Raw genomic sequence first — 144,179 nt, 5'->3', positions numbered from 1 at the left:
TGTTCATGACCTCCACTGAAGTGTACTGCATCTCGGAGGTCAGCAAATAGTTCCATCCAGAACTAAGACCTTTAGAAATGGAGTGCAATAATAAAGGTCTATAGTCAGGTTAAATATACTGTACAATGTAACTGGTGTGTTTACGCTGAATTTTCTTCCTTTACAGTGATATTCATGCCAGTTAATCTACATGATTATGAATGACAGTAAAAATGTTATATCTTTAGGCTAATAGCAATTATGAAAACAAATCCTTAGGGCTGCATACCTTCCCTTTCTCGACATCGACCACCACGACTCAATGCGTTGATTGCTGGTGGATGAGCCATACATGTGACTAGACACTCCTGAGTAGTAGTCGGTGTGCTGGTGTCGAAGAGTGCACTGAACTGCAGCCATAAGGCCATTCTCTGTACCACAATCGGTCCTCAGTCTCATGGGGACAACACCAAGTATTTGTGCACAAGAGAGGAAATTGCGAGCGATTACTGATGGGTTATTATTTGTTGGTCCACATACAAGCCACAATACTTTCCGTGAAAACCCATCTATGCAGCCCGAAATGGCCAATCCAAATGGCTTGAGTTTGTCGTAACCATCAGAATGCCATATATCAGGGGTGCTCATTACGTCGACCGGTCGATCGCGAAGGAAGTGTCGGTCGATCGCGAAGGAATGTGCGTAGATCGCGTCACATAAAATAGTAGTAGATGAATCGCACATCTGCACTGATGGTTGTATTTTGATTGACATTCACGGTAGCCAATCTGCAATCCACTCAACAAATTATGTTCGCCACCCCGGTAGATCTTTTTGACTTGGTCATCTTATAAGTAGCTCGCAAGCTGAAAACTGTGGGCACCCCTGCCATATATAGTTGGGCCCCATTGAATAGTAGGTCCTTCTGACGAACCTTCTGCGTGCTCTCATCTCGCATCCTCGAGGATTGAGCTCCCGAAGTAACACCATAACATCATCTCTCTTTACTCGCAAATTGTACTTTTGCCGAAGTATTTGCCACATCGTTCGGTAGCCAAAGAGTTGCCCTGGTCCACGGAGCTCCAACCGTATAGCATTCTTGACAGCGTTTGTAGAGGAATAGTTTTTTCTGCGGTACACTCCACTCCTTTTCAGTTTCATTTTAAGACACCGCAAACTAATGTTTACACCGTGTAAAGAGGACATCATATCGACGATTACATCATAGGAGTGACCTTCATTGAAGTAGCCTATACAAAAACGCATTACGTCATCTTCTGACTGCTCTTTTAAAAACTCCAAAGACTTCCCACATGAAAAACAAAAACTTGCCAACTGGCTAAAATGGGTTCCGCAAAATGGACAAAACATTGCTAATCTTGACTTGACCGCTAACTCCACTCACTCTATCCCCGCGAACAAGTTTGATTGACACAATGGTCAGGAACAAGCACTTTCTTTGTTTTGTACCTACCCTTTCCGTCAGATTCGCAGTTTGTAAATTTGTTTTGATAGCCTACTGGTAAAAGTGTTTCGGTAGCTGGTAAAAGTGTTTAGATACTTGTAAATTCATTTTTTGTATTTTTGTAAATTTGTTTCCTAAAATGTAAACTTGTTTTGCCCTTATCGGCCACCGTAACTAATAGTGCAGTGTAATGAACTGTAGTCTCTGAACGGACACTGACAGTCACTTTAGGGTCTGTCTCATGTTCGGCTTTGCAATGTGCAGATGACAGTAGGAACCTGTGGGTTTAAATAGTGACTGGGAGAGGGAAAGCAATGAGCTACAGGTGAAAGACATAGACTAAGAAAGGGGAAGAGGTCTGCGGAGAGGAAGAACAGGGTAAGGTCTGCGAGAGTGGGTGGAAGAGGGTAAAAAAATTTCCTCTCCTAATTAATCTAATCTAATCTATTTGTATAGAGCTTTTCACAACACATGTTGTCACAAAGCAGCTTTACAATCTTTACAGGATTTACAAGGTTAACAATCGTATGGGTCCAAATCCAATCAACAGCAACAGTTTATTGAAATCCTCCCTGATTTAACTGCTTTAGCTCATTTGCCATCCGATCCAGGAGAGTTAGATAGTCTAACCGACTGCTTAGAGAATACCTGCAGATCAGCACTAGATATAGTAGCTCCACTCAAATATAAAAAGGTTAGATCCAAAAAGCTCGCCCTGTGGTACACTGACCAAACTAGAAACTTAAAACAAATAGCACGCAAATTAGAGAGGAAATGACGATCCACTAAGTTGGAAGGATAGCATTATTGAGTACAAACGGGCTCTCACTAAAGCACGCTCAACGTACTTAGCCTCACTGATAGAGAAAAATAAAAACAATCCTAGATTCCTTTTTAATACTATTTCTAAACTTACAAAACATCAAGCAGGCGCAGAACCTCAGATTCCACTAAACCTCACTAGTAATGTATAGATTTCTTTGATAATAAAATTGAGAATATTAGACAAAATATAAAACCTTTTATTAGCAATAAATCTGGTATGTCATCTGGTTTGGTTGATATTGATTTAAATTACATACCGGGAGAAAAACTTGGTGCTTTTCATCCACTCCCAAAATCAGAATTAGAGAAAATAATTTCTTCCTTAAATTGTACTACCTGCACACTAGACTCAGTTCCCTCAAAGTTATTAAAATAGGTATTACCAGCTGTAACTGAACCTCTTCTAACTATAGTTAACTCATCCATTACAATAGGTCACATGCCCAAATCATGTAAATTAGCAGTTATTAAACCTCTGATCAAGAAACCAAATCTTGATCCGACTGTCCTATCTAATTATAGACCCATTTCGAACACATCATTTATATCTAAGATCATAGAAAAAGCTGTTGCCCAGCAATTATGCCTATATCTGCATAGGAACCACATATTTGAAAAGTTCCAATCTGGCTTTAGGCCCCATCACAGTACTGAAACAGCATTAGTCAAGGTAACAAATGATCTCCTCCTTGCTTCAGATCAAGGCTATGTATCACTGTTAGTGCTCCTCGATCTTAGTGCAGCTTTTGATCACAATTGATCATAGGATCTTGCTAAAGCGGTTAGAATGCTGGGTTGGAGTCTCAGGCACAGCCCTTTCATGGTTTTATTCTTACTTGACAAATCGCCATCAGTTTGTAGAGCTCAATAATATTCTATCCAAACATACAATATTTAAATATGGGGTCCCACAAGGCTCCATCTTAGGACCACTATTATTTACATTATATATATGCTACCATTGGGCACAGTTATAAACAAACATGGTGTCAATTTTCACTGCTATGCAGATGACACTCAACTTTACATATCAGCCAAACCTGATGACAAACTCAGTTTAGGAAAAAATGAGGCCAAAACAGAATTGAAGAAATTAGGAAATTTAAAGAGATATTAAATGCTGGACGTCTCTAAACTTCCTCCAACTAAATGAGGACAAAACAGAAGTTCTCCTTGTGGGCCCTAAGGCCGCAAGACAAAAAATTCCAGATCAAATGCTTAATCTTGCAGACTACCCCATTACACCTGGCACAGTAGCCAAAAACCTAAGCGTCATACTCGACTCTGACCTATCATTTGATAAATACATAGATAATACTACTAGGATAGCTTTTCTACATCTCCGCAACATTGCCAAATTAAGAAATGCATTATCACAGGATGATGCAGAAAAATTGGTGCATGCCTTTGTTAGCTCTAGATTAGACTACTGCAATGCAGGATGTTCAAATAGGAATCTAAATAAACTTCAAATAGTTTAAAATGCCGCAGCCAGAGTTCTGACCAGAACTAGAAAATTTCAACATATTAGACCAGTCCTATCAGCCCTGCATTGGCTCCCAGTTAAATTCCATATTGATTTTAAAATTCTATTATTACCATATAAAGCACTGCACAGGCTTGCTCCTGAATACCTCCAGGAACTTATTTCCTACTATGAACTCCCACGTCAACTAAGATCACAGGGTGCTGGTCTTTTATTAGTTCCACAAATTAATAAGGTAACAGCAGAGGGAAGAACCTTTTCTTATAAGGCCCCCCAGCTTTGGAACAACCTTCCAAAATGCATACGGGACTCTGACACAGTCACAATCTTTAAGTCTAGGTTGAAAACCCACCTATTTGGTTTAGCGTTTGATAATTAACATCCCCCCTTAGATAAAGGTACAGATCCAGGGGTTCATAGACGAAGGGTTTTATGGTAGACTGGGGCGCTGGTGCTGTCGTCCTGTCACTGCTCGTGGTCACTCAAGTTTGTTGATAGTGCAGTGGATGGATGCCATTGTCTCAGAATGCCCCCAAGCCTATGTTACCTTCTGGTTCTGCCTTTTTTAGCTAGGCTGTAATAGTTTAACTTAATGCCGGAGTTGCTGCCACACTCCAGAAATGTGTTTAATTTCATCTGTCCTGTATATGTCCTCATACAGAGCTAATTTTCCCTGTTTTATTTTTTCCACATAGCTGCCCACCTGCTCGAGGAAAAATGAGATGAGGAGACCCAAGCAATTCATCCAGTGCCAGCCACCTACTGCCTGACCGGATGAGCCTACACCATGATGGACATTACTACAGTTTTTCCTTTTCTTTATTTCTTTATGATTAAATTGTTGTTGATGTCATGGTGACCGATGTCAGCCAGAGGAGGATGGGTTCCCCCCCTGAGTCTTGGTTCCTCTCAAGGTTTCTTCCTCATGCAAAAAAAAACTATGGAGTTTTTCCTTGCCACTGTCGCCCTTGGCTTGCTCACTGGGGGCTAGGACTCGGCACTTGTAAAGCTGCTTTGTGACAACTGTTGTAAAAAGCGCTATATAAATAAAATTTGATTGATTGATTGATTGAATCCCTAATGAGTAAGCCAAAGGGCGACAGTGGCAAGGAAAAACTCCCTATGATGGTGGGGAATTAACTGCAATAAAGAAAATAATAATAATAAATAAAGAAAGAATTGAGACAACAGTACAGCTTTAGAAATGCAATAACCAATAACATCTGTACTAGATAACTTCTTGAACAAAATAAGGTTCCAACAAAATAAGGTTCCACAGCTCCGTGTTCCTCGGAAGCGGAATATGTAAACAATGCGCATGAGGGCATCAAAGAATGAATCGAAACTAGCTAGCGGTGGTACGCTAACGACAGCTAGCGTCGCCACAGCGGGCGGAAATTATCATACAGTTAAGCCCGCCCACTAAGACGGAAGATATGATTGGTCAATTTTGCTGTCATTTGAAACTGGTATTGTGCTGAATTATAACTGCCAGGCCCTCTGTAAATGAACAGCGGGCATCACAGTACTGATAGGGGGAGACACAAGCTCACAGGCTTCCACTTAACCCCTTATCTTCCAACACAGATTGAATAGACACGGGTGAATAATTTATTTGCTTATATTTTTGTAATTGTTTAGATGTCAATTGTCAAACTGTAAGTAGATAAAAAAATTGGATACATTATATATATTTGTTTTAAGAATATTTTAGACCCTCTGAGAGGGCGTAGAGGGCCCTGACGGTTCCCCACTGGTCTTTTGTAACCATAAACAAATGTCTCACATTTGCTTTTTTGCCCACTCCTCCTTGCAAAGCTTCACCAGTTGAAAGAGGTTGGAGGAACATCTGGTGTGCACCGCCCGCTTCGGATCTTACCACAACATTTCTATTGGATTGTGGTCCAGACTTTGACTCAGCCAATCCGGAGTACAAATCTTCTTTCTCATAAGCCATTACTTGGTTGTTTTGCTTGGAATGCTTAGGGTTGTTGTCTTGTTGCACAATCCATTTCCTTCCCATCTTCAACTTCCAGCCTGATGACAGGAGATTCTTGCCTGGGAATTGATGATTCCCCAGATTATATGGAGTTGTCCAAGTCCGGAGGAAGTAAAACAGGCCCAGACCTTCATATTTCTTTTCATTATATGCAGTGCTGACTTGAAAACATGGCACCTGTGATTGTGGCCAATCACTACCAATCTATGTATTGTACCTATATCTATGATGTACCAATCTATGTTTTATTATTCTTATCCAGTTGTACTGACACATCTTCTTTGTTCTGTATTTAACTATGTACTGTATTTTAATTAAACTTTGAGGAACTCTTCCCTGTCTATAATCCTGTCTATGAACCCTGAAGGCTATGTCTAGAGATGATTTCAGGAACCTTAGTTATGTTAAACAGAACACAAGTAACAACCTGGTGTCATGGTACGGCGCCCCCCTACCGGTCGCCTCCATATACAGCGGCAATAGTTGTTGTTTTTGTTGTTGTTGTGTTCGTCCCTCAGGTGGGCGGAGCCCACGATCCGTCTCACCTGAGGGTCGTTTGTTTGCCTATATATATGTCTTGTCTTTGTACCAGTTGACCGCTGGTCAATATATCCTTCATTTGAATCAATGTCACGGGTTTTTGCTTTGCGCACTTTTTCTATTAAACCATACATTTTCCCTGAGATTTGGTGTGATCGCTTCCATTTTATTTTGCTCACCCTGCCCGTCACACCTGGAAGCTTGGTTGTCATTGTGGTGCGGGTCTGTACGATAATGATTAGGCTGGTTTTAGCTATGAATTTAAGAGCATGTTTATGATTATATGTGCAAATCATTTGGTGTTTTGACTGAAGCAAAGGTTAACTTTTGAAAATGTAAAACTGTACAGCAGTAAAAGGGTACTCCGAGGCTGTCAAATCCTCTTGTTCCTGTCGTACGGGCAGATACAGTAAAAAGCCAATTCTCCCGGTGCTGGCAACGTAATTGAAGCGCTCTCTGGCAAAAGTTCAAATGGGCAACTTTGTTCTTTCTTGAGAGTCTTGAGAGTACTTCTAGCAACTCTCCCATGAATTTACATTTACGTTTATTGAGTTTTCACTGAATTATACTGATTGTAGATGCATGTACATTTATCTCCAGATGCTGCAAGGGACATCTGTTTTGATGCCATACACTTCTGGGCAGAGTTGCAGTCCCTTTGTAAATGTCACCACCTTTTCCTGATGTCCTCAGATGTCTCCTTTCCTCTCAGCGTTGTTGATCTGTGTGCTATACACCTTGGCCCAGCAGTGGTTTGGTTGGTTTCAGTAGATTTAATCACTTTATCACTGTCATCTACGTGTATAGGCAAAAGCATTTCTTCATTGCAAGGCATTTCATCATTATCAACAGTATCAGCATGTGTTAGCAAAAGCATTTCTTCATTGCAATGCATGAGAAAAGTTTGTCTCCTATCTGACCCTTCACCAGATCGTCACCAGTCAACCCCTCCAACCATCCCCACCTAGACTTTGCCAAACTTGCTTCTCACGTTTTTCCAGTCTTTGTGCCCCTTCCAGTCCGTTATCTTTTCCATCGCCCGTCATCATTTGAACCATGGCTAGGTATGTTTGATGCCTTTCTTTTTCTTGCTTCTGTGTCCTGTTTACTCACCCTCTTCAGCTGGTTTTCTGCATGGGCGGCGTGTTGCGCTATCAGCTCTAGCTTGGCTGTTTCCCAGGTTATGCAAATGTCTTTCAGTTTCTCCGTTATCTCCAGTTTCAGTCCGTTGATAAAGTTATTCCACAAGTGAGTTTCATAGAGTGTGACCGGCCCGTCGTTGATGTTGTCGGGCGTGTCTATGCCACAGTGATCGTCATGCACCTGGATAAGCCGATACAGGTAGTGTTGTGCAGTTTCTCCATCACCCTGCTTGCAGTTAGCAATGTTGGTCATGTCCATTTTAATGGGAAAAGCATCGTATACTGCCGAACACAAATCATGTAGCATTTGCTGGTAAGGCACGTTACCTGCATGTGTCCACTTTGTGTTGGTCAGCTGTCTGTTTTCAGCTGGCCAGTCCATCCGGATCTTTGACACATCTAAGAAGAATGGGGTTTTTGGGGAGGTGGGCTAGTGCACTATAGACCCCTGTGGTGCGACCTAAGCTTTTGTCCTTAATGGCTTTTTTTCTCCTTACATTACTTTTACTGAGCGTGGCCAGTAAACTGGCCAGTTGGTAACACTCAATGAGTGTATTCATAGGAATGAACTTGATAAGATCACGATTCCTTACAAACAAGCTAACATTTCATCACTGATGGGGGATTATCAACAGAAGCACAAAGATGTGAATTTATGGATAATTGGCAACATATGACATCACCAACATGCACATTAAATCAAAAGATATGGGCATTCCTGTATATTTGTAAATCTGTTTAAAATATTTAGTTTCGTTTGGTCTACTAAAACATCTACACACATCTTTACAAAAGCATCTACACACAACTTTACTAAAAAGTTTGCACACTCACTTTGCAAATTCTCGTTACTCTTTTGCATAAAGGTTCTGAGCTTCTGAACCTTTCTGTTGGTTATTGTTTCTTACATGCCAACATGTGTTTGCATATAACTTTGAGTTTCTGTTTGCTTGTCCTTTGTGGACTTTCCTCTCGTGTACAGATTTTTATGGTATTTGTCTCGCATGTTCTGTATTTTTATTTCTATTGTACTTTTTTGTTCACTTTTTTGTCCTTTTGCCTTCCCGTACACTGAGCCTAAGAGAGAGTGGTCTAGAGTTTTACCTGAGGTTTCTATCTGTGCCTGGCTCATCTAACTGTTCTACATGTGACAGAGGATTGCACCACCCATCAAGGTCAAGGTAAACATTTTTATCCCCAAAGAGGAAATTTGTTGCACAGCAAGCAAATATCATCAATAAGGCTCCAACCATTTACAAACCAAACGACAAACCATTTACAAACCAAATGAGAGCTTTGTCTGTTGTCAGTAATGTAAATAAAGGTAATAATTGTTCAAGCTTTACAACATTAGTAAATAATTAAACTTAAAAAAATTACTTTTGTATTTATATACAGTGCTGCCTGAAATTATTCATACCCCTAGCATCAGTTATCAGTGTCATAGCTGTAGTTATCAAAGTCAAAGTCAAATGAATGTTTATAGTGCTTTTTACAACGCATGTTGTTACAAAGCAGCTTTACAAGCTCATGGTTCCAGATCCGTAATGAGCAAGCCAGGGGTGACAGTGGCAAAACTCCCTAGGTGGGGAAAAACTCCCTAGGCTGGGAAGAGAAAGAAACCTTGGGAGGACCAATACTCAGTAACCCATCCTCCATTGGGTGGCCCAGCTAGTAGAAGTCCATATTTATAGTTCTAGTTCTATTTCTAGTCCATATTTATAGTTCTATCAGTGTTAACTTATAGCTGTAGTTATCAGTTACTTTATTTCAACTGTTGAGAATTCTCTTCACCTGACATTGTCTCTCACCCCCTCTATGCTATCCACAGTAGTATATTCAAAACTCATTAAACAGCATGAGATTGGTCTGAGGATCATGACTGTATGAGACTTAAAGTCTCAAAGTAGAAGACCCTAGGGCCAAGAAAATACTGTTGTGCTGTTGAACAAGCTCTAATATCATATTGAAGTTATCTAAATAATTTAGCAAATTTGAGTAATAGTTTTAGTTCTGAGCAATTGTGATCTAAACCATTTCACTTCATCTAATTTTAATAAAATCATGTCTCATGGGTTTTCAGTTGGTGCACATTATTCATTAAATGCCCATTTTCCCCTGTTACCCTGTATGATTGCTTCCTTTTTATTTAATAAATGCAATAATCAGTCAACTGTCAGAAGCCGCCAGTCTCCTTTATTTTCTTTGTTTGTGGTCTTGTGGTAAGTGTTTGTCTGCATGATATCTGCTTGTTATATGTGTTGAATTGTTATATGTGTCTGTATTGAAACAGAGGTGGAGTTGGTCTCCACTCATTCAGCCATGTTTAATGATTGTCTGTGTTGTGTACTTTGTGACACAGCAGTGACCGCATGAGCGCTCCCCTCTATTGTTTATCTGATCTTGCACACTTGTCTTTAGTTGCCTTGTCCTAACGTGTGAGTCTATTGTTTAAAGTAAATACCCACAGCAGGGCTCCCCCTTAAATATTTTTGAGGGGGTGCTAGTGGGGTTGTATGTATATGCATTTTGTACAACTAATTGTGTGTGTGTGTGTGTGTGTGTGTGTGTGTGTGTGTGTGTGTGTGTGTGAGTCTTTTGAATAGGTGTTTCTCCCCAGAGGTGGAAAACGGTACTCCTGGACTGAAACTAACACGTAGTCATGTACAATGTAAGAGGAAGCAGTGGGTGAGTATCTGTGTATGTTTGCTTGCGAGTATATATTTGTGCATGTGTGCCCACATGTATATTGGCATGTGAGTGTGTACACGTGTGTGTACAATTGTTTCACTTTATTTTAACATGTGCGAAATAAAAATATAGTAATTTGAGAGCCACACGTGGCAGGGACTTCGACACTGAACAAAAAGATTTGCATGAACCCAGGCAGTAGAAGTGTTGCACACTTTGTACAACTGCTCACATAGCTCCCCCATTGGTCAGAAGTTGGAATTACATTACTCTGACATTACAACCACAGACACTTTAACAGTTTAAAACCTCAAAGCTGTTTACATCCCTCAGTGCTGATGAGTCTTGTTACAGTGAGGTAAAAATGTATATTTATTACAGTTTTTTCAGTCGCTAAGATCCAGTGGTATTTATAGTGCCGTTTTGAAAACCACTAACTTATGTAGCCTATCTATTGACCTGGTGCACTAAACCTAACGCACATTCTCTGCCTCATTTAGCAATTCTAAAACATACTTTTTGCAAAACAGTAAACACATTTCTCTATATTAGACACATCAATTAAAACTGAAAACCATGAGTTTCTTCTGGAAAACACTGCCTGGAAAACTGCACTGTCACAGGTGAAAACACTTCTAGCTAAGCTTTCCAAATCAGAGTATGGTGCCTATAAAGAGCAAATCTTGGTTTGCATAACAATGGAGGCCAATACTGCACAGGGCGGATGAGGTTGAGGAAGAGCATGAGCAACCTTCATCGATGAGATCAGAGACACTTTCGTTGACCATGTGGTCAACCATGGGTTGAGTTTTCGGGAGGCAAAGGGTCCAGCCTAACCTGAGCTGCTACACTGTATTACTGCATTACTGAACTCACAGGCCTGAACTGTGTATATCACTGTAGGCGTACTAATGTAGTCTAGTTTACCGTAACTTACAGTAACATTTCATTTCATGCTGAAAAATTGTTCACATCATGTTTTTACAGAACTGCTAGACTACCCCTTGCGGGAGAAGAAGATGGCTATTCACCCCTGAACAGGAAGAGGCCATCGTAAACAGCCTCAAACCCGTCAAGTCAAATAGCAGCATACTATTACAACAACTACAAAAGCCCATTATTACTGATGACATCACTTTCAGCAACATTCATTCAGTGACCCTATTCGCATTGGGCCATCTCCTGAAAATATATCAAATACATATGAAGTAGCTATACAGGGTACCATTTCAGCACAACTTATCAAACAACCACACTATGAATATGGAACATGTGCAAGTATGCTTTGTTATCCTCTTACAGTAATCATACTTTATTTCAATGTCCTGTGGCATGCAATATTGAGTATGTTATGCCCATTTCATACCGCGATACAATACTCTTATGTTTGGTTTCAGAGAGTAATGGAGCTAGATGTTGCTGCAATGGAACACACGTTCCTTTACATTGATGTTTTTGTGTTGTGTGTTTTGTGTGTTGTGTGTGGCATTGGCTGCTGTGTGTTACATTTTGACAAAAGGAGACAGACATACTGTCAGAAATTGGGTCATAGCAACTACAAAAAACTAATTTATTTAACTGACGATAAAGATATCATACAATAGATTGTAGTCAGTGTGTCATGTCTTCAGAAACACACTGTTTGAAAGATCTGCTATGAGGGCAAAGAGTGTGTGGCCGTACTCACCAGTCCCTGTAGTTCCTACATCACCATTAATGCTAATGATTGTGTCATTAGTGTTATTAGTGTTATTACATGCAGAGCGCCCAAATCACATGTTCATGAACTTACTAATGAGCTCAAATCCACTAACCTCCATATGGTAAGTCCATTAATGACACTAAATATTTTTAGAGCATTCGAGCTACACATGTTTTTCAGTTTTTTCACATCGCTATCAGTGCTGGTTTTATCAAAATACACAATTCACAAACCCACTCACACAAACCGCAAAATGTTGGGCATAATGAAAAACACTCTTTAGAAAGCTTTTCCATTGTGACGCACAGACGGTGCAAGCACGCAAAAGTGAAGGCTTACACAGGCATGAACTTTAGACAAAGACGAGCACAAGACACTGTGCGAACGCACATTAAATAGGTGAATTACACAGACCCACGTGACCTCGGGACAAGGCACAGGTGATACCACGAACACGCTCACAGACGACCCACGCCCACGTAAGTACAAACATGGACATAACGACACACAGACAACGTAACGGCACGCCCACAGGGAAGGGTCCGGAGCTGTCACCGTGACATCCATAATACTAAAATAGTTCAAACTGTAGAAAATTCAGATTGTTCACATGCTCAGAAATATTATATACACACACATGCTGCTGTTATTTATTTTTTCCACACGTGACATCGGTATCGAGGGCACAGAGGGTGAGGGGTTTTGTTTAATGTCTCCATTATCCATGAAGACAAACAAATACAACGTAAAGGGTTGTCATGGCAGCCAGTGAGGGAGATGAGTGCAGAGGAGCCGTTAGACATAAACAATGTGCCGTGCAGGCAGTTAGCGTCTTGTAGGTGTTGTATTGCATAGCAATGTGCAGCAGGGAATACAGGGAGCTGCGAGCTTAAATAACAAACTCAAAAGTGCAGACAGGTGTGCATGGTCTCAATAAGTGGAAGAAAAACTGTTGCAAAAAAGTTGCAAGTAGCAAAACTTGAGAGCCTGCCTCGAATTTAGCCTCTTGGTGAACTTGAGGTATTTGAGGTTTTAGTGGTCAGTGATCACTACGAAGGAGTCCTTCACTCCCTAGTGCTAGTGCCTCCACTCCTTGAACGCAAGCTTCAGGGTGTGGAGCTCTCGATCTCCAACTCTGTAATTGTGGTTGATGGGTGTGAGCTTCTTGGAAAAGTAGACAATGGTTTGAGCTCTTCTCACTTGCTCATATTTTGAGAGAGCTCTGCCTCAACTCCTACGTTGGACTACGTACCTTCACCAAGAGGGTGCATTGGGGGTCAGGCTGCTGCAGCACTGGGGTGGTAACAAATGTGACTTTAAGACATGTCTGGGGTTTTGCCCATTTGCTAACTGCCTCTACTTTGCTTGGCTACATGCCCTGTTTAATTATGTATCTGTCATGTGGTCCTGCCTCCCCCCTGTCAGTCATGTCTTTTGTTTTGTTCTCTGTGTTTGAGTGTCTTTTATTTTGAAATTCCTAGTTGTCTCTGTTTTCACACCCCTGCCTTGTTCTCTGCCTCTCGTTATTGTTTTCAGGTGTGTCTTGTTGGGTTCCTTGTTTAGTCAGTGTATTTAAGTCCTGTGTTTGGTGTCTATTATTGCAAGTTGTACGGTGTAGTTGTGAGTATTGGTTTGTGTCAATGACTTTTGTGATTCTTGCTTCTTTTGTGTTAGCTTTCATGTCACCTTTGTTCTTTGTATGAGTTGTGTTATTTTTGTTAGTCATTTATATTAAACCACTTAAAAGCTGCATATGCGTCCCACCTGCTCAGCCAAATCTGTTACAGTATCCTAGGACTATTACCTCAGTATCCTAGGACTATTACCTCAGTGATGTGGAAACTTGCACTTCTCCAGCTTGCAACAGAGCCTAATAGAGTGCACAGGACTGCTTGCATGTCATGCAAATGTTGTTCATAGGGAGTTTTTCCTTGCCACTGTCGCCTTTGGCTTGCTCATTGGGGATCTGGACCCATACGATTGTAAAGCTGCTTTGTGACGTGGTGTTAAAAAGCACTATATAAATTTGACTTGTTCCAGAGATGCGGAACAGATCAAACGCCTGGAAGAGGGATGGAGATGTAGCGATTCCGCAAGGCAACATGGTATCCTTAGTGCCCTGTGCACGTGCTGCAGGCCATCTTCCACTCATCCCCTTCTCTAATGCAGATGAGGTTGTAGGTGCTGTATATATCTAGTTTGGTGAATTACTGCACTCCTCTGAGCTGCTCCATAAACCATCCAAATGTATGTGTAAATGAAATATGAATAGATGTCCAACAAATTGCAAATGTAAATGGAATTATTGCATTTGAATTTTGAGCTCAAAGTTGCTTGTATGAGTGGAACATGTAAATGACAATTTAGGATTGCCATTTTGTGTACTACATTTTAAATTTAATTCTGAGACTGATTTATTTTGAGAGTTAAGCAAATAAAATGGCGCTGGCTTTAAACAACAGAACAGCATGGCAGTATGTTAATGAGCTGTACTGTAACAAATTACATTTACTTCGTTACTGTCCACCACTGCTTTTCAGTGACTGTTTAAATTAATTTAGCTTGTTCTATCCTTGGCATACTTATGTGGCATTATCTTAGATGTTTCATTCCTTTTGTTCCCAAAAAGGAATGGAGGAAAATGCATTTGAATAAATGCAAAGCATGACAGCCAGTCAAAGGGTGAGGCTGAGACAATACTCCTTCCCAAGGAGTTCGGGCTGACCAGGAAGATGTGATAAATGGGGAGGCAAGTGTACTTACTGTAGGCTATTGGCATGCAAGAAAACTTGCAAATTTAGTCTAATAGAAATGGGGAAGTGGATAGGTGAAGTCATAGCCACACATTTTGTTCTTATGTACAATTTTAAGAGGGTAAGGAAATAAATACAATACAATTTGGTATACATGTATTTACATGTACCTTTTGCATATAAAAAAAATAATTTATCCTGCATAGTGCTATTGAATTAATGCCCAACAAAATCCTTCACTTAAATGTATAAAGACCAAATCCTTGTGGTAAAATTCATCAATCCACTATTAGCATAATTGTGAATAGCAGAAACAAACCTGTGGAGTCAGAGGGGCTATGGGACTGTAGACCTGCTCTGATAGTGAGTGTTCTCTAGTTTTCTTCATTCATCAAGGTCCCTCCAAACAAAACCAACCACGCAGATCATCCCAGAACTAAACATATCAATACTAACATAAAATAACTAATAAAACTGTAACTGTGAACCCTCAATTTTTCTTCAGTGTGTCATTTGCCTACAATTAACTTGATGGCTACATCAATAATACACAGCCAATGAGGTTCAAAATGCCACTATTTGTTTCAGTGCTAACTGGCTGCATGTGTCTCTTCTGCACATCTTTCAGAAGGAAAATGTTGCCATCTAGTGGCCAGGAGCTCTTGCTGTGAACAATATCATATTCAGCATTTAGGGAAATGTATCTTGTTTCAGTTAATGCTGCTGTGCTCAGTTTTAATGTATGTGTTCTTTTGTTTGGTTTTGTGTTATGTTTTTTTAATTTCATTTTTGGAATTGCTGTGTTCATTATATTTTTGACATGATAAAGGGAGAATAACACTTGGTATGTAATCACAGGGTATTGGCAATGCTTCGCAAAGTACATTTGAACCCGACGGCTATAAATAGGCAGCGTAATGAGTCGATAAAAAAACATCTTCAGAGGAAACCATAGCAACGCTAGAATGAGGCTATGAAAAACATAGGTCCTGGTGGCCAGGAAGAGAATTGCCATTGCAGACACTAAACAACAATTTGTCATGCACATATCTGCCTTAGCCTGCTGTGCTACCAGTACCATCCACAGGGTTCCCATGGGTCCTTGAAATCCTTGAAAGTTTGTGAATCTGAAAAAATAAGTTCAAGGCCCTAGAAAGTTTTTGAAAAGGGCATAAAAGACAGCAGTCATTGAATGTTCTTGAATAGTTTAGCGTGTTTGAAATTTCACATTGATGAAGACCGCGGGCAAGGAATAATAGGGCACAGTTGGTAGGAAGTCAATATTTACAAAAGATTGCTATGAAAAATATTGTCATGATGTTTTAAATTTCTCATCCTTTGTTGAAAAATATATGATAGTTGTTATAAAGATTTTAAAAAAGTCTGCAAAGTGATTCCTTTAGCATTGATTCAATTAATCAAAAATGTCATTTTATATTCAGAGTTGACTGTTTCGATGCCCTTGTTAAAAGTGAATGACTGTAACTTAGTTGACTTCAAGTGTAATAAGATTATCACTGATGGTATGAGACAAAAAATATAATAGAGATTCTTTCAAGAAACATTCTAATACAAATTATAAAACCACAGTGGCATGTCAAATGGCCCATATCTTCTAAAGTAAAAGAGACTCATTTCAAAATAATAAATAAGACATATCCTGTAGCCATGTTTCTTGAAAGAAGATTTAAACTTGATTTGGAGTCATGTACCTTTTGTAAGTCAGAAGATGAATCCCAGGAGCATTTGTCTTTCATGTCAATATTCAAAAAGTTTTTGCATGGACACTAGAAACTGGATTAATCTCAAACTTAACATTCTTTCTTTTGATACCCTTTTACTTTATGCGGAAAACTTAAGTTTGAATTTCTCTGATGCCATAAATGTAGTCGTACTTTTAGCTAAATACCACATTCACTACAGTAAGTGGAGTCGCTAAAAGCCTTCTTTTCTCTTTATGAATGAATTCATATTATTCTACATTACTTGGAAAATGCTCGAATCATCTCACACCAGATTTCTCTAGAAATATATAGTTCTAATCTCATTATATGGATTTGCTCCTCTGTTTTATGTATGTACTGTATGTGTATATGCATATGTGTATAATTGTTACTATTATTATTTGTCTACTGTCAATGTGTCATTATTTTGCCAGCACAAGTTCATTTAAAATGACATTGATTCTACAGGGCCTATTCTGACTTTTACTGTAACGCGGGAGTACAGTGTGAATGGTGGACCCAAGCAGTGGCGCAAAAAGGGGGTATGCAGCGTATGCAACGCATAGGGGCGCTGCACTAGAGGCCCCCCCCCGTCAACAACTTTCATTTGCCAACTTTTGTTTCGTTTTTTTCACTCACCGCGGCACAGCAACATGTCCGCTCTGTGTACAGCCGGGACCAGCTGATTGCACTGAAGCCGGCTGACATAGTGGATTTTACAACACAAATCCCGGCAGAGTTAAACGTGAGATCGCTGGTGAATAAAATGGACGAACTTACAGCATTAAAAAGGAGTCAGAGGTAGTACCGGGAATGAAGTTTAATGTACTTTACATGGCTACACCAGGACAAAGATGAAGGAGCAGGTGGTGGATCTAAGATGGAACTAAGCACCCTTGACCCCTGTGTCCATCAGTGGGGTCACTGTGGACACTGTCGAGGATTACAAATACCTGGGAATGTACATAGACAATAAACTGGACTTGGGTAAAAACACCGAAACTCTCTACAGAAAGGGCCAAAGTCATTTCTTCTTTTTGAGGCGTGCAATAACAACGTATAGCAGATAGTTTTAATATGTGCAATACAAAACGTGCAATAACACTGATCACTTCACCACGGCTTTGCCACTTTCCACTGACTTTGCCACTTTGTTCTTATTATACGTTTATAGATGTGTATATGTAGATTTAATAGATATATTTAACATATTAAATGTTAAATATATCTATTGTTAAATATATCTAAATGTTAAATATATCTAAATATTTAACATATATATATTTATTTATATATATGGAATCGGGCAACTGCAACATCTGCAATTTCTCCTTGGGAATCAATAAAGTATTCTGATTTTGATTCTGATCTCTTGTTCTTTCAGCTGTGGCCTGTGGTGTGTCGTTTTCCAGTCCACCACAGGGTCCACTTTTACAAAGCGCTGCCCAGTAGGATTTTGAGCTGTGTCTGTGTTAGTAGGTTTTATTATCAATAGCTATGGCGATAAACACTTCTTGAGCCTTTCCTACAGATGTACATTGTAGCAAAAGTGTCCACACTTCTTTCAACCAATTTAATGCAACACACTCGAAAGCATCAAAATACAAATCATGTTCAGTCGGAGTCAGACGAGACAAAGACACAGACATTTCAACTCTCTTAGCTTCCAACTCCAGCTGCCTTACCCGGACTTCCTTATCGGTCAGTATTTCCAAGGCACTAACATTTTGAATTTCCAGCTCAAGCTCCTTCAAACTCAGCAACAGAGCAGGATCAGAAGTACATTGTCACGGTGACAGCTCCGGACCCCTCCTTGTGGGCGTGATGCTACGTTGTCTGCGTGCCGTTATGTCCATGTTTGTAGTTCCGTGGATGTGGGTCGTCTGTGAGCGTGTTCGTAATCTCACCTGTGCCTTGTCTCGTGATCACGAGGGTATGTGTTAATCACCTATTTAATGTGCGCTCACGCAATGTCTTGTGCTCGTCTTTGTCTAAAGTTTGTGCCTGAGTGAGTGGCTTATTGAAAGTGCTTGCACTGCCGCGCTGAACTACACATTTGTCTATATTAAACATTCTGTTGCACTACTCTTCGTTCGTCGTGCCTGCCTCCTTCGACCATCACATACATACTGTCAGAGAAGCAAACGCAGTGCCAGGAGAACCAAACATGGCTTCCACCTTTGCTTTCACCACAGTCACATATTCTTCCTCGACATTATCTACCCGACACAGTACAAGTTTGCTCCTGCAAAACACATCAGACCAACCTATCTGTCTCTATCTCTATCTCTCTCGACTTCTCTGTAAAGACGGGTCTGCAAGTTGTGCATGTCTAAGCTGTTCTCTAGTGGCACAAAGATCCACACCAACTAAATCTACAGATTTACGATGACTGCTCTACACATTGGGCTTGTCTACGTCAGACTGAAGATGGGGAAAAATCCTCCCAAAATAACTCGAGTAAACCAAGGACGCCAGGGGAAGAGCTGAATCTCTCGCTAACAAGGTATAAAAAAAGGGATTTCCCAACCCAACAGATAAACCTGATAGAGAAGGAGAAAGCATAGGAAAACTTGAGGCAAGCAAGAGAGAGTGGCACAGGAGTGAGAACACTCGAACAGACAGGGTAAAGCATACAACCTCCAAACGGAGATAGAGATAGGGTGGTGAGACACACAACACAGACGGATACCGAGAGACACAGGCTGAATATTAGCAGCAACAACTATGAACAACTCAGCAGAATAGTAGAATGGAAATCTCTTTATTTAGAATATGTTAGGCCTAGTACACATTGATCATGGTATGCTTTACATGCTTGTAGTCTCTCTCTCTCTCTCTCTCTCGTTCTCTCCCCATTTCTAGTAGTACATTTTGTGTGTAAGCACTCCTTGTGTATTGAAGGCAGACAGTCCTGAAGGTCTCTGGCCTGTAGATAAGGGTGTGCCTGTCGTCAGAATGGTATATCTGGTAGACCAGAGGAACAAGGAGGCCTTGGCCCGAGGAGGGGGAGGGGTGATGGGGTGGTACCTCACCGCATCACCTCAACTCATGTGGGCCACCAATGAGACTTAACATGCTTAACTCATGTCACGGAAGTATGATGTAATCATCTAGCATAGGGGTTCTTAACCTTTTTCACTGTGCAACCCCCTTTTAGGCTCCAGTAAATTTTGCGACCTTAGTGTGATGGTTGGGCCTGAATTGAAGTACAAAGATGTTCCATGCGCGGCTTAGGAGGGCTCAGGAACAGTCGCAAATCATCTTCAATGTTGAGGCGGGCTCTGTATTTGCTTTTTAGACATGTAAGCGCAGAAAACACAGATTCACAGAGAAATGTTGATCCAAAAGGGATGAGCTTTTCCAACGCCATTGAACTCAGTACTGAGAATTCCGTGAACGGTGAAATCCAGAATTCAGGCAGACTGCGTTCTGTGAACCTCTGTTTCAGCGCTGGGTCAGTGGCCAGATCAATCGGCGACTCTTCCATTTCAAGAGACAACCCTGTTTGCTTTGCAGAGAAAGGATTGCGTATCCATTCTTCTCTTGCGGACACTGTACTGTTTTCAGGAAAATACTCCTGAAACTGAGTCGTCATTCCATCAAGATGAGTCTGAATGAGCTCACACATCTCAGCCTTACAAACGTCCCTGCTGTTCAAAAACTCCTCCAGAGTAGGAAATGCCTCAAAGTTTTCGTTTTCCAGACGAGATTTCAACAAGCAGTTTCCTGATCCAAGCCTCAAGCTTGTCAGAAAGAGAGAAAATGGATGTGGTTTTCCCCTGTAGTCCTGCATTTAACTCATTGAGCCGTTTGAAAATGTCAGCCAGGTAAGCTAGCTGTGCAAGCCATTTTTCTTGAGAAAACCTAACATCTAGCGGCGAGCTTTTCTCCATTAAAAATGCCCTCACCTCATCACGGAGCTCGTAAAGGCGACTCAGCACGTTACCCCTGGACAGCCATCGCACTTCACAATGGTACAAGAACTGGTGGTGCTCTGCTCCCATTTCTTGACAGAGAATTTTGAAAAGTCGTCCAATTGTAGCACTCACCTTGATGGTATTGACAGCACAAACAGCTTCATCCATTACGAGTTTGAGATCAGTGGGCATTCTTTTAGCTGTGAGCGCTTGTCTGTGTATCATACAGTGAGTCCACAAAGCCAGCGGCGCAACAGCCTGGACTTTTGCGACTAGCCCACTGTGTTTGTCAGTCATCGCTCGTGCGCCATTTGAGCATATCCCCACACAGTTGTTCCAGTCAATGCCATGGTCACGTACATAAGTTTCCAGCAAAACAAAAATATGTTCACCAGTTGCTCGCCCAGGGATGGGACTACAAAACAGAAATTCCTCACCAATTTCTTTTTCTTCGACAGATCTTGCATAAACAAGCAATTGTGCCTCTCTAGATACATCTGTAGTTTCATCAAGTTGCAAAGCAAAGTATACGCTTGATTTTATCTTGTTGATAACTTGCTCCTCAACATCTTTGGCCAAACAGCTAATGCAGTTAGCCACCTTATCATTTGAGATTGGTATTAGAGCTAGCTGGTCCTCAGCACTTTTCCCACACATTACTGAAACCGTTTCTTTGGCACACAGTAAGAAAAAACTCTCACCTAGTGTGTGTGGCTTCCTAGTCTTCGCAATCCAGTGTGATATATTACGAATGATGCCTTCAGAGCATTTTGGTTAACCATGGTGGCTTTCTGGAGTGCATGCTATTGTCCTCTTAGCTCATGCAGTTTACGTTTGAAAAACTCCACAGGTTTTGATTGCAAACTCGAGTGCTTCGTCTGCAAATGGCATAGCAACTTGGAGGGCCTGAGACTTTCCTTGGCTAGCACTTCGCCACAAACAACACACTGCGGTCGTGCATCCTCTCCTTTGCTTGTCTGCGTAAATCCATATTCCAAATACTTTTCATCATATTTTCTCACTTTCTTCGTTTTTTTCTATTATGAAGTTCCTGGAAGTGGGCGTTTTGCATCCCCACTTTCAGTTCGACGTTCTAAAAAACACTCCATGTTAATTTTCACTAGAAGCTGAAAAAAATAACGCCTCACTTGTCAGTATTTGTGATTGTTTGCACAAGGACATGCACAAAACAAGCCAGTTGGGTTGTAAACATGCTAACCTAAGTTAGGCTAAGCTAAGTTATGCTCTCCAGAACACATGAGATTGACTGTTTGGCGAAACTGAAGCAGTCATAGATTATTTTGTTAGTTGATAATTTGATCATGTATACTTTTGGACATCATAGAAAAGAAAAGACTTGCTTTGGCTGGAGTTTATGTTGACTGGTTCAGTAGAAAGTTGAACTGTAAACTAGCCCAAAGAACAGCTACGAAGGACTACAAAGGACTCGTTTGTGTTTGTGAGTATAAAAAACAATTGTGGATAAGAGAATTCATACTAAATATCAACTGAATATTAGACTATGAACAGTATTTGAGCATTTAAGTACTGTAATACCACCTCAGCATCGTTTAGGTTCTTAGCTAGCATTGTTAGCTTAGCTAGCCTCTTGGACTCTTGGAACATCTCTTGGTCTATTAATAAATTCAGGGCCGGCCCTTCCATTAGGCGATATAGGCAAATGTGTAACGTGGCTCGTGCCACGGAGCGAGGAGACGGACACAATCGCTGAGAAGAGCAAGATTTATTAAAGGAGTTACCATCATCGTCGTCGCTTAGCCAGGCAGGGTCAATAACAGGAGGGCAGTCCGTAAAACAGGCAAACACGGGCATAACGAAGACAGGGGACACGAGTAACAGGCAGGAAACACTAACATGGTCAGGTACAACGAAACAGCAAAGAACAGTCAAAACCACAGCTCAAAATACCAGACAAAGGACAAGGGAGACTCAGGGGCTTATATACAAGGGACTGAAAACGAGGGACAGGTGTGAACGATAATACAGGGGCGTGGTAACAAACGAGGAATCACGAAGACAAACGAGCTGGGCGGGATAAACAGGCAGGGAACACAGACATGAGGGAACCCAGAGTGACAGCTACGAGAGGGGGCATTGCCCTACGTGACAGAACCCCCCCTCAAAGCGTGCCACTCCGGGGCACGCAAGGGCAGACAGGACAGGGAAAGCGGACACAGGACAGACCGGAGGTACCGACCGAGACCCGAGGACAGACCGAGGCACGGGAGGAGAACTGGACAGGACAGGACTGGGGACAGACACGGGAGTCGGGCCAGGGGACAGGGCAGAGGAGAACACGGAGGCAAAGACAGCATGAACAAAAGAGACGGGCACAGGCACAAGGTGGGTGACGACTTGGGGAACAGACATGGGGACGGGGACAGAGACGACACCACAGGAAACAGACACGGGAACAGGAACACAGACCTTGACAGACACAACCACGGGGACAGGGACCAAAACAAAACCAGGGACAGGACCAGGGAGCAGGGGGAACACGGGCAATGGAACATAAGAGGCACAGGGTGGAGCTGGGGGCACACGAAGTCCATGCCCAACAGAGGGCAGCACAGTCTCAGAGGGAACAGGCGGGGTCCGCTGGCGGGCAGCGGGAACAGGCGGGGTCCGCTGGCGGGCAGCGGGAACAGGATCCGGCAGGCGGGCAGCGGGAACAGGAGCCGGCAGGCGGGCAGCGGGAACAGGCGGGGTCCGCTGGCGGGCAGCGGGAACAGGCGGGGTCCGCTGGCGGGCAGCGGGAACAGGCGGGGTCCGCTGGCGGGCAGCGGGAACAGGCACGGTCCGCTGGCGGGCAGCGGGAACAGGCGCCGGCAGACAGGCAGCGGGAATAGGCGCCGACAGACAGGCAGCGGGAACAGGCGCCGACAGACAGGCAGCGGGAACAGGAGCCGGCGTGGACGACCCCTCCTGGGTCGCGGAGACAGGAACCGGCGTGGACGACCCCTCCTGGGTCGCGGAGACAGGAACCGGCGTGGACGACCCCTCCTGGGTCGCGGAGACAGGAACCGGCGTGGGTGAGACGCCCTCGGGGGGCGGAACCACCGGGCTGACGTCCTCGCGGGGCGGAACCACCGGGCTGACGTCCTCGGGGGGGTGGAACCACCGGGCTGACGTCCTTGGGGGGCGGGACCACCTTACTGACATCCTCGGGGGACGGAACCACCATCGGGCTGACGTCCTCGGGGGGCGGAACCACCATCGGGCTGACGTCCTCGGGGGGCGGAACCACCATCGGGCTGACGTCACCGGGGGGCGTGTCCGCCATACTGATGTCACCGGGGGGCGTGTCCGCCATACTGACGTCACCGGGGGGCGTGTCCGCCATACTGACGTCATCCCAGGTCCGAGCCAACCACTCCCGGGGTGCGTGGCTACTGCGTCCCCCCAAAAAATTCTTGGGGGGCCTTCGGGGACTGGCTTCTGGGATCAGCAGAGGGAGGTCCTCTTCCACCGGGTCCGGGTCGAGCCTGGCAGAACACACAGAAACAGAAGCTCCTCGGTTGCTCTCCCTGCGACGGCTCCATCGAGGCGTCGGGAGCTCGCAGTTGTTATGGAGAGCCAACCGAGGGTTAAGTGAACGCTCGTCGGTGTGTTCTAACCGTCTGCCCGCGACTTGTACTACAGGTTGTTCCTCCTTGTAGTATTCAAGCCGGGCAGACACATAGCGCTCAATAGGAGTCTCGCCGCAAAAGCCAGCCGATACCGAAAGCGGCTGCGCTTTCTTAGGTCTGCGACGAGACCTCCTTGTCCCCACAGCGCCAGGGGTATTCCTGTCTCTGGTTTGTTCGTACTGAAATACCGGAGAGTCGAACCGGATTAAACCAGCAGACCTCACATCACAGTGTTCGAACTCACCAGAGTCTCGCTCTCTCGCTGTGTCCTTGAAGGGTCTGGTATTATGTAACGTGGCTCGCGCCACGGAGCGAGGAGACGGACACAATCGCTGAGAAGAGCAAGATTTATTAAAGGAGTTACCATCATCGTCGTCGCTTAGCCAGGCAGGGTCAATAACAGGAGGGCAGTCTGTAAAACAGGCAAACACGGGCATAACGAAGACAGGGGACACGAGTAACAGGCAGGAAACACTAACACGGTCAGGTACAATGAAACAGCAAAGAACAGTCAAAACCACAGATCAAAATACCAGACAAAGGACAAGGGAGACTCAGGGGCTTATATACAAGGGACTGAAAACGAGGGACAGGTGTGAACGATAATACAGGGGCGTGGTAACAAACAAGGAATCACGAAGACAAACGAGCTGGGCGGGATAAACAGGCAGGGAACACAGACATGAGGGAACCCAGAGTGACGGCTACGAGAGGGGGCGTTGCCCTACGTGACAAAATGCTAGGGGCGCCTCGCGTGCATGCGTTTTTTTTTTTTTTTTTTTTTTTAACAAATGAACAATTAATAAATTTGAATTTGAATAAATTTGTTTAATAATATTAGACAAATTAATTATTCTTATAATAACAACAAACGACACCTATCACCCGCGCACCAACCCGCCCTCCCCCGCGCGCTCTGCGCACCTCGTTACTGTTTCTCTGTACACCACAGAGTGAGTGACATCTCCCTGTAAAGATGTCAAAAAGGCAGAAGTCCTCTGGTGCCCAGGGTAGAATAATGAGAAAAGTGGAGGAAGAAAGGCGGCAAAAAACAGGTAATGATAATATGTGGTGAATTAACACTAAACCATTGGCGAACCGTCAGGGACTTCAACGCCTTCTCTGAAGGTTAATTGATCTTAAAAAGGATGCTTTATCTATTATATTATATATGTAATATATGTTAATAACGCTTCACCAATAATTTGTATTTTTCCTATAAATCGGCTTTCAAATCCACTTTTCGTACTTGTGCTTGAAAAAAAACCTCAGCGGTGAAATAAAAAATCAACCAATCAGAATATTTCACACCGTTGTTTCTAGGTAAAAGAGAGAAAGGCCCTTTTACATTGAGAGCTTTTATTATAGATTGGCAGTTTTATCAACCAATCATATTATCGAATTAGAATCGTGGGGGCGTGCTCCAATGGTCTCTCATTTTTATTTGAAACAAATCCAAAATGTTGCCAATCTGTAGCTGTTGTGTTTTTCTTTGAAACCAGCTCGCTTGACTCACAACTAACACTCAATCGTCATTGTGGCTTTTTCCCCTCTGTATGATCTTAGTGAAAACCGCCACTGTCATCATACTGCCCAATCCTAGTAGGTGTTATGATTAGGCTAGCTTGAAATAAATATATACTAATATTGCGGATGCACTTTTGAAATAATAATGTTGCAGTAGGCAAATTGCCCTGATTTGCACTGGTGGTAGTTGTTGTTTTTAATTTATTTTTTTAATTTATTATTAATAATTAAAAGTTGTTCTCTGCACTACGTTATGTAAAATAGTTTTAAAATATTTTTTGTGCAACACCTTTATATTTATTGCTTGTTATATGGTAATATTTAAGTCATTTGCTTTTTATTTGTTTCTTTAATAGTGACACAATCAACCCGATGATTGATGATACAGGGGGCGCCAACCAAAATCTCGCCTAGGGCACCACATTGGTCAGGGCCGGCTCTGAATAAATTTTATGTTTTATTACAACTTCATTTGGAATTTTCTGGTCTTTCTGTAAGATGTCCAACTTTGTTTTGTTTTAGCAAAAAAATTAAATATGTTGCATGCTCTTGATGTATTGGACCTAATGTCTTGGATCAGGGTCTGCTATATTTGGACAAGGGTGTGGTACTATGGACATTCCTTAGGACATGTGTTAATGTGCAATGTTGTGTAACTCTTCAATACTTGCATATACATGCTCAATATATATTTTTTATTTTGTCAGACAATACCCCATTGTATCAGATATGATATAGTAGATAAAATTCTATATCCCCAATGTACATATACACACTGTACATACCCACTGTACATCCCTTGTACAATGTTTTTGGACATTTTCTTCTGTATTAGAGGCTCTCAAATAGAACCAAAATAATGGAAATATAAGCCTGGTGAATCAATATGTTAGCCCAACTGTCTACTTCAGTTTGAGCCCCGAATGATCATTTTCCTATATATACAACTTGAGATAACTAGTGTTAAAATGTACTAGTACAAGAGGCTCAAAAATGTCTCAAAATAAAAAAAACAGTTTTGTCAAGGGTTATCTCAGTGAGTAGAAATTCTGTCCTGGGCTCTGATGAAGTGCCACCGGAGTTAATGTGAAGAACTTCTTTTTGTGTTTAGTGGAATGTCTGAACTAACTGTACAGGTTGGTCATGTTTTGTGATACAACAAAGAGATTAAACTAGAATGCATTCTTGGAATGATTGTCCTGGAATGCACTGGAGAGCTACTTCCTGAATGTTAAGGTCTATCATTTATTTAGATCTCTTTCAGTTTTATAACCCTTGGTTAATAAACACTGACAAAAAAAATAATCTAGAATGCCAGTTTTATATCACAGTGACAGATCAATGGCTCAATGACATTTATACTCTTTAAATGATCAACAATGAGAACAACTGAACAACTTCCTTTTCTTTTCAGCTGACTAAATTTTATTCCATGCTTAAAACCTACAGCTTTACGCAGGGAGGCCATTCACAGAATCGTGGAAACCATTTTGTGTGATGCTGATAGTTGACCACTGGTGGTTCTGCACAGTTCGAATCTACTTTTTTGTCATGGGTGCACAAGAAAGTCGTCATGGCCTGACAGCATCTGTTTTACTAATGAAGACATGTACAGAGGAACTCACTCCAGCCTGATGCCCAAATTTACAATTGTTAACAATCGCAGGACTGTTTAAGTAATTGGACATCTTGATTTTAAGGCTGGTAGATCATGAAACATTGTCATTTGTAACTCTTGTATGCATGTGAAGGTGTGATTGTTTTTCTGTTTGAGTCCAAGAAAAAGTCCAAGAAAAAGTTTCCCTGAGGGACAAAAAAGTATACACTGATCAGCCACTTTTATTAGGTATACCGATCCAACTGCTCATTAACGCAAATGTCAAATCAGCCAATCACATGGCACCAACTCAATGCATGTAGGCATGTAGACATGGCCAAGGCGATCTGCTCCAGTTCAAACCGAGCATCATACAGAACAATAACATAACTATTCTAGATTAAAGTAACAAGGATAATACCTAATGGAAACAGAAATACTGGCTGGTGCAGGTTGTCTCACGGTGCAAGGAAGTCTAAAAACCTTCTCAGTGAGTGATGGAACTCTTACCCTGTTAGCATAACCTTTGCCAGTACACAGCAAACTACAAAACAAGACTAAACATGCCACACAAACACACTGATATAACCAAAATACAAATGGTCAGTTTTATCCCATTGCTATGGGAACCTCTTGAGGTAAACCACCATTTGCTGCCCCCCATGGTTTTATGGAGGAACACCAGATCCTGCATCCCCCACAGGAACACATCCGACCACAGTTTTGTCAGGAGTTATGTCAGAACATCTTTGTGTTTAGAGGAATGTTTGAACTAAAACATTTGTGAAGAAATTACACTGGAAAGCTTTCTTGGAATGACTGTCCTGGAATTCACTGTTGCTATGAATTACGATAGAAATTTGATTTGTGTTTCTGGTGTCCGTGTTTATTACTGGAGAGACAACCTATCGGTATGTTCAAATTGTTGAGGGGGCGGTGGTGGTGGGGGGGGGGGGGTTGTGTGGCGAGTGTAAATTATTAGCAGAGGGGAGGCGTAAATGGACACAAATTAAGTATTATATCGTGATCAATCGCCAAGTATAAACGCCTCCGCCGCTCACGCAGATTCGCGCGCTACGGTCACTCATCCAGCATGTCAGTGATTATGCCTTGGCGTGCCAACGGTTGCCTACCCCTTGTATAGACTGATGAGTTGATCAAGTAAGTCAACTCCACCCATTGCCTCGTTGTACAGCTTAACAACTTCAGAATGGGACACTTTCAGAAATCTGGCCTGATTTTTCTCCCATCTTTGCACTTCATCCATTCTGCCGACACCAACAAAGTTGGAAGCCATTACAACTGATCAACTGTCAAATCATTTGACCAGTGCCACCTTTCCATCATGGCTAACAACCTCATCATAGTTTCCTCACTGCGTTTTTGCCATTTCTTTGTTGCATTATAATGGAGGTATGCAAACCAGCAGATTCTTGCTGTTCCAATAGCATAAATGTCCCAGCTGGTAGTTCCAGAATATTGTAAGTGGTGAAGCTTATGGTTGGACTTGGTGATATGCTGTGAGTGATTATCATGTCCAAATGCCTCTGTACACACTAGAAAATGGCACTGCTGCTTTTTTGTTACCCAGTTTTATGAAGTATATAATATGCAATTTGTTATGAACAATGCATATATTTTTCAGGCAGACCAGGCCTACTTATCACCAGTGTTGGGAACGTTACTTTAAAAAAGTAGTTATAGTTACTCACTACTTGTTCAAAAAAGTAACTGAGTTAGTAACTGAATTACTCTATAATAAAAGTAACTCTTTACCAGGAAAAGTAACTATTTGCATTACAGTAAAAAAAGTTACATGTCATGAATAAGGATTTTTTGAAAAAGCAGTTTTCACAGTCAGTTGAAATGAGTAGATCAGAAAGGTGTTTAACTTTTGATATTTATTGCACATCAACAGACCAGTTCAGGATAAAATCCTTTTGTCACGTTGAGGACCCCGGCCCCTCCCTTTTGGGCGTGTGTAAACATTGTCCACGTGCTTTGTCTGCGTCAGTGGATATACGTGGTTGGGGTTTTGTCGTGTGATTTATAAGTCTCACCTGTGAATCGTCTCGTGATCACGTGGGGCTAATGTGTCTTGCCTATTTAATGTGCGCTCGCGCAGTGTCCTGTGCTCGTCGTTGTCTACAGTCTACACATTGCTGTGTGAGTGTTTCTGTTCTCCGTGCGCTATTGCGCAATATCTGTTAATTAAAGTGACGTCTGTTACGCAAAGCAAGGATCCCGTGTCTCATCCTTCGCCACGAGCCGTGCGTCACAGAACGACGAGCCGTCAAGAGACACCAAGACATGCCAGGCTACAAGCCAAAGCCCAAGAAGGGCAAGAAGCCGGGTAAGCGGCATCGCCACCCGTCTTCCTCCCCCCCGCGCCGCGGCTCCACGCCGACTCTGGAGCTGCTAATGCAGGACCCGGAGTGTGCGTACCTGTTGTGTGCGGCTCGGGAGACGGCCATCCCCGAGCTGGCGGAAGAGTACTGCCGGACAGCCGCGCGGGTATGGGTCAAGAGGCACCCCTCTCCTTCCCGGGCACTTCCACCCCTGCGGAAGGGCGACCACGAACAGGAGGAAAGAGAGGAGAGGAACTTCCCCCCCGCTACGTAACCGCCTCGACAATGGAGCAGGACCCGATCTGCGCGTCCCTGCTGCGTCAGGCGCGGGAGCACCACGACCCCGAGGCGGCGGAGAGGCTCCGCCAAGAGGCGGTAAGGCTGTGGGAGAAGTACCGCCCCTCTCCCTCTAGGGATCCATCACCCCTGCGGGTAGGCTCCTTCGAGCTCTGCGGGACGGAGGGGACTCCCGAGAGCGAGTTCGGGGTCGAGGACTCCGAGGAGGAGGAGCAGGAGGACGACGGGGAAGGCTACCCTCCCTCGTTGTGCGACGCCTCCACCGTCTACTACGGAGAGGAAGGGGAGGAAGCCTACCCCCCGTCGGTGAGCGAGGCTTCCCCCGTCGACCACGGCAAGGAGGAGGAGTCGGAGGAAGACGACTACCTCCCTCCGCCCGTGGGTTCCACTCCTACCGTAGAGGAGGGTGGGGAGGAGGAGGACTACCCTCCGTTGGGGTGCTCCACACCCACCGCTGACTACGGTGAGTCGGAGGACGACTCCTATACGGAGGAGGAGGAGGACAGTCCGCCGTCCTCGGAGAGATCCGTTGGGACCGTTAAGGGGAGTACGGAGAGCCGTCCACCCTCCGATCGCTCCGGCGAGAACGCAATGGACTACTCCCGGGGTGGCAGCCCGGAGCAGTCCATGGAGTGGAGCCGGGTGAAGGAGGAAGACATGGACATTAACGAGGAAACCCCAAACGGCCCGCACGGGGCGTCAGCCAGTCGCGGTGCACCAGGCGCGCAAGCCAGTCGCGGTGCACCAGGCGCGCAAGCCAGTCGCGGTGCACCAGGCGCGCAAGCCAGTCGCGCTGCTCCCAGCGGAGGCTTCGCAGCAAAGCCTGGCGGAGGACCGACCACTGCGGCTCCCGATCTCTCTCCCCTCTTATCTCTACTCCTGGCGCGCAGCCTGGCGCCTGTTATGTGTTTGTCTGTGCCAGTGTTCGTCAGTCTTCCCGTGTGTCTGCCAAACCCCCTGTTCCCGTTTGTGCCTCTGTGTGTGAGTATGCCAGTCTGTGTGTTTGTTTCTGTTCCATTTAATGTGTCTCCCGTCTTTTCCCCCGTCTTCCCAGGGAGGGTGTTCTAGGCAGTCCGTGGCGGACGCTTCACCAAGGGCGGTCACCTCCCAGACGCAGGACTGAGCGCGTCGGATCCGCCCATCGTGGTGGGTTCGGGGCACTCGGTCCTGTTGGCACCCCGGGACGAGTAGTGCCCTTGGAGGGGGCGTCTGTCACGTTGAGGACCCCGGCCCCTCCCTTTTGGGCGTGTGTAAACATTGTCCACGTGCTTTGTCTGCGTCAGTGGATATACGTGGTTGGGGTTTTGTCGTGTGATTTATAAGTCTCACCTGTGAATCGTCTCGTGATCACGTGGGGCTAATGTGTCTTGCCTATTTAATGTGCGCTCGCGCAGTGTCCTGTGCTCGTCGTTGTCTACAGTCTACACGTTGCTGTGTGAGTGTTTCTGTTCTCCGTGCACTATTGCGCAATATCTGTTAATTAAAGTGACGTCTGTTACGCAAAGCAAGGATCCCGTGTCTCATCCTTCGCCACGAGCCGCGCGTCACACCTTTAAAATCCCAAATCTTTGTAAAAAAAAAAAAAAAAAAAAAAGCAAAAGTAAACAGTTACACTATATAAAGTGTATTTACATCTATCAAATTATCAAATTAAATTAAATTCTCTCAACCTGAGACAACTGGTTTGTTCACAATAGAAGTAAACTTAATAATAAAACCTCTATTCTTAATTAAATAAATCAAATACCCAGTCTGGTAGACATTTATGAACTTCAAGTATTTTCTTAAATAATGTTTATATCGCCACCTTGAAAATGTTAATTTTTCTTTGGCTTGCTCCTGACTCGCCATTTCTGCCTCTTCTCCATTTGTGTTGTGTGTCACTGGTGTGCCTCGGCACACGTGTAAAAACACTGGCTCTGATTGGCTACCATAACGCTGCCTTAGCCAATCGCTTACTGACTTGTTAAGTTAAACAGGGGTTACACCGAGAACTGTGACCTATCGAGATCTGTTACTCCTCACTAGCCTGGGCAGGGGTCCACTCGGATTACTGTTAGTATATCAATATATAGTAACGCACCGCTTTTAATGACCAGTAACGTCAACGGCATTGTAACGACAGGAAAAGTTATGAATTATATTATCCCGTTACTGACAAAATGACGCCGTTACCTAACGCCGTTATTTTTTACAGCGTTATTCGCAACACTGCTCATCACTGATATTTTGATATTGTTATGCTCAATAAGTAAGGTCAGGAAAATAATTATGTTGTTTTTAAAAAATTGTTTGTGTGTATTGGTCTTTCAAATATGAATAATATTCCACAACTGGTTAACAAATGTTGGACTGTGTAACGATTCAAGGGGCGGTTGTTACGCAAACGCAGGTATATAATAGATTTATTAAGTAGAAGGACACAAGACACAAAACACAGGAGAGCTAATAAACAAGGAAGTAAGTAAACAAGGGGGACCATACAAGCAACTAAACAGCTAATAGAACAATACGGAAGCTATCGAACACGTAGTATGCTCAAACGAGGAACAAATGGGAGCGGGGAGCTAGGCGGGACCAGGGAGGAGGGAGGGGCTGGACGTGACAGACTGCTGGTATATAATGACAAAAAACATTTGCATTTTACACACTTTATATTTTAGTTGACTGAATCAATTGTAAATTTATATGGCTAAAACTAAAAACTATTCAGATGACTAAATTATAACTAAAACTAAATGACATTATAGTTTATACTATGACTAAAACTTAATGTAGAGTAGAGTTTTATTGTCATTGTACATGATACAATGAAATTCTGAGTGGTACCTCTTAGTCACATAACAAGATTAAAAAAATAAAAACAGTGCAAGACAACATATATACATAAAAAAATGTCACTAGTCTGTTGGGACTGATACTGGTTTCATATCAGTAACATGGTGTGGGTGAGGCAGTTATGGAATGATGGTATAACTGTTTTGATTATGTGGCATGGTATAGCATATACTGTATTTATATTGTGTATAGCAGGGATGCCCATTACGTCGATCACGAAGGAAGTGTGGGTAGATCGCATGACATTAAAAAGTAGTGGATGAATGATAGGCTATCGTCTATCTGTACTGACGGTTGTATATTGATTGACATACATGGTAGCCAATCCGACGTCTACGATCGACACACATCGCCGACATCTTATAAGTAGCTCGCAAGCAGAAAACTAGTGGGCAACCCTGGGGTATAGTACTAAAGTATTATAACTAAAATAAAATATTACTAGCGGCAATATAAGTTTTGTGGTGCAAAGTTGCAAATGAGAAATAGTGCAATAGTGCGGATATAAAAAATATAGTGCAATAGGTCCTAAGGGTTTGGGTTTGCAGGGGGAGTGATGGATGTTACAGCTCTGGGAAAGAAACTGTTCCTCAGCCTGTTTGTCCGGATAATCAAAATTTGCTGACAAACACTGCTAAAATCACAAATCCACTTTCTATGATATCCTGCCATTCCTAAGATGGTTAACATTTAAGATACTGTAGTTGGTTTAAAGGCTTTGAACGGTGTTTGTGTGATGGCATAATGGATCTCTATCCTTGCCTAAGACACCTATCAAAGTAATCTACATCTGTTGCACACAACTGTAATTAATCCAAGTATCTACTTCTGTTATATGATGGAGATATGCTTTGGAGAGTAGGGGAATGAAAGTGAGCAGGATTAAAACAGAGTACATGTGTGTGAAGGAGAGGGCAGACGGTGGACAGGTCCAGTTACAAGGAGTTGATTTGGTGAAGGTTGACGAGTTTACCTACTTAGGGTCGAGGGTACAAAGTAATGGAGGAAGTGAAAGAGAGGTAAAGAAGAGAGTGCAGGCAGGGTGGTGTGGATGGCATAAAGTGTCTGGGGTGATCTGTGATAGAAGGGTGTCGGCTAGAATCAAAGGAAAGATCTATAGGACAGTAGTGAGACCTGCTATGTTGTATGGACTGGAGATAGTGGCACTGACAAAGAGACAGGTGAGGGAGATGGAGGTGTCTGAGATGAAGATGTTGAGATTCTCATTTAGAGTGACGAGGAAGGATAGGATAAGAAATTAGTTTATTAGAGGATCAGCACATGTAGCTTGTTTTGGAGATAAAGTTAGAGAAACAAGATTGAGATGGTTTGTACATGTACAGAGGAGGGAGGAGAGGTATATTGTTAGGAGGGTCTTGAGGATGGAACTTCCAGGCAAGAGGAGGAGAGGTAAACATAAGAGGAGGTTTATGGATGCAGTGGTAGAGGATATGAGAGTGGCTGGTGTGTCAGTGGAGGACAATCAGGACAGGGCCAGATGGAGGAGTTTGATCCGCTGTGGCGACCCCTAAATGGGAATTGCCGAAAGAAGAAGAAGAAGAAGAAGAAGATTTACTTCTGTTATACCTAACTGTAATTAATCTTTACTCACTTTTCTTTTGGAACACCCCGATTGTACTCTAAGAGTTCACTTTTGTTATTGTCTGCCATGTGTTGGTTTCAGGGGCGCAGATGGCACTGGGGACGGGGGGGACATGTCCCCTCCAGATTTATATTGACCCCATCCGAAATCTAGCATCTACAAGCATAAACGTATATATTGTACAGCTTGGTCCCCCTCACTTCAGAATTTCCATCTGCGCCGATGGTTGGTTTTGACTACTGCCTGTTCTCTGTTAATTTATCTGGATTGTCAGATTTCAGTAGTTATACATGCTGTGCCCTTGTGTGTCGCATTCCGGCACCCACAACAGTTCCATAATCTCAAAGCTAAGCTTAAGACATTGACGTCTGAATTGGTGTCCACATGTGATGACACTTATGTGTCTTGCACTAGCATGCTGATGTTGTCATGAGACCAGAGTTAAGCTGAGAAAAAGACTTTATTGAACAGTTTTGCACACCAAGAGATCACCTCAAATCTCTATACGCACCATGCACAATCAGAGAGGTGTAACATACTGTAATTGAGTCAACAGTTATATTTACTTCCGTAGACCATGCACACAGTTCAGAGGAAAAGCATTCCACGCTTACCAAACAAGATCAACCGGTTGTACTACTGCTGCAGAAATCCCCAAACAAGAAAATAAGCTCGTCAAAGCATGTATGACTGTATCACCTCAGTGAATCTCTCTCTGTATATCTCCATATCCACATGTATATGTTTGGGTGGTGTGGTGTGGATAAGTAAATTACTAACATAAATGAGTTCAAGTAATTTTTATGTGGTGTTTTAATAGTCAAGCCTCTGGAATTATCTGGATAAATTGCTTTTTGCCTATTAGTAAATCTTGTTTTCTGCATTAGGCAATCTGTTTTCTGTGTAAGTCAATCTTGTTTATCTGATTATGGAAAAGCAAAGATATTAATCTTTAACATACCCAGCAATCATTCTCAGTTTTGACCAGCTTAGAATGGATGTTTCAAGTTTCATATACCAAGATGTCTCAAGACACTTTAAGATATATTCTTAAGAAGTTGACATTCTTAAGACATGAAAGTAATAGTTTTTCCATGACAATGAGTCATGACTTAGGACTTAAGACTTTGACATAACACATTTCAGTCTTAACAATTACAAAATAACTAGGAATTGTCAATACTGTTATCAATTGTAATGCATAGAACATTCTGAAATACACACGACCATGACTCTAATGATCCTGGGGGGCTGGTAGTTCCTCTCCTGCTTCTTGCCAAAGTCTATCAACTCCTTTGTCTTGCTGAAATTCAGGAGGAGGTTGGTAACCTCATACCAGTTCTCTTGTGGCTTAACCTCATCCAGTTAGGCCTTCATGTTGTTCTCTAAGATCAGGCCCATGACAAGTGGAGCAGTCATGGTGGTTAACTGGCTGGAGATAGGGCTGCCCACTGCTCTGGGCAAGTGTGTATCACAGCCTCCTAGTGATCACTAGTGGGTGTGGGTGGGTGTGTGTGTGTGTGTGTGTGTGCGTTCTCACTGCACACATGGATAAATGTGGAGGACAAATTACGATAGGGATGTGAACTACAATTGGCGATATTGGCTTAACTTCAGTGTCATCTGCAGTCATGTGAGTACAGCAGGGGTCTCAGGACCCTGTGGAACTCTAGTGTTGAAGGAACGTGAGGATGAGGTTGATGATGTCTGCCCACACATATTGCTTGTGATCTGCCTGTCAAGAGGTTGGAAATCCACTGACAATGAGATGAGTTTAGGAAGGGGTCCACCTGACATGTTAATAAAGTTGAAATCTTAATAAACTTATTAAAGAGTGGGTCTATAATAATGAAATGTAGTCAGTTTCTTGCAATACTAATTCTGTAGAATTTCTTGGAAGTATAATCCTGTGAACTTTCATTTTCCTTTTATGTGAATGTAGGTGTGCAAGAGGGCGTGAGAATGTGAGGGCAAAAGAACAGGCAGAGCACTGCCCATATAATCCTGGAAACAAGCTGCTGGAACACACTTACCCGACCACAAACTGTGTGTACATAAAGGATTTGGTCTTCTAATACACCGATTATTAATCAACAAATTCAATTAATGTTAGCTTTTTATAATTACTTATAATTAACAGTACTACAAGGACCAATTTTCCAATGAGCATTAAACAGGAATCACAACCATCAACTCCACAACCAAATAAAGGTGAGCTCTAAGGCACAAGTGAATGAATTTACTTTTCACCTTAATTTACTTTTTACAATCAAACATGTCTGACATTATGCAGGTTAAAATGTGATTGTAGCTGTAATAATTTGGATACAGTATGCTGCTTAGTCATAGAGGTTTTATTTGGGTTTTTACTGATTTCACAGTGACAAGAACAGGCATATGTCAAAACACAAGCAGACTGACATCTGTACCTAAACTGGTTTGAACAATCTGCACATTGGGTGCATTACCAACTATATTTATGGATCCAGTTATATTTTAAAACTTGAGATGGACAAAACTACCAAGTATAAACAAAGACTAAGGATCTAAGGATGTATTACTAGGAAGATTGTTTAATTGACTATTCAATTAAATTATTTATTTATTTCCAGGGATAGCTCTAACCAATCTCGAGTACATTAAACAGTCATGTGAACAATACAACAGATCATCAAAACAAAAAAGGCATATAAGCCAGTATCAAACAGGAACAGTGTCAAGAAATACTATAAATTATACATCATAAATATAAGATAATGGACAACATGTGGGATTGGAGACAGCATAGCAGTGGCAGGAAGGGTGACAAGAGGCCATTATGCAGTTGAGATTATTGATGCTGTGTGTAAACTGCACCTGAATTGCATTTTCAGTATTTATGACCTGTATTGTGTAACTACTTTGTATGATCTGGGTGAATTTTGTGTTTCAGAATTTGGTAAAGAATGGAGGAAAACACCCTGGCAGTGAGTCAGTTCAATGTTTTTTTTAATATAAAATTATAGACTTACACATTTATAAATCAGTTTAATGTTTTTTTTTTTTATTTTTTATAAGACTACATAGTCTAAAATGCAGTTTAATTTTATTTAAATATAAAATATATAAAATATTTATAAAAGTCAAACATTTATAAATCAGTCTAATGTTTTTATATAAGACTATATACGTTTACACATTTATAAATTGGTTTCTGTGACGTTGGCGCTGGCGAGAAGGATGAGACACGAATCCCACGTAGCAGAAAAGACCGGGGAAAAGACGTTAGACACAGTAAACGGAACATTCACACACACACACACACACAGGCACGCTTACACATAGTGGCACGAGAGGGAAAAATGGGTTAGGCACACAAATGGGGAGACTAACAAACACTGGTACACACACACACACGACATAGGCGCCAGGCTTCGCGCCAGGAGGAGAGCGATTAGGGGAGAGATCCGGAGCTGCTGGTGCTGCGTTGGGCAGTCCCCCTCCTGCTTTCGCTGCGAACCCGGACGTGCCAGATGCAGCGTGGCGGGCGGACGTGCCAGGTGCAGCGCGGCTGGCGGACGTGCCAGGTGCAGCGCGAGGGAGCTCCTCCTCACAGTCCATCATCTCCTCCTCACCCTCCAGGATCCCCTCCATGGACTCTGCCGGGCTCTCACCCCGGGAACAGTCCATGGGGCTGGCCCTGGAAGATCTGGAGGACGCGTTCTCCCCCGGAGTCCTCTGCCCCTTTACAGTTGGCGCTGGCGAGAAGGATGAGACAAGAATCCCACGTAGCAGCAAACGTTACGTTTAATTTGTTTACGTAAATAGCGCATATAGCGCACATGAAACACTCACTTCATACACAGACGTGTAAACAGTAGACAACGACGAGCACAGGACACTGCGCGAGCGCACATTAAATAGACAAACCACATTAGCCCCACGTGATTACGAGACGATTCACAGGTGAGACAGATTATCACACGACATAACCATAACCACGGGAATCCACTGACGCAGACAAAGCACGTGGACAACGTTAACACACGCCCAAAAGGGAGGGGCCGGGGTCCTCAACGTGACAGTTTAATGTTATATAAATATAAAATATTTACAAATGTCTTAAACATTTACAAATCAGTTTAAAGTTTTTATATAAGACTATATACTTTTACACATTTATAAATCTGTTTAATGTCATTTTATTTAAAATTACACATCTATAAAGCATTGGCTAAGTGCATTTTATTTACTTGCACTTTCAATCTGGTTTCTTTTTTTGTCATTGTCCTGTGTGATGCCATCAGTGCTTTTTAGCAGAGATTGTTTTACTCATTCATTACTGTGGAAAAATTTTAATGTTTCACATCATACAAAGCCACTTTCACCAACGTTTTGCAACTTTATGTTCTAAAATGGAAAAAGTCTTACCACTGGTCTTATCACTCTTTTTTTGTTGTCATTCCTGACAGAGACAAAGGGTCCTTAGAAAAGAACCTAAGGAAATTCAATGTCAGCCACTCAGATGTTAAGTACATCCGATTACTGGTTGTTGGAGAGGTTGGAGCAGGAAAGTCCAGCTTCATAAACTCAGTCAATAATGTTTTCCAAGGACGAATCACCAGTGGAGCTCTTGTTGATGCAACATCTGGCAAAAGTTTCACAAAAGCAGTAAGTACATTAATATTTACGTACTTTAAAATACTACACATATTCACAGTATATATAATGTTTGGTTTTCATTTTAACTCAAGTCAAATTCTGGTCCTAGAGACAGAGTTTAAGATTTATATATTAAGATGTTTGGCTCATGAACAAAACAATGATTAACCACAACTGTCCAGTGACAAGTAACTCTGAACTTATGAGAAAATAATTGTTAATTTCAGGGGTATCCAACAGTGCAACAGCATGCCATATTGTTTAGAACATTGTGTGAAGACTAGTAATCCTTTACACCTCATATAATTGAGAACTTTTGCAGATGCAGAAAATGAATTGCATATGCATCTACTGTATTTAATTGTTTTTTTTAGTACAAGACCCACTACATTTATAGAGAGGATGGTTCTTGTTTGCCTTTTGTCTTCAATGACATCATGGGACTTGAAGGACCAGATGGTTGCGGTGCACCTGTAGAAGACATCATCAGTGCCCTAGCAGGTCTTGTTGAGGAAGGATACAAAGTGAGGACACTCAGTAACAGCACTTAAATTACTTAAATTACTGTACCGTACTTGTGGCTTCAGCATGTAAAATAATGAGAAACCTACAAAGTCAAAGTGATGAAATGAAGAGGATTTTATATGTTTTCAGTTTTCATGGGGACTTTATCTAAAATTCTGAATGTGCAGGTGTTTTATCAACTACTAGTTTTGCAGTGCCATCTGCGACCTTAACCCTCATGCCCTCCTCGGGCATTTTTGTACATTTTTTTCAAATTTTTTTTTTCATTTAATTATCATTTTGACTATGTTGCAGCAAGTGGTATGATTTTTTGCAGAAAATCTACTTTTTTATAAAATTTTTGAAATCTAATATTTTTTACTCTTACACGTCATCCATACTTGCTCGATGCATTTTGCACCCTCTGGACACCTTCGTGGCAAAAATGTACACGCACCAAAAAACTGCTCTTAAATCATAATACATCAATATTTTATCTTGCTTTTTTTTTCATAAATCACTTAATCAATTTCAGACCTACTCAAAACTACCAAACATGAAATTATTTTCAGGATTTTAACCCTTTAAATGACAGTTAAATTATTTGAAGTATTGCAATTTTTTTGGAAAAAAACACAAAAAATTGATTATTTTCCATAAAACAAACAGTAGACAGATGGGGCATTGGTTGTAATTAGAGTCTTAGATATGGCAAAGATTAGTAACAAAATTGTTTTGATTGCATTATTATTTTTTATGTAGTGCCAGATTTCATATTTTGCACCCTTTGGACACCTTTGTGGCAAAAATGTACATGCACAAAATCAGCAATAAAATCCTCATATGTCAACATTTTTTTTTTGCTTTTTTTTCATAAATCACTTAATCTACTTCAGCCCTGATCAAAATGATCAAATATTCAATCATTTCCAGAATTTTAACCTTTTAAATGACAGTTTAATTACATGAATGATTAATTATTTGTTTAAAAAACCCACAAAAATTGAATTATTTTCCATATAATAAATACTAGATGGATGGGACATTGGTGGAAATTAGAGTCTTGGATATATCAAAGATTAGCAAAAAAATAGATTTTATTGCATTATCAATTTTTATGTAGTGCCACATATTCCCTCTGAACACCTTCGTGGTCAAAAATGCCCCATTGACTTCCATTGAAACCACGTTTTTTGATCTCACTGCAGTTACAGTATAAAACCATGCATTTTGAAATGTCAGTATTTCATTTTGAAGAAAAGTAGTGAAATTTGACATTTTTACTATATTCCATTGGATTCAGCCATTTTTCCATTTTAGGCTGATGAATGAAATTCTTGTAATTTTGCCAGTTATATTATGGAGTCATGTGACTAACAGGGAAACCCCAAGTGTGTGTGTGTGTGTGTGTGTGTGTGTGTGTGTGTCAAGTCAAGTCAAAGTTTATTTGTATAGCGCTTTTAACAACTCAAGTTGTCGCAAAGCAGCTTTACAGGATTTACAAGGTTAACAATACTATGGGTCCAGAACCCTAATGAGCAAGCCAAAGGCGACAGTGGCGAGGAAAAACTCCCTATGATGGTGGGGAATAGGAAGAAACCTCGGGAGAACCAAGACTCAAAAGGGAACCCATCCTCCATTGGGCGGCCCGTTAACACACAAATACACAAGTCACACATAATTCACACAATCAGACTAGGTAAAAGGTAGAATTGAAAGTTCTGGGTTTTGATATTGTCACTGTAAATGTCTGTTGATGAATGCCAGGCTTTCATTCCGTGTCGGAGCAGTGATGCTGGTATTGTAGGCTCCGACTGCAGTGTTAATCCCCAGGTGAACCCCGGTATCAGCACATCCACCGGCAGCCAGACCATCCCCCAGGTGTGTGTGTGCGTGTGTGTGTGTGTGCGTGTTCAGTTTAGAAAGAAAGAAGGAATTGAAGAAAGAAAGAACACTTTTGTTGTAATTGTTATTGCTGTCACAAATGTACAATGGAATTAGAACTCTGAATTTCACTATAACCCCTAACCATAACACAACAATACACACATATGGAACAAGAGGCAGCCATGTAAGGTGCCTGGAGAGCCTTTGCTCAAGGGCCCATAGTGGTCCTAATGAGGGTGGGGTACAGATGGGGGCTGACTTCTCTAACATCTGGACCAACTTTGAGTTTAGCTACTAAAAGTTTAGTTTAGTTAATTTCAAGCAGACCAGCAGGCACTGCAGCATGTGACCTGGTGCTCTCTACAAATACACATGTTACACTTGGTGCAGGTGGTAGAGGACCTCTTCTTTAGGCCTGTGCACAACCAGCACACACCTCTCTTTCTGGTGGCAGTAGTGCCAATTATCAGTTATATATCAGTATATATAAAGAAGAGGACAAGAGGCCACCGGGCGGTCCACCTCCTACAGCTGTAGGAGGCGGACCGCCCGGTGACCTCTTGTCCTCTTCTTTAATTGCATCGATATCTCTGCCTTCAATGCTTTTGTGCTGTTCACTTCTGTGGATCCCTCGTGAAACCAGAAAAGAACATACAGACGGAGGCTGTTCTTAGAGGAGCTGGGGAAATCCATGGTGTCCTCAGAGATTGCACGGAGACGGCACCCTCCACGTACAGCAGCTGCTGCTGCCATGGTGATGGATTTGCAGGCCCCTGTTGCTTCTCATACAGAAACAACTGATATAGCCATTGGCACTACTGCCACCAGAAAGAGAGGTGTGTGCTGGTTGTGCACAGGCCTAAAGAAGAGGTCCTCTACCACCTGCACCAAGTGTAACATGTGTATTTGTAGAGAGCACCAGGTCACATGCTGCAGTGCCTGCTGGTCTGCTTGAAATTAACTAAACTAAACTTTTAGTAGCTAAACTCAAAGTTGGTCCAGAGGTTAGAGAAGTCAGCCCCCATCTGTACCCCACCCTCATTAGGACCACTATGGGCCCTTGAGCAAAGGCTCTCCAGGCACCTTACATGGCTGCCTCTTGTTCCATATGTGTGTATTGTTGTGTTATGGTTAGAGGTTATAGTGAAATTCAGAGTTCTAATTCCATTGTACATTTGTGACAGCAATAACAATTACAACAAAAGTGTTCTTTCTTTCTTCAATTCCTTCTTTCTTTCTAAACTGAACACACACACACACACTTGGGGTTTCCCTGTTAGTCACATGACTCCATAATATAACTGGCAAAATTACAAGAATTTCATTCATCAGCCTAAAATGGAAAAATGGCTGAATCCAATGGAATATAGTAAAAATGTCAAATTTCACTACTTTTCTTCAAAATGAAATACTGACATTTCAAAATGCATGGTTTTATACTGTAACTGCAGTGAGATCAAAAAACGTGGTTTCAATGGAAGTCAATGGGGCATTTTTGACCACGAAGGTGTTCAGAGGGAATATGTGGCACTACATAAAAATTGATAATGCAATAAAATCTATTTTTTTGCTAATCTTTGATATATCCAAGACTCTAATTTCCACCAATGTCCCATCCATCTAGTATTTATTATATGGAAAATAATTCAATTTTTGTGGGTTTTTTAAACAAATAATTAATCATTCATGTAATTAAACTGTCATTTAAAAGGTTAAAATTCTGGAAATGATTGAATATTTGATCATTTTGATCAGGGCTGAAGTAGATTAAGTGATTTATGAAAAAAAAGCAAAAAAAAAATGTTGACATATGAGGATTTTATTGCTGATTTTGTGCATGTACATTTTTGCCACAAAGGTGTCCAAAGGGTGCAAAATATGAAATCTGGCACTACATAAAAAATAATAATGCAATCAAAACAATTTTGTTACTAATCTTTGCCATATCTAAGACTCTAATTACCACCAATGCCCCATCTGTCTACTGTTTGTTTTATGGAAAATAATCAATTTTTTGTGTTTTTTTCCAAAAAAATTGCAATACTTCAAATAATTTAACTGTCATTTAAAGGGTTAAAATCCTGAAAATAATTTCATGTTTGGTAGTTTTGAGTAGGTCTGAAATTGATTAAGTGATTTATGAAAAAAAAAGCAAGATAAAATATTGATGTATTATGATTTAAGAGCAGTTTTTTGGTGCGTGTACATTTTTGCCACAAAGGTGTCCAGAGGGTGCAAAATTTGAGGAGGGCATGAGGGTTAATCCCCACAAACTTGAAAAGTTACATACAACATTGTTGGACATTGTTAGGATTGCTGATGTCAAAGTATTTCTATTTTTGAAAATTAAAATGTTTCTTCCACTCACATATTCAGTTTAATCCTGTAAGTGCCAAAACTACATCTACACCTAACTGCACTCCCAGTCTTGGTGCTCAGACCTACTGCCTGGTCAACATCATTGCAGCAGACAAAGTATCACGTATGGATGATAAAGTCATAAAAAAGATGAAAAACATCCGTGAGAAAGCATCTGAAATGGGTAAGAAACTACTATACATTAGTTGTCAAACTACTATATGTTAGTTGTTGAGCGGGGGGGTGGGGGTGGGGGGGGGGAGTGGCGAACGTAAGTTGTTGAGCGGGGGGGGGTGGCGGGTGGTGAACGTACATTGTATATCGCGATCGATCGCCAGTGGAGGGCGATATAGATATGGATCAGAGGTAAATAAACTAGATATTTTTTCGGTGTGTGAAATCAGAAGTGTGGCATGTGAAGATGGTCAAATGCATGTGTCACACGCTCAATGCGTGAGACTTGAGAACACTGCTCCACCAAACAGAGATAGTCCAACTTACAGTCAGTAAGGAGTTCCTGGATAAGACCCCCTTGGCTCATGAGTGAGTGAATTTTAAGAAGTCCAAAGTTGACAGTGGTGTTAGCAAGACCAGCAGCGGTGTTAGCAGAGCGGGCTAGTCTAGCTAGCACGCTGTGGTCCACAACCCGGTCCCTGCTACTTGATGGAAGTTGAGGTGTGTTCCTGGAATCTGCATCGAGGTTTTAGTCCATGATGCTTGTACCGAGGCCACAGAGTAATACCAGTGGCGAGACATATGTTGTATGTAGTGGAATCCAGCCGAGATGAAGAGCGCAGATTGTAGAGTTCAACCAGGGAATAAACTCGCTGGGAATCTGTAACAGTAGCCTACTGGAGACCAACTACAAATGCTATCACAGTGGAGTTAACACTGCATCCAACAACAGATCCAACAGATCCAACAACAGGTAGCCCAGATATTTCAGTAGAGGAAAAAAATGTGTAGGACAAGACTCCGAAGAACACAATGTTCACAATGAGAAAAGAAAAACAATGACCAAATACCGATATAGGAGCAGCAAGCAAAGACATTCACAGCGTACCCTGTACTGGACATGAGTTTCTAAAACTTACCCCTCTCCACCACACACTATTTTGGGTTTGATGAGCATTATGGTTCAATCAGTGTAGTTGTGTCCTATAAACAATAGCACAGACAACAGGGTCCTTGGACTGCAGTTGCTTCAAAAATCAGGAAGGGCCAACTGACACAACATTAAAAAAGCACCATCACATATCCACTACAACAGGTCTCCAGAGAAATAATTTTCAATTCAAAGGAGTTGATTCCAGCGATGGGCTCTGTTCTTTCTGGAAGCCCATATACAGTGTAGTATCTCAAAATGATGACTTACAATCTTAGTATCTCATAATAACGAGATGAGATGCTAATGGACTTTTTTTTTCTTCAAGCGGTGGGAATGGGGTTCCATAGTTCTTCACCGAACCGTCCATCAAAACAAAAAAAATCCAATCCCTGCATTATAAAAAGTACTTCACAAAAAAGTCTTGTTTACCATAAATCATACATTAATCAACACTATTTTTTGAGGAAATTTTATTAGAATATGGTATTATATATCTATAATATTTATTAGAAAAAGAAAAAAAAAACTCCAAACATATATTTCTAGAAATTTGACATGAGTACAATAATCATTCCACAGTAATGCTGTTAAATTGATATTAAATAACGTCTGAGATCTCAAGCATGGAACATATTGCTTCTGTGTGTTCTCAAATTATCATTGGTAAATTTGGAGCAGAGAGACAATATCACTTTAATGCAGGGGTCACCAACCTTTTTGAAACTGAGAGCTACTTCTTGGATACCAATTATTGTGGAGGGCTACCAGTTTGATAAACACTTGTGAAATCACAAATTTGCTAAATTTTGCTTCACATAGATGAATATCATTAACTAGACATGCATTTCCTGAAGGAAATACATAGTGCTTGAAAAGAGATGCAAGTCTGTGTGTGTGTGTGTGTGTGTGTGTGTGTGTGTGGAGTCTGCTCAATCTGCCCCTCTGCTATATCTGCCCCATCTGTTCCATCTGCCCCATCTGCCCCTCTGCACCATCTGCCCCCTCTGCTCCATCTGCCCCTCTGCTCCATCTGCCCCTCTGCTCCATCTACACCTCTGCTCTGTGTGACTGTGTGTAGTGGGTATGAGAGAGATGCAGGTGTGTGCGCGTGCGTGTGTGGGGGAGGAGGAGAGACATTCAAAAATAACTGCCACTCTGTCTCTGCCACTCTGAGTGGAGGAGCCTTGTTTTATGTGATTTGCACCCCCCAAACAAACGGTCGTAGTTCGGGACCCGTTTAACTTATTGCTTCACTGAGGAGATTGTGTGAGAGAGGACCCCTTGCCGATGATTTTGAAAAGGAATAACAATATAGGGCTTTTCAAGCCCTATAAAAATAATATAGGGCTCGAAAAGCCCTATATTGTTATTCCTTTTCTCCAAATTTCTGCAATTAATGCAGCCCGAACCGCTTAACGTACAGATTCCGTTCGAACTGCGTTTCGAAGGTCTTGGCTCTGTGTGGTGTGCTATCCATTTTTGGAGTCGATTAGAGTTATAGATTTTAATAGAATTGAGTTTAAAAATGAAAAATGGCCCTATTAAAATGATGGTGGAATGTTCAGAATTTCAAATCATCACTGCCAGTTAGAGTGTGAGCTGGCATAAAAAATGATCAAAACGTTCTTGGATAAACTGCTGTAAAATCCTTACACCTTGACCTAGAAGCTCCATTTAAATTTTAAATGGGAGAGAAACTTGTCCTTTCTGGCACGCCGAGATATCTAATCATTTGATCAAATTCGTTTTAGAGTTATGAGCATTTGTTTGGCACCAGACACAGAAAACTACCCCATTGGCCCCCATATAAATGTATGAGAATCAGAATCAGCTTTGTTGAGATTTTTGTGTATATTTAACTTGTCATAAATCAGTCAATTTAGGGTCAAACCACACAAAAATATATCAAAATCATCAACAAGGGGTCCTCTCTCACAGAATCTCTTCGGTGAAGCGATAGGTTAAATGGGTCCCGAACTACGACCGTTTGTTCGGAGGGTGCAAATCACATAAAACAAGGCTTCTCCACTCAGAGTGGCAGAGATAGAGTGTCAGTTATTTTTGAATGTCTCTCCCCCTATCCCACACACGCACGCACACACACATGCATCTCTCTCATACCCACTCCACACAGTCACACACATATACACCACACACACACACACACACACACACACATACATACATGCAGATGGGGCAGATGGAGCAGAGGGGCAGATGGAGCAGAGGGGCAGCTAGAGCAGAGGGGCTGATGGGCCAGATGGAGCAGATGGGGCAGAGGGGCAGATGGAGCAGAGGGGCAGATGGAGCAGAGGGGTAGATGGAGCAGAGGGGCAGATAGAGCAGAGGGCTGTATGGGGCAGATGGAGCAGAGAGGCAAATGGGGCAGATAGAGCAGATGGAGTAGATGGAGTAGATGGGGCAGATGGAGCATATACACTACATGCACACACACACACACACACACACACACACACACACACACACACACACACACAGAGACTTGCATCTCTTTTCAAGCACTATGTATTTCCTTCAGGAAATGCACATCTCTAGTTATATATGTTATTATTATTTATATTAATCTATGTGAAGACACTGATCATGTTAATGATTTATCTCAATATTATCAACAATAATTTAATAAGGTATCAAACAGATAAATATCAATACTTTTTTCTATAAATACTTTATTGCTATAAATATCTGCAACACTAGAGCCTTAACCACCTGCACTTCGCCAGATGCCGGTCCAGCTGATCAGCCAAGTTCCCGGACATAGCCGACACTCTTCTAACCATTGTAGCCGCCCCCAGTTGGACATCGGAGAGAGTGGAGATTACATCGGTTACATATTTCTTGTCTTTAAGCACAGTTTGCGATTATCATCATTGCTTCTTTGAAAATCTCAGAGTCTGAAAATGCCTTCTTTTTCTTGATTAAGAAATGTGTAGCTCTAAATGAGGCTTCGGTTGCTTTTTGGGAGTTTCTCACCGGCCTTGTGAAAAAAGATGCCTTTAAATCGCGGGCCTTTTCCTCACATAGTTCGCTGCCCAGTGGGTAGTAAGCATGGTAGCTTGTGTGACACGCCCTGTAATGTCTCTCCACACGTCGCTTTACCATCGCCCCGCAAATGAGACACATGCAGAAATCTTTTACAGTAGTAAAAAAGATCTCTTCCTCCCATTCACTGTGAAAATTATGTTTTCTTTCTTTTTCGGCCATGTTTTCAGGTGTAAATAATCGCCTCACCTTCACTGCGCCCGCTAGCTAGTCTCCACACGGCAACCGCAGGCAGTCTCTAGTAATCTAATATATAACAATTTTACATGTAACAAGATTTTTAAAATATTGTCATTTTCAAGTTTACATAAAAAAAAAATATAGCAAAAAAAAAGATGCAGCTCATTGATATGTGGCCTATAGTGAACTATTTTTAGAACAGGCCCGCGGGTGACTCCTGACGTCCTTTCGTGCGACCTGGTGCCCGTGGGCACCATGTTGGTGACAACTGCTTTAATGCATATTGTGATAATGGCTATTGTTGATGTTATGATCTCAGAAAAAAATCCTCATGTTATTCAGATATGCCTCAAGTAATCATCATGACAAGAGTTGATGAAGCATGTCCACTGGTTAAAGATGATATAAGGAAGATCTACAACAGCAAGAAGATTAAAGAGAAGGTAATTATATAATACATGCCTCTTATTGTGTAGGTTCCTCTTATGTCTGTGACTAATGGAGGCATGGATTACACAAGGTGTTCCATAGTGTCTGGAACAAACAAAACAGTGGGTCTTTTAAGTAGGCTACTGTATGTTATGAGATGTTTTCCTGCACATCCCACAAATGCTCAATTATCTTGAGACCATGAAAATGCCATGATGATCCTTGAATTCCAGAACAATTTTAAGAAATTAAATGCTATATTTATTTACTTAATAATACTTAATATTTACTTAATCTAGTTGTCAACTGGTCCCACAAAACTTGGTTTCTTAAATCAGAAAAATAATATACAATTAATTGCAACAATATATTACAGGTCCTTCTCAAAAAATTTGCATATTGAGATAAAGTTCATTCTTTTCCATAATGTAATGATAAAAATTAAACTTTCATGTATTTTAGATTAATTGCACACCAACTGAAATATTTCATGTCTTTTTTTGTTTTAATACTGATGATTTTGGCATACAGCTCATGAAAACGCAAAATTTCTCACAAAATTAGCATATCATGAAAAGGTTCTCTAAATGAGCTAATAACCTAATAATCTGAATCAACAAATTAACTCTAAACACCTAAACAGGATTCCTGGGGCTTTTAAAAACTCCCAGCCTGGTTCATTACTCAAAACCGCAACCATGGGTAAGACTGCCGACCTGACTGCTGTCCAGAAGGCCATCACTGACACCCTCAAGCAAGAGGGTAAGACACAAAGAAATTTCTGAACGAATAGGCTGTTCCCAGAGTGCTGCATCAAGGCACCTCAGTGGGAAGTCTGTGGGAAGGAAAAAGTGTGGCAGAAAACGCACAACGAGAAGAGGTGAGCGGACCTTGAGGAAGATTGTGGAGAAGGGCCGATTCCAGACCTTGGGGGACCTGCGGAAGCAGTGGACTGAGTCTGCAGTAGAAACATCCAGAGCCACCGTGCACAGGTGTGTGCAGGAAATGGGCTACAGGTGCTGCATTCCCCAGGTCAAGCCACTTTTGAACCAGAAACAGCGTCAGAAGCACCCGACCTGGGCTACAGAGAAGCAGCACTGCAAATTTTGCATGTCATTGGAAAATCAAGGTGCCAGAGTCTGGAGGAAGACTGGGGAGAAGGAAATGCCAAAATGCCTGAAGTCCAGTGTCAAGTACCCACAGTCAGTGATGGTCTGGGGTGCCATGTCAGCTGCTGGTGTTGGTCCACTGTGTTTTATCAAGGGCAGGGTCAATGCAGCTAGCTATCAGGAGATTTTGGGAGTGCTTCATGCTTCCATATGCTGAAAAGCTTTATGTAGATGAAGATTTCATTTTTCAGCAAGACCTGGCACCTGCTCACAATGCCAAAACCACTGGTAAATGGTTTACTGACCATGGTATTACTGTGCTCAATTGGCCTGCCAACTCTCCTGACCTGAACCCCATAGAGAATCTGTGGGATATTGTGAAGAGAAAGTTGAGAGACGCAAGACCCAACACTCTGGATGAGCTCAAGGCCGCTACCGAAGCATCCTGGTCCTCTATAGCACCGCATAAACGCCACATTGAAGCAGTCATTTCTGCAAAAGGATTCCCAACCAAGTATTGAGTGCATAACTGAACATAATTATTTGAAGGTTAACTTTTTTTGTATTAAAAACACTTTTCTTTTATTAGTCGGATGAAATATGCTAATTTTTTTAGAATTTTTTTGTTTTTTTCTTTACTTTTTTGCCAAAATCATCAATATTAAACCAATAAAATGCTTGAACTACTTCAGTTGTGTTTAATGAATCTAAAATATATGAAAGTCTAATGTTTATCAGTACCAGTGGGGAACCGTCAGGGCCCTCTATGCCCTCTCAGAGGGCCTAAAATATTTTTAAAACATAAATATATATAATTTATCCAATTTTATTTTATCTATTACAGTTTGACAATCGACATCTAAACAATTACAAAAATTTAAGCAAATAAATTATTCACCCGTTTCTATTCAATCTGTGTTGGAAGGTGAGGGGTTCAGCCTGTGAGACTGTCTCCCCCTATCAGGACTGTGATGCCCTATCGGTACGTTTACAGAGGGCCAGGCAGTTATAATTCAGCGCAATACCAGTTTCAAATGACAGTAAAATTGACCAATCATATCTTCCCTCTTAGTGGGCGGGCTTAACTGTATGATAATTTCCGCCCGCTGTGGCGACGCTAGCTGTCGTTAGCTAGTTTCGATTCATTCCTTTGATGCCCTCGTGTGCGTTTGTTACGGAACAGCTCCGGGCCCCTTCCTGTGGGCGTGTGTTTACGTCGTCTGCGTCTTGCCATCTGCGTCAGTGTATCCTCGTGGGTGTGGTTGTTTGTGTGTGTTCATCCGTCCCACCTGTGGCTCGTCTCGTAATCACTTGGGGCTCATGGTCTGTCTATTTAATGTGCGTTCGCGCAGTGTCTTGTGCTTGTCGTTGTCTGATTCTCCACGTTACGTGTATGTGTAGGTGTTTCTGTGTACGCTGTCTTGCGCTTCTGTTATTAAAGCAGTGACGTTGGCTGCAAAAGCAAGGATCTGTGTCTCGTCCTTCATGCTGCACCCCAGCGTTACAGAACGACAAGCCGACAACGAGACACAATGCCAAGCTACAAGGCGAAGCCCAAAAAGGGGAAGAAGCCCAGCAAGTGGCACCACCGCTCTTCTTTCTCCCCCCCGCGGTTCGCTACTGATCAGTACATTACATAAAATAATGAACTATCACAATATGCTAATTTTTTTAGAAGGACCTGTATAAGTAAATCCAACAAAATTGTTTTAATTAAATGCAACATCATGGAGTTATGTTGAATTAATATAACATTGTTGTCTTGAATTTACTTACAACAGGTTGAATTAACTTGACATGATTAAGTTCAATTTACTGAACGTAAATAAACTATATTATTGTTTTAGGTTTATGTTGATTGCATTTAACCTGAACCCTGGTTTGCTGCATTTAAGGCTGTAGGTCAAATAACTACAACTTAAGTCACATTAATTCACCTGACTTTATTAAACATTCAGTTTTTAACAATTTTAACAAAAGTTACACGACCATCATGAATCAAAGACAATATGTGTATAAATAAAAAAAATAAAATAAAAACCCTGCTACCTGCTACAAATGCAAATTAAGCACAAATTTACAAACTGAAAATGTACTTTCAGTATAAACATACAAAACAAATAGTTAAAAATACAAATTGAATAAATAAAACATTTAAGAGGGTTATGAATCTCTTTATAATTCCACTAAAGTTGAATCCATTTTGACTGTTCCATTTCCAAACATGAATTTATTTGAACCTTTAAAAAACTGCAAAGTACCTCCAAGCTAGGTTTATGTCTCAAATAAAAACCTGAACAAATGAACACTGAGGCAATTATTGAAAGCACAGGTCTTCAAATCTGGGCCTTGAATCCTGTTTTCCAGTTTCCAATCTGGGATTTTGTGATCACTTTGTGAACACATCAGCAGGTCTTTTAAATGCCAATAAAAGAAAGAATTGGAAACATGACTCAATGTCTAAATTAGAAGACCTGAGACCTAAATCTTATTGTAACAGTTACCAATACAACAAGTAAAAAACAAAAAAACTATGCCAATCCAGGCCCGTAGCCAGGGGGGATCGAAGGGTTCGTTCGACCCCCCCCCCCCCCCCCCAAATCTAATCTCACTAGTGATTTTGAAAAGTTGGCAACCGTGTTTAAAATTAATAATATGTTTAAATTAGTGGTGGGCCGTTAACAGTGTTCATTAATTTGATACTCTTATCGGGCGATATAAAAATTATCGCAGTTAATCTATTCTTAAAGTTGGGTTGGGAACTGGGTCAAAATGGGTAAGCAAACTATGATGACTTTTAACTTGATAGTTTAGCTCGGCTGTATTCCTAACCAAATTGCACAGTAGGGGCGAGAACGAGTTTTCAAACCTGTGAATTACTAATCGTACGTGTGTTTACATGGATGCAGCCAAGTCGCCAGGTTTGCTTCATGGAAAATTCATTTTTAGGAACGTAAAGTGTTACCGGAGCGGAGCTCGGAGCGGTCGTTTTCTGCATGGTCCTAGCGCTAGATTCGTTGCTATTTAAATATTTATTTTTTAACCGTTAAAACTGCAGAGGACCAAAACCGGCTTTTGAAAAAGTCCCCCCCAAATTACGTCTGTGAGGTTAAATGTCCTAAATGTTGGCTTACATTTCAAATATCATGTTTAGCTGAATAAACATGTTATCAACCCCTTTTAATGTACAGTATGTAGGCTTACAAATTCATGTTTAACTGAATAAACCATTGAACACGAGTAGCCTACATTTTATTGAGCATGTTTTTTTTTCTTCAAGTATCAAAGTAAAACAGCTCTCTCAAGCAGTCATTGATGCATTTTGGAAACAGGAGATGAGCCCCTAGTCTAATGCACCCTCTGTGTTAAGAAACCCTATCTCAAAAACTGACTTTCAGTCATTACTTGGGTAGCACGCATATGAGCCATTTTAATATAGATTAATCTAGATTAATTTCAAGATTTCAGTGAGATTAATCTAAATTAAAAAAAAATTATCTATGCCCACCCCTAGTTTAAAATAAAAGGTTTGAAGTGCTCTCGTGTATTTAGGGGGCATTGGAGTAGAGAGCCAAATGAAGTCCACTTTTGGGGGAAAAGATCCTCCCCCATCACAATGCTGGCTACGGGCCCGCAATCAACATTAACCTAGCAATGACATTTGAGATAGCTTCAACAATATCAGAATTGGCTGTTTGTATTTTAAACTGTTTTTGGGTCCTGCTCAGAAAACAAGTTACATGTGCTCATGGTTGAAACAGCAATTATTAATGGAAAAAAGGTTGATTGATTGTTTTGTCCAGCAGCAGTCCAAAATCCAAAGACAATCTCCGCCCAAGTAAGAGTCAACAGAAGTCTAACTCCATGTCGTCTTGACAACTGCACACGATTTTGCTACATTTTCACTTGTGAGGACCTGCACCTTAGAGAGCTTGTTCCCATCCAACTCCAATCACTTTCTGAAGAAATTCAAACATGCATCACAGCTGAAAACTTGAAACGTTGCAGATATTACAAATCAACCAAAATTTGTTCCTTATGTTTCATATTGTTTTGTCCAACACTAGTCAAAAATCCAAATACACAGTTTATTCCTTTGCCCAAGTAAGTCAACAGAAGTCGTATCTACTGAACGTGATTTTACTCATGCAGTTTGTTTTTGAGGACCTGTACTTTATTGGAGCACTTGTTCCCATCCAGTTCCATCAACACTTTCTGAAGAAATTCAAATGTGTATCGCAGGTCCTTGGTGATAGCTCAAGTTTAAACTGTAGATTAAGCCAAGCAAGACTGCACATCCATTTGCCACATCTCCCAGATATTGCAGGACTGTGCATCCCTCAATAACTAGTCTGCTCCCTCGTGTTGGATGATGTAGACTCCCAAAACCATTTTCTCCATTTCTCTTACTGAACCAAGATCCAACATCCTGAATGACAAAAAATAGTATTAATTAAGCATCCATGACATGCAGTAATAAAATGCCCCTTGTCCAACTAACTGTATAAACTCAAAACATCTTCAGTTTACAAAGGCCCTACTCTACAAAAACTGTAAGAGTGATCAAACTTATCCTTTAAAAAGGCACACAGCAGCCAAGCTGTTGTAGTTCAACAAGCCAGAAAGAAATAAAAGAACAGGGTGGAAAATAACTCATAAAAAGTCATATGTCACTAATGTAAACAACTACTGGCCATTTTTGGTTGGTGATTAATCCTATTATCTTTGAAAAATTTAATGGTGTATTACTGGCCAAATCAGTTTAGCATAACATGCAAATACCAGCACTTACTCAGTTACAAGTGAAAAAGCTGTTGAGGCTATACATTAGCAAGAATTTCCAGGATAATGAGTTTTAAGAGCATTCCTGTTTTGAATGAGCATGGGCATTCATAGTATGTGCATTGATATGGGTGTCTCTGATCATAATGGCCATGCTTCAGTTTATAGTGTTTTAGTAATTGGTACCTCATAGATGCACTTTCAGAACACTGTTTGCACCTCCACATTCAGAGCCTGAAAACAAGAGATAGAAGTGTCAGACAGGCAATAATTTAAACTATCAAAATGTATCATTTATAAATAACAGGTATTGTTACACAATCCCTCAAGAATCTATAGCACTTAAAAAGAATTGATTTAAGAAGTAAAGAATACTTACAACTACATTTGAGCTACTAGCTTTGCATTAGTCAGGTAAGACACGTGCTGACAAAACTGAAATCCAATTTGTAGTTACCGATACATTTCATGAAAAGGCAAAAATATGAAAAGTTTACAAAGTTATTTAAATTGCTATTGTAAAACTATTTTAGAATTTTATAATGCAGTTTCCCCTGTTAATTTATTCCAATAAATATTCAGGTATTCAGATACATCATTTACTATGGTATCACATTTATGTCAAAACTCGAGCGCACAAAAACACGAGGTAAAAGTTATAAAACTGCATGTTTTAATGTGAAAATAACAAACTGACAATTTACACAATTAGCCCTGAATGCCATCAAAATATACAGGAGAATGCAAAAAAAAATTAATTAACACTTATCTGTTGTCTCAAACGTACCATTTTAAAAGCATTATTAATTAAAACACTTACCAAATAAAGTGATGGATGGCTACCGTTGAAAACCGAGACCCACCTGTGGGTCCATCGCACGCGTTTGGGGGTGAAAATGGCGTCTGTGCTCATTAGCATCATAAATACCACGCAAATGCGAAACTGCAAGTACGGAAAACGCAATGGGACAGTGTACCTATTCAGTTCAAGGGCTAGTGCGTTTAAAGTGAGTTGGTTACATTTGATTATTTTGACTGTTTAAAATTTCATAGAGTAATTTCAACTTAGTCATTCATGTAATGAGAACAATATCAGTGTTTCATTTCTTAGAGCGTAGTGTGGCAGTCTCTTTCATCAGTTGTACAAGCAAAGTGCTTCTGAATTTGAAGATAGTCTAGAAGCACTTTTCTTATACAGCTGATGGAGATGTCCTGTTTCTCTAGAAAGTTTGTGTGCTTCTCTGTCTATCCATCCATCCATCCAGATGCAAGAGTGCAGTAACCACCTGGGTGTCCCCATGAACCACATCTTCCCTGTGAAGAACTACCATGAGGAGATTGACCCAGATAATGACATTGATGTCCTGATTCTCAAGGCACTTGACCAGATTGTGAACATAGCCAAGGATGCACTGATGATTAGAATCGCTAACACTAAGTCTGAATGATGTAAACCATCAAAACCATGTAAACCATCTACATTTAAAATTATAAGCTAATGCTGTCTCATCTTATATGAATAAAACATAATGAAGGCAAATATATGTGAACATCACTCTACTGAGTTTAGGTGATTCTGCCACACCCACTGTTAGCAGGTTTATCAAACACACATTGTCACATAATCTACAGCCAGTGGATTAGGGTTAGGTTATGGTTAGGATTAGGATTAACAATGAAGTCTTTATGTTCTTTTGGACATTGAATTGTAGGCAGTGGTTTTATGTATGAGGATTTGACTTCTACTGGAACTGTAAATATATCAATTGAGAGTTTAAACACTGGTTGCCAAGCTGGTGCCAGTTCTGCCGCAAGGTTTTTTGAGAATGAATGAACGACACTTATCTGGCTCTTCTGCTTTTTTGGTTTTAGTGGCTTTAAATATTTTTTCTGACTTCATCAACAGTAATCTTAATTTTATCTGAAGGTCCTGGTTAAATATTTGTAACAATTTGATTGTATTTTTCATAACTGTCAGATAATTAAAATCTTGTCAAGTAAATGTTCTCTCTTCTGTATATGTTACTATAAGCCTCTTGACAGGCAGGTAAACATTCTTGTGACATCAGGAGGGTATTCCAAGAAGCGGGTTAAGCGAGAAAACCGGGTAAGTTAACTCAGAGTTCACGGAAACTCGAGGTTTTCCGTTCCAGAAACCGAGCTTAGGGAGAACCTGAGTCAGTTACTATAGCAACTTATGCTCTGAAGCTAACTTACTCGCTGGCAGGTTAACTTGGACCTGAACCAGAGTTACAAACACGTCATTATGACGTGTCCTTTCCTCGAGGATCATGTGGATATTGAAGATCAGTTTATTCGCTGAGTTATTCGCCGGAAACGCCTTATAAAACCCCGAATAGACATAGGCCTACTATCATTTTTGGATTATTTTTTATTGAACGTTACCGTTTTTCAGCACAATCCATTGCTTACATCAATACCATTATTAAGCGTCAAATTTCAAATATTACACATCGCGGATCAGCCCTAAATTCTCTTCAGATTGTTATACATCGCTCTTCATTTTTTTGCTAGTGGAAGTTTCTTGTGTAGGAGATGCGGAATCTGTCAGCAAAGCTACTGTATGTCGGTCTGTAAAGTATGTCTGGCATTAAAACGACTAGTGCCCAGTTTTGTGGTGTTTCCTGGGCATAAGCCAGCTATGGACATCAAAGAGGAATTCCACAGCATCGTTTGTTTGTCTTTAATTCACACGGACAATAAGCATAATTGGTTTGTCTTTAATTCACATGGACAATAAAGAAATTAAGCAAAGGAGAAGCAATATATAATGAACTTCATTTCATTTACATTTTAATGATTCCCTAGAGTGATTGGCTGCATTGATGGAACCTACATACATGGGCGTGGTAGTGGGGGGAAAGTGGACCTGGCTACCCAGGGCCCGAGTAGGGAGAGGGGCCCACTTTGCTCATGTGCCTCATTTTCTGGCATTTATAGGGGCCCACTGACATTAAGAGTGTACAGGGCCCAGAATTAACTGCTACTCCCCTGCCTACATATGCTACCTATTACAGCACCATTAGAACATGAAGGCGATTACATAAACAGAAAATCCATCCATAGCATTAATGTACAGGTACTCACCTTTATAATCCTTAATGAATAATGTACTTATCTTTAATGGTAACAAAAATAACGTAGCTATTGTAACTGACCGTTCTCCCCATCTAAATCATATGTGATGCTTTCCACCTCATCACAAATGTTGAAGCCAGATGGCCAGGATCCGTGTATGATTCCACACTGTACAACAAATCTGAACAGAGTAGGCCTGTGGTAGTTTTGCTAGTTGTTTACATGCAGTGTATTAGTTAAATCATTGCAAACCCTAGTGCGATTATAGGACACTATGACGGACTCCTTCATGGAGACAGAGGGTATCCCTGCCTGTCCTATACCTTATGACTCCCTATTTAGATCCTGCACCTGGACCACAGTCCCGCTACAATCAGGCCCACAGCAAAACCAGGGCAAGAATTGAAATGACCCTAGGAATCCTTGGGGCCAGGTTCCAGTGCCTGAAGGGGCTCAGAGTAACCCCTGATAGGGCGTGCCACATAATAATGGCATATGTGGTATTACACAACATTGCAACCATCCAGGATGAGCGACAGCCTACCATCTCTGACATGCCCACAGATGAGGAACCTTACATGCATGTGGGACAACAGAGATGGTAGATTTGGCAGAGACTCCATCTGCAATCACTGCTTTCCACATTAAATTATGCACCACCACCCACCCCACCCTACCATCCACCCTGTAACCTTTTAATATACATTACAGTCAAATTCACTGTTATGTTTCATTATTTCATTTTTCCTGTAAATATATTTTAAGAATAATATATAGTTATGTACATCCATACCACTTTGTACTATATTCTTATACTTCATTTTTATCTGATGCCATGTGTGTTTCACACCACTCAGATTAGACCTGGAATTAGTAAGTGTTCAATTAAAAATATATTTAAAAACTCAATACAGTAATATAAATGTGGAGAATATAATAATATAATCGCACCCTTCTGCTAAATATAAAAATATAATTTTCACTCTAACTCTGTTGGCTATTTTTTGACATGCTGACTGCCTTTCTCTAGCATCTACCGCAGTATTACATTTACGTTTAATAATATCTAAATATTCTGCATACGCAGTCATTAATACTTCAAGCTACAGTGATGTGAAATAAATTTCTGGAATACCCCCCAGGACTCACAAAGACAGGCTAAACTGAAAAATACAATCAGTGCTATGTTTGTCATTTTGCTATAACCTACTGATATGCACAATACAGATGTAGCATAGCATGCAAGATCTAACCAAGCATGTATCAATTATATGCATCAAACTATACTATCCAGAAAAGAATGAACAATTAGAGTAGACAATAATAGACATTGAAATAAACGACAAGTAGCTCAGACACTGTCACACCTGGCCTCGCCCCTGCCTGTGTCATGCTTATGTCTGTCTTCTCCCCCATCTGTTTCTTAGCCATGCCCCTAAGCGTTACCTCCCCAGCTGTTCTGTGTTAGTTCGTCATAGTGATGTGCATACATAGTAGCATCTGAGTGTTTACACTCATTGTCTCTTTGTGTATCGCTTTAGGTCTAAATATCCCTGTGTGCACTTTGGTGTCTAAGGATTCCTGGTTTATGCTTCATGATACGTCTGGCTCCGCCAGATTTCCATGTGCTCATATTTTGTTTTTCCATGTTTTCTCTTGCCACACTCCTGTCATGTGTAATTCCACCATCTCGTTATTGTTTCCAGCTGTGTCTTGTTGGCCACTCATTTGGTCTTGTATTTAAATCCTGTGTTTTGTCTCACTTCATTGTTCATACTCCCTGTTGGTCTTGCCCTGGAAATCTTCCAAGTATTGTGTTCAGTAGTGATGGCAAACCGAAGCTTTGTGAAGCACTGAAGTTTTCCTCCGAAATGAGTTGAAAAAAGGTTCATTACTCGAAGCTTCATGACACAGTGCACAGTACCGGCATCTGGTGGCCAAAACCATGAAGTGCTTCATGTATCTTGTGGTTTGAAGACAAGGGAACTCTTTTTTTTACAGCATGAACTGTTAAAATGCATTAAAATTTTGACATTTGTTGTTTCAATAAAGGCAACTGATAAAACTACATTGTTTGTTGTACGTTTTCCAAATCTCACTGCTGATTTGAGCAGAATGCTGAGAAAAAGGAGTGATGGCTGAATAATAAAATGCATTTCATCACAATGTATCACTGTAAACTTCAAAAATTCTTAGAAAAACCTTTAAGCAGGTCTTTTGATAACTTATTTATATTTATCACTCATGTGGGTTTGCTGTATGAGGTTGTTAACAATTTTATGATCATGGATGTGGAAGTAGTCGGTGCTTTTTCAGTGGGGCATTGAACATTTTATTTTTATGGTGGATGGTCATGATTGTGAACTTGGGTCATGATTGTGAACATGGGTAATGATTGTGCATAACTCTACTGTTCTTCTACTGTGCTGGGGCTAAGTTGGTTTATTTTTTTATTAACAATGTCAGCATTGATGAGGTGTTGTTGTTATAAGCCAACTGCTGAGAGCAGACCAGGCACTTCACCTGAAACGGAACATTTTTTAAATTTTACAACCTAAAATTCACACAGTGATTTTAATATTATGAAAGAGAAAATTTTATAATGGTGCACATCTTAGTATCCAAAACAATTAAAAATGTTTTAGTGATTTGATGACATGAAACACTACACACAGAAATATGATGGATTTTATACATGTAAAATATTATTCATAATTGGTGCACAGCCTATTATCTAACAGACTTACAAAGTGTCATTAATTGCTATTAATAAGGCAATTGTCTTTATTCTTATAATTTTTTTAATAACCTTATTTGATGGCAAAAGTTCGAAGTGTTTCCAGACTTCAGAACGGCCTCTTTTTGGCAATGGTTCCATTTTACTCGCTAATTTCTCTCTCTCTCTCTCTCTCTCTCTCTCTCCCTCTCACTCTCTCTCTCTCTCTCAATTCAATTCAATAATGCTTTATTGGCATGAATGTAACAAGGTACACTATTGCCAAAGCAGGCAAACAATATACAAATATATATCATAAAAGTACAAATCAATATAAATCAATACACAAAATAATAAAACTACTATTACTCTACTACTACCACTAATACTACCACTACTACTATAACTACTATTACTGCTACTACCACTAATAACAACAATAATAAAACAATAAAAACAGATACAATTATAATAGATATTTACAGAGAGAATGATTAATATTCTCTCTCTTTCTCTCTCTCTCTGTCTCTATCGCTGTTGCTATATGGAGTCAAATTAGGGTCTTTAATGGTGACGAAAAAAAATAATATCGCAAATATAAGATTAGCATTTTGCATTTTACGTTCCTAATTTGTTTCTGCAATACTTTCCCTCTTTTGCGTTTCTTTCTTTTCTTTGCGTTTCACATTTTATGTTGCTGCTTTTTTTTTGCAATACTTTCTCCCTTTTGCGTTTCTTTCTTTTGTTTGCGCGTCACTGCTTTTCTTTGCGTCTCGCATTTTACGTTCATAATTTTTTTTTGCGCTTCTCTCTTTTCTTTGCTCCGGTTTTACCCTCTGTGTGGGGGTGGGGAATAGACATCAGGTGCTAAAGCACCACCAACTCTGCCCTTTATCAACGAAAGTGCCCTTTTAAAACTTCGTTTAAAAAATATATATTATTATTATTATTAACATTTTACTGAGGTCGGTTTGAAATGATCTTTTGAAAACCTGAGCGAATAAAAACAATGCCCTGAAATGCGCCACCACCTCGCACACACCCGACCTCTCTCTTCCTTTAACACCAGATGCGCTGCAGCAGCAGTTCAGTTCAGCAAGTGGAAGGAAGCTGAACTGACGCTGAACGTTCACAGCACGCCTTTCGCTCTTGGCCACGCCTCTTTCCCGGCCCCCACACAGAGGGTAAAACCGGAGCAAAGAAAAGAGAGAAGCGCAAAAAAAAATTATGAACGTAAAATGCGAGACGCAAAGAAAAGCAGTGACGCGCAAACAAAAGAAAGAAACGCAAAAGGGAGAAAGTATTGCAAAAAAAAAAAGCAGCAACATAAAATGTGAAACGCAAAGAAAAGAAAGAAACGCAAAAGAGGGAAAGTATTGGAGAAACAAATTAGGAACGTAAAATGCAAAATGCTAATCTTATATTTGCCATATTATTTTTTTTTCGTCCCCATTAAAGACCCTAATTTGACTCCATATTGCTACGCTCTCTACCAATCCTCAAACGACCCTCAAAGTGCCCGTGAAGATTTGCTCTTTTGAATCAGTCCCTGAAGCAGTCACGTGGTTGTGTGCCGAAACAAAGCTTCAGACGTCAGCGGTCACGTGATCATTGTGGAACGAATCAAGCATCGATACAGTGGTTCGAAGTAGTGAGTGTCACTTTTGTGACACAAGCTTCGAAGCTTCAGGTTCAAGGGTAACATCACTAGTGTTCAGCCATTTGTTTTGACACTAGAGTTGCCCTGTTTCATGATCCCTTGTTTCTGTTTCTTTTTAGTTCTCTCTTTAGTATGAGGTGTTTGCTTTGTTTTTAATGTCTCAACTCGTTTTTGTTATTTTTCTGATTGTTATTTGCCGATAATAAATCTCGCACTACTCAGAATATGTATCAGCCTACTTATCGCTCAACCCCCATGATGTTATATTTAGATTATGATAAGGCTTTTAATCAGAGAGGGAGACTTGTCGCTCCCTCTCGGCATGTCTTGGCCCTGCAGGTTTTTTTTTTTCTTTATTTCTTTCATTTGTATCACGACGAGTCACACAATCACTTATTCCAGTGAGACACTGGAATTACCACTCCTCTGCTATTTTATTGTCCTATTTGTTGATTGACGTGGTGTCTTAGTGATTTTAACTGTAAAAATTTCTTAATTTCTTAATAATTGTATTTTTCTTGAATAGATGTGCTGTTTAGGGAATCCTGGTTATAGTCCTTTTCTTACACTATGACCCTAGTTAAAATTATCTAGGTGCAATTCCCAGGGTGGAATAGCTGGCTACATTTATTTAATGGTTTGTACTTGAGGGACGTTAACTCGGTGCAACCCTAATTTCAAGTACATATTTGCCACGTCACAAACAACAAAGGTCATAAACAAGGGTCCTCTGGTTTCCCCACAGGACAGACGGGTATTTACAGCCAGGTATGGTTTTTGTTTATCTGCTGAGTACTGTGTGAATCCCGGTCAGTGCCAAGAGTCAGCGCATCTTGTGGAACATTAAAGAGAGGAGCAACCTGTAGCGCAAGACGTGAGTAGATGGACAGAATGTACATGTGGTCCGTTAGACACTCGATGCGTTCTGGATTGCAAAGGCAAGCTCCCAGTGCCTCAGGTGAGGTGGAGCAGGTAGAACAGAACTGGCTCAGGATATAGTGTTACATGTCTGTGGGCGGCCCTTGAGTTTTAGTCGGCAAATAACAACCATTGGCCATTATCCTCATTGTTTTTAAACACCTGCTGATGGTCCAATGACTTCCTCGACAAAGGAACATTTGATGCAGAGCGTCTTCTTTAAGAAGCCACCTTCAGGAGTCTGAAAATAACCATTTCTTTGTTTTTTTTTTTTTTACATTGACAAGAATGATAGCGAGTACCACTTATGTTTTTGCTTTTTTAATATGTTGATTCTTATTTATTCATTTTCTTGGGTGCCTCTCTCACCCAGATTACCTTTTCCCTTTCCCCTGTGATGTGTCATGCCCAGAGTCATTAAAAAGGAAATGTTTGGCTCTATCTATGTCTTGTAACATTTCATGATTATTGACTAGAGTATGAATTTGCTCAGCCACAATTTCCTCTTTGTTCCTCATTGTCCTTTGGCCTAGACATGTATTGATGTGGGGGGGTCATAACAATAGTGAAGTTACAGTTGTGATCAAATTTATTCAACCCCCACTGAAATAAAGTGTTTTGGCCAGTTTGACATTGATTTTGATCATTTCAGTCATCTTATTTACAATTATATCAAAGAGGCACTTATAAATTAGACAAACATAACATAATATTTATGATGGAATAACCACAAATGTCTTTACTGTGCTCACATCATTATCAGTTTTATTCAACCCCCTAGTGACATTATTTTTTAGTACTTAGTACAACTTCCTTTTCCAGTTATGACAGCTTTCAAGCGTGAAGCATAGCTTGACACAAGTGTCTTGCAGCGACCTATGGGTATCTTAGCCCATTCTTCATGGGCAAAAGCCTCCAGTTCAGTCACATTCTTAGGCTTGCGCACTGCAACTGCCTTCTTTAGGTCCCACCAGAGGTTCTCAATTGGATTTAAGTCTGGTGATTGCGATGGCCACTCTAGAATGTTCCAGCCTTTCATGTTCAACCATGCTCTAGTGGACTTGGATGTGTGCTTCGGATCATTGTCCTGTTGGAAGGTCCAACGTCTCCCAAGCCGCAGGTTTGTGACTGACTCCATCACATTTTCCTCCAAGATCTCCTGGTACTGAAAGGAATTCATGGTACCCTGCACACGTTGAAGCTTTCCTGTACCATTAGAAGCAAAACAGCCCCAAAGCATAATTGACCCCCCGCCATGCTTCACAGTAGGCAAGGTGTTCTTTTGTTCATAAGCCTGGTTCTTCCTTCTCCAAACATAGCGCTGGTCCATTGTCCCAAACAGTTCTAATTTAGTTTCATCTGACCACAGTACACTGTTCCAAAACCTTTGTGGCTTGTCCACATACTTTTGGCATACTGCAGTCGACTTTTCTTGTTCTTTGGAGTCAGCAAGGGGGTGCGTCTGGGCGTTCTGGCATGGAGGTCTTCGTTATGCAGTGCGCGCCTTATTGTCTGAGCTGAAACTTCAGTGCCCACATCTGACAGGTCTTTTTTCAGTTCCTTAGCAGTCACGCGGGGATTTTTCTCCACATTACGCTTCAGGTAGCGCACAGCAGTCGCGGTCAGGATCTTCTTTCTGCCACGACCAGGTAACGTTTCCACTGTGCCCTTTAACTTGAACTTGCGAATGATACTTCCGATAGTGTCTCTTGGAATATTTAACAACTTCGCAATCTTTTTATATCCATTGCCATTCTTGTGAAGAGCAATAACCTCTTCTCTTGTCTTCTGGGACCATTCTCTTGCCTTCACCATGCTTGGAAACACACCAGTAGATGTCTAGAAGGAGCTGAGTATCACAGTCCTTTTAAATCTGCCTAATTGGTGCATATCATGCTTGATTGCTGCTCGTTGACATCCACAGATGTTTTCAATACCTGATGGAAAACACTGGAATGAACCTCTGTTCTTAGGAGTGGTAGTCGTAAAGGGGTTGAATAATTGTGTCAATGAAGAAATCACAAAAAGGCCATTTAATACTTTATGACAAAAAAAATTGATGCTATCTTAGTTGCATTTAGTTCTTTAACAAGTCCTTGTAAGATTTCATTATGAACACAATTACAAATGTGCACTGAATTCCATAAAACCCTTCGCAGCATTGGGGGTTGAATAAATTTGATCACAACTGTATATACTGAACTCATAAGGGGAAGACTAAGAATTGTAATTCTAACTCTAACCTCAATCTTAACTTCAACCCAAAACATAATCTGTAATGGAATTTATGATTTATTGTCTTTGAGTCTCAATTTGAACATTTTGACATTTTGACTGCCCCTCGGTTACAACTTTTTTCTTGTTTTCTGCTTACCTTGAATTTTCCCCTCCACATCTAGTCTGACTGTGTCCACTGTACCTACTTATCCAATAAGGAAAACATCAATAATACACATCTATCTTATTCTTAACCAGTTGTTTCAAGTTCTTCTGTATGTATTTTTCTAAATGTTTTTATTGTTAAACTTTAGAACTCCTTCCTGACACCCATGTGTTTTGGAATCTGTTTTCCCAGCACTGTCTACGTAACACTGAGAACTGAACAAATGAATATTGCTGTTTATTTTGCTGTTCATAGCCGATGGCTATGATCGATGTCTAGACATGATTACGATTACTGAGAGTTTAAGTATTTATTTAATCTAAAAAAGGGCTGCTCAAAATGAAATGCCACCACACATATAACCATGAATCCAAATTTCTTTTCTGACCACATAACATATTGGTTGAAAATTACTCCTTTAATGACTACTTCAGTGTCAAGCTAGAATTTTGACTGTAGAAAAGTAAACCTTAGTGCTCTTCAAAACATCAAATAAAAAGATCAAATGACATTTTGCTAAATCCTGAGGAATTCATTATTTTAGATTAACATAAAAACAAATAACAGATTTGGAAACATATAACCATGAACAGATAAAAAATATATATTTTAAATATTACATTCAGTATTAATAAAAACCTGTAATCCCAAGAAAGTTATAATATTCAATGTTTCTATATGAAAGTATAGCTGTTAGGATTGTTTAACAATTTGTGGAAGAAACCCAAACACACATCTATCCCCTGTAACCTAATTGAAGATTATTATTATGCAGTTGTTAGGGTAGATGTTATAGTGCTCAGCTGGTACAGAACAGTAAACAAATCTGGTTACTTTAATCAGATTTTTTACTTTAATCTGGGGTGAGTTTCCCGAAACGTTCTTAGCGCTAAGTACTTCTTAACCTCATACGTTTCATACGAGGTTACGAAGTACTTAGCGCTACAAACGTTTCGGGAAACCCACCCCTGGTCATGAAATCTGGTTACCTTTTTAATTACAGTGTACACAGAGTGTGACTCAAGATCACAGGCTCTGCAACTTTCAATCTGTTTGGTTTGTGCCCTCTGGTGGTGGATTCACAGAATCATCATTTGCGGGCTCTGTCATAGTTGGCCGCAAACCAATCGCATGTCTCCTTCACAGCTGAAGAAAAGCAGCAGTGTGTGTTAGTATTGAGTACTGAGTGTAAAGTAGATATTGTTTGTGTGTTGTAATTGGAGAGGTTTACCGGTGCGGAAGGGAGTGAAGGTGAAGTCTGGAAGGTATTGGCACAGTTTAGCGTTGCTTGCTGTTTTCTTCATCTGACCATCAGATTTACTGGTATCGTACTGAAGAAAGGAAGTCAAGCCCAAACTGCCAGTCTGTGTACTATACTGGTTTTGACAACCAAATTCCACAACAGAATAAGTACCTGTGATACTGCACAATTCTCAGGTCTAAATGGGGTGTGGTATATAACATTCACAACATTTACAAGAGGGAACAAATTCACAGTTGTACTAAAACAGTACACCCTACAGCTCCACTTAATGCAGATGTTGTGTTGTATTACGACAGTGACAATACTCCTCCACTTAATGCAGATGTAGTGTTGTACTACAACAGTGACACTACTCCTCCACATAATGCAGATATAGCGTTGCACTACAACAGTAAAACTACTCCACTTAATGCAGGTGTAGTGTTGTACTACAACAGTGACACTACTCCTCCACTTAATGCAGATGTAGTTGTAACGGAGACAGCCAAAGACATTGCAAAATCACAAAGTGGATTATTTTCACCTTGGAAGGCAAGAGACTAACCCATCCACAGCTCTTTAAGTGTATGTAAACATAAACACTGGTCCTTCGCTCGGTAACAAGCACCAAGGAATCCCTACTCCTAATGGCTCTCCTCTCCAAAAAGCTTAGGAAGACTTAACTTATCTGATCGTCTGAGAGTAAAACAAAGACCTTTAATGTGCTCTGGCCAGGATCAACCCTTCTCAGGAGGGCACAGAGCACAGAGAGCAGGAAAGACACTCATAAACTTAAATCACAGGCCTATCTGATTCTCCAAGGTTTGACCCCATTTTATAACACCTTGAATTCTTGTATTAAGACCCAGAACTAAAGGTGCAATATTTTAGAAATCCTTGTAACTCCAAATCTGAACTGTACACGGAATTGGAATTCAGCCTACAAGAACCAGCTCGGCGGATGCAGTCTAGAGACACCAAACATGACTATCTTTCACCCAAGGGAAGGACAATTATGCATGGAACCAATATCCAGCTTCCCAGCCTTCAGGCACCAGGACAGAGTACCTCTGAATTGAACATTATGTGATCTGTGGTTGATATAAAGAAACCAATCGTGATCTTTCATGTATTCAGCATTAAGTAACGTTGTCAGAATCTCTGTGGTTATATAATCACACCACATTGATGCATATCCATGTATTACTATAATTTCTGTCAGGGTTGGACCCAGGCACGTGCCTCCTGCCGCCACTAGGCGGAGCACGCGAGCTAGAACCAGGGGCAATCAAGCCCAATAGAACGCAGCTGTCAGCAGCCTATTTAACACGGGTGACTCCAGCAACCCGTTGCTGAAGTTGTTAGTTGTTGTTGCACTCGCAGCCTAAGCCAGTTACTCTTGCAGTGACTTATTTCTCTCAGTCTTCCGTTTCTCCCCTGAGTGTTCTCAGGTTTTGTCTCTCGTACGTTCTGTTTGTTTCTTCCCTCTCTGTTCTATGTCGGTTGTCTACCAGTGTTCTGGTGGAAAGGCTGACAGGTATCCTGGTAGAAGCTTAGGTCTTGCCTACCTAAGCTTCATCTATTTTATTTCCCCTTTTGACACGTTGAGCCGTTCTCCGTGTGATTTTCGTTTTCCCGTTTTTTCTTTGGACGCGTTGTGTTCCGTTCCGCGTGTTTTTTTTGTTTGTTTACTTACCTGGTCTATACACACGTCGAGGTTCTCCGTGTAGTTCTTCTGTTGTTCCCTCTGGGTTTTTTGTTTTCGTTTTCCCGCAGTCGCGAAGGTTTCAGTTTGGCTGTTTTTTGCCGTTTTGCTTTTTGTGGGTTTGCACTTGAGTCCTACACTCCTCAAAACCAGCGCGACACCACCGTGTTCGGGGGTGCCGCGTTACAGAACAACTTCAGCCATTATGGACTCAGCTAACCCGGCCGCCGACGTGATGCGGAATGCCCTCGCCATACAAGGGCAGGCTATCGGCAGGCACGAGCAGGCGTTACAGGAGATACATACTCAGCTCCAGGTTATCGCCCTCGCGGTTCAAAAGCCCGACCCACCTGCTGCGGCTCCCAGCCCTCTGGTTTCCTCCGGTGCTGTTGGGCTGCCTGCTGACTCCCGTACTGAGCCCGCATTGCCCGCTCCGGCGCGTTACAGTGGGGATCCCAACGAGTGCAGGGGATTTTTATTGCAGTGTTCCCTGATCTTTGAGCAGCAGCCATCCCGTTTTCCCACCGAGCGCGCTAAGGTGGCCTATGTCATGGCGTTGCTTTCGGGGAAAGCGTTACGGTGGGCTACTCCGGTGTGGGAAAACCAACCGGAGCTCTGTTCTTCTTACGAGCGTTTCTCTCGGGCTATGCGGCAGGCATTTTTTCATCCAGCTTCTGGGGGTATAGCCACTTCCAAACTGTTGCGTTTACGACAGGGCAGATCTACTGTGGCAGAGTACTCCCTAGATTTCCGCACACTGGCGGCAGAGAGTGATTGGGGTTCAGAGGCGTTGGGGGCTATTTACTTAGAGGGATTGAGTGAAGAGATAAAGGACGAACTGTCCCTCAGAGAGCCACCCAGCGGTCTGGACGATGCTATAGACCTCACCATTAGATTAGATAATCGGTTGAGGGACCGCAAACAACACCGCCGTTTGTTCGCTTCACCCAGTGTTAAGACAGTGTTTCCTGAGCGCAAGACCACACACGGGGAGGGCGAATCCTCAGAACAGCCCATGCAGTTAGGGCACACCCGCCTCTCCCGTCAGGAAAGACAAAGCCGCATACGGGAGGGCAAGTGTCTTTATTGCGGCAGGGCTGACCATCGTATCGCCGAGTGTCCCGAGTTACAGGGAAAAGGGGCAGACCCGTCGGTGAACGGGGTTGCACCAAGGGGTCATGGCACTTATTTCCCCGCATGCGGTCTGATGCCCCACGTAGTGGTGTCATGGAGGGGCTCAGACGAACACCGGGTTCTGGCTCTCGTTGACTCAGGGGCTACTGGCAACTTCATCAACTCCGCTCTCGTAGCCTCTCTCTCTGTACCTCTGGTTCCTCTAGAAAAACCCATCTCTGTGTCCGCTGTGGATGGCAGGTTGCTCACTTCCGGGGATATAACCCACCAAACCGTCCCTCTGACCATTACTATAAGGAACCACCACGAAACACTCACCCCTTACGTCATCGCGGCGCCCAAACTGCAGCTGATCTTAGGGTTTCCCTGGCTCCAACGCCACAACCCTGACATAGACTGGCTCAATCTGTCCATTAACCGTTGGAGTAGGGTTTGTGAACAGTCGTGTTTGGCGCCCCGCTGCAGCAAACCCGGGGAGAGCCAAGAAAAGATAGCGTTTTTAGAAAAGGTTCCTGCTGTCTACCACGACCTTAAAGACCTCTTTAGCAAGCGCAAAGCAGGCTTCCTACCCCCGCATAGAGCCTGCGACATTGCTATCAACCTCCTGCCCGGTACTACTCCCTCTAGGGGACGCTTGTTTTCCTTAGCTTTACCTGAACGCAAGGCTATGGAATCCTACATACAGGAGGCGCTTGCTGCTGGTACTATTCGACCCTCTACCTCTCCCGCAGGGGCTGGGTTTTTCTTTGTGGGGAAAAAAGATGGGAGCCTCCGCCCTTGTATAGACTACAGGGGACTTAACAAGATCACCATCAAAGACCGCCACCCCTTGCCACTCATGTCCTCCGCCTTCGAGGCCCTTCAACGGGCGACGGTCTTCACTAAGCTAGATTTAAGAAGTGCGTACAACCTGTTGCGTGTCAGAGAAGGCGACGAGTGGAAAACCGGCTTTAATACGCCCTCTGGGCATTACGAGTATTTAGTAATGCCGTTTGGGCTCATGAACGCACCCACCGCTTTCCAGCGGTTTGTGAACGGCGTCCTTAGGGAGGCCTTGGACGACTACACCTACGTCTACCTTGACGACATATTAATATATAGCCGTACCATTCAAGAGCACCAGCAACACGTACGCCGCATTCTCCAATTGCTACTAGAGAATCACCTCTATGTATAACTGGAGAAGTCCCTGTTCCACGTCGCCGAGGTAGCCTTCTTGGGGTTCATCGTCGCCAAAGGTAAACTGGCAATGGAACCCGCCAAGATTAAAGCAGTGTCTCAATGGCCCGTGCCCACGTCCGTGCGTTTAGTCCAACGCTTCCTGGGGTTTGCCAATTTCTACAGGCGGTTTATCAGGGATATTGGCTCCCTTGCTGCTCCGCTCTCTGCCCTCACTAGCAAAAAATTGGGGAAGTTCACATGGACCCCGGAAGCCCAGAAAGCGTTCGAGACCCTGAAGGGCCTTTTCACCAGTGCTCCTGTGCTGCGGGTTCCTGACCCTGAGCTCCCCTTCATTGTCGAAACCGACGCCTCTGACCTGGGCGTTGGGGCTGTTCTCTCGCAGAGGGTCGGATCACCACCTAAACTGCATCCCTGTGCCTATTTTTCACACCGGTTCACCCCTACGGAGAGACGGTACGACGTAGGGGACAAAGAACTCCTGGCCGTTAAGATGGCCTTAGAGGAGTGGCGGCACTGGCTGGAGGGAGCTCGCCACCCTTTCCTGGTCTGGTCGGACCACAAAAACCTGACGTACCTCCAGCAGGCCAAGCGTCTCAACGCCAAACAGGCCTTGTCGTACCGTCCTGGCTCAAAAAACACTAAGCCTGACGCTTTGTCCCGTCAGTGGGAGCCACCTCTCGTCGACAGTCCCGAGACCGTGCTTCCCCCGGGTGTTGTTGTCGCACCTATCTGGTGGGGAATCGAAAAGACAGTACAGGATGAACTCGCTAACGAACCCGGCCCTAGCGGTGTTCCTCCTGGCTGTCTCTACGTTCCCTCGACTGTCCGGCGTAAGGTCCTCTTATGGGGGCACACCGAACGGTACGCGGCGAACCCCGGTGCTAGGCGGACCGCCGAGCTCATAAAATGGAGGTTTTGGTGGCCCGCGATGGATCAGGAGATCCGTGACTTCGTGGCTTCCTGCGAGGTGTGCAACAGAAGCAAGGCTCCTCGTAGTAAGCCCAGGGGGTTGTTGCGCCCTTTACCTACTCCCTCCAGACCGTGGTCCCATATCTCCCTAGACTTCGTCACCGGTCTTCCGTCCTCCAAAGGGCTGACCACCATTCTCGTGGTTGTAGACAGGTTCTCTAAGTACAGTAAATTCATCGGCCTGCCTAAGCTGCCCTCCGCCCGAGAAACTGCGTCTTTTACTGGTTCATGTAGTCCGCAACTACGGATTTCCTCAGGACGTGGTGCCTCCTCCACGGTGCCTCCGCCAGTCTCTCTTCGGGTTTCCACCCCCAGTCCAATGGTCAGACCGAGCGTGTAAACCAGGACCTGGAGCAGACGCTCAGGTGCCTGGCGTCCACTAAGCCCGCATCCTGGGCCGACCACCTGTTATGGGCTGAATACGCCCACAACACGCTGTGGCATTCGGCTCTGGGTATGTCGCCCTTTGAATGCTTATTCAGGTATGCGCCTCCCCTGTTCGCTGATCACGAGCAGGCCGTGGCTGTGCCTTCCGCTGTGGCTCAGTTTCGGCGCTGCCGCAAGGCTTGGTCGCGTGCTCGCTCGGCCCTGTTGAAGGCCTCCTCCGCCTATTGCCGCAGCGCCAACAAACATCGTCTCCCTGCGCTGTCCTTCCATCCTGGTCAGCGGGTGTGGTTGGCGGCGGGCAACTTGCCGGTGCGGGGTGGCACCAAGAAGCTGGCTCCTCGCTTCCTGGGCCCGTTCAAAATCGACCGTCGCATCAACCCGGTCACCTACCGTTTGGTTCTCCCTCCGTCCATGCGTGTCCACCCGGTGTTTCACGTGTCCCATCTCCGGCCGTACTTGTGTGGTTCTTCTCCCACCCCGGCTCCTCCTGCACCGCGTATGGTTGGTGGGGGTCCGGTTTATACGGTGCGGCGTCTTTTGGACGTCCGTCGGGTTAGGGGGCGGGATCAGTTTCTGGTGGATTGGGAGGGTTACGGGCCTGAGGAGCGGTCTTGGGTCCCCAGGGCACGCATCCTGGATCCTTCCCTGATCGCGGCCTTCTACCGCGACAGGGCTGTTGCCCTGGGCCCGCGGGGTCTCGGGCCTGGAGGGGGGGGTTCTGTCAGGGTTGGACCCAGGCACGTGCCTCCTGCCGCCACTAGGCGGAGCACGCGAGCTAGAACCAGGGGCAATCAAGTCCAATAGAACGCAGCTGTCAGCAGCCTATTTAACACGGGTGACTCCAGCAACCCGTTGCTGAAGTTGTTAGTTGTTGTTGCACTCGCAGCCTAAGCCAGTTACTCTTGCAGTGACTTATTTCTCTCAGTCTTCCGTTTCTCCCCTGAGTGTTCTCAGGTTTTGTCTCTCGTACGTTCTGTTTGTTTCTTCCCTCTCTGTTCTATGTCGGTTGTCTACCAGTGTTCTGATGGACAGGCTGACAGGTATCCTGGTAGAAGCTTAGGTCTTGCCTACCTAAGCTTCATCTATTTTATTTCCCCTTTTGACACGTCGAGCCGTTCTCCGTGTAGTTCTTCTGTTGTTCCCTCTGGGTTTTTTGTTTTCGTTTTCCCGCAGTCGCGGAGGTTTCAGTTTGGCTGTTTTTTGCCGTTTTGCTTTTAGTGGGTTTGCACTTGAGTCCTACACTCCTCGAAACCAGCGCGACACCACCGTGTTCGGGGGTGCCGCGTTACAATTTCAGTAATTAGATACACCTATCTTTGTAGTTTTGAATTGTATCGTGAAGGCATGCATGCATATACATATTCTTGTGTTCTGCTGTTTAGATATGCATGCTCATTAAGTTCTGTGTGTTAAGGTCATAGAGACCTACATATTCTCATATCCATGTGCTACATTATTTGAGATCTATCAATACACTTGTTGTCCAGTGTAATGTCTAATTAAGATTTATACATCTATCCGAGTATCAAAATGTAATGTGCTATAGTAGGCATGTACATATACATGTATTAAGTTGTCACTTACCAAATGTAACCATGTTCATATGTGCTTTTGTGACCTCATATTCATACCTGTCTGTGCATTATGTGTCATTCAGTGTCCAGAAGTGGAAATTAAGAATGGCTCAAGGTATAGGCTGGTAGAGTCAAATTAATACTTATTTAGGCAGAGCATACAAATCAATTTATTTAGGAATCAGAGAATTCCAATTGTCTTGAAATTGTAATAGTCTGCTTTTGTCTCCCATTAACTAAATCTCTGAGAGACGGGCAGGGTCACAAACCCCCCTTTTCTCCCTTCTCCCCTCTCTCTCCTTTTTCGGATTACCTCCTGTCCGGGCAGAGATTATGCATATTCAGGAATCAGAGTCCAATGATCACCAGAATAGCAACTCATGGGGAACTACAGTCACGCCCCTAAATGTTGCTTAAAAGGTGTCCCTCGAGAAGTGAAAAGAAGAGTTGGAGTGATGCCAAGAGACCGCAGTTAAGTTCGAACTTTATCTAACTTCTAGAAGATCTTCGTTATAATTTATTTCTCGAGAAAGTGTTTTATTTGGTCTGTGTCGTCGTCAAACTTACTTTTGTTTTCATTGTTTTAAAGTCAAGCTCATCTTCCTTTCTTAGTTAAATTCGAGTTATTTCTGTTTGGTCGATAGAAATTAACTTTAGTTTAACTTCGAAGTCATCTCATCAAGTGAACTGCTACCCTCCAACCACGACTGTGACGTCACCGCTAGGCCTTAGCACTTCAAGCCGTCTTGAAAGACAGACTTCGCTGACCCAGCCACCTCAGGAGTGAACGAACATTGAACGGGCGTCGGTCGACACGCCTTCCTCCCCCCAGACACACGCACGGACGTGCCGGGCTACGTCACAGTAAGACCCAGAGTTCACGTGCTGTTTTGGGGTTGCCAGTTCGTCTGTTAGCGACCAATTATATCTCTACCTCCCAGAGTCCAATCTAGCAATAGTTGTTACTATAGAAATCTATGCCCAGACCTTCTCTTCATACTATCCTACTCTCTTTCTAAAACATCTATAATCCATTTAAGTCCCATGACCGTCAATAATTGCTGATTATTTGCTGTTGTTGTTTAATGTTCTATTCTTTGTTGTTTACCATTATATATCTGGTTTGATTAGTAGATTCACGTATAGGTTTAGTTTCACTTTGAGCCAAATCATTCCACATGTTATCCTTTATATCAATTGTCATAGTAACCATTTAATAAATTTTGATATTTGTTCATTAATCTGGTCACGGTGGTAAATACATATTTTGATTGATGGTATTAGGTCACTGCGTGGAATCAGAACTTAACCCTTTGTTAAGGAGACTGATTAAACCACATTCCACCTATCTCCGTTATCACAATACTGGTTCCTGAGCAATCAGGATGGTGCCCCGTTCATAATTCACAAACTAACATATGTATCCGCTACATAGTGTTGTACTACAACTCAGAGGTGGGGACTCGAGTCACATGACTTGGACTCGAGTCAGACTCGAGTCATTAATATTAAGACTTTTGACTTGACTTGAAAAAATATTCAGAGACTTAGACTTGACTTGGACTTTTACACCAATAACTTGGGACTTGAATTGGACTTGAACCTGTTTACTTGCAAAGACTTTTTTTTTTTACCCCAAATCTAAATTTTAAAACACATATTAATATTTATAAAGTGCGCCCCATTAATTTCATTTCCGTCCTTCTGACGCAGATTCTGTGACCGTCGAGTTTTGTGACCACAGGGGGCGCTATTTCAGTTTCTGTTCAGAGGAACAAACGCTTTACGAATGCTACGTAAACTACGCTGATGCACTTTCTTTACTCGTTTTGTTGGTGTCCACGAGCCAAAATATGACAGATGTTTATATTTACATTTTATCGTCTCTTAATTACATAAATGTACTTAAACAAGATTTACCATCCCCTCACCATTGCAGTCAACAAAGAAATCATGAATGGGATGTACAGGTGAGCCTTTTTAACTGGGGTCACCAATTCTGATGGCAGCCATCAGAATATGTGACCCCACTGAATCTCCAGGTAACAATAGTACACCGTGACCCCACAATAACAGAAAACAATGAAAAAATAACCCTAACCTTTTATTAGTCTATATTTAAACATTTAATCCAAATGTTTAGAATAACCATTCGTAATGACAGCATCTTGCTTACGATGAAGCTTGCTATTTTCGTGTAAAATGATGTAACGAAACATTCTTGTTTAAGTACATTTATGTAATTAAGAGAAGATAAAATGTAAATGATCCGTCATCTTTTGGCTGGCGGACACCAACAAAACGAGTAAAGAAATGGAAGTTTCAGACTTGGGACTTGACTTGACGGTTGCTTGTCTTGACTCGAGACTTGACTTGAGTTGACTGTCTTTGCTTGAGACTTGACTCGGGACTTGAGGATAAAGACTTGGACTTACTTGAGACTTGCAAAACACTGACTTGGTCCCACTTCTGCTACAACTGTAACACTACTCCTCCACTTAATGCAGATGTAGTGTTGTAGCTGTGTTAGCTGTGCTCCTCCCATTCTGAATCATCTTTGTTCATTTATGAAGGCTAAAACTAAATTAACAGGAAGGACTAAAAGGATATACAGTATTTTAGGATACATACACACATTAGGATTTAAATTATTCGGGTACCAACGAGGCCAGATTGTCACGCTACAGCCCTGGACCCCTACCCTTGGGGTGTGTGTTCATGTTGTCTACATCTAGTTATGTCCGTCTATGTAGCTCCATGGGTGTGGTTGTATGTGTGTGTGTTCATCAGTCTCACCGGTGACTTGTCTCATCATCACTCAGGGCTTATGTGGTTTGTCTATTTAATGTGCGTTCGCGCAATGTCTTGTGCTCATCTTTGTCTGAGTCACACACGCAAGTGTATAAATGTTTGATGTGCGCTATCTGCGTATTTGTGTATTCACCATTAAAGCAACATTGCTGTGTTTGAGCTGGACTTAGTGTCTCGTCCTTCTGCCCGCACCCAGCATTACAGAAAGACGAGCTGAACCTTTAATAATGCCAGGTCGTTCCTCTTGTGCCAAGAAGGGGAATAGGGCGAGTCGACACTACCACCCCTCTTCCCCTGTGAAGCCGCAATGCTCCCGCGACAGAGGCGGAGCTGGAGCAGGATCCAGTATGTGAGGCCCTGCTACGGTATGCACGGGAGGCCACGGAGGAGTCAAAAGCTGAGCATTATCACCAGGCGGAACAGAAGGCTTGGCGATCAGGGTTCCGCTCCCCGATGAGGGCCTCCTCTTCCCTGGCAGTTGGCAGGTGGGAGTTCCCCATGACAACGTCTCCACGCCCCCCTGAAGACCCATTGGTGGTATATGTGGGGATGGTGGGTGTGACCCCTCCGGAGGTGGAGTTCGGGAGTGGGGATTCCGAAGAGGAGGAGACGGACTCTGGAGCTAGCTACTCCCCGTCCGTGTACACTGCCCCTACGGAGTACTGTGGGGAGGACACCTGCCCCTACGGAGTACTGTGGGGAGGACACCAGCCCCCCTCCGTTGGAGTGCTCTGTCCCCACGGAGTACTTCGGGGAAGACACCAGCCCCCCTCCATCGGAGTGCTCTGTCCCCACGTAGTACTACTGGGAAGACACCAGCCCCCCTCTGTCGGAGTGCTCTGTCCCCATGGAGTACTATGGGGAAGACACCAGCCCCCCTCCGTCGGAGTGCTCTGTCCCCACGGGGTACTACGGGGAAGACACCAGCCCCCCTCTGTCGGAGTGCTCTGTCCCCACGGTGTACTACGGGGATGACACCAGCCCCCCTCCGTCTGAGTGCTCTGCTCCCTCGGAGTACAATGGGGAGGATGAAAGCCCCCCTCCGTCTGAGTGCTCGGTCCCCAATGAGTACTGCGGGGAGGAATCAAGCCCTCCCCCATCAGAGTATTCCAGGGAGATCGTGAGGGAGAAGAGGCATCGGGTGGAGTGTGTGCCTCCATCTCATTCCGAGGGTAGCCAAATGGACTGCTCTCAGTACGACACTCCAGAGAAGCCCATGAGATGGAGTCCGGGTGACTCTGAGGAGGAGATGGAGATGGAGGAACCCGCACATGGGAAAGGAACAGTGGAGCGACCGTTAAGGGAGAGTGGGGGTTCCTTAGGGAAAGCTCAGAGGAAGGAGACTGAGTATCGGCAGGCGTATCCTGCGGCGCCTCCCTCAGCGGCTCCTAAGGAGACTGGTTGCACGCCCACTGAGAGGGCTGCCAAGGCATCCGCCGCACGCAGTGGAGGATTTGCCCCAAGGATAGGAGGAGGACCGCCCCCTGTAGTGCCTGCGGGCCAGGGAGATTATTCCCCCTTGGCAGCTCTCCTAAATCCGCGAAACATATTTCCCTATCTGCCAATACCTGTGTTTGTGTCTATCCCAGTGTTTCTTCCGAATCTCCTTTTCTCTCTTGTGCCTCTCGTGTTTCATGTTCCAATGTGTGTTTGTAAATGTGCTGTTATGTGTGTCTAATGTCTTTTCCCCTGTCTTCCCAGGGAGGGTGTTCTAAGCTGTTCGATGCATGACCGGCGGCTCCGGACCCGCCCATCAGTGTGGGTCCGGGGTGTTCAATCTATGCTGGCACCCCGGGACGGGTTGTGCCCTTGGTGGGGGGCTCTGTCATGCTACAGCCCCGGACCCCTCCCCTTGGGGCATGTGTTCATGTTGTCTACGTCTGGTTATGTCCGTCTATGTAGCTCCGTGGGTGTGGTTGTATGTGTGTGTGTGTGTTCATCAGTCTCACCTGTGGCTTGTGTCGTCATCACTAGGGGCTTATGTCTTTTGTCTATTTAATGTGCGTTCGCGCAGTGTCTTGTGCTCATCTTTGTCTGAGTCACACACACGAGTGTATAAATGTTCGATGTGCGCTAATGTTGCTGTGTTTGAGCTGGACTTAGTGCCTCGTCATTCCGCCCGCACCCAGGGTTACACAGATGTCCATAATTCTGTCACTAAACTAATAATGTAACCTGTAGCATGAGCGGAGCTGAACACGCTACACGATAGTCAGCGTCTACCGAGATTATAATGGCTACTAAAAAACTTCAAAAGTATTTTGAAAAGATAAAGATGAGTCAAACAAAGTAAAGTGCAAGTTATGTCATCAACGTCTTTCATTTCGCACGACAACAACCAACATGGCATACCTTTTAAAACGGGTAAGGCAAAAAAAAAAAAGTTTGTCGTTTCGGTCGTGTCGTCTCCGTCGCGGTGCGTCTCGGCAAGTAGTTCTATAAACATTTTTGGTTGTTGTTTGCTTTTTAAACCCCGTTACTTGAACCTTTACTTATAATTTTTTTGCTGTTGTGTTGCAATTGTTTTAATATTTTCAGGCAGGCATATTTTATTAAAAATATTTGACATTTTGCACAGTGCCTGTCTGATAGTTCGATATGCACACTGCGCACTGACGGTTAATGTTCTCTAACGTTTCATTAAAAAATAAATAAGTAAATAAATAAAACCTGAATAAAGCCAACCTACCATGTTTATTCATTTATCTGAGTGTTTTAGGTTTTTACTTTGAAGTGGAAAAAAGTCCTGAATGAGAACGGGATCCCATTTAAGGTGCTCTAGATAAATAAATTAATAAATAAACGATTCGATTATTAGTCGACTAAAGGGAATATCTGACGCATCAGATTCGACTATGAAAATCCTTAGTTGAATACACCTCTACTTTGATATCTTACCCAACTGCTTCTGACTATTCTTGCTCACGATCAAAGGTTCAAAATTTCAACGACAGGTAATAATCAGATAAACAAAACACTCTTTCACTGATTTATATGTTTGGCTGAAAGGATACAACCACAGGTCCTGTAAACTCAAAGGCTTCAACAATAGCATCAACAACATCCTTAATGGCGATTTCATCTTCCTCTCCAACTGAAACAGAAAGAGTACATGTGGTTGAGAGAAAAATACACAGATAGATTTGATTTGAATATTCTTGGATTGTTTATGTGGAGTGTGCTCACCTGATAATATGATGGGCTCCACCTCATCATATTCTCTTAGAACCCACAGGCAGAGGCGAGCCAGGTCCAGGGAGTAGATGAACTGCCGAAGGCCACGTCCAGAACCACACACCTCTAAAGCTGTGTCATCCACTAACATACATAAACACATACACACCTCTAAAACTGTGTCATTCACTAACATAGACAAACACATACACACCTCTAAAGCTATTGCTATATCTCCTAATTTAGTGTTACAGCAGTTCAATAGTGTAAACACTATTCTCATCAAATAATCAGAGGTGTGACAGGGTGGCATTTCCACTTAGGATTTACACTTTAGGCTTTGGTTAAAATTCAACACTACAGTGATCCTACGCCACTTCACGCTTCAGCTTTTATGGATTTACTGTTTTGCGGGTGGTTATAAGATATTAATGAGAAAAATAATTACCAGATCTTCGCTTTTGCACGGGTTTTCTGCAGAATTAGATCGGCAGAAAAAATAAAAATAAAATATATATACTGTATATATATATATACTCTATCAAAGTACTCTATCAAAAAATTGACTTGAGTAGAAGTTGAAGTGTTCTTTAAAAATTTTACTTAAGTAGAAGTACAGAAGTATTCTGCATTTTTTGTACTTATGTAGTGCAAGTAGTTTATTCTAGAGTGAGCCTACTGCCCTGCGTTTACCCTCAATAAATGCCCTTACCCTATAAAAACACTACACTATAAAAATGGGCACATGATTAGTCAGCATGAAAAGAGACACGGCTTACTGTTGCTAAAAACACATCGGCTTTATGATTGCCAGCTAATGTTAAGTGAACACTGCAGCACGTCATGAACATAATTAGGTTAGTTATTAGCTAATTATGTTAGCTCAAGCTGGCGTGTCACCTGTACATTATATTTATAACTTACATTAATGTGTTTCTTCAAGTTCGAAGGTGAATTTTTGAAGGCCAATATTTCACCCTCTTTAGGGAGGCAGAGATGGCACTTCATCCTATAGGAATTCACTTTCATTCCAGCAAACACTGTCTCTAGGTAGGGCCAGGGTGGTCTCCTTCCTCACCCTCACCATCACGATCACTCGATGTTGAAGGTGTGGAAGGTGCCAATATATGGACATTAAAACGCCATCAAGCTTATTATGCAGCACTTATGCAGCTATTCTGCTGTTACCAAACACAATACCATCTCTTTAATGAGATAAAAAGCAAATAATTTGGAATAATTTCGAGTATATGTGCATTTGTATAAATATGTAAATTAAGCTGAAGGTGCTGGAAAATACTGAAAATGGACCTTCAAAGTTCCGTACAAGTGCATGAATTCCACCTTGTAACTTCGCACGCACAAAAATCGAGAGTTGCACGACCGCGTGCGTGGCCAACGCGCATGGAGCCACCGCGATTGCGTCATTTTTGCCGCGCAGACCCTTGCGGCAGTCACGACGTGTCAAGTGAACCTAGATTACGAAACTCAAGTGTTCAGTGAAGGCAGCAGCAGAGTAAACGAGACGCGACCGGAGCATGCGCAGTTTTCTCATAAAACAGCTTGATCCGGTGACGGCACCAGCTAACATGTTTATAATTGTAACGAGTAACTATACAGCACGTAAAAAATGTATCAGAGTAAAAGTATTAAACTGATGGAAAATATGTAGTGAAGTAAAAGTGGAAGTAGGAGAAAAAAATAATACTCCAGTAAAGTACAGATACAGCATTTTAGTACTTAAGTACAGTAGTGAAGTAGTTCTACTTTGTTACTATACAACTCTGCATATATGTAACGTATGTAACGTATGACGGACACGGAGAGGGATCCTCACTTGAGCAAAAGCTCAAGACTTTTATTATGATAGCTCTGTACAACAGTATCGCACGAAAAAGCTAAGCTGTTATGAGCAGTGTTGGGAATGTTACTTTAAAAAAGTAATTTGTTACAGTTACTCACTACTTGTTCAAAAAAGTAACTGAGTTAACTGAATTACTCTATAATAAAAGTAACTCGTTACCAGGGAAAGTAACTATTTGCATTACAAATAGTTATATGCCAATGAATAAGGATTTTTTTTTTTGAGGATGGCTCTCACTTTCCACCGCAAACTTTGACACAAAAACTGTGCCAGGCCTCTGGATTCCCAGAGGAAAACCCTCCCTGGCCCGCAGGTGCTGCAGCGGGCGGTCCTCCTCCTGCCCTTGGGGCGAACCCTCCGCCGCGTGCGGCACTACTCTGCGCGTTGCTCGCTGATGCCCCAGCAGTCCTCTCAGTGGGCACTCGAGCAGTCTCTCTGGGCGCCACCAGGGGTTGCACCTCAGGGTATGCCTGCCGCCACTCACTCTCCTCTCTCCGAGGTGCTACTAGGGGAACCTCAGCACCCCTTGGCCGTGGCTCCGCGGGCCTGGTCCCACTTCCAGGTCTCTCTACTTCCATCTCCTCCTCTGGGGCTTCCGGACTCTACCTCCCCACTACCTCTGGGGTGTGGCACCGCAAGCATTCCATGCTGTTCCCTGGGATCATGGGGAACTTCCACATACCGGTACCCCCTCCTCGACCTCACAGTCATGTCCGAGCACACAGACAAGGAAGGGCTGACATCCTCCTCACCCTTGCAGTAGTACTCGGTGGGGGGTGAACACATGGATGGATGGGGGCTGATGTGCCTTCTTTGCCGTAGTACTCGGTGGGGACCGAGCATATGGACAGAGGGGGGCTGACGTCTTCACCGTAGTACTTGGTGGGAGCCGAATACATGGATGGAGGAGGGCTGACCTCCTCCTCACCCTCACTGTAGTACTTGGTGGGGGCCAAGCACACTGACGGAGGGGAGCTTTCCTCCTCTTCAGACTCCAACGTTACATTTATTGTGTGAAACGCGCAGTCAGCGGACACTGAACATAAACACATATAGGTGTACGACTGACAAAGAAGAGCACAAGACGTTACACACACGCTTTATAAACCTTAACTAACAAGCACCGCGTGAAACACAATTACATGAGTGAACGCACACACACACACACACACACAACCACACCCTCACATGTACATACATGGACACGGACTACGTAAACACACACCCCAAGGGGAGGGGTCCAGGGCTGTAACGTAGTATAGCATGTCGGGGGAGGGGTGTATTCTTTACTTTATGAGTTAACACTGTATATGTATGGTGTAACATAACTACTATACAAAGTAGTATAGCGTGTCAGGGGAGGGGTGTATTCCTTACTTTATGAGTTAACACTGTATATGTATGGTGCAACATGACTACTATATAAAGTAGTATAGTGTGTCGGGGGAGGGGTGTATTATAGTGTGTCGGGGGAGGGGTGTATTATAGTGTGTCGGGGGAGGGGTGTATTATAGTGTGTCAGCGGAGGGGTGTATTATAGTGTGTTGGGGGAGGGGTGTATTATTGCGTGTCAGGGAAGGGGTGTATTCCTTACTTTATGAGTTAACACTGTATATGTATGGTGCAACATGACTACTATATGAAGTAGTATAGTGTGTCGGGGGAGGGGAGTATTATAGTGTGTCGGGGGAGGGGTGTATTATAGTGTGTCAGGGGAGGGGTGTATTATAGTGTGTCAGGGGAGGGGTGTATTATAGTGTGTCAGGGGAGGGGTGTATTATAGTGTGTCGGGGGAGGGGTGTATTATTGCGTGTCAGGGAAGGGGTGTATTATAACGTGTCAGGGCAGGGGTGTATTATAGTGTGTCGGAGGATGGGTGTATTATAATGTGTTGGGGAAGGGGTGTTTTTCTTACTTTTTGCCCTATAGGCCTTGTGGACCAGTGCTGGCAGAACATGGGCATCTTCAATGCTGAAGTTGTCATGGGGACCAAATATATTTGTGGGAATTATAGCAGTGTAGCGTCGTCCATACTCCTGAAAACAAGCCCTGCAATGCATCAGTGTGCCACAAAACACATTAGAATTTAGCATATTAGCTAAGTTAAATTATCAAGATGATTTCCAGTATAATACCAACTCAAAGTAACTGAAGAGGGAAGACAGGATGCCAATGTGTGGAATTCACAGTGAAATTTTTTTGATATCGACATATAAACACACACACATAGCAGGGACTTGACTCAGATGAACAGCGGGCACTTCAACACACACTGTAAAAAATAATTCCTAAAGAAACGGTAAATTACTGGCAGCAGCGGCTGCCAAACAAAAACTTTAATTTGAAAGTAGAAAACCCTGATTTAAATTAAGTGGAAAAACTATAAATTTACAGAAAAATTCATGAAATATTCTGCAGAGAAATACTGTTATTTTACAGATTTTTCTTGGATTATTATGATTTAGCACTTTTAATAGAGTGACAGCATTAATATTTTTGCAGAGAAATATCGTTATTTTACAACTTTTCCCTGAATTATTATGAATAAGCACTTAAAAAAAGTGACACCACTAATATTTTTGCAGAGAAATATTTTTTTACAACTTTTAACTGAATTATTACAATCCAGCTGCCAGATGAATTTTAATTGCATAGGATTTTCTCCATTAATCTGGAAAGATTTTGACAAAAAAATACTGCAGTTTTAAGTCTGTTCATATTCATTACATGTTGTAACAGCTTCGAGTCAGAAGGACAAGAATGAGCCATTACACCAATGTTAGTGAACTGTTATTTTATAAGCAACACACTAAAGGGAGGGGGAACAGTAACGCACATACAACACACATCCAGGGAAACAAGGGGATCTCACCGCAGGGCCTGCTGGGAAGTCTGTAGACTCCACCCCTCAACGCTGCCCATTGGTTGACGGTACAATATTCAACCACCACAGAACGTGATAGAGGTGGTTTTTTAAAAAACCCCATTAATGTCTGCCACCCAAAATTTAATGTGACTATTAATCATTAGTGATAGAATAGTCGGCGACGTTCCTAGCAAATTAGATTTAAAAGCCTGTTACATTACAATGTACGTCTACCAGTATATCAGTTCATCTGTCTCTCAGTGTGTTACAGGTTATTTCCTTGGTTATGTTCAAGTATAGACCCAGTGTTTAGAAATGTTTCTTTTAAAACTCCAGCACCCAAACAAACTGCCATTTTCTATTGTCATTGACTGCACAAGAACTAAAATGAGAACCGACATCAATAGAGATGGAACAATCAACAATCAAATCTCCTACAGCCATTACTACTGTTACATACTTTAGACATGCCAATGTAAAAATCTAATGTCTGAACTGACATTAGGAAGTCACTCTTCATTCTGTAGTCATCATAAACATTTGCATAATCATGATTTTCAATAGCAGAAATTGTTTTTTTTTTCTTCGTCAAATCAATTACCATCACGTTCTGTGGCCAATTAACATGACCCTATATGTTTGATCTGTGTACATTTTTCTCCTGAACATCAATGGATCCTCTGAATTACGAGGACACCTAAATACTCTTGCACATACAAGGAACAAGAAATGAACTGTGAGTAAACTACCTTCTCTAAAATGGTTTGAAACATTTATTTTTTATTATTTGAAATAAAAAGGGGTGAAATTAAAGTGTTCTGTTTAGGGATCAACTGTAGGAATAATCATGTTGAACTCCACCAGACAAGATGTTGACAGCCCTGTCATATAATAACCACTGATCACAGGGAGACAAGATAGTCAGTATAAAACTACTGACCTGTTATGGACATCAACCATCCGTTTAGCATAAGCATAACCGGAGTTAGACCAGTGAGGAGGACCATTATGGATCTGAGACAGAATAATGAACATTAACAGGTGGGTGTATTATGATTTTTTTGTATATTTGTCTCCTAGGTAAACACTCCCATATGAGGTTGGTGTAAGTTTGAGGGTAGGTACCATAGTCTCATCAATGGGGTAGGTGGTTTTGTCTGGGAAGATGCAGGTGGACAGGCAGGAGACAACTTTGACCACACCAAATTCATGAGCTGTGTGCAGCACGTTATCATTGATGGCCACATTTTTTCTCTGAAAAACAAAATTGCAGTCAAAACGCACTAAACAAAGATGCATATGTCTGCATGCATACATTTACCATATTAAGTGTCTGTTTGCGTATGCAGTGTGTTACCCAGAATTCCAGTGTGTCTCTCAAGTGCCGGAAGAGGCCACCCACCATGGCTGCAAGATGGATGACATGTGTGGGACGATGTTTCTCAAATATTCCCCTCGTTTCAGACACATTTCTAAAACAAGAGACAGATATTTAACGCTGCATGACAACCTCTCAATGTGTCTGCATCAAAAACATTCCCTTTAAGACTTTGCTGAAATTTTTATATAGTTTTTGGATATATCTACACATAACCCTTATATCGGCAACCTCCAAGAGCCATTGGAAGACTTTCACTGTAGTGGAGAGTGCCCTTTATCTTCACTCCTGTCAACCTGGGTGATCCATGGACAATGACCCCCATAGACAGTGTACTGAAGAAAAGTGCTTCCCAAGCTGTGACACACTCTGAACTTCTCTCTCTTCTACTAGATTATGTTCAGGATTGTCTTTACCTTTGTTTTCCTTACTAGACACCCAGGCAGAGCATATGAAGGTTGGTGTTGCATTGTGTTCTGCACCCAACAGTCTTCTCCTCACTTGTGGTCTGATGTTCATAACTTTGGACACCAAACCAAATGGGCAATATGTAGTGGCGAAGGCTAGAATTTTCCACTCAAGCCACCCCTGCCCTATGGACCCACAGAATACAATCCCAGGAAAGATCTTCCCTCATAAAGTTTGAGGGACCAACCTTATCAGATCTCTTAAGGTTCCTGGGATGAAATAACCAGATTGCCCTGTTTTATGACCGTAATGGTTTACTATGACCGCCTCCTCACCATCCTCCTGTCTCCCTATCAACACCCCATCACCTCTTTGAAATTCATGAACAGACTTGCCAAGATTCATATAACTCCATATTCCAGGACAGACACTGATCCTATACAAAAGGAAGGAGATCTTTGAGACCAGTCTAAGGACAAGAAGACCAAGATGTTATTCAATGAAAGATCATTACTTCCTGCTTTCCTGCTGTACAGACGCTTCCCTGCTAGCTCTGCTTGTTCTATACAGTTTATTCATTTATTTGAGTTATATCTACAAGTTAGTTATTTTTACAAGTTAAAGGGATTCATTACTCATTACTTCACTTTTTTAAAATTAATCTATAAAGGATGATTTAGCATTTTTGACATTCCGACAGTCCGACACTGTGAGTGAACTGTTTTTTGCGCCTCAACCCAGTGAGTAGTTTTTGTTCACTGTTTTGTCAGCGGCTGATACTGTCCCCAGATGTGAAATACTTGCCAGAACTTCTTGGGTATCAATTTTGAATTTTGGTATCTTAATTTGGATATTTGAGCCTTGTGTGCCCGGTGCTTTTGATATTGTTTCAATTATGGCTCATGCTTCCACATCATCTATTTGCTCTATAGGGCAGTCATGGCCTGGAGGTTAGGGAACTGGTCTTGTGACTGGAGGGTCGTGGGTTCGATTCCCAGACCTGAGGCCATGACTGAGGTGCCTCTGAGGAAGGCCCTTAACCCTCAATTGCTCACTTGTATAAAAAATGAGATAAAAATGTATGTCGCTCTGGATAAGGGTGTCTGCCAAATGCCATAAAATGTAAATGTAAATGTAAATGTTCTGAGTGTATCAAATTGTCTCAGAGGGTTGCTGAACTTCAGGAAAGAATCCATACCTTACACTCTATAAGGGAGGATGAGGAATATCTGGACTCAATTCTTGCCACGCAAACTGCTGATAAAACTGTCCCAGTGACTGGCAAAGAAAGATACGTCTCTTTCTCTTGCAACAACAATAATAAGGGCTGAACTCTTGTTTGGGGGAAGGAACACAGCAGCACAGCACAGCAGTGGTGGCAAGCAGCCATCTCCAGAACAGAACATTCTTGTAGATAACAGATATGAAGCTCTCGCCTCAACTGGAGTAGCAGAAATTGAGCACCACAACATACCGCCTCCCTCTCCAGGACATCAAACACACCCCAATCAGCATCAGAGATCCAACTCCAGTCTGGTTGCTAAGCAACAGCATGCTTTAATGACCTGGTATCACACTACGATACTGGGCTCCATTCTGTACTCGACTCCCTGGCTCCACTCAAAACGAAATCTGTCTCATTTTCCCGTTCAGCCCCCTGGTTTATACCCAAACTCCGGCTCATGAAGGCCAAAGGATGGCAACTTGAGCAGCTCCAAAAGAAAACTGGACTTTCTGTTCATAAAGACATGTATAAAGATCATATGCTACATTATAAGGACTGTATTTCACAAAGTAAATCTAGTTATTACCAGAGGTGGGACCAATTCAGTGTTTTGCAAGTCTCAAGTAAGTCCAAGTCTTTATCCTCAAGTCCCGAGTCAAGTCTCAAGCAAAGACAGTCAACTCAAGTCAAGTCTCGAGTCAAGACAAGCAACCGTCAAGTCAAGTCCCAAGTCTGAAACTTGGAATTTCAAGTCCTTTCGAGTCTTTTTTTTTTTACAGGCACCAACGCTTTACGAATGCTATGTCAGGGTTGGACCCAGGCACGTGCCTCCTGCCGCCACTAGGCGGAGCCCGCGAGCTGGTACCAGGGGTAATCGAGCCCGATAGATTACACCTGTTGGGCTGCCTATTTAACGCAGGCGACTTCAGCAACGCATTGCTGAAGTTGTCTGTAGTCACGCACTCTCACAGCCTAAGCCAAGTTCTCTCTTCTTCTCAGTACGTTCTCGTTGCTCTCTTTCTCTCGTTTTCCCCCTGAGTGTTCTCAGGTTGGTTTTGTTTCTTTTTTGTCTTCTCCCTCTGTTCTTCGTCAGTTGTCCTCCAGTGTTCTGGTTGACAGTCTGACAGGTAACCTGGTAAGAAGCCGTTGGTCTTGTACCAAAGCTTCATCTTTTATTTTGTGTATTTTTCTCCTCTCCTTCTGACACGTTGAGGTTTCTCCGTGTGTTTTTCGTTTTCCTGTTTTTTCCCTTATTGGACGCGTTGTATTTCTTTCCGCGTGTTTTTCGTTTGTTTACTTACCTGTAGACGTCGAGTTCCTCCGTGTTATCCTTCTGTTGTTACCCTTGAGTTTTATTTTCGTTTTTCCCGCATCTGCGGAGGTTTCAGTTGGCTGTCTTTTGCCGTTTTATTTTTTGGTTAGCGTTTGGGTTCTCACCACGTTTAAACCAACGCGTCACCGCCGTGATCGGCGGCAACGCGTTACATGCTATGCTGATGCGTTTCTTTACTCGTTTTGTTGGTGTCTGCCAGCCAAAAGATGACAGATCATTTACATTTTATCTTCTCTTAATTACATAAATGTACTTAAACAAGAATGTTGCGTTACATCATTTTACACGAAAATAGCAAGCTTCATCGTAAGCAAGATGCTGTCATTACGAATGGTTATTCTAAACATTTGGATAAAATGTTTAAATATAGACTAATAAAAGGTTAGGGTTATTTTTTCATTGTTTTCTGTTATTGTGGGGTCATGGTGTAGGCTACTATTGTTACCTGGAGATTCAGTGGGGTCACAAATTCTGATGGCTGCCGTCAGAAATGGTGACCCCAGTTAAAAAGGCTCACCTGTACATCCCATTCATGATTTCTTTGTTGGCTGCAATGGTGAGGGGATGGTAAATATTGTTTAAGTACATTTATGTAATTAAGAGACGATAAATGTAAATATAAACATCTGTCATATTTTGGCTCGTGGACACCAACAAAACGAGTAAAGAAAGTGCATCAGCGTAGTTACGTAGCATTCGTAAAGCGTTTGTGCCTCTGAACAGAAACTGTGAAACAGCGCCCCCTGTGGTCACAAAACTCGACGGTCACAGAATCTGGTGTAACGCCGGTCTGCGTCAGAAGGACGGAAATGAAATTAATGGGGCGCACTTTATAAATATTAATATGCGTTTTAAAATTTAGATTTGGGGTAAAAAAATCAAGTCTTTGCAAGTAAACAGGTTCAAGTACAATTCAAGTCCCAAATTATTGGTGTAAAAGTCCAAGTCTAAGTCTCTGAATATTTTTTCAAGTCAAAAGTCCTAATATTAATGACTCGAGTCTGACTCGAGTCCAAGTCATGTGACTCGAGTCCCCACCTCTGGTTATTACACTGACATAATCCATTCACTGACTATAGATTAACTGAATTACTCTATAATAAAAGTAACTCGTTACCAGGGAAAGTAACTATTTGCGTTACAGTTAAAAAAAGTTTATATGCCAATTAATTAAGTTTTTTTTTTTAAAGCAGTTTTCACAGTCAGTTGAAATGAGTAGATCAGAAAATTTAACTTTTGATATTTATTGCACATCAACAGACCAGTGCAGGATAAAATCCTTTAAAATCCCAAATCTTTGAAAAAAAAAAGCAAAAGTAAACAGTTACACTATAAAAAGTGCATTTACATCTATGAAATTAAATTAAATTCTCTCAACCTGAGACAACTGGTTTGTTTACAACAGAAGTAAACTTAACAATAAAACCTCTATTCTTAATTAAGTAAATCAAATACCCAGTCTGGTAGACATTCAGGAACTTCAAGTATTTTCTTAAATAATGTTTATATCGCCTTGAAAATACTAGTTTTCTTCGGCTTGCACCTGACGCCATTTCGGCCTCTTCTCCGTTTGTGTCGTGTCACTCGCGTGCTTCGGCGTGTAAAAACACTGGCTCTGATTGGCTATCATAACGCTGCCTTAGCCAATCGCTTACGGACTTGTTAAGTTAAACAGGTGTTACACCGAGAACTGTGACCTATCGGGATCTGTTACTCCTCACTAGCCTGGGCAGCGGTCCGCTCGCATTAGTACATCAATATATAGTAACGCACCGCTTTTAATGACCAGTAACGTAAACGGCGTTGTAACGACAGGAAAAGTAACTAATTATATTATCCCATTACTGACAAAATGACAACGTTACCTAACGCCGTTATTTTTAACGGCGTTATTCGCAACACTGCTGGTTCCTATCATTACTTCCATTATCCACTCCTCTCTTTCCACTGGAACTGTTCCTGCTTCTTTAAAAACTGCAGTAAAAACTGCAGTAATAATTCTAAAAAAAAACCTGGTGCAGATCCAACTAATTTTAATAATCTATGACTTCTAATCTACCCTTCATTTCCAAAATAAAAAAAAAAATAGTAGCATCTCAACTACATACTTACTTATATATATATATATATAAAAACCTGTATGAACAGTTCCAATCTGGTTTCCGCCCTTTCCATAGCACAGAAACTGCTATGATAAAAGTCACCAATGACCTCCTTATGGCAGGTGACTCCGGTTCACTATCCATCCTTATCCTACTAGACCTAAGTGCAGCATTTGACACCATCTGTCGCACCACCCTCCTCAATAGACTTTCTTCCATTGGTATCACTCAGACTCCCCTAAGTTGGTTCAAATCATATCTTTCCTGTCACACACAGTTTTTTCAACTTAAATCATTTACATCTCAGCCATCTCCTGTTGCTTCAGGTGTGCCTCGGGGCTCCGTCTTTGGGCCCCTTCTTTTTATCATTTACCTTTTTCCCCTTGGCCATATCTTCCGTAGACACCACGTTAGTTTCCACTGTTATGCAGATGACACCCAGCTCTATTTCACCTGCAAGTCCACTCTCAACATTTTACTCACCTCCCTTACTGATTGTTTAACAGACATAAAATCCTGGTTTTCTGCTAATGTCCTAAAATTGATAAAACCGAGGTTCTCCTCATTGGCACTAAAACAACATTATCCAAAACCAACAGTCTATTAATATTGACAATTCTTCTGTTGTCCCCTCAACTCTGCTAAAGAGTTTGGGTGTCATCCTCGACACTACCCTATCATTCCAATCCCATATCAATAACATTACCCGGTCTGCCTACTTTCACCTACGAAATATCAGTCGTCTCCGCCCATCTCTTACTCCACACGCCACTGCCATTCTTGTTCATAGTCTCGTCACTTCCTGTTTAAATTATTGTAACTCTCTTCTTTTTGGTCTTCCACACAAATCTCTCAATAAGCTTCAACTGGTTCAAAACTCTGCTGCCCGTATCATCACCAGAACTCCTTATTTCCACCATATCACTCCTGTTCTGTCACAGCTTCATTGGCTCCCGGTCAAGTTTAGCATAGATTACAAAATCCTTCTTCTCACTTTTGCTACTCCCTCTCGCTCTCAGATCTTCCTCATCTATACAACTTACAATACCCTCTGCCCATATCGACACCATGGGGCTCAGAGCTTATAGTCGCTCTGCTTCGCGACTTTGGAATTCTCCTGCCATCTGATCTACTTTGGCTTTGGCTTACTTTGGCTTTTAAAAAAGATGCTGCTCAACGTCAGGTACTGTGCAAAATGTGTCTTGCTACTGTTGCTACAACGCGAGGTAACACTACAAACCTTTTTTTCAGCATTAAAAAAAACACTACAAAGCCTCGTATGATATTTGTAAGCTTAAAATGCCAACAACCAGTGCTGCACCTTCAAATATGCCAAAGTGTTTCTCTGCGCTTATACAGCTTTAGTATGCGGTGAGCAGCGAAATACCGTAAAATCACTCATATAGGCGCAATAGGATTTAAAGCACGGATGAATCGCGAAAACGCGGATAGCTTGACCGGTCCAGCAGACAGGGATCTCTGACCGAACCGTTTGAAAATGTAACTCCTTATGGATATAATTGGAAGCGGCACGCTGAAATAACTCGGGCAGTAACGGAGTTCATAGTGAAAGACATGATGTCCGTTAATATAGTGAACAAGCCCGGCTTCATGGCTTTGTTAAACACACTGGATATGCGCTACCAAATGCCCTCACACACATATTTTAGCCAAGTTGCTATACCTGCAGGGTTGCCAACTCTCACGCATTGAGCGTCTTGGACTAAAAAGTTACTAGTTCGCTCTGGCACCAACCACAGGCGGTCGATCGATCGCGATATAATAATAATACTTAAATTTTGTCCATTTTACACCGCCCCGATAACAACAAATTACTCCAGGTTCAAGTCTCACTCCAAGCGATCTTGAAAAGTTGGCAACCCTGTATCTGAGCTGTATAAAAAAATGCCGAAACAGAGTTTCCTGAAAACAGTGGAAAACTCGCGATTTTAAATCGCAATCGCAATTTATAGATAAAAAATTGCAATTAGATTATTTTCCAAAATCGTTCAGCCCTAATCTACGGAACATAAGCTCTCTCAATCAGTTCAAATCCTCACTTAAAACTTACCTGTTTAGGACAGCCTATAACACCTGATTGGTCTGCCAAATGTCAAATGTAAGTGTGAATTTGCTTCTGTTGTATTATAGATTTAACTGTTTAAAATTTTTTGTTCTTTTATTTTATTGTTGTCTGTAAGGTGTCTGTAAGGTGTCCTTGAGTGTTAGAAAGGCGCCTATGAAATAAAATGTATTATTATTATTATTATTATTATAAATAACTCTGGCCATTCGCAGACCAACCACCAGGCTGCCAACCGTGTTAGCCAGCAGCATGCTAACAAGCATGCTAAGAGACTTCCCAACCACCAGCTTGCAATCCATGCCAGTTGACGGCTAACTAATAAGCATGCTAATAGGGTTAGCCATAGGGGTGCTAACCATATTGGTCATCGGGATGCTATCCATGTTAGCTGCCGAGGCATTAACGGTGAAAGGAGACGAGGAACACCGCCACAGCCCAAAACTCTGCTGATTGGGTACTCAGTCATCAGAGATGTATGGAGCAACAGTATTAAGGCCTTTTGCTTTCCTCGTGTTACTATCTGTGAAGTGAAACCCATGATTCCACGCATATTGCATGATCATCCAGCTACAAAAACACTGATTGTTCATGTCGGCTCTAGCGATGTTTACAAACAACAGTCTAAGTTTCTGAAACAGGATTTTAACCATCTGCCCGACATTCTGGTGTTATCCCAGTCTGTGTTCATTTCTGGACCGATACGAACTGCACGTCGAGGCAGTGGTCACTTCACCAGACTGCTGGCTCTAAACAGCTGGCTCACTACAGCCTGTGCACATCGGAAGGTAAACTTCATTGACAATTTCAACATCTTTTGGAGGCGTCCTGAGCTTTTTAAACCTGATCAGCTTCACCCGAACAAGGCTGGGACTCAAATGCTTGTGGATAATCTAATGGAATGGTATGGAATCACTCACATGTGGAACTTGCACCCAACTGCCAGCAGTAATGTCAGTAATGTCAGTCACAGGAGCTCACCATCTCCTGTCAGACAATCTGTCCACAGTCTCAGAGGTAAACTCCAGGAGATTGATGAGGTTCTGCAACACTACAGTCTGCAGTCTTGTAGGAACTCACCTACTTCTCCTGCACACTCAGTGAATTCTCAGGTCTGACACACTGGAATCCATGCTCCTCGTCAGTGTTACACTCCAGGGGTGGGTTTCCTGAAATGTTTGTAGCGCTAAGTACTTTGTAACCTCGTATGAAACGTATGTTTCCCGTACGAATGTTTCGGGAAACCCACCCCAGTTCTTTTAAATAGCCGGTTTCATGGCTCTCAGAATTGAAATAAAAATGTAATCAGAAGAAAATGTAGTAGTACAAGGCATTGTAACAAACAAAATGTTATCCCAGTGAAATGCACAAGTAAGCTATGTTGATCAATCACATCAGGTATTCAAAGTCTCCTTACTAAATGTATTTATATAATAGCTAAGTTATAATAATTAAGATTATTGTCTGGTCTTTCTTTTCCTAACAGAGATTTGGCTTGACAGCAATGAAGCATGTTTAATTACTGGGGATTTTAATATTCACATGGATATATCCTCAAATTCATGAGGATGCTTAAATCTTTTGAGACACGACCTAACTCATAGACAAGGCCACACTTTAGATTTGATTTCTAAACACATTGATGTTAATAATAATGAAATTACTGCTGTTGCAATCTCTAATCATTTTGGTGTATTTTTTAATATGTCATTATCTATTAGAACACTACTAGTTATTACGAAACTAGTGCTGTTTTAGTGCTGTCGAGGGCTCTGAAACCAGACTGAAAAGTGTAATTTATTGTGTTTGTGTCACGGTGCGGCCCCTGACCCCTCCCCTTTGGGCGTGTGTTTATGACGTCTACCTCTAGACGTCTGCGTCTGTGGATCTTTGTGGGTGTGGTTGTGTCCGAGTGTGTTCATCAGTCTCACCTGTGGCTCGTCTTGTGATTACTCAGGTCTTATGTGGCTTATGTGCTCGTCTTTGTTGGAGTCTTATACGTAGGTTTATGTATGACTGTTATACGTGCGCTGTCTGCGCTTCTTTGTATTTAATAAACGTAACGTTATTGTGTTCAAGATTGGACTCGTGCCTCATCTTTCTACCGGCGCCACAGCGTTACAGAAAGATGAGCCTACCAAGACATGCCAGGCTATGCATCCCACACTAAGAAGGGGAAGAGAGCAAGTAAGCCCGGGACGGGTAGTGCCCTTGGTGGGGGGCTCTGTCACAGTGCAGCCCCTGGGTTGCTGAAGGACTCCTTTGCCGTAGAGACCGATATTGGTCAAACAGTGTGGGACGCCAAGCCATTTTTTAAAAACTTTTTTTGTATGATATGTTTGCATGGTTTTATTGAACTTTATGTATTGGTTTGTGAGAACATTATTAGCCAGTTAGCTAGCAGAGAAATAAACTAGGCTGGCCAAGTGCAGGTAATGTCACTAACACTAACAATACAGCTAAAGTTTATTTATTTTAATTACCAGTCTAGAGTTCTCTGTGTAGTCTGCTCAGCAATTCCACCTGGGGCTTGAACCCCATCTGATTGCTGCAGTTTCTGCGGGTGTCACGTTACAGCCCCTGACCCGTCCCCTTTGAGTGTTTATGTTGTCTACGTCTAGACATCTGTGTCTGTGGATCTTTGTGGGTGTGGATGTGTCTGAGTGTTCATCGGTCTCACCTGTGGCTCGTCTCGTGATCACTCGGGGCTTATGTAGTTTGTCTATTTAATGTGCGTTCGCGTGTCCCGTGCTCATCTTTGTCAGAGTCTTAAATGTGTTATTGTTGTACGTGCGCTATCTGCGCTTATTTGTGTAAAATTAAAGTACGTCAGTGTTCGCAAGAGTGGACTTGTGCCTCGTCCTTCTCGCCGCACCACACGTGACAGTGGGAAGGTCCATCTTCTTTTTCTTTATTTTTTGGGTGGTGGAAATTAGCGATGAGGTTCACAGTGTGGTTAGAGTACTGAGACGTTTTAAAAAATATGCATGCCAAGTGTTTCTTGATGTAAAAAAATGAGTTAATTAAAGTCCAGCTGACTTTCTATACTGTATCAATGTAAAATAGCAAGGTCAAACTGTAGAATTTGTTCCAAGTTCAGACAGTAAAACTCCTTTTACTCAATCTTGCTGGATTTTCTAATTAGTGCAAGCCAGGTAAAGTTAGTGGAATCAACACAATCCAGGAAGCCTGAGCGTTCTGAACCTGGAATGCCCACCTCTGGTCACTTCACCTCTTTTGTCACTTGAGTTTGTTGAGTGAGTGCAGTGGGGTGTTCCAGATAGCCCTCATGCCTGTGAGCCCTCTGTCCTTTTAGCTATGCTGCTATGCTGGATTCAGAGACTTAGACTTGACTTGGACTTTTACACCAATAACTTGGGACTTGAATTGGACTTGAATTGGAGTGACTTCCTGCTTTCCTCCTGTACAGACGCTTTTCTGTCAGCTCTGCTTGTCCTTTCATTTATTTGAGTTATATCTACAAGTTCAAGTTATTTTTACAAGTTAAAAGGATCCATTACTCGTTACTTCACTTGGTAAGCTTTTTTACATTCATCTATAAAGGATTATTTAGCATTTTTTACATTCCGACAGTCCGACACTGCGAGTGAACTGTTTTTTGCGCCTCTTCCTTGTGAGTGGTTTTTGTGCACTGTTTTATCAGCAGCTGATATTGTTTTCAGCTGTGAAATACCTGCCAGAACTTATTGGGTGTTATTTTTGCACTTTGGATTTTTAACTTGGATATTTGAGCCTTGTGCCCGGTGCTTTTGCGATTATGCCTCATGCTTCCACATCATCTATTTGCTCTGAGTGTATCAAACTGTCTCAGAGGATTGCAGAACTTCAGGAAAGAATCCATACCTTACATTCTATAAGGGAGGAGGAAGAATATCTGGACTCGATTTTTGCCACACAAACCGCTGACAAAACCGTCCCTGTGACTGGCAAAGAAAGAGACGTTTCTCTCCATTGTCGCTGGGATGTACTGGGGGCAAAGCCTAAGCTCATCTTGGCCTCAACTCCTAATCCTGTTAACAACAACAATGATAAGGGCTGGACTCTTGTTCGGGGGAAGGAACGTAGCAGAAACCAGCACAGCAGCGGTGGAAAGCAGCAATCTTCAGAACAGAACATTCTTCTCGATAACAGATATGAAGCTCTTGCCTCAACTGAAGTAGCAGAAACTGAGCAGTCTCATCACAACATACTGCCTCCCTCTCCAGGACATCAAGGACATCAAACGCACCCCAATCAGCATCAGAGATCCGACTCCAGTCTGGCTGCTAAGCTTGCAAATAACTCTGGCCATTCGCGGACCAACCACCAGGCTGCCAACTGTGTTAGCCAGCAGCATGCTAACAAGCATGCTAAGAGGGTTAGCCATCGGGATGCTAACCATGTTGGCCATCGGGGTGGTAACCATGTTGGCCATCGGGGTGGTAACCATGTTGGCCATCGGGGTGGTAACCATGCTGGCCATCGGGGTGGTAACCATGCTGGCCATCGGGGTGGTAACCATGTTGGCCATCGGGGTGGTAACCATGTTAGCCGCCGAGGCATTAACGGTGAAAGAAGACGAGGAACACCGCCACAGCCCAAAACGCTGCTAATTGGGGACTCAGTCATCAGAGATGTATGGAGCAACAGTATTAAGGCCTTTTGCTTTCCTCGTGTTACTGTCTGTGAAGTGATACCCATGATTCCACACATATTGCATGACCATCCAGCTACGGAAAGACTGATTGTACATGTCGGCTCTAGCGATGTTTACAAACAACAGTCTGAGATACTGAAACAGGATTTTAACCATCTGCTCGACATTCTGGAGTTTTCCCGGTGTGAAGTGTTCATTTCTGGACCGATACCAACTGCACGTCGAGGCAGTGGTCACTTTACCAGACTGCTGGCTCTAAACAGCTGGCTCACTACAGCCTGTGCACATCGGAAGGTAAACTTCATTGACAATTTCAACATTTTTTGGAGGCGTCCTGAGCTTTTTAAACCTGATCAGCTTCACCCTAACAGGGCTGGGACTCAAATGCTTGTGGACAATCTAATGTATGGAATCACTCACATGCGGAATCTGCACCCAACCGCCAGCAGTAACGTCAGTAATGTCAGTCAAAGGAGCCCACCATCTCCTGTCAGAGAATCTGTCCACAGTCTCAGAGGTAAACTCCAGGAGATTGAAGAGGTTCTGCAACACTACAGTCTGCTGTCTTGCAGGAACTCACCCACTTCTCCTGCACACTCAGTGAATTCTCAGGTCTGACACACTGGAACCCATGCTCCTAGTCAGTGCTACATTCCAGTTATTTTAAATAGCCGGTGGCATGGCTCTCAGAGTCGAAATAAAAATGTAATCAGAAGAAAACATAAGGGTACAATACATTGTAACAAACAAAATTTGATCCCAGTGAAATGCACAAGTGATGTAAGCGATGCTGATCAAACACATCAAGTCTTCAAAGTCTCCTTACTAAATGTCCGCTCACTCACAAACAAGTCTTTTATAATAGCTAAATTAATTGAAGATTACTGTCTGGACTTTCTTTTTCTAACAGAGACTTGGCTTGATAGCAATGGAGCAATAGTGCTAAATGAAGCTTCACCTCCCGACTTTAACTATTTTAATGTCTCCAGAGTAAATAAGAGAGGTGGTGGTGTTGCATGTTTTTACCATAAAGCATTCCGATGTAAGCAGATCTCATTAGGGGAACATCCTACGTTTGAATATATGGCAGTACAACTCAACAGTACTTATTCAGTTCTTTTGATTGTTATCTATCATCCTCCCAGACTACATGCAGATTTTCTTGAAGATTTTGAAGAAATGCTTTCAAGGATTTTAATTGATTTTGATTATGTTTTAATTGCTGGGGATTTTAATATTCACATGGATATATCCACAAATCCAATCACTTCAGAATTCATGAGGATGCTTAACTCTTTTGATCTCATACAGCATGTATCAGGCCCAACTCATAAGCATGGCCACATTTTAGATTTGGTCATTTCTAAACGTATAGAGGTTAATAATACTGAAATTACTGATGTTGCAATCTCTGACCATTTTGGTGTATTTTTCAACATGTCATTATCTACTAGAACACTCAGTGAAAAGCGCACAATAACCAAGCGTTATCTCAGTGCTGGCAGTGCCGTGGCCTTCACAGACATGATACAGTCCCTCCCTCCCCTCTCAGAAAATGGGAATGAGCTAGTTGAAACATTCACACACAGAGTTAGGAACTGTATTGATGCTGTGGCACCAAAGGTAACTAAAATAATCTCTGGTAAAATTAAGATGCCCTGGAGAAACACTCCATCTATTGTAAAATTTAGGCAAGATTGTAGGCAGGCTGAGAGACGTTGGCGAAAGTCAAAATTGCAAGTACATTTTGATATTTATAAAACAACATTGCAGAATTACAACAGTGAAGTGAAATCAGCAAGGAAAAACTATTTCTCTACCTTAATCAATTCATCCAATAATAACTCAGCTGTCTTGTTCAGAAGCATAGATCAGCTAGTAAACCCCACCTCCTGTGGCTTCCCTGAGACTGTTTCAGTTGAAAAATGTGAGGAGTTTGCTATATTTTTTAAGGACAAGATTACTAGTATAAGGCAGAACATAGCAACAAGCACTAATAGACCATCAACCCTTATATCAGTTACTCAGCCTAACTTTAATATGTCTTATTTCCAAGAAGTTGACATGGTAACACTACTTGATGTGATTTCATCACTAAAATCCTCTACTTGTGAACTGGACCCTTTACCAACAAGCTTTTTCAAGCAGGTTCTGAGCTCATTAGCAAATGAAGTTCTAACGATTGTTAATCAGTCTCTGCAATTGGGTGAATTCCCTAAAATTTTTAAAACTGCAATGGTTAAACCACTATTAAAGAACAGAAATCTTGATCCCACAATTCTTAATAATTATCGACCTATATCTAACCTTTCCTTTCTTAGCAAAATCATTGAAAAAGTAGTGTCAATCCAGTTGAATGACTATGTCAAAGTAAATCAAATAAATGACACTTTTCAATCTGGTTTCAGAGCTCTCCACAGCACTGAAACAGCCCTAGTTAAGGTAGTAAATGACTTGAGATTGAATAAGGATGCAGGCAAACTCTCAGTCCTTTTTCTGCTAGATTTAAGCGCCGCTTTTGACACCGTTGATCATGAAATACTTCTTGATCGACTACAGAGCTGGGTAGGCCTTAGTGGCTTAGTCTTAGACTGGTTTAGATCGTACCTAACTGGGCGTGATTACTATGTAGCATTAGGTACCTCTTCCTCCACACGTCAAAAAATAACTTGTGGTGTCCCCCAAGGATCAATTCTTGGGCCGTTACTATTCAACCTATATATGCTTCCATTACCACACATCATTAATAAACATGGTATTAGTTATCATCAATATGCAGATGACACTCAACTTTATATCTCGCTAGAACCTAAAGCCCTAAAATCAATTTGCTCACTGTTTGACTGCATAGATGATATACAGACATGGATGTCTGACAATTTTCTGCAGTTAAATAAACAGAAGACAGAGGTTCTTGTTCTTGGCAGTGATTCACAAAGGAATGATGTCCAGACTTATTTAAATCAAATGAATCTGAAAGCCAGACAATGTGTTAAGAACCTGGGCGTCACCTTTGATAATGAGCTCAGCTTCAAATCACACATCATGACTACATGCAAGACAGCTTACTTTCATCTTCGAAACATCGCTAAGGTCCGAGATATGCTCTCTCCTGCTGACAGTGAAAAACTTGTCCATGCATTTATCACATCAAGGCTAGATTATTGTAACGCTGTTCTATCTGCTCTTCCAAAGAGCTCTATTTCGCACCTACAGCGAGTTCAGAACGCGGCTGCAAGGGTTCTGACCCGCAGGAGAAAGAGAGATCATATTACACCTGCACTCCACTCACTGCACTGGTTACCTGTCAGCTTTAGAATAGATTTTAAGGTTCTAGTCATGGTTTTTAAATGTCTTCATGGTCTTGCCCCTCTTTACCTAAGTGAAATGATGGTTAGATATGTTCCAGTCAGGTCTCTCAGGTCTTCAAACAGTAATCTACTGGTGATTCCTAAAAGCCGATTAAAGATTGGCGAGGGTGCTTTTAGCCACTATGGCCCAAAGCTCTGGAATTCTCTTCCTGAAGAGCTCAGAGGCATTTCATCCCTGCATAGTTTTAAGAGCAGTCTCAAAACATTCCTGTTTAGATCCGCTTTTAGTTAAAACTATTAAGATAGAGTTTCTTATCTTATTTACTTTACTTTTTATTATCTTACTTACTTCACTTTTTACTTTTTATGTTATTTTAATATTTTTATCTTTAATTTCTTTTAAAATTTTCTTCTGTCTTTTTGTCTTTGTCTTATCTCCTTTTAATGTTTCTTTTATTTATACTGTAAAGCACTTTGAGTTACATGTATGTATGAAAGGTGCTATACAAATAAAGATTATTATTATTATTATTATTATTATTATTAAATATATAGCAGTGGCGGATGCTGGTCTTTCAAGGAGGGGAAGCTCAATTTCGGCTTGAGTGATAGAAGTCAGTCTCCAAACACAAGCAGCTACAACAAAAACCACCAGAAATAGAAGCTTGATTTGTCGCTAGTCATTTTTAACGAAGAAAATTCCGCTAAGGGGATTAGGAAAATCTCCGGTTCAACTCAGAACAGAATGAAAAAAAAGTATTAAATTAAACACTCCCGCGGAGGTTTACGCCAAAAGATCGTTGATTCGCTCATTTCGCTGTCAATCAAAAAGGGATTCAGCCTCAGACAGATCATCCAATCATTATGCAGAAGCTGAGCGTCCGGGCCAGCCGAGGCCAGCCCACTGCCCCATAGACCCCCAGAGACGCTGAGCGTCCGATGGGCGGGACAAAGCCCAGCATTTATCCAATGACTCGTCTTGTTTCGCTGCACTCTTTGCTTCGCTATTGAACTCTGTAGACACTCAGCGTGCTGCGTCGTTACCAGCAATAAGAAATTGATTCTGAACAAAAGTTTAGCGCGTTGTAGCGCATATTTAGTCAATGACATGTACACACAACAGAATGTTTGATCACTTATTTTTTGACATTTTAGGGGAAGCTGAGCTTCCCTTGCAGTCTTAGAGCAATCGCCACTGATACATAGTCCATCCTTGTACACAATCTTCCACTAATTTCCACTCCTCTGTACCTGAACATGTTTAGTCTATTTTCTTCATGCAGATCTACGCCTACTCCTGATGTGTTGCTCAACCTGTGTATTGCTAAGTCTCAACCTGTGTCAGCTCATATGGCTCCTCCCAAAATGATGCCCACTGCTGTGCCCCAAACTGCTACTCTGCTACTGCTAGCACATACCAGTTCTTCCTTTTTTTATCCTTTTGCTGCCATGTCAGCATTGACGTGTTTTTGCCTGTTGTTTGTATTCGTTTGTATAGAAAACTAGGATAGACATTCTTTGATTTTTTTTGCTTAATGTTTACATTGCTGATATTGTGGTATCTGTTGCTGACCAGAGGATGATGTATCCACATGAGTCTTGGTTTCTCTCAAGGTTTCTTCATTGTGCAAGTTTTTCCTTGCCACTATCACCTTTAGCTTGTTCACTGGGGGGCTGGGACTTGGACATGTGTAACGCTGTTTTGTGACAATGGCTGTGGTAAAAAGAGCTAGAACAATATATTTGACTTGGCTTGAAACATCTCATATTTGTTTCTGCAGTGTATTTTCACCCCCATCTCCTCCCTGTTCTCCATAGCTCTTACTACACTTGTTCATCATCAGGTGAAGACCACCACTCTAGCCCATGTAGCCTGAGTCATTTTTCGTTCTACAAATTTGCTTTAACACCTGAAACCATAATTGAATGAATTAAATATAGAGAGTTAATAAACCTCAGAGAATGAGACTCACGTTAGGTCAGCATCTTTGGAGGACAGAAAGATCCACTCCTCTCCTTCTCTAGCACCCCCTTCCTCCTTCACAACTCGCTGGATGGCCTTCCCCACCAGACCGCTGCCTCCTGTCACCAATACACGCACTGGCTCCATGTTCTCCTCCATCTGCCGGACAAAGGAAGACAAGCAGCTGCTTGTGACTGCATCAGTGCAAAGTAAAAAGGGAACCGGACAAGGGAAAAGGCTTAACTGTCATTATATGATACATGTAAATACACATGCATCTAAAACGTCAGGTACAGAGCTAACTATTCCAAGATAAAAGGAAAACTAAAAGGCAATAAATAAAATGAACAAGACTTGCTCAGACTGCCTGTATATCTTATTAAAATACCTGCAAAAAAGCTGACATCATAGAAGAAAGCTACAGTCCTTGGGCTGCACCAGTTGTCTTGGTTCGCAAGAAAGATGGCACCTGGAGATTTTGCCCAGACTACAGGAAGCTTAATGCAGTGACCATTAAAGACTCTCATCCGTTACCAAGGGTTGATGATGCACTCGATGCTTTATCAGGCTCTGCGTGGTTCTCAACCATGGATCTTCAGCATGGTTACTGGCAAGTTGAAGTTGAGCAAGATCGAGAAAAAATCGCATTCACAACTGGTTCTGGGCTATACCATTTCAAGGTTTTACCTATGGGTCTTACTAATGCCCCAGCAACATTCCAGCGTTTAATGGAAATGGTGCTTCGTGGTCTCCCCTGGAAAACCTGCTTAGTGTATTTAGATGATGTTCTGATCTATAGCCGTTCTTTCAGTGACCATCTTTTGCACTTGGAAGAGGTTCTTTCCCGATTTCAAGCTACTGGCCTCAAGCTAAACCCAGCAAAGTGCTGCCTAGCCAAAGGCCATGTCATATTTCTAGATCATGTTGTGTCAAAAGATGGCATACAGCCAGACCCACGAAATGTACAATCTGTGGCTGACTGGCCCACACCACACACTCCTACAGAAGTCAGAGCATTTTTGGGGCTTTGCTCCTACTATCGCAAATTTATCAGAAATTTTGCACACAATGCTGCTCCGCTCCATGCACTCACTGAAAAGAATGTTCCATTTCAGTGGACGTCTCTGTGTCAAGATTCGTTCACTTACCTGAAACATGCCCTGTCTAATCCTCCAGTGGTTGCTTTTCAGGATTTCTGATTTCCTTTCAGTCTTTACACTGATACACAAACACAGTAATGCGGATGCTTTATCACGCCGCCCATATGCCCGATGAGTTTATCATCACCAGCAACCAATCAACCAGGCCAAAAGCCACAGTAAATGTGTCTGACCCTACTCCTAATCCCAGTTCTGGCACTACACAACATCTCAAGCCAGTTAACAGTACTAGCAATCTGAATCCTCCACAGCTGTTCAGTCATGCCTCACAATGTTCCTCTGAGGTCACCTCATCTACTTTTGTACTTCAGTTTACAGAAGATGACTTGAAAGAGAAACAGCAACAGGACCCTTTCCTGTCAGAGGTCATGAGATGGAAAGCTGGAGGTCAGAGGCCACCGTATTGGCGCATGAAAAAATGCACACCTGCGGAGAGAGTATATTGGCAAAAGTATCACAGACTAACTTTTAACAATGGCATTCTCTGTCGTGTACAACCCATCCTCCAAATCAGTGTTGCATCAGATAATTGTGCCTTATGTTCTGCAGGAAAGTGTTCTTAAGCTTTTTCATGGAAACCTACTAGCCGGTCATCTTTCGGCAGAAAAAGTTTTGAAACGTGCGCAACAGATTTGCTACTGGCCTTTCATGTCACGCGACATTCGTGATTGGTGCAAGAAGTGTGCTCCATGCGACGCTAGACGCAGTCCTACACCTCATATGAGGGCACCTATGAAAACAATTGTTGCAAATTCACCATTCCAATAGGTCGCTGCTGACATCCTTGAACTTCCCACCTCAAGCCGTGGCAACAGATATGTGCTTGTTGTCCAAGATTATTTCTCTAAATATGTCAATCTCTATGCAATTCCAGATCAGCGCTCTACAACGGTAACCAAGTGTCTCTTCGAAAGCTACATTCGGGAACATGGCATTCCAGAAATGCTACACACGGATCAAGGTAGTCAGTTTGAGTCTGACCTCATCAGTCACCTGTGTAAAATGCTTGATGTTAAGAAAACTCGTACAAGCCCCTATCATCCCCAATGTGATGGTATGGTCAAAAGATTCAACAGAACTCTCATTGACCAGCTGGCCAAGTCACTTTTCCAACAACCTGGTGAGTGGGATGATTGTCTTCATCAAGTCGCCTTGGCTTATAATACTTGCCCTCATGCTATCTCTGGCTTTAGCCCATTCTTCCTCACTCATGGGCGGGGAGCGAGAATACCTGCTAACCTGCTGTTACCTAGCACTGTAACATCTGCCTCAACACAAAGACCACCTGCAGATTATGCAGCACAACTGACCCACAAACTCAAATCAGCCATCGAGTCTGCTGCACAGAACACAGTCTATGCTCAAAGTCAACAAAAACGCCACTATGACAAGCATGTAAACACACCCCTTATAACCCAGGTGACCTTGTATGGTTAAATGACCCCACCACAGTTTGACAGAAGCTTGCTCCACACTGGAAAGGTCCATTTGAAATACTGGAGTGTCATGGTCCTGAGAATGATAACCCTGGGGTAACCTACAAGGTCTGTAACCTGCTAAACCCAACTGACAAGATTCAGATTGTCCACAGCCGTATCTCTCTACTATACCTAGAGTTGGACCTGAAAATGCAGCGCGAGGCTCATCTCCACAATCTCACCTTCCACATTTGTCTGCATTGTCCGGTGCGCTGCCCTTCATGCCTTCAGAATCTACGAGCACCAGAACCTCTAATGTGTCTGCCAACTGCCAGGCATCTTCACAATCCTTACAGACTTGTTCACCTCCAGTTACCAACTCTGAGCCACGAGCCCTTGCTGCTAACTCCCCTGAACCTCTGTTAGGCAGTCAACCTCCTGACTCCCCTCCTGCTCTTGGGGACCACAGTTCAAGCTTTTCAGTGCGCCCTGGTCGACGTCAAGTGAACTTGCCAAGTTACCTGAGGGACTATGTTCTGACATGAGACTGTTGGACACTTCCCGCACATACATACCCATATACTGATCCCGGGACTTTTCTCCTTATTTTATTGTTATTCTTTTTTTTTCTTCACCTACACTGATATAACCTTATTTGTTAGTGTGAAACGAGGACGTTTCTTAAGTGACACGGGGAAGAAATGTAAGCTTTCTATTTGTTATAATGTTAAAAATATTTATTAGTTCTAAGATATATATAATTTAATTTAGGTTCTAGTAGTACAAACAAATAATGTTTTGTTTTCATGTAAATAATCTGTTCTGCTTTGTGATTGGTTGAAGGAGTCACATGGTCTGTGTTGAGAGGGAGTGCATGGGAAAAACGAAAGTAGAGAAGCGGGAGAGCCGGTAGCCTGTAACAAGTAAACAGCACTCCATATTTGAAATCCGTCTCCATCCAGTTTTCTTTTCAACCCAAGAGTGATCTATACCATCTTACACGGAACCCAACACTTACATAAACAAGTGAAAAAACGTCTTCCGTCAGTGCAACACTTTTCTCTACATGTAGAGTAGAGTTTGTTTTAGTATAATTGTATCTTTTAAGCGTTAACTTTTCAGCCCTCTCCGACAAAAAACCTTTAGTGAACGTTGGTTTACTCAGACTCTTTTTGGTCATTACAAATCTGCTAATAAGTATGGGAGGTATTTCCTGCCAATAATAAAACTAAAATGAAAACACTAAAATGAAAATGAAAATACCGTTTTGCCATTTCTTTTTCCATACATATGTGAAAATATTATGACAAAATTAAAAATAAAATGAAATTACTTAACGTGCAATATAATTTTTCACTCGAGCACGGGTCATATGTTACGGAGCCCGGGAGGGGACATGTGTAAAAAATAAAAATTAAACGAGGGAACGTTTTACCATTCGAGCGAACGTTTTCTGTAATTCGTGGACGGGGAAAACGCATGTTTAGGAAAACGCTGACCTCACATAGTGAGTCTGCGCATGTCTTTTTTTTGTTTATATTCGCTTTTTTTTTTTACGTACTTGTCACTCACGATTTTGTGTACTTCACTACAATCCTGAATCAATCTATCTATCTATCTATCTATCTATCTATCTATCTATCTATCTATCTATCTATCTCGCTCTCTCTCTCATATATATATATATATATATATATATATATATATATATATCACTGCTCAAAAAATAAAGGGAACACTTAAACAACACAATATAACTCCAAGTCAACCACACTTCTGTGAAACCAACCTGTTCAGTGAGGAAGCAACACTGATTGTAAATCAATTTCACCTGCTGTTGTGCAAATGGAATAGACAACAGGTAGAAATGAGAGGCAATTAGCAAGACCACCCCACCCCCCCTATTAAGGAGTGGTTCTGCAGGTGGGGACCACAGACCACTTCTCAGTACCTATGCTTTCTGGCTGATGTTTTGGTCACTTTTGAATATTGGTGGTCCTTTCACACTCGTAGCATGAGACGGACTCTACAACCCACACAAGTGGCTCAGGTAGTGCAGCTCATCCAGGATGGCACATTAATGCGAGCTGTGGCAAGAAGGTTTGCTGTGTCTGTCAGCGTAGTGTCCAGAGGCTGGAGGCGCTACCAGGAGACAGGCCAGTACACCAGGAGACGTGGAGGAGGCTGTAGTAGGGCAACAACCCAGCAGCAGGACCGCTACCTCCGCCTTTGTGCAAGAAGGAACAGGAGGAGCACTGCCAGAGCCCTGCAAAATGACCTCCAGCAGGCAACAAATGTGCATGTGTCTGCACAAACGGTTAGAAACCGACTCCATGAGGATGGTATGAGGGCCCGACGTCCACAGATGTGGTTGTGCTCACACCCCAACACCGTGCAGGACGCTTGGCATTTGCCAGAGAACACCAGGATTGGCAAATTCACCACTGGCACCTTGTGCTCTTCACAGATGAAAGCAGGTTCACACTGAGCACATGTGACAGACGTGACAGAGTCTAGAGACGCCGTGGAGAGCGATCTGCTGCCTGCAACATCCTTCAGCATGACCGGTTTGGCAGTGGGTCAGTAATGGTGTGGGGTGGCATTTCTTTGGAGGGCCGCACAGCCCTCCATGTGCTCACCAGAGGTAGCCTGACTGCCATTAGGTACCGAGATGAGATCCTCAGACCCCTTGTGAGACCATATGCTGGTGAGCGGTTTTCAATGGTCCCTGATCCAGACCTTAAGCGTTCTACCACTTCACATATATTCTGACATACAACAGTATTAACCTGCAAGATTACTTCACATCTAAGCAATATATAATCTGGCAATTCGCCAACCTCACAATCTCATTTGCCGTTTCTAGTAAAACGTCAGCCATGTTGCTGTGTGCTGCCCTCTCTGGATTTCACGGGAGGTTCTGTAGTTGTAGCTCCGCCTACTGTTCATTTACATGTATTTGCATGCTGGTGAAGTTGAAAATGAAAAAGAAAAGTGGAAAATGAAAAAGAAAATCACCAGCAGGTAGCGCCAATCCTCCTTTTTAATTTTCATTTTATATTTGTCACATATGACCCGTGCTCGAGTGAAAAATTAAATTGCAAATTAAAATGATTAATTGAAATAAAAACATTGAAAAATCACTTAAATGTGTTATTGCGATATATTAATAAGTAATAATATAAAAGTTTACAGTAATACCTCGAAAACTTGTGCTTCTGAATCTGTGCATTCACGATTTTGCGATTACGGCGTATACAATACCTTATTGTAAGCAAAGAAAATGGTAGTCAGCGTCTCATAGAAAACGTGGTAAAGGGTAATGTAAATTACAACATTCATTTTTAAATTAACTTGAAGTGTTTTGGGGGCATATTTAGGGTTTAATATATGACGAAAATATGTATACGCCCGTGTTAGTTGTCCGTCCAATTTTTGCGCATTTTCAAAATTCGCAGGGGGTCTAGGATCGCAACCCCCGCGATAATTTTAGATTATTTAAAAGAAATTAATCATTCACGTGTATCTCTCCTGTCTTTGGATCAGCAAGCCTGGTGGGGCTTAATAAACACTGGGCAGTATCCGAGTCGTTGGTGAAACTGCACACAAAACCGCTTGCTCAATGAATCCAAAAACAAACGCACCTTGCTCTACCCATAACTTACCTGTTCTCTTCTGTTTGCTGATTGTGCCGCTCAAAACACTTCTGTGAACGGCATAAAAACATTTTAACTACAATGCCACCAACGTGCAGAAAGTAGTGTATGCATAGAACAATTTACAAATATGAACTTCAAAACAAATGTTTATGAAGACAAATGTTTACGAAGGTCTTATTTATGGGAGGTATTTCCTGCCAATAATAAAACTAAAATGAAAACACTAAAATGAAAATACCGTTTTGCCATTTCTTTTTCCATACATGTGTGAAAATATTATGACAAAATGTAAAATAAAATGAAATCACTTAATATTTCTTAAATAAGTCATAATAAACAAAACATCAGTCGCAGGACGTAAACCCGAGTAGCCAGGATTATGTGACGTAGACAGACGTTAATAATTTTGACGGATGGTGTGTCTGGTTTTGAATATTTGAGTCTATAAATAAAGTCAGTATGGTCATATGCTTTTGTTAGAGAAAAATATGATGCACCACCCTGCTCTGGCGATCTGATAAACACGTGGATTCAATATTTTTAGACAATGTTTATTTTTATATGTACAATAATTTATAATTTTATGGTGGGCATGTATTTATACATAAATATACATGTAAATATACACACACACACCGCTCCTGCCCAGCTCTGTTACCCGATTATTAACCCTGATTCCGTTGGCCTTCTTACCAGTGTTTCGTAATTAAGCTAGTCTGACATTGCTGTTTAATTAAGCTTAAACTTAATCAAACTAATTAAACAAATTTACTTTATTTTTCTTTAAGTACAATAAAAAGTGAGTTACAAGAAAAAGTGCCTTTTTTCCTAGGTTAAAATTCTCGTCAAAAATCTTCTTTAGTAAACTATTATAATAGAACCACAACCAACGTTTTACAAAGATAATTTAAAAACAAAGATTTTTAATTATAACTCATACAGACCTGACGTGCATGTACCTGGAGTGAATGACAAACTGAAAATGTGGATCAGGCATACCTAGTGAGGGATGAAATGTGTTGGACCTGCATGACTCAACAATGCAAGTTCACACTGAATACAATGGACAAAAAAAAAGTAGAAAAATTGCTGCAATAGTTGAAAGAAATTGAAAGACGTTCTTGCATGAAAATGTGATCATGAATAACAAAATAATAATAATAATAATAATAATAATAATAACAATAATAACAACAAATTATTATCTGGAAAAAGTTTTAATATTTTAAGCTACTTTTACTTTTTGCTTTCAGTTTTATTGGCATGACAACACCTGGCACCCTGTTTTCAGATATACATAATAATACACACCAGTGTTATTGAGTTATAAAAAGATTGAAACAAAGTAGTAAATTTTTTAACTCAGAGTTTTAGCATTCCCAATAAGCTACTGTCATACCGTGTTTGGGCACAATTCATCATATTATGTTTCTGATACTCCATCCTCGTGGTCCGCTTAAATTTGTATACCTGTACTAAAAATGTACACCTGTACTATTCTCCAAACCTGTATCCATGGCTTGTTCCTACATCATGATGATGCTCTTTGCTTGGTTCTCGGTCTGCAATGCTTGCGTTCGCATTGCTTGTGTTTGCACTGTGTATGATCGTGGGTTTCTCCTCGAGATTAGATCTGTGCTTGCAGATATTCGGGCCTGCAAAAGGTTTCATCCAGAGTTTTTTTTTATTGCCCAGGGTGCTTGTTCCTTGACTGCCATGCTGTGTAGGTAGGCAGAAGAATCGGCGAAGGAAGTGATGTAAAGAAAGTGATGTGAACTCAGGGATCAGGGATTTTATAGGTTTGGGCTTTAATTGCAGTAGTAGATTACAGTGGAGGTTTCATACCCACTGATGATCTCTGGAACCAAGATACACTATATTGCCAAAAGTATTCGCTCACCTTCCTCACATATAAACTTACGTTGTGTCCCATTCCTAATCTAGGGGGTTCAATATGACTTTGGTCCACCTTTTGCAGCTAGAATAGTTTCAGCTCTTCTGGGAAGGCTGTCAACAATATTTACAAGTGTGCTCATGGGAATTTTTGACCATTCTTTCAGAAGCGCATTTGTGAGGTCACATAATGATGTTGGATGAAATGTCCTGAAAAATCACCCCGACTTGTCCATCAGATTTCCAGATGGAGAAGCATGATTCGTCACTCCAGAGAATGCACCTCCACTGATCTAGAGTCCAGTGGCGGCATGCTTTACACCACTGCATCCGACGCTCTGCATTGCACTTGATGATGTATGGCTTGGATACTGCAGCTTGACCATGGAAACCCATTCCATAAAGCTCTCTGTGCACTGTTGTTGAGTTAGTCTGAAGCCCATGTGAAGTTTGGATGTCTAGTGATGATTGACTCTGCAGAAAGTTGGCGACCTCTTCAGGCAGTGAGCCGGGGAGCTATTAGTAAGCCCATTACTGCCCTTCGCCTTTCGCCCTGGGTAACTCCAGAAAAGAATAAAGTGTCTCTGTCGAGAAGATTGGTTCCAGAACCCAAACTGTGTGTAACGCAGCTTGCGCTGCGGAGCAAGAAGGCAGACACAAACGCTGAGGAGAGCGAGATTTATTACAGGGAATTCCATAATCGTCGACGCTAAAGCAGTCTGGGGTCATAATGGGAGGGCAATCAGAATAACACAAATACATGGGCATGACGAGAACAGGGAAAACACGGATGACGGAAAACACAGATAAACTCACGAGCGGGACCAGAACAGCGAACAGGGATGAACAAACGCAAAACCAACTATACAGACTTGGGAGACACAGTGACTAATAACACAGAACCAAACTATGACCAGGGGGGTGTTCCAAGAAGCGGGTTAAGCGAGAAAACCCGGGTAAGTTAACTCAGAGTTCACGGAAACTCGAGGTTTTCCGTTCCAGAAACCGAGCTTAGAGAGAACTGGAGTCAGTTACTATAGCAACTTATGCTCTGAAGCTAACCTGCTCGCTGGCAGGTTAACTTGGACCTGACCCAGAGTTACAAACACGTCATCATGACGTGTCCTTTCCTCGAAGATCATGTGGATATCGAAACTCAGTTTATTCGCTGAGTTCTTCGTCGGAAACGCCTTATAAAACCCCGAATAGACATAGGCCTACTATCATTTTTGGATTATTTTTTTAATGAACGTTATCGTTTTCAGCACAATCCATTACTTACATCAATAACTTTATTATTATAATAACATTTCAAATATTACACATCGCGGATCAGCCCTAAATTCTCTCCAGATTGTTATATATCGGTCTTCGTTTTTTGCTAGTGGAAGTTTTCTTTATAGTGTAGGAGATGCGGAATCTGTCAGCAAAGCTACTGTATGTCGGTCTGTCCGAAAACTATGTCCGGCATTAAAATGACTAGTGCCCGGTTTTGTGGTGTTTCCTGGGCTTAAGCCAGTTATGGACATCAAAGAGGAATTCCACAGCATCATTGGTTTGTCTTTAATTCACACGGACAATAAAGAAATTAAGCAAAAGACAGGCAATATATAATGAACTTCATTCCATTTACATTTTAAGGATTTCCTAGAGTGATTGGCTGTATTGATGGAACCTACATATGCTACCTATTCCAGCACCATTAGAACATGAAAATTCATCCATAGCATTAATGTACAGGTACTAACCTTTATAATCCTTAATGAATACTTATCTTTAATGGTAACAAAAATAACGTAGCTATTGTAACTGACCGTTCTTCCCATCAAGATCATATGTGATGCTTCCCACCTCGTCACAAATGTTGAAGCCAGATGGCCAGGATCCGTGTATGATTCCACACTGTACAACAAATCTGAACAGAGTAGGCCTGCGGTAGTTTTGCTAGTTGTTCACATGCAGTGTAATAGTTAAATCATTGCAAACCCTAGTGTGATTATAGGACATGACGGCCTCCTTCATGGAGACAGAGGGTATCCCTGCCTGTCCTATAGGCCTACCTTATGACTCCCTATTCAGATCCTGCACCTGGACCACAGTCCCGCTACAATCAGGCTCACAGCAAAACCAGGGCAAGAATTTAAATGACCCTAGGAATCCTCAAGGCCAGGTTACAGTGCCTGAAGGGGCTCAGAGTAACTCCTGATAGGGCGTGCCACATAATAATGGCATATGTGGTATTTACACAACATTGCAACCATCCAGGAAGAGCGACAGCCTACCATCTCTGACATGCCCACAGACGAGGAACCTTACATGCATGTGGGTGACAACAGAGATGGTGGAGTTGTCAGAGACTCCATCTGCAATCACTGCTTTCCACATTAAATCATGCACCACCACCCACCCCACCATCCACCCTGTAACCTTTTAATATACATTACAGTCAAATTCACTGTTATGTTTCATTATTTCATTTTTCCTGTAAATAAATATATTTTATAATATATTTTAAGAATAAGATATAGTTATGTACAGCCATACCACTTTGTACAATATTCTTATACTTCATTTTTATCTGATGCCATGTGTGTTTCACACCACTCAGATTAGACCTGGAATTAGTAAGTGTTCAATAAAAAAATATTTAAAAACTCAATACAGTATTATAAAGGTGGAGAAAATAATAATATAATCGCGCCCTTCTGCTAAATATAAAAATGTCATTTTCACTCACGCATTAACTCTGTTGGCAATTTTTTGACATGCTGACTGCCTTTCTCTAGCAGCTACCGCAGTATTACATTTACGTTTAATAATATCTAAATATTCTGCATACGCAGTCATTAATACTTCAAGCTACAGTGGTGTGAAATACGATGTTCGGCTGATTTTCGCGTTTAAGTCCATGATAAATCCTATTTATCTGCGTTCCATTAAGAATGCCTTTCATAGTTACGTGTGAACGCGCTTCTGTCTGGGTCAACCTACTCAGAGTTGAGCGACCCTGATTACTTTAACTCCAATCCGCCGTTTTGGAACCGAAAACTCTGAGTATGTCAAATCGGGGTAAGACAACTCCGAGTTCAGGGTTAAGTTTAGAGTTTGTTAACCCCGCTTCTTGGAATACCCCCCAGGTGATGACAATGACACAGGGGCGTGGTAGATAATATGAAATCATGGAGACAAACGAGCAGGGCAGGGTGAACGGGCAAGGAACACAGACACGAGGGAACCTGAAGTGACAGCTAAGGGAGGGGGCGCGGCCATACGTGACACTGTGTTGAGGTAAGCCCAACTATATCTAGTTGGTATCTCTCGGCCTTGCACACCAGCTCAGGCTCCTTCCCAAATAGAGAGGTTACGTTCCATGTCCCAAGAGCTAGCTTCAGTAACCAAGGATTGGTACGCCAAGGCCCCCCGCCTTCAGCCTCTGCCCGATCCACAATGCACCAGACCCCTAGTACTACCTGTCCCACAGACAGTGATGGCTTAGTTACCTTGAAAAAGTAATCCGATTACTGATTACTCCTTTTTAAAGTAACTTAATTACGTTACTGATGACTTGATTTTAAAAGTAACTACGTTAGATTATAAGTTACTTTAGTAGTTACATTCAGCAGCAAAATGAATTTTTCCAATACTCACTTCATTGGAAGAGCCTTTGAAGTGATTGAACCAACACTGTAAAAAAATGGGGTTTTTTTTACAGGTTTTTCCCAATAAATTTTTACAAATTTTTCCTGTATTTTAAAATGGCAGGGAAAGTGTATTACAATTACCAGAACAAACTGTTTATTTAAAATGTCATGTGATTTTACAAGAAAAATCTGTATAACAATTTTTAGATAATAATTTTAACAGAATGTAAGCCCCGCTACCAGCTGGGCCACATACACACTCCCTCACTTACGTAGGATAAGCTAGAAATCAGTCGCTGTTAGTCCCGATCACCCTCCTACCGCGGCCAACCACTAGCCGATCCCACCAATTCCCACCCAGGCCTGATATATGAATCAGAGGTGAATGGAGATAATGACGTTCAAAAGGTTTTATTACAGAATCCAATCATATAAAAACATTTCACAGCAAATATTTATCAGGACACAATATCAGTACAACCCCAGATATTAATTATCTACTCGATTGGGTGTAGTTAGATCGTCTCACCACGAAGTATACTCCCTGAAGTACTCCAGCTTAAAAGGGCCCAACCAAAGCAAATAACACACACACACACACACACACACACCAAAAGAATATCCAATAAATAAGTATACACTACAAACTTCACTACAACACCAGCAAATAAATCACACGTGAACCATACCATCAAAAGGAAGGGCCCCAAAGCTGGTCACTCACTCTAGGCAACGTCATAGACGAAGCACACGTCCTTACGGGTTGAGCACTGAAATGACCTGTTACAACAATAGATGTACATGCTGAATTAACACTCGACTAAGACAAAATAAAAACTGGTTTGTAAAATTTTAAACGGGAAGGAAAGAACAGTGAATGCTTCAACTGGTAGGGAAAACCATGCCCGGTTCACTTTACATAAAACGCTCAGAGCCTCGCTGGAACCCAGAGTGACAGCTACGAGAGGGGGCGTAGCCCTACGTGACAACAACATTGATGCATGTTTTAATTTAAGTTTTGACATGTTAAATATGTGATTTTCATGTTCTAAAAATTGTAAAACCACTGAGTAAAAAGTAAAATGTTCTTGACTGTGATTTATTTTTATATTTATAACATATACATAAAGTGTCACGTTGAGGACCCCGGCCCTTCCCTTTTGGGCATGTGTTTACGTAGTCTACGTGCATCGTCTGCGTCTGTGGATATTCCGTGGTGATGGCTATGTCATGTGATAATCCGTCTCACCTGTGAATCGTCTCGTAATCACGTGGGGCTAATGTGGTTTGTCTATTTAATGTGCGCTCGCGCAGTGTCCTGTGCTCGTCGTTGTCTAGAGTCTACACATTTGTGTGTGTACGTCAAGTGTTCCTCGTGCGCTATTGCGCAATATCTGTGTAGTAATATTAAAAGTGACGTCTGTAGCAAGGATTCTGTGTCTCGTCCTTCGCTCCACCCCATTCGTCACATAAAGAGATAAGGCGGTCCAGATCCACCTCATTTTCAATCCACTATGAAATATGCACTGTATCTGTATCAATGTATTTATACTGTAAACCTATACTGGATTTGGTTTTAATAAATTATTTTAGTAATCATTCATTATTATTTCATGTTTTGTAAAAAAAAAAATTGCCATTAAAGTAGTTATCATTATTGAGCTGAAATATCCATTGCAATGATCATGTTAAGTAAAGTCTAACTGAAACGTGGATTCAATCTGGTGACTATTTATCTCTAAACGAAGCCACTCCTGTGGGATATGGTTATATACATAAACCTAGATTGTCAGGCAGAGGAGGAGGAATATGTATAATATATCGTGATTGTTTAGAAATTCATCAGAAATACTTGGATATCTTTAATTCATTTGAGATGCTGTCTATTAATGTAATTAGTCCAAAATAGTCTGAAAATAAAAGTTCATTTTCCCTAACAAATGTATATAGACCACCAGGGCCTTACTCAGATTTCTTAAAAGATTTCACAGATTTTACAGCAAATTTAGCAGTTAGTAGTGACAAAATAATAATGGTAGGAGACTTTAACATACATTTTGATAATGCGGAGGATCCACTGACAAGGGCTTTTACTTCTATATTGAACTCTGTTGGCATTACACAAAACGTTGTAGGACCAACACACTATCAAAATCATACCCTAGATTTAATCTTAACGTTGGGTATTGACGTAGATAATATATTATCTACGCAAACCGCAAACCGTAGCTATCTCTGATCACTATTTAGTCAAATTTGAGATTCATCTTAATATAAATACCCGCCCGTCTCCTCGGCAGTGTATAAAGCGCTCGATAAATTCATTAACAGCAACACAGTTTATTGAAGCCCTCCCTGATTTAACTGCTCTAGCCCACTCGCCATCCTATCCAGGAGAGTTAGATAGTCTAACCAACTGCATAGAGAATACCTGCAGATCAGCTCTAGACATAGTAGCTCCACTCAAATATAAAAAGACTAGATCTAAAAAACTCGCTCCGTGGTACACTGACCAAACTAGAAACTTAAAACAAATAGCACGTAATTAGAGCGTAAATGGCGATCTACTAAGTTGGAAGTATTCTACTGTGCCTGGAAGGATAGCATCATTGACTACAAACGGGCACTCGCTAAAGCACGCTCAGCATACCTAGCCTCACTGATAGAGAAAAATAAAAACAATCCTAGATTTCTTTTTAATACTATTTCCAAACTTACAAAAAATCAAGCAGGCGCAGAACCTCAGATTCCAGTAAACCTCACTAGTAATGTATTTATAGATTTTTTGATAATAAAATAGAGAATATTAGACAAAATATAAAACCTTTTATTAGTAATACAACTGGTATGTCATCTGGTTTGGTTGACATTGATTTAAATCGCATACTGGGAGAAAAACTTGATGCTTTTCATCCACTCCCACAATCAGAATTAGAGAAAATAATTTCTTCCTTAAATTGTGCTACCTGCACACTAGACTCGGTTCCATCAAAGTTATTAAAAGAGGTATTACCAGCGGTAACTGAACCTCTTCTAACTATAGTTAACTCATCCATTACAATAGGTCACATGCCCAAATCATGTAAATTAGCAGTTATTAAACCTCTGATTAAGAAACCAAATCTTGATCCTACTGTACTATCTAATTATAGACCCATTTCAAACACATCATTTATATCTAAGATCATAGAAAAAGCTGTTGCCCAGCAATTATGCCTATATCTGCATAGGCATCACATATTTGAAAAGTTCCAATCTGGTTTTAGGCCCCATCACAGTACTGAAACAGCATTAGTTAAAGTAACAAATGACCTCCTCCTTGCTTCAGATCAAGGTTATGTATTGCTGTTGGTGCTTCTTGATCTTAGTGCAGCTTTCGACACAATTGATCATAGGATCTTGCTAGAAAGGTTAGAACGCTGGGTTGGAGTCTCTGGCACAGCCCTTTCATGGTTTCATTCTTACTTAACAAATCGCTATCAGTTTGTAGAGCTCAATAATATTCCATCCAAACGTACAAAAGTTAAATATGGGGTCCCGCAAGGCTCCATTCTAGGACCACTATTATTTACATTTGTTACGTGCCAAGATCTGGTACGCCCTTCTGGTAAGGGTTGTTTGCTTTGCATGCATGACTCTTATTTTGCAGGCTTGCCTGAGTGGAGGCGGGGCTTACAATCAGGACTAATGGATAAAAGCAGACGAGGACCAGGAGAGAGGAGAGAGCAGGAGGAGAGCCATGCTGCTGTGCTTTTGTTTGATTTTATGCACACTTCCTTCGTTTGTTAGTCTCTTTCTTTGTTTTTGTTGCATTGAGAAGAGGTGATTGGTTGTTACTCTTTTGTCTGCTCTGGGCTGGGCAAGAGTAGATGAGTGCACTCCTACATTTAACATCACGTAGTTGAACTCTTGTCTAGACACCTCAGGTAAGCGGCGGTGATGTGTTTATTGTATGTGTATAGCAGGTTAGTGTGGAGTGGTTTTGTATGTTGTATGTGATGGGTTGTTGGGAGATAAGGTTTAGTATAGGTGTTTTGTTTGGTTTGGTTTATTTCATCACCGCTCCTAGCCCATTGCCCAGGGCTGAAGGGTTGTGTATTGCGCTTTGAGCTGTTACTTGCATACGTGCAATACACTGAGTCTTGATCCCTCCAACCTTGGCTTCCGTGTCTTACTATTCTTATGTGGGTTCTCTGGCCAGCACAACACAGAACATAGTAACAGCATATGTGCGACCCCTGAGTTCACCTTTGTGGCGTCACGGGTCGTAACAACATTATATATGCTACCATTGGGCACAGTTATAAACAAACATGGTGTCAATTTTCACTGCTATGCAGATGACACTCAACTTATCAGCCAAACCTGATGACAAACTCAGTTTAAGAAAAATTGAGGCCTGTGTAAAAGATATTAAATGCTGGATGTCTCTAAACTTCCTCCAACTTAATGAGGACAAAACAGAAGTTCTCCTTCTGGGCCCTAAGGCCTCAAAACAGAAAATTCCAGATCTAATGCTTAATCTCACAGGCTACCCCATTACACCTGGCACAGTAGCCAAAAACCTAGGCGTCATACTCGACTCTGACCTATCATTTGATAAATACATAGATAATACTACTAGGATAGCTTTTCTACATCTCCGTAACATTGCTAAATTAAGAAATGCATTATCACAGGATGATGCGGAAAAATTGGTGCACGCCTTTGTTAGCTCTAGATTAGACTACTGCAATGCACTACTGTCAGGATGTTCAAATAGGAATCTAAATAAACTTCAAATAGTTCAAAATGCCGCAGCCAGGGTTCTGACCAGAACTAGAAAATTTCAGCATATCAGTCCAGTCCTATCAGCCCTGCATTGGCTCCCAGTTAAATTCCGTATTGACTTTAAAATTCTTTTATTAACTTATAAAGCATTGCACGGGCTTGCTCCTGAGTACCTTCAGGAACTTATTTCCTATTACAAACCCCCACGCCCACTAAGATCACAGGGTGCTGGTCTTTTATTAGTTCCAAAAATTAATAAGGTAACAGCAGGGGGAAGAGCCTTTTCTTGTAAGGCCCCCCAGCTTTGGAATAATCTTCCTAAATGCGTCCGGGACTCCGACACAGTCACAATCTTTAAGTCTAGGTTGAAAACCCACTTATTTAATTAATATCCCCCCTTAGATAAAAGTACAGATCCAGGGGTTCATAGACAAAGGGTTTTATGGTAGACTGGGGCGCTGGTGCTGTCGTCCTGTCACTGCTCGTGGTCACTCAAGTTTGTTGACAGTGCAGTGGACGGATGCCATTGTCTCAGAATGCCCCCAAGCCTATGTTACCTTCTGGTTCTGCCTTTTTAGCTAGGCTGTAATAATTTAACTAAATGCCGGAGTTGCTGCCACACTCTTGTTAACCTTGTAAACCCTGTAAAGCTGCTTTGCGACAACTTGAGTTGTTAAAAGCGCTATACAAATAAATAAACTTTGACTCCGGAAATGTTTATAATTTTACCTGTCCTGTATATGTCCTCATACAGAGCTAATTTTCCCTGTTTCATTTCTCCACATGGCTGCCCGCCTGCTTGAGGAATAATGAGATGAGGAGACCAGCGATCCATCCTGAGCCAGCCACCTCCTGCCTAACCGGATGCATACTTCATGATTGACATTATTACATATTTTTCCTTTTCTTTCTCTTCTTTCTGTCTAAATTGTTGTTGTTGTTGTCATGGTGACCGGTGTCGGCCAGAGGAGGATGGGTTCCCCCCCTGAGTCTTGGTTCCTCTCAAGGTTTCTTCCTCATGCAAAAAAAAAAACTAGGGAGTTTTTCCTTGCCACTGTCGCCCTTGGCTTGCTCACTGGGGGCTAGGACTCGGCACTTGTAAAGCTGCTTTGTGACAACAACTGTTGTAAAAAGCGCTATATAAATAAAATTTGATTGATTGATTGATTGATAAAGATAACTGAATATGTTAAGTTTATGATTGGTAGGGATGGGGCCTGTTTGAATTGGACCACTGCACAGTGTGCATGAAGAGTTGTTCTGGTTGTGCATATTGTTTGAAGAACCTTTCGTTAGCACCCCTCTGCACCCCAAATGTATGAGTTTTAAAATCAGTCTTTCCTTCTTTCTAAATCCTTCTTGCAGCAGACGTCACTTTTAATATATACACAGAACTAGCGCATGTAGCGCACGGGTAACACTGAACATTTAACGGAGACGTGTATACTGTAGACAACGACGAGCACAGGACACTGCGTGAGTGCACATTAAATAGACAGGTGTCCAGTAGGTCTCCAATAAAGCTGACACGGCTGGATCTGCTCTTTGGGAGATGAAAGTACAAGAAAAGCAGAGGCTGGTCTCCATTACTCTCAACACACACTCCGCCAGCCCATGATAAAGAGCAGCTGGGACTACGAGGAGTTGTCCACCCTCCGATCAAATTAATTAGAAGCTTTGTAATTAATTAATCAAAATTTATGGCATTTTAATCGCATTTCAGTATTTAACATGAGAAATATTAATTTAAGTTTGAATGATGAATGAATCAATGAACATAAGCATAAACTTCAACATCTTGGTTATTTTTCCACCAGTCTACTACACAGACCAATAGATGAGTGCAGAAAACAGAGCAAACAGTTTTCAGAACACTGGAAATTCTGACCAAAAATGTTGTTTAATTTTGGAAGTTTTGTTCAGGATATTGGAAGAATAAGAAGAACTGAAGTAAATCAGAAGATGTTTTTAAATACCATTTTAGATGGTATACTTTTTCTTTTCCCAGGCCTCTGCCACAGGCATCTCCATAGTGCCTAGAAGTGGTCTTCTGCATGCTCAAAGCAAATGGCTGGATGTTCCATTCATCATCTATAATGAGCTGTCACACCAAGATTATTCTTGTTGCTAACAGAGGTCCAGTGATCCCCAGTCAGAGCCACATTTGTGCCGCTCTTCGCAATAACCTGTTTTACTTCCCTTTCCTCATCATACGGCTGCTGGATTTTCTTTGACCAGTTGTTGACAGGGGGTGGCGAAAGTAAAATGGACACAAATTAAGTGTTATATCGCGACCTATCGATCGCCGGTGGTTGGCGCCAGACCAAACTAGTAACTCATTGAATCATAGATATGGATCAGAGGTAAATATTTTTTTTTCGGCATGAGATATCGGAAGTGTGGCGTGAGAGCGTGTGCAAACGGTCAAATGCTTGTGTATCATGCTCAATGCGTGAAAGTTGGCAACCCTGAGTTCGTAACTTGTATCAGTTGACGCAACTTGCAGCGCTTCTTGTAAGCCTTTATCTTCGACCACTGAGAGTGAACCACTCTGCAAATAATGTGCGCGTCAAGTTTAAACGCCTCCGCCGCTTGCGCGAGGTGTGCAGAGTCACGCAAAGTCGCGCACTACGGTCACTCGCGAAAGTTTAATCCAGTCTTAATGGTCCAATGAAGGTAATTTAAAAACCAGGGGCCTCATGTACGAACGGTGCGTACGCACAAAAACATTGCGTACGCTATGTTTCACGCAAACGGTCAGATGTACGAAATGTGATTTGAACGTGAGAAAGTGCGTACACCCACGACACCTTCACCTCTGGCGTATGCATGTTTCTAATGTGTTTTCGTCAATTAGCGACACTTAGAGGTGATGCATTGAACTAGCATCTATTAAGAACTATCAACTATTAAGATATACTTCACGCACTGTAGTAAGCCCTTAATGGGTAAAATAAAGTAAATGAATGAGAAAATTAAACAGTAAATTAATCAGACAATTTCACTGCCTTACTGAAATAATCATTCAACGTGTTTCCACTTAACCTAGATTATATAAACATGCATTAAATGTTGCACTGGAGGTCTTGGGAGATGTCAGCGTTGGCATTACTGGAAGATATTGATAATGGCCGAATTCGAGAGCGCATTTTCTTTATGATTCTATATGATTCCAAGATCTGTCCTCTTGTGTTGAGTTGGGTCCAGTTTTGGAGAGAGAAACGGCGAGGAGTTGCGCATTACCAGCGACAACGCTCGGCTTCCTGGCGACTGGCTCGTTTCAAAGAGAACTGGCAGACCGGTCGGAGACATCCCAGTCATCTCTGAGCCGTGCCATGCCAGCTGTTTTGGATGAAATCATCTGCATGTCAGCTAGTTATATAAAGTTCCCATATGAAGCGGTTGACCAGGCAAACATTAAAGCGCAATTTGCAGCGATAGCCGGTTTCCCTAATGTAATCGGAGCGATCGACTGCACACACATTTCTATAAAGGCACATTTCTATGATGGGTGGCTTCTTAGTAAGCAACAAAATTTAAGCATTTAAATAAAAGCATTTGATATTTCCAGCTTAGAACAGTTCATTTTAAACATGGATAATTGTTAAATTACTTAGGAAACAGCAGCTACGTGCTCAAGTCGTGGCTGATGACCCTTTGTAATCCACAGACTGACCGGGAGCGGAGATACAATTCTCTGGCCGGGGCATGCTCGTGTATCGGCCAGAGAAGGTGTGTCGTATTGTGAGGGCATGTGGGGTCCTGCACAATGTTGCGCACAGGTATGCCGTGCCATTGTTAGAGGTGGTGGAGCAACCAGCAGACCCAGAGCCAGGACAAATTAATGCGCAGCGCAAATTTTAACCAATTATTTTATTGAGTCGCTGATGCTAGTGAGCGCATCACTGATATTTTTAGGTGCATTATATAATTCTGCCAGTGTGCATTATTCTGACCCCACAACATTTAAAGCTTCACACACGCTATCCCACTCAGACCTTTTGCGCTTTGCCATAATGCCACAACGTGCCAAACAAACATTTTTTCCGCACCTCTACCTCATTCAGGGGCGTCTCTACTTTCACATTCAGTGAAGTTCCTCTTTTTTCCCCGTTTAGACATGGTTTGTGATAGATCAGATAGCAAACTTCTCCGGTACAGGGCAAATATAAATGAATTTGCATATTTATAGGGGGACGTGTCACCGTGTGCGCTCAATTCCACGTTGATTGGGATGTACAAAAGAAATGTGCGTGGATTCCGGCGTACGCACGGTTTGATACATCCGGATTTTTTTATGAGTACACCATTTTCTGGATTTGTACGTACGCCAATTTTTAGTAAGAAATCCACGCAAGTCTTTGTACATGAGGCCCCAGGACATTTCCCCACTTAAAAAAAACCCACCCGGGACAGGATGTGAAATACGGACATGTCCCAGGAAATACGGACGTTTGGTCACCCTATCGTACTAGGAATACATTTAGCAGCTAAGTTATCATTACTGACCTGCGCATTAGCCCCAACATGTTTTGCATTAAGGTGGTAACGAAGGGTGGAAGTGCTCCTGTGATAAGCGAACTCCTTCCTACATAAAGTGCAAATAACACTATTTGTGTTTGTACTTCCATTTGGAAGTTTCTTATATTAAAATTTTCCATCCACCAGCGTAGCCTCTTGAGTCATCTCCATCATGCTCATCTGATTGTGCGTCCATATAATCTGTATGCCTGGAACTTGTGCACTGAGAAACATTCCACGGTGCAAAAGTGTCTCATGCGTTAAATGCGTTAATTTTTTTTGTTCGTTAATTTTCCTGTTAATTAATTAATCGAAATTAACGTGTTAAAGTCCCACCACTAATATATATATAATAATAATATATACATAATATTAAGATTTTAATTAATTTAATTAAATTAAGATTCCAGCAGCATCATATCAGTAATAGGAAAAAAGAGTACATATATACAGATTAAAGAGATTAAACTAGTACTAATAATAATAAAAAACAATAGAATATATGAGCCAAAGAGGTATTGCACAAAATTATTGCACTCTTTAAAATATTATTGTACTGGTTAGGTTTTCGTAAGCCTTTAAAGTTATTGTATGTAGTCCGGTTAGTGTTTGATCAGTCCTTTTCCTGTGACCCCTCCTCCCCTGCAAAGAGGAGTTGTACAGTCCAAGGGCATGAAGGACAAAGGAGTTTTTAAACCCGTTAGTCCTGCACTTGGGAAGGAGCAGTCTGTCACTGAACACTCCTCTGGTTGCTGATGACAGTGTTCAGAGGATGACTGGCGTTGTCCATAATGCCCAGCAGCTTGTCCAAGGTCTTCTTCTCTGCCACAGTCACCAGAGAGTCCAGCTTCATGTCGACCACTGAGCCAGCCCGTCTGATCAGTTTGTTTAGCCTAGATGTGTCCTTCTTGGATATGCTGCCCCCCCAGCACACCACAGTGTAGAACAGGACACTGGCAACCACAGACTGGTAAAACATTTACAAGTGGTTCCAGCAGATACCAAACGATCGCAGCCTCCTCAGAAAGTACAGGCTGCTCTGTCCCTTCCAGTACAGGTGGTCGTTGTTGCAGGACCAGTCCAGCTTGCTGTCGAGGCACAGCCCGAGGTACTTGGCCTTGACCCTTATGCACAGCGATTGTTCCAGATTCCCTGAATCTTTTGATGATGTTATTCATGATGTTATTCATGATATCTTAAAAGTCTTTGCTATTTTACGCTGGGTAACACCATTCTGGTATTGCTGCACAATCTTTCTGCACAACAATAGTGGAAATGATTATCCTCTTACCATCTTGGCTTCAGAGAGAGACTGACTCTGAAAAGCTCTTTTTATACCCAATCATGTTGTCAGTTGACCTAATTAGTGTTAATTGGTCTTCTGGCTGTTCGTTATATGCTCAATTTCCTTTTTCCAGCCACTTATTGCTACTTGTCCCAAATTTTTGGGATTTGTTGACACTGTGAAATTTTGAATCAAAATAGTTTTCCTTTAAAATGCTACATTTACTCAGATTAATCTTTTGATCTGTCATCTATGTTCTATTATGAATAAAATATTGACATTTGCAATCTCCATCATTGCATTCAGTTTTTAATCATAATTTGTTTAGTGTCCCAACTTTTTTGGAATCCGTTTTGTATAATGATCTCGCAGACCGGATATAATTGTATTACGGGCTGGTATTGGCCCGCGGGCATAGAGATTGACACCTATTATGTTTGTCTGCTGCCTGAAATTTGGTCTAATTTGTCAGTCCCCATTATCTACTCTTTCACTGTCACTATAAAGCCTAGAGGCCTTGGTAGCCTGTCACATTTCACCCTCGACTCCTGACTCAGGCAACATTATGTGTTGTATGTGTGTATGTGCCATTTTTTGTGTAGTCTGTGTGTGGGTGCTACTTTTTTTCCCGTCTCTTGTCATGATATGGTTTTGTGTTGCACTTGTATTTGTTAGCATCGGTATATATACAGTAAGTGTTCATCAGTGTCACTTTCGTTGCTCATCTTTGTTTTGAGTCAGATGGTGTTTGTTGGTGAATAAAGTTAGTTGTTGTTAATGTTTTTGTCATAAATGTTTTCTGTTAAAATGTGCTCTTGTCCAGCATCCTGCCTTCCGTCATTACATAGCCGACATGGGAGCAGCATCCATCAAGAGGGCTCAATGCAGCCTTGCTTGAAAAGATCATGTTTGCCCTCAGAACAAGTACTGTTTTCTGTTTTCTGAGCACCATTTAGACATCTAGCAGTATTGTACCCATAACTTTCAGCTTCATGCTGGACTGGAATAGGGCCAGATCATGCCACGGCCTCTGCCATCATCCCCACTAGCTCACACACCTCTTTAACATTATCCTTGGTCATTTCCAACTATCTTAACCTCGCGTAACTGGTGCCAACATGTAAAGTGATCTTGGAAATTTTCTTTTAGGGAGCACCTTTAGATTTTCTATTCCCCAGAGTATACATTTCACTATGAATTATGTTGTCTCTAGGAGGGTCACTAAATCCATGTGCTGAAGCTGTGAATTTCCTATAACCAGAGCTCTTTCAACAAGTTGCTCAGTCAGTGTATGAATGAGTGGGGCAAACCTGTTTAACACACAAACTATTTGAAATGAGCCCAGCCCTATTGATATGCTGCCAAGATTCTGTTCACTAATTATGCCCGTGGCATTCACACCTGCTAGAAAAATGCTGCTGACTGCTTCCTACATTTTTTAGTTTCTGGTAAATCAATGTTTATTAAATCCAGCTGTTGTAAAAAGCACTACACAAATATATTAGAATTATTTTACTTTAGATCCAGTGAACACAGCTATGAAAACAGATGTAATATTTTGTTTATTTTTTATAAAAGGGCAGTAAATCACCATTAAAACACAGTTCATGGTTTGGAGGAAATGGTCAGAAACTGGAAGGAAGTACTTTGAGGAAGTACTGCTCATCTAGCTATGCCAATACCAAACAACAGAACTACGGTAGGCCTAAGTCTAAAGTACGGTTACAATTATGTGTAGGCCACACCACATTCTGAGTGATACCCATTGAATCAAGAAGTTCATTTTAAAAGAATCATGCATATTCAAAGTGCCATCATTTTCCAACAATAATTATTTTATCAGTTGATAGCACTAATTTGGACACTTGGAGTATAAACCCAGAGCAGTAAAGAGTGATTAACATGAATGATTTCAGTGACGGGCAGGGAGTGCAAACTAAAAAGGAAGCGATCACGTCAAATCTCAGGGAAAAGGGAAGATTTAATGAATAACATGCGCAAACCAAAAACCTGTGACATGATCCAAATTAAGGATATAATAACCAGCAGTCAACAGGTACAAAGACAAGACATATATAGACAAACAAACGACCATCAGTTGGTGGGGATCCCATTTGTTCAGCCCATCTGAGGGACAAACACAACGCAACAACAACAGGACAACAGCTGCTGTGCACGGGGTAACCAGCAGGGGGGGCCCCCCGTACCATGACAGACCCCCCCACCAAGCCGCACTTCTACTCAGCTGTGCAGCTCGCAGCGGCAGTACACAGAACACACAACGAAGGGGCAGGAAGGCACAGACAAGGCATGTACACACCCCTTGCAGTCCTGGAGCTGAATCACAGACCAAAAAACAAAGAAGTTAGCTCCTCCTCCTTGAGTGAGGCCCTGGCCCAATCAGGCCATAAACAAGATGAAAACCACACCCCAGTCGATCACAGGGCCCTCACACCCTAGCAGACACTTGGCTGCTCAGCCCCAAGAAAGTGTGCGTGTGTGCAGGCTAACTCCCCGGGGAGCGGCTATCCACCTCCCGGACCTACCTCTCGTCTCAGGGCTGACCCCTGCCACTAGCAAGTGTTTATTTTTGTTATCATAGGAATTTTTTATATACCAGCCACACCGGTTTAAATAGCCTAAATTTGTCCGGAACTCAACACGGTCGTTAATTGTATCTCAAGGGCCACTTTTTTTTTTTTGCTGCGCCGCTAAGCACACATACAACAGAGCGCAAATCTAGCTTGCTGAAAACGAGGGACATTCTGAACCACAAATTCTTCCAAACATTGAAGTAAAAGATGATGCCCCAACGGAATTTTCCTGGACTGTTGATCCTAAGTACTTGAAGTCCTGCACCTTTGTGACCTTGGCTCCTTGTAGCCTCTCTGTTCCACTTGTCTCCACTCCCTCTCATTCACACACATGTACTTCATTTTGTTTTGGCTGACTTTCATTCCTCATCTTTCAAGTACATATGTCACCCTCTCCAAGTTCTCTTTTACCTGTTCCCTGTTTTTGCCACAAATCACAATGTCATCTGCAATCATCATAGTCCATGTGGATTCTTTCCTGACCTTATCTGTTAGTCAGTCCATCACCAGAGCAAACAAGAAGGGGCTCAAAGCAGATCTTTGATGCAGTCTCACCTCCACCTTGAAGTTATCGGTTACTCCTACAGCACAACTCACCACTGTCCTGCTGTCCTCATCCATGTCCTGAACAAGTCATAGATAGATAGATAGATAGATAGATAGATAGATAGATAGATAGATAGATAGATAGATAGATAGATAGATAGATAGATAGATAGATAGATAGATAGATAGATGTGGCATGACAGTAATAAGCAGTTCACAGTGATCTCTTTAGGATATATAAAATTAGTCTGTAATGCACGAGTGTTATTATTGCAAATGGACAAAAGTGGCAGAGCACAAAAGTACAGTGATTAAAAACTGTGTTAAGTGTCCAAGTTTAAAGTGTTTAAAGTGCAGTGATTAAAAACGGTGGTAAGTGTCCAAGTTTAGAGTGTTTAAAGTGTCCAGCTCTTGCTCAGTCATTCAAAAGGCGTAAAGTGTCCAAGTTTCAAGTGTCCATCTTGTGCTCAGTTATTCAGAGCATTATTGGTGTCTGTTGGTGTCCTGGCACTGTGTGTGTTATGCAGTGTGATCGCTGTTGGTACAAACGATCTCCTGTACCTCTCCTTTCTACACCTGAGCTGTCGGAGTCTGTTGCTGAAGGTGCTCTGTTGTCCGACCAACAGCCCATGTAGGGGGTGTGTATTATTGTCCAGTGTTTGGAGGGAGAAAAATACAGAATATGACCTTTAGAACACCATCCCCACCATCAAGCATGGTTATGGAAGTATTATGGTGGTGGTTAGTATTCCTAACCCTAACCCACTGGGGAGCCACCCATTCCACTTCACTCCACCTCCCGTTCACTCCCACAGTCTAACTCACCCACATATTAAATAATCACATGCACCTGTCCCTCATCAGTCTCGCGCCCTGATTTAAGCCCACAGGTCCCGCAAGTCAGTGCTGTGCATTCCTTGTGCCTACAGGAGTGAGCCTGCTCGCAACATCTATCACTCCATCTCTTCCCAACACCAAGTTTAGTGACTTTGCGCCTTAAGCGCGTTTGTTCTGCTGAGGCCATGACAGAAACGAGGCTGTGAGAACAACTTCTGGGATGAGCAACAAGTCTATCTGGATGGGTCCAATGGAAATCTAGGAGGAGATCAGAATCCAGAACATCCCTTCTTGAAACACAACACCTCTTCTTTAGGCCATACCCCTCCCCAGGTACTGGAGTTAATTTCCCCACCATCATGAATCTAGAATCTCACGCACCATACATGATGCAGATAAGTCAATGTACAGCAGAGGGAGAACTTCACCTACATCCTGAGTGCAAACTGGTCCTGAAACATATGGCTTAAGAACAGAAGCATGGAGCGGTGTCTACATTTGTGGACATTTTGTTCATTTCTTTTCATATACACTTTAGCTATGTTAAAGGCAAAACACATTATTAACTTATTAAAATTGCTATTATTAAAACAAGACCAATTAATTAATTATTTAGTACAGATTACACAACTCAAAAATATAAAAAAATAAATACAAATAAATAATTTCAAAATATAATTTGTTGATGATAGGAGAAATATTTTTTGTTGGCTATGTATTTTAATAAAGTCAGTTATCCTGCTTTTTACCATATAAGAGATAACAATGGCGTATCCAGGGTTTATTCAGTAATATTATACATGTAGCAACTAATGTCAATAGAGTCGAGAGTGCAAACAATCAAACCCATTCATGGGGATTTGGAAACAGCATCACATGCATTTCTTTTTTGGCTCTATTTACAGAGTAGCTAAATTAGTCATAGAAGTCTCACAAATGACTGTCAAATTTGAGTGGGCCAAGTGTTCTGTCTTTGTCCCAGCATCCTGCAAGTCAGTGCTGTGCATTCCTTGCGCGTTTCAGGAGTGGGCCAAGTTTAGTACCTTTGTTCTGCCTCACGCTGTTTGCGTGCTGCACTCCTTTGTTCTCTCAGCGATTGTTCTTTGCTGTGCATTGGACATAAAAGAAACATCGGTCACCCTGTCACACAAGTATTAAATGATGTTATACTAGGGGGGTCAAATACTTAATTCACTTTTTTTTCACATTTCATGCAGTTTTTCTTTTGATATTCTATGTGTCACTGTTAAAATAAAGCTGGCTTAAAATTATGAGACATTTCATTTATTATTTTGTATTAAAACCTTTAGTCAATGGGAGATCAAATGCTTACATTTATAATTGGAGCATTTAGCAGACACTCTTATCCAGAACGACTTACAAAGTGCCTTGCATCTGGTCACAGAATTCATCCTAGATAATAGCAGATAACCTTGAACCAGACTGCTACTAAACTACAGAAGTCAATGTTATTTGCCTAGTGTTTCAATTAAACAGACTCACTTGAACAGGAGTTAAACATTTTACCAAGAAGCACAAATACCTTAGACAGATAAACATACAATTTAAGAACAAGGGGAACAAGTGCTATCTGCTGAGTTAGCAGGGGGCGGATCTACGGGCGGGCCTGGGTGGGCCAGGCCCACCCTGATTGGCAGCTGGGCCCACCTAATCACAAGCTCAGAATACAGTTTTTCGTATGAAAATGAAAGAAAATAAACTATAATTGCTGCAGGATGGCACCTAGCGCATGAGTCATTTAATGACCATACACCCCGCCCACCCCGGACAAAACTTATATTCACCGCCACCCCCCCCACCCCCCAGCAACTTTCGTCCGTGCTTGCCCACCCCAATTACACTTTGGCCCGTCCAAAAACTGCCGGCTGCATCCGCCACTGTGAGTTAGTGCTCATTTAAGTACTCAACAAACAGTTGAGTCTTCAGTCTTTGTTTAAAGAGACTCTGCAGTCCGAGCAGCTAATGGAAGATTGTTCCACCATCTTGGAGCCAGGACTTGAGTTTTGTCTTCCATGAGACTTTAAGCGTGGAGTTTCAAGTCAAGCCCTGCTTGAGATTCAGAGTGCTCGGATCTGGCTTTGACTATGGACATCATGTAGGAAGGGGCTAGTCCATTTTTGGCTTTGAAAGCAAGCATCAAGTTTTTACACACACACACACACACACACACACATATATATACATACACACACACCGCTCAAAAAAATTGAGTGATCACTTAAACAACAATGTAAATCCAAGTCAACCAACCTGTTCAGTTAAGAAGCAACACTGATTGCTTAACACTGATTGCTTAAGACTTAAAGCTTAAATATTTAGAGCAGATTACACAACTCAAAAATACAAAACATGAATACAAATAAATTATTTTTAAATTCACAAAATTAGAATTTGTTGACAATCAAAGTTTCAACCCATTCTCATTCCCAGTAATTGTATTTTGGATAGCGCCCTTGGCCCTTGGACAACGGCAGTCCCATAGTCTGTTGTCAAAGCATCAAACCCTTTTATCTCAGTTAAGTCAGTGCAGGTACAGTGTTGTATTTGCTCAATACACATAAGTGTCTGATGAACCCTGGCTATCTCATTTACATCAACAGCATCAGTTTTCATGTTCTACGTTCACTTCACAGACACAATGTGTTGCAGTTTTCATTTGAGTTCTACCAGTAGCAGTAGCACCTCGTTGTGCTGTGTCAATGTAAAACAAAACAAGTCTGATGTCAACCTAATGTTTAAAAGTCCTTAACTTACTGGTGCAGTATATAAAAAAGGCATTCAACCCTCATACACGTGTATATTCAATAATTGGATAATACATGATAGGAGAAATCATAATTTTTGTTAGCTATGTATTTTAGTAAAGTTAGTTATCCTGCTTTTGCCATATAAGTGATAACAATGGTGTGTCCAGGGTTCATTCAGTAATATTATACATACAGTGCCTTGCAAAAGTATTCACCCCCCTTGGATTTTTCCCTATTTTACTACATTACAACCTGTATGTATTGTTTTTTTTTTATCTGAATTGAATGTGATGCATCTGAAATGTGATGCATATGAAAATAAAAAACTGAAAATTGGCAAGTGCATATTTATTCACCCCCTTTGTTATGAAGCCCCTAAAAAGTTCTGGTGCAACCAATTACCTTCAGAAGTCACATACTTAGTGAAATGAAGGCCACCTGTGTGCAATCTAAGTGTCACATGATCTGTCAGTATATACACACCTTTTCTGAAAGGCCCCAGAGGCTGCAACACCATTAAGCTAACCAAACAACACCATGAAGACCAAGGAGCTCTCCAAGCAAGTCAGGGATAAAGTTGTAGAGAAGTATAAGTCAGGGTTGGGTTATAAAAAAATATCCAAATCTCTGATGATCCCCCGGAGCACCATCAAATCCATCATCATCAAATGGAAAGAACATGGTACCACAACTCTCAGCCCGGTCAAGGAGGGCATTAATCAGAGAGGCAGCACAGAGACCAAAGGTAACCCTGAAGGAGCTGCAGAGTTCCCAAGCAGAGACTGGAGTATCTGTCCATATGACCACAATAAGCCGTACACTCCATAGAGCTGGGCTTTATGGAAGAGTGGCCAGAAAAAAACCTTTACTTACAGGCAAAAATAGGAAGGCTCGTTTCGAGTTTGCAAAAAGGCATGTGGGAGACTCCCAAACTGTATGGAGGAAGGTACTGTGGTCAGATGAAACCAAAATTGAACTTTTTGGCCACCAAGGAAAACGCTATGTCTGGCGCAAACCCAACACATCTCATCACCCCAAGAACACCATCCCCACAGTGAAACATGGTGGTGGAAGCATCATGCTGTGGGGATGTTTTTCAGCAGCAGGGACTGGAAAACTGGTCCGAGTCGAGGGGAAGATGGATGGTGGTAAATACAGGGATATTCTTGAGCAAAACCTGTTTACGTCTGTCAGTGATTTGAGACTAGGGCGGAGATTTACCTTCCAACAGGACAATGACCCAAAGCATACTGCTAAAGCAACACTTGAGTGGTTTAAGAGGAAACATGTAAACATATTGGAATGGCCTAGTCAAAGCCCAGACCTTAATCCAATTGAGAATCTGTGGTCAGACTTGAAGATTGCTGTTCACCAACGAAAACCATCTAATTTGAAGGAGCTGGAGCAGTTTTGCCATGAGGAATGGGCAAAAATTCCAGTGGCAAGATGTGGCAAACTCATAGAGACTTATTCAAAGCGACTTGCAGCTGTAATTGCTGTAAAAGGTGGCTCTACAAAGTACTGACTTACGGGGGTGAATAGTTATGCACACTGATGTTTTCAGTTATTTTGTCCTATTAGTTGTTTGCTTCACAATAAAAAAAAAAATGTTAAATGTTGAAAATTGTAGGCATGGTCTATAAATTAAATGATGCAGACCCTCAAATATTCCCTTTGAATTCCAGGTTGTGAGGTAACAAAATGTGAAAAATGTAAAGGGGGGTGAATACTTTCGCAAGGCACTGTATGCAACTATGTAATGTCAATAGAGTAGAGGGTGCAAACAATCAAACCCATTCATGGGAATTTGGAAACAGCATCACATGCATTTCCTGTTTGGCTTTATTTGCAGAGTACATTAGTCATAGAAGTCTCATGAACCACTCTCAAATTTGATTGGGCCAAGTGTTCTTTCTTTGTCCCAGTGTCTTAACAATGGGCTGATTGGTGGAGAATGAATACTGGACTTCCCTTAATATTTACTGCTCAAGTCAAGTCACATTTATTTATATAGTGGTTTTTACAACACACAATGTTACAAAGGAACTTTATGAATGTTTGTGTCCAGATCCATGATGAGCAAGTTGAAGGCGACGGTGTCAAGAAAAAACTCCCTGGACCGGTTTGAGGAAGATATTTTGTTTTGTGTCCAAGTTGCCACTTCAGTAAATACTAGTAAACACTAGTAAATAGCCACACATAACCACACTTCAGACTCAGCACTTCTTCATCTTCCTCTGCAGAACAGAATCTGTGTACTGGTTATTTTGTACACAACTTTGTAAACTATATTTACACTTTTTGCACCCACACCCATTTACTCATTTGTACCCATAGATTGAAAAGGCAAAGTCCACCCATGATGTGAGATGTTTTTAGACAGGAGAGGCTGCAGCAATTATGGCTTTGAGGCAAGTGTTGGTATTTAAAATTTGTTGTGCAAGATTAAAGGAAATTAGTGGAGGGAGTGCAGCATGGAGAGGCTCATCAAGAGTGTCTCTATTACTGAAGAGGTCAAATACCATCAAAACTAAACAAAAGGTTATTTAAAAACATAAGCACATTTACACCTTTATAACTGTACAGTATACCCAGCTGGCACACAACCGACCTTCAACGTTGAAATGTGGTTGAAATATGGTTGAAATACTATGGAGTAATTTTTGTTTCAATAGTTCCACAAAAGCAAAAGTAAATCCAAGAGCAGAAAGTATATGTTATGAATGCAAAACAGAAAAAAATATATCAAAAGTATATTTTTTAAATATAATTGGTTATTTGAAACTTATTTTCGTTTGCATTTTGACAAGTTTTTGGTTCCATTGTTTTTGTTTTTTTGGATTTTTCCCAGTAAGGTATTTTGCTTCTGGAATCTCTCTTTGCTTCTGCTTCGTTTTTTGCTTCTGACTTTTGGAACACATTTCATGTGTGGGAGGGTCTTAGATGAAGGCGTTCCTCTGCAATCTCCATTGGTCACTGATTCTGGACTGACACAGAGCTCTGAGACCGCCTCTGGGACCAAACCACGCCCACCCCACCAGCTTCCCAGGGTTTTCAAACATGGCGGAACGCGAGGGTTCTGTTTCACAGTAGCATGTAAACTGAGTTTTACCATAAAAGTTTATACAAAGGTTATAATAAATTGCTAAATGGTCTGTAGATATTGCAAATGTACACTGTATAATAACTACATTAAGCATGCTCACCAGCGCGAGTTTTTAAAAATTTTAGTGAACTGGATGGAGAGAACATTGATGTGTGGAAGAAATGAGTATTTGCAATATCTGGTATGGCGACAGGTGATGGCACGGGCATACGGCGACGAGGGGTGGGCAGCTGGTGTACGGGAGGTGATGCCAAATATAGTAAAATCCATAAAACGATAAAAAATGATAAAAAATACCAAAATTAAAACCAAATACCTCAATTAAAGCAATACTGAAAAGTGGCCACCCTATATACAACCAGCTTTGTTCACTCACACTGTTTTTCAGTGTTCTGCAGGTGCCAAACACAAACACACATCACATGCATCTTGTGCTGTCCATATTTTATTAAGAAGTGAACAATATTCATTGAACCATTGAACATAGCAATACTAAACATAATACATGTCAGACGTGACATTCAGACACTGTCCGACTCGGAGAATAAAAAAAAGATTTTAACTTGGAGGGGTGGGAGTAAGAAGTGTAGTCCATTGAAACGCAGAGTGCGGATTAGTTTCCTTCTCACTTTAGACCCGCGGGGACGCTAGCGCACATTACAGGAGGAGCGAGTAACTAGTCGCTACTATTGTGAATGTAGCAAAACGGTGACAGAAGCTACAGCAGCGATTAAATAAAAAATAATTTAAAGGTTAGCTTTAAACACGCTCTTCCCTGTCGTCTTCTCTCATGATAATATCACGCTGAAAAATATTGACGTGTCTTGTCAATGTATGGAGCCAGATCCGTAAACGTGAGAAGCCGCTTTCGCCATTCCAGATGGTTCAGTCAAAACCATTACGTCTTAATGAACCAATAAATAACATCAGCGGAGAAAATGAGTGTAAAAAATACCAGGGTTCACCAGTTAGAACTACAAAAAAAAATCGTGTTTCTTATTTTACCGTTAACTATCTATCTACCTATTTTGACAGATTGGTGACAGATTTTCATGCCTGCATCCAGTTCACTAAAATTTTTAAAAGCTTGCGCTGGTGAAGTGTGCTAAATATTAACCGCCATGCTTAATGTAGTTATTATACAGTGTACATTTGCAATATCTACAGACCATTTAGCAATTAATTATAACCTTTGTATAAACTTTTATGGTAAAACTCAGTTTACATGCTACTGTGAAACAGAACCCTCGCGTTCCGCCATGTTTGAAAACCCTGGGAAGCTGGTGGGGTGGGCGTGGCTTGGTCCCAGAGGCGGTCTCAGAGCTCTGTGTCAGTCCAGAATCAGTGACCAATGGAGATTGCAGAGGAACGCCTTCATCTAAGACCCTCCCACACATGAAATGTGTTCCAAAAGTCAGAAGCAAAAAACGAAGCAGAAGCAAAGAGAGATTCCAGAAGCAAAATACCTTACTGGGAAAAATACAAAAAAACAAAAACAATGGAACCAAAAACTTGTCAAAATGCAAACGAAAATAAGTTTCAAATAACCAATTATATTTAAAAAATATACTTTTGATATATTTTTTTCTGTTTTGCATTCATAACATATACTTTCTGCTCTTGGATTTACTTTTGCTTTTGTGGAACTATTGAAACAAAAATCACTCCACAAAATACTGTCTGTTTTTGTTTCAACGTTGAAACAACGTTTAATGTTAAATGATTGCGCAAATGTTGAACTATTAATGGTGAATCAATGTAATATCTTCAACCTGCCTTTGTATTACCATTTCAAGTTCAAAAAACACAATACAATAAAAAAAGTACAAACAACTCTTTGGCATTGGATGAGGGTTTTGAAAGAGGTATTAATAATAATAATAATAATACATTTATTTATTTATTTATTTATTCATTCATCCAAAAACGTCGTCAAGAACAGGCAGGTATTAACCAGGAAGACAACATCAGGCAATGAAACAGTTTGAAATGTTTTGAGGCAGAAACAAAACTTCACAATGACAAATCAACACGTTTAAATAGAGCAGGAGAAAGTATTCGACATCAGGCAGAACAACTGTGAGGCTTGTATGATCACTCGAGGGATTCTGGCAGTGTCGTCAGTGATGCAGGCAGAGGTCGTGAAATGTAAAGGTATGTATGTCCTTTTTATTTTTTCTTCTTACATAACATGCGCGGTATTATAGCGCATCATATATTAATATCAAGGCATTTTTTCTGTTCCACCAGACCCGGCGACATACCCCTGGCTGCTTGGTGTGGCGTATGCTGGGAAAGTTTGGCATTTTTGCTCACTTGGCATCATTTAAAGTTAAGTTACGGTAAGTAAAGTCAAAGTTTAGTCAGTACCTGAGGAGCATAATATTATTAATTACACAGAGTTACTAAAACAGGCGACCCCAGTAACGCTAGCTGGTTAGCTTTCCTGGCTAGATGTTGTGAGGATGCCTGACTAGCTAGCAGAGGTGGGTAGAGTATTCAACAATTTTACTCAAGTAAAAGTACAGTTACTTGAACCAAATGTTACTCAAGTAAAAGTAAAAGTATGCATCCCAAAAATTTACTTGAGTAAAAGTAAAAAAGTACTTTGATTAAAAGCTACTCAAGTAGTGAGTAAATGCATGAGTACTGTCTTGTGTCAGTAAATTACATCATGGGAAATTGAATTATGGGAAACAATGACTTTTAATGATAAAAATAATGTATTATAAATAAATATTATATATATAAATTATTTATTATAAATAATATGTATTTTTGTTTGTTCCTAATTATTAGGCCTGTGTAACTTTAATGTGTTCCACAAAGGCACTAACTGACTGTCAGCCAATACGTGTAGCTACAACTTGACACCAACTGAATCAATTGGTAGCAGACTTAATCATCCTATATTGCTAGTGTGTACAATCAGTGTGAGAACTGGTTTTTAGTATTGCACTGCGTTATATTTAATAATTACATCATACAAACATTATCACATCATGTTTCCTTATATTTAATGTTGAGTTCTTGTAGGCTGAAATGTCCACACGTTTGCAGACACAATTGGCAGCGCCAAGGTTGCAAACTCTCGCGCATTGAGCGTGAGACACACGCATTTGGCTGTCTTCACACATTTACACGCCACACATCCGTTTTCTCACGCCGAAAAAAATCTAGTTTATTTACCTCTGATCCACATCTATGATTCAATGAGTTACTAGTTCGCTCTGGCGCCAACCACTGGCGATCGATCGCGATATAATACTTAATTTGTGTCCATTTTACACCCCCCCCCCCCCCCTCCCCGTCAACAATTTACGTTCACCACCCAAACCCCAACCCCGGTTTAAATCTCATTAAAAGGGATCTTGAAAACTTGGCAACCCTGCAGCGCATAATATAGCTGTCCTTTTACACGTTTGTAATGTAAACATTGGCTGTATGAGGTCAGGGATGCTCGGTAAGTTTTTCTGTCACTTTCTTGCTACCGGTGGAGAAAGTTTGCGTATGTGATCACGTGATTGACCGGCTTCATTTGATTGGTCACTCATACTCAGGTGACGAGACGTTGGTCAGTCTTCTCACTGAAAAGATGAATTATTTACAAAATGAAAGTAACGGTAGCGCATGGCGCAAATCCGATTGTAACGGATTTTCATATTAAAACTACTCATACAAGTACATTTTTGTCCAAAAACCTACTTGAGTAAATGTAACGGAGTAAATGTAACGGAGTAAATGCCCACCTCTGCTAGCTAGCATAAGCAATTGGAAACGAGTGGATGAAAATGCAATATTTTTACAAATTTAGATGTTAATTTGTTAAAAAATTGTTGGCACTGTACACAGGATGTACAGTATTTATGACATTTGCTTTTCCTCTTTAGACACTGTTCTCAGCACACAAAATCACACAACAGGAGGCAATAGACACGATGGATAAACACCTCAAGTATGCACCGAAGAGGTTGTGTGGGTTCTCAGAGAAGAAATTTACAGAGAGAATAAAAAAATTAAGTTGTTCTTTTTTCATTATGACATACAGTTGTTTTTTTCCTTTCTCCCATGCAATTTTGAGCATCATGAAGGTGAGTTTTGTGGTTTATTCAAGGTTGAATGTATGACGTTGAAACAACGTTGGCATATCAATGTTGATTCACTTTTCAAAATCGACACCAAGGGGGTATTCCACGAAGCGAGCTAACTCAGTAAGCCGGGCTTTTTAAGACAAGCCTGGCTCATTTTGCTCAAATTCGGTTCCACGAAAGAGGCTAGACTTACTACAGCAACATATATGTTTGAAGTAACCTGCTCCGTACCAGGCTAGAGTTGAGGCTTAGCTTAGCGGGACCGCTTCTATTGGCTGAGCAGCATGATGTCAGTCTCGCCATCCGGGAAACTGAATTGAGGAACAAGGTTCCACTGCAATCCTATCCATTAAATTGCTGTGGATGTAGCATATCATATAATATTTTTATACATTTAATGGAGTACTGTAATTATTAGTTTGGAATGATTGCAGGTCATTATTATCTAAATTTTATAATTATATTTCCAAATGCAATTTATATTTCGATCTTCAGAGTACATATTCATTGTTAGTCAGTGAGGTTTTTGCACATTTTAATGTATTGGTTTAATCTTAACAAATTCAGGTCAGTGTAAAATGGAATACAGTGTCTAATCGCAGTTATGGTCAACAAACCTACATTAGCATAAACTCTATATCACAAAAATACAATTATTTGTACCTGAGTATTAATAATAATAAAACTGAGTAATTTAGGTGAAGATACTTTTAGGTATATATTTATCCCCACACTTCCTCTTTTGTGTTCAAATTACAAGCAAATCATATCACTCCGCAATTCACATATGTTCAGTATAAATAATGTAAATGTGTGGTTAACTTAATGGTGCAAAAAGGAAATGGATACAGACAAATACCTTACCAAGATTTTCATACAGGTGATACAAATAATCCAAAATGTAGGCTATAAAAAGAGCAGCTAACAGTGAAGGCTGAAGGCTGAATGACCATGGCATGCCCATTTATAGAGAATCCAGTAGACGAGGGAGCGTGTGTAGTGCGCAGAGCATTCATGCTACCAGCTCCAAGGTCATTCCAGGACAGGACAGATCCACTGGGCTTTCCGGATGACTACTTATTTGAGCGCTACAGGTTCAGAAGACACAGTATTATATATCTTTGTAAATTACTGGGGCCATATATTGAGAAGACCACTAGACGTAGTAAAGCTTTTACCAAACCCTAAACGGTCTGTATCGCTTTGCGCTTCTTTGCCAGTGGCGCATTTCTATACAGCGTTGGGGATGCAGAACATCTTAGTAAGGCAACAGTCTGTCACGAAATTCGATAGGTTTGTCTTGCGCTTAAGCGCTTCCTTAATATATTCATTAAATTCCTTGGTCACAGAGGCATCCTTCTCATAAAAGAAGCTTTTTCAGAACAGCAGTAACTTGGAGTTAAATTTATATGACTTTAAAAGATACTCTTATCCAGAGCACTTACCGAAGTGCTCTGTATTCATCTTGATCAACTATTTAATGCTAAAATTCATTAAATTCAAAAACGAATTGAATTCTCCAGGATTTCCAAATGTCATTGGTGCTATAGACTGCACTCACATCAGGATAAAGGCTCCATCTGGACCCATGGAAGCAGACTATGTGAACTGAAAATCATTTCACAGCATCAATGTACATGTACATGCAAGTTTTGCCTACCCAACAGAAATTGTAAAGCATGTCACTCCATGGGTTTGAACAACTTTCACCCTTTGTCACTTTTGCCATTGTTCTAGATGGTTTGCACCAGCCAATTTCTATTCTCCAACATTGAGGCAAAATGGCCCGGCTCGGTGCACAATATTTCGTGCCTCCTCACTGGCACAGAGGTTTGCCCAAGGTATGAATACTCCAACCACACAAAATAGTGCAGATTTGGCCTCAGTGTTTAACTCTTCTCCTTATAATCGTAGGTGCTTTTCCTGGCTTACTGCTTGGGGATAGGGGTTACCCCTGCCAACCTTTTCTCCTTACCCCATATGCAGACCCTACAACAGATGCCGAGAGGAGGTTCGTGAACATTCAAAGACAAGGGCATGCATTGAGATGGTATTTGGACAGTTAAAGAGCAGATTTAACTGCTTGCGCCATCTCAGAGTGACCCCTGAGAGAGCCTGTGACATTAAAGCAGCCTGTGCAGTTTTGCACAATGTGGCAATACAGCAAAAAGGAGTAATGCCAAGAGTGCAGTTGGAGCAATGGCAAGACAACATTTTAATTGCAGACCATATGGATGGTAGAGCTGTGAGGGACATGTATGCAAACACTTACTTTAGTTAAGGGAATATTTTGTTTGCATTTGTTCATTAACACAAAACAAGACACCTTTTTTTTGGAAAGAGAAATTTATTGATTGTCTTGCTGAGCCTGTGGACAGAAGAAACTTTGATTTACTTGGCTTGCAAAAACAAGCATATTAAAGTGAGACATTTTTGCAAATACATCTTTTTAAGTACCTTTTGTAGATCTCACTAATCTCAGATTCCTTCAAGACAGAAGTATAGTCAAGATTGAGAAGTATTCATGTTGAACTGCATAAATACTACTCACTTGTTATTTTGTAGAGGTGTGAGCTCTGGACGTGGAGGCCTGAGGGTCTTCTCTCTGTTCTTCCATTTCCTTTAAACACAACACAAATCATGAGATCACACAGCACATTAACAGACAGATACATAAACACACACGCTTTACAGCTGGCCTTTCTGAACAGGCAGACACTGTGTCCTCATCCTCCTGTACCATCCTGGATGGTCCAGCAATCTCCCCCTGCAAACAACAAATTAAGACACGTAAATGTTAACGTTCCTCAGGGTTGAGCTATAAGAAATAGGCTGGTTTATGGTACTCACATCATTGACAAATATAGGAGGGTCCAAAAGAGTCAGCACACCCCCCACCACTGTAAAATTGTAGTCATCAAGTATATAATAATACTACGATGTAGCCTGTAAGAATAAAAATGTAAAATCTGAGAAACAACTGAACCTACCTTCAACATAAGGCTGTGTATCATGAGGACAGACAGGATCAGATGATGTTCCTCCTTCAATTCCCACAATGATGGGGCGTCCGCTGTGTTGCTCCAAAGCAAGGTCTTCTGCAGGAGTGAGGGCTGCTACAGGAGGCCCACCACCAGTAGCAACAGTAGCAGTTTTCTTTCTGGTTGCTAAAATATTTTATAGTTATTTAAAATGGTGTTTTACCTTTTCCTGCACATTGGACTAATCAACTGTACTTACCATTCTGGAGTATATTTTTATATTTCACCTTGACCTGCTGCCATGTTCTCTTAACCCCGCTCATGTTACTTCTAAATCAGGAAATTATTAATTTTTATTATTAATTTAATAATTATTAATTTACTATAACACTTTTAAAATGCCAATGAATGGATTAAATTATATGCTCACGCATTTATTCTGTCTGCAATATTTTGCCAGACAGCTTATCTGGCTTTATAAATATAGGACATGTTGCCTTTCTTCGTAATAATGTATTTATATTCCTCATACAGACATATAAGTAGCTCATGTTCAGCAGAAGAAGCAAAAAAGCTGCTCATTCCTTCAGCTCTTTCGACATTTTCTTGCCTTTTCGAATATCGATTAGTGAGGCTGTGTAAATACTGTGTGCACGCGCATGATCGCCGATTTCAAAAGCCTGGCTTGAATTAGTGGGAACAGGTTGCGTCTGGATTTCGTTAGTGGAACGAAACTAGACGGAAGTGAACTGTTTGGCTAACTCAAGCGAGGCTCACTCTAATAAGCGCCGCTTTCATAAGCTCGCTTCGTGGAATAGCCCCCAAATCCAACGTTATTTCAACTGTTAATATTTGTTTATGTATGCTCTGAATTCCTTTTATTTTGAAGGATGATGTGTGGGTATCCATTTTGATTCAATGAATACCGGAAGCTGTTATTGCGCATGTCGAGTTATAATAAAAAGTTCCCAGTCGCAAACTAGACTGATGTCCCTCAGTTATTTTCCCATGTGAATTGATGTTCGGTGTAGACCTGGAGATGCATGCATAGCTGCTGCGTATATATCTCTGTTAACATCAACCATAACATGTGACGTTGATTCAACGTTGAAATGCCTGCTGGTTATTGTTATGGAAAATGTATGAAAATAAGAAGTCTAGTTAAGGTGGCAATTCACAGCTAATCTGATGTCAGTAAGGAGCCTGTCCTGTCACTGTTTGCGTTGTCTTGCGATACAGGCCTTTTCACAGTATAACATGGCAAAGCTGGGGATTAGCCATGGTCATTGTCAGATTCTTGAGAAATAACTGGTCACTTGCCAGCACTCTGTAATGGAAGCCAGAGCAAAATATTTCTCACATAGTTTCAGAAAATGCATGCAGTAATAAAGTTTGTTTTAATACCATTGGTATGTTTGTCACTGCCAAAATTGAGGGGTGTCACGTCCAGCCCTTCCCTCCTCCCTGGTCCTGCCTAGCTTCCCCGTTCCCATTTGTTTCTCCCTCTGTCTGTCACGCCCCTGTCGTTAGTGTACACACCTGAGTGTCCTTTCACCGTCTTGTTTTCAGTGTATATAATCCCCGTGGTGTTTCATTCCCGTGTCGGTCATTGCATGTTTATGGTGTTTGTATGTTCTCCTGGTCTCCTTGCTTGCCTTGCTCTCCCCCCGTTGCTACTTTATGTTCCATGTGCTTTGCAGTCTCCGGTTGTTTCGTTCCTTGGTGGTATGTCTTCTGTGTATTTTAGCACCTTTGTTTCTCTGTGTTTAAGCACTGTGTTCCGCTATTACTTGTCTCGTTAATACCCTAGTTCAGGCGTACTCAACTAAATTTGTCCGCGGTCCAATTTTGGCAGATACCTGTGACCTGAGGTCCGGGGGCGGGGGGGGGGGGCTGAGGGGTGTTGTGGTGTTTTGTCCGAAACGATACACCCCTCAAAACAATGAACATTTACCTGACCAATTTTAATGTTGCTATGTGTTTCAGGTTTGAAAAGTGCTGGAATTTAGGTTAAAGTACTTTAAAATGCTTGAAATTGTAACTACTTGGTTTCACAACAAATATCTGTCTGACTGAATAGTTCTCTTGTATTAGGTTAACAAATACGAGCCTCTTGTAATTCCAGGACGAAACATGAGAACGTGAAGACGTGAAGATTGGGCGTTTTTAAAATAAACAACCATTAAATAATGTGATAAAAAGCGAATTATTTCGAGTATATGTATAAATATTTAACTTAATTATGTTTAACATGCTGGGAAATATTGAAATGGACCTTGAAAGTGACGTACAAGTGCTTGAATTCCACCTTATGAAGGTGTATGAACCCTGAAAACGTGACTTTGTTCATTGCGCTGAAGCGCGGCGCGCGCGAAGTTACAGGTGCACGACCTCGCGAACCGACAGCGCGGAGCCGTTATTTTCGCCGCGCGTACCCTCGCGCCGCTCGCGAAGCGTCAACCAGGCTTGTAGCCCGGGGCGGGGGTGGCAAACATAACACTCGTGACGGAGTGTTTTTTCAATAGCCCTGAAATAAATGTTACGGTTTTGTTTTGGTCCGTATCCAGTTAATCAGGAATGAGATTGGGTCCGGACAGGACTGCGTTCGGGTCCGGAT

General features: G+C 41.6%; 2 protein-coding genes and 2 long non-coding RNA genes across 6 annotated transcripts; 2 read left to right on the top strand and 2 right to left on the bottom strand.

Annotated features, from left to right (window-relative positions):
- The first annotated feature begins 8,396 nt into the window (after window positions 1–8,396).
- LOC143528496 (uncharacterized) lies at window positions 8,397–12,194 on the top strand. Its single transcript, XR_013134480.1, has 3 exons — window positions 8,397–8,617; window positions 10,043–10,124; window positions 11,115–12,194. It is a non-coding gene; the product is annotated as an uncharacterized LOC143528496 (long non-coding RNA).
- A 23,882-nt stretch (window positions 12,195–36,076) lies between these two features.
- On the top strand, window positions 36,077–62,484 carry LOC143527858 (interferon-induced protein 44-like). Of its 3 annotated transcripts, none has more exons than XM_077023205.1 (7): window positions 36,077–36,297; window positions 37,019–37,052; window positions 38,538–38,736; window positions 39,102–39,251; window positions 43,495–43,660; window positions 48,170–48,270; window positions 62,368–62,484. In XM_077023205.1, exons 1-7 carry the CDS (start codon window positions 36,249–36,251, stop codon window positions 62,467–62,469), a joined length of 801 nt encoding a protein of 266 aa, XP_076879320.1. In that variant the 5' UTR covers window positions 36,077–36,248; the 3' UTR covers window positions 62,470–62,484. The 3 variants fall into 3 exon arrangements, with proteins under 3 accessions (XP_076879320.1, XP_076879321.1, XP_076879319.1); XM_077023206.1 differs by lacking the exon at window positions 62,368–62,484 and adding an exon at window positions 55,372–55,587; XM_077023204.1 differs by lacking the exon at window positions 62,368–62,484 and adding an exon at window positions 55,413–59,316 and having other exon boundaries at window positions 36,078–36,297.
- On the bottom strand, window positions 53,628–54,634 carry LOC143527859 (uncharacterized). The gene is made up of 3 exons (XR_013134292.1): window positions 54,527–54,634; window positions 54,334–54,381; window positions 53,628–53,794 (listed from the first exon to the last, which is right to left on the bottom strand). It is a non-coding gene; the product is annotated as an uncharacterized LOC143527859 (long non-coding RNA).
- A 3,529-nt stretch (window positions 62,485–66,013) lies between the features above and the next one.
- Window positions 66,014–103,449, bottom strand: LOC143528458 (GDP-L-fucose synthase-like). Its single transcript, XM_077024158.1, has 10 exons — window positions 103,441–103,449; window positions 102,303–102,451; window positions 85,190–85,304; window positions 84,958–85,086; window positions 84,773–84,846; window positions 82,882–83,015; window positions 79,115–79,246; window positions 78,943–79,022; window positions 66,155–66,254; window positions 66,014–66,069 (listed from the first exon to the last, which is right to left on the bottom strand). Exons 1-10 carry the CDS (start codon window positions 103,447–103,449, stop codon window positions 66,014–66,016), a joined length of 978 nt encoding a protein of 325 aa, XP_076880273.1.
- Window positions 103,450–144,179: the final 40,730 nt, after the last annotated feature.

The sequence above is a fragment of the Brachyhypopomus gauderio genome, chromosome 12 (assembly GCF_052324685.1).
Source record: "Brachyhypopomus gauderio isolate BG-103 chromosome 12, BGAUD_0.2, whole genome shotgun sequence".
NCBI classification, from domain to species: Eukaryota; Metazoa; Chordata; class Actinopteri; order Gymnotiformes; family Hypopomidae; genus Brachyhypopomus; species Brachyhypopomus gauderio.
Note: the sequence above shows the minus strand (reverse complement) of the source record. Positions and strands in the feature narration are given on the sequence as shown.

What these genes read in the sequence shown, in the direction of transcription:
- LOC143527858 (XM_077023204.1), top strand. Translation starts at nt 36,249, where the DNA reads ATGAGCATTAAACAGGAATCACAACCATCAACTCCACAACCAAATAAA. An exon ending in GCAAAAGTTTCACAAAAGCA is followed by an intron (nt 38,737 to 39,101) that starts GTAAGTACATTA and finishes TGTTTTTTTTAG; the next exon opens with TACAAGACCCACTACATTTA. An exon ending in TGAGAAAGCATCTGAAATGG is followed by an intron (nt 43,661 to 48,169) that starts GTAAGAAACTAC and finishes CATGTTATTCAG; the next exon opens with ATATGCCTCAAGTAATCATC.
- LOC143528458 (XM_077024158.1), bottom strand. An exon ending in AGTTTACAGGACCTGTGGTT is followed by an intron (nt 66,255 to 78,942) that starts GTATCCTTTCAG and finishes TCCTTTCTTCAG; the next exon opens with TACGATACCAGTAAATCTGA. An exon ending in CTTCACTCCCTTCCGCACCG is followed by an intron (nt 66,070 to 66,154) that starts GTAAACCTCTCC and finishes GCTTTTCTTCAG; the next exon opens with CTGTGAAGGAGACATGCGAT.